This window comes from Melozone crissalis, unplaced genomic scaffold, assembly GCF_028551555.1.
Source record: "Melozone crissalis strain CALT ecotype California unplaced genomic scaffold, PUWL_Pcris_2 ptg000027l_1, whole genome shotgun sequence".
In the NCBI taxonomy this organism is placed as follows: Eukaryota; Metazoa; Chordata; class Aves; order Passeriformes; family Passerellidae; genus Melozone; species Melozone crissalis.
Window position 1 is genome coordinate 52,544,692 of NW_026535805.1, and position 143,876 is coordinate 52,688,567.

The window sequence follows — 143,876 nt, forward strand, 5'->3', positions numbered from 1 at the left end:
TGCTTGGAGACATGGTTTAGTGCTGGGCTTGGCAGTGCTGGGCTAAAGGTTGGACTTGGGGACCTTAAGGGTTTTTTCCAACCTAAATGATTCTGTGATTCTAATTTTAGAGAGCAAGCTCGGTGTTTTTAGATAACAGGTAAAGCTGCAGCCCCTTTTGCCAGCCTGGATGCTACTGTGTCGGTAAAAATCCGTTTATATGATTTAAACCACTCAGGCATTTGCCACCCTTGACAAATCTTCCTGATATCTCCATAGCAATCTGCTCTAGCTGGAAAGGTTGCACTTTTCTCTGACTGTTCCAAGCCTGTGCTGTTCCATAAGAGTGCTTTTGGCTTGCATCCCCAACCTAAATGTGTTCTCTATGAAACTCAATTTTTGATTTTGCATGGTCACAGGAGACAAATGCCAGTAAATTGAGTTGCCAGATAGGAAAAAAAGCCAAGCAGGTTGGACCTCTGGAGGCTTCCAGCATTAGGCATGGGAAGAGATGCTACAAGGCTCTGTTCCGAGCTGGATTATCTGCAGTGTGGTGGATGGCAGCTGCACCAACCTGCTCGGTGCCTGAGGGCGCCCTGTGGCCAGCTGAGGTGCTCCCAGCGCTCTCGGGGATGCGATGCTGCTGTGGGAATGCAGCTGAGGTGCTCCCAGCGCTCTCGGGGATGCGATGCTGCTGTGGGAATGCAGCTGAGGTGCTCCCAGCGCTCTCGGGGATGCGATGCCGCGGTGGGAATGCAGCTGAGGTGCTCCCAGCGCTCTCGGGGATGCGATGCCGCGGTGGGAATGCAGCTGAGGTGCTCCCAGCGCTCTCGGGGATGCGATGCCGCTGTGGGAATGCAGCTGCGGTGCCCGGGATGCTGCGGGCAGCAGGGCAGGGCTGCCGGAGCTGCTGAGTTGAGGTTCCCACCCAGCGAGTGCCAGCAGCGCGCAGCCAAAGCTGGGATGAGTAACGATGGGTGACTCCCTGCTCATCCTGGGCTGGACCTCCGGAGTCAGCACGGTGGGATGGGCGCCAGTTAAAAAGAATAAAGTCAGGTTGGGAAAAATGACAGAGAAAACAGTGGCTAGACAAAGCCCGTGGGGTTTTGCAGGTTTTGGGACGCCTCAGTATTTCCCCAGGCAGGAAGCAGGACCTGCAGCAGGGCCCGCAGCCGGGCTGCCTCCTGCCCCTCCTGACCTCATTCTGAGCCCCTCTGAGCCCCTCCTGAGCCCATCCTGAGCCCATCCTGAGCCCATCCTGAGCCCCTCCTGAGCCCCTCCTGTGCCCATGCTGAGCCCATCCCGAGCCCCTCCTGAGCCCATCCCGAGCCCATCCCGAGCCCCTCCTGAGCCCATCCCGAGCCCCAACCCCCCCACAGCTCTGGTTATCCCGGCAGCGCCAGGCGTGCAGAGCCATCTACTGACGGAGGGGTGCAGCACAAGGAGGGATTTTTTTTCCTCTCCTGCAGGTTTCTTTCAACTTTGTCCATGCAGTTGAAGGGTTTTTTGCAATACAGCCCATGGGCAGTACAGACGGTGTGGTCTGGCTCCTGCACACAACTCAGCACAGGAATTACTCTGCCAGCCTGATATCCGCTCTTCTCTATAAGAAATGTTCCAACATTGCCCCATCTTTAGCTATGGATCTGTCGTGCAAGACAAAGAAGGAAGAAATGAAATATTCTTTGAAGTATCCTTGGAAGCCAGGAGACAGGTCCTTCCCTCCTCAAGCAGGAGCTCTGCCTGGAATCACAGCACTGTGAAATAATGGATAATGTGGACACAGGCCTGGAAGTTGCTCGAGGACACGGCAGCATCTGGAGCAAGAGGGACAGGCTGAGCAGAGCTGTGCTGAGGCCACAGGGCTGCAGTCCCTGAGTTACCAATGAGGCAGGGGCACATCTGCTCTAACAAAGTTTCTTTCCATGCCTTTTCTCGGGGCAGTTTTTTATCTGCTGAAAATGTACACAAGCCCCAGCACTTTCATTTTGCATCAGCTCATACGGATCGCTGCCTTCTCTCCAACAGCAGCACAAACAAACCTCTTCTGCCTGACCTGGGTCTGCAAAACAGATTGTGTGTTTATTCCACCACAATAACCATTTCTTTATTTGTGTGCAAACAGCAGGCTTCAGAAGGAGCATGATTCTCCTTTGCAAAGTGCTCTGTGCCTTTGGGGTAGAAACTCACCTTTCCTTTAAAGCTATAAAGAGATGCTGTGATGCTTGGGTTTGCAGGGTGGATGCTTCACAGAAAGCAGAGCTTACAGCAGACTAGAAAGAGCTGCTTTTGTAGCAACTTGTGGACATTAGGATGGAGTTTGAGAGGATCATAGAATGGTTTGGGTTGGAAGGAATCTTTAAAAATCACTTCATTCCAACCTCTCTGCCATTAAATTTTTCCTTAGATCAGGTTGCTCAAGCTGACCTTAGGGTGACTGTTGCTCTCATAACTGCTGTAGTTGGTGCTCATCTTGTCCCAGGTGAGCACCTGTGGGTGGCTTATCTCCCCTCTGCTCCCACCCTGGTTCCAGGTGTTGGTTCCAGCTGTTTGTGATACAAAGCCACTGCCTCTATCTCCATCTGAGAGCTTCTTTCCCAGCAGGAGCTGGGCATGCATTTGCAATTTGGAGGACCCCTGGCTATTCAGTTTGTGATACTTTGGCAGAGGTGAAATGAAATCAGAAATGAAGATTAAAAAAAAAGAGTAACCAGGCTCAAAAAGTCATAATAGCCATTCCCCTAGGAAAAACAGTGGGGGAAGAAGAGAGCTTTTAAAAGGAAGGTGGAAGGAGAAAGCTTTTAAAAGGACAGTGAGAGAGCTGAGTCTTTGTGCTATTTTTTGCTTGCCCAGAGTGGTACAGGGTAGAAGACTGCTGCTGGCTAATTAGAATATGCAGAAAAGGTGAAACTGGATCATGCTACTCCTGACACAAAGACTCTCCTCATGGCACAGAGCACATGTCTGGCCTCTTTTCCCTGAGCCCAGCTTTCATGCTGGCATACCTACCCTTCTGTGGACTGATATGCATTGAACAAATATTTCAGTTCTGTGTCTGCACAGAATATTGATAGGAATGGGCAGGTTCTATGTATTGCATAAATAATAAACATGTTCATTCTCTCCAAAAAAAACCCAACCATATGTGAAATAGCATGTTACATACTGCAAAACAGAGCCTTAACTTTGCCCATTATATTGAAATGCACCTTCATTGTGTGTGTCATCAGTGCATTTTAAGACCAAAGTGTGAAAAATGCCCTTTATGTATTTGTTAATTACTTATAATATTTTATTTGTTTGATTTTAAGGATTTTTTTATGACCCCATTGCAAGCCTGGCTGAAATGTGGTATTTCTGGAGTATTTTCATTAAGGCAGCTATTGCTGAAGTGCTTTATTTGCCTCTCTGATGTGACACATCTGTCCTTTGCACCACATTCCCTCTAAAGTTTTATTGTCTTTTTGTCTTATTGTTACATTAAAGAACATTTGCAAGTCAGAGACATTCTTCAGTGCCATCTAACAAGAGTGTGGCAGTGCTGTTCTCACTGCTGCCAGTGTGAGACACCCAATGGGACACGGTGCTGCAGGGGGGCAGGTGCCCTTCTTTGTTGGATGATGAGAACAGCCCTTCATTCCCTTCTGGGAAGGTCTGTGTGACTTCAGAGAAGATGGAGCTGGTAACAAATCAGGATCAGGAAAGTATTGGAGCAAATCAGACAGCAGATCATAGAATTGTTTAGGTTGGAAAGGACTCTTGCGATCTAATCCAGCCACTGACCTAACACACCAAGCCCACTGCTGAATCATGTCCCCAAGTGCCATGTTCTACACATCCTTTAAATACCTCCAGGAATGGTGGCTCCACTACTTCCCTGCTCTGAGCTGGGCCAGTCATCTTCATCTACATTGCACCACCTTGGTCTGAATTGTCAATACAGACTTGTTTTCTGTTTTCACTTGACATCTTTCCCAGAACCACTGCATGCCAAATACATCAGGTGACAAACACTTGGCAGGGCCACCTGCTTCCCTCCAGCCCTGCTGAGACCTCCCTGCATTCCCAGGAAAACATCTCTGAAATGTTCCCAGGGAGCATCGGAGGCTGGGTCACCACAGGCTGCAGTGGCATTTGCAGCCTCCTGTCTCTGCTTTGTCCATGACAGAATGCAGTGGAGAGCACCAAGATCACATGAAAGTGGAATTGCTCAGTGTGGGAAGTACAGGACATCTCTTCAAACAACCTCCCACACATTTGTTTGCAGCCAGCCCTGCTCAGCTTTCCTCTTAGATCCATCTGGACAGGGAACTCTCAGTTTTCGTGGTGAATTTCACTTTTTGCCTTGATTAGGCTGCAGCACTTCAAGACAACAATCAACAATATCAATTCCTTTTGGCCTGATCCACTGCCCCACACAAATCAGCTGGTAATTTGTGGCTGGTGATGGCCTCCATAGAGCTGTGTGTGAGGGCCTTAGCCAAATTGGACAGCTCTGCATGTGCTGATGCAGTATGAAAACTCAGGTTTGCAGGGCCAGCTTGAGGCAGGTGGGTTTTGATAACACACAGGTACATCCTAAGTGTAAAATCATCACATTGCTTAGGTTGGAAAAGATCTTTAAGACCACTTTGCCCAACCTTTAATCCAGGGGTTGAGGGATGAACCTGCTGCCTGTGGCTTCAGCAGGAGCACCATGGGGTGGTGAAGATGGTCTCTCCTCATCTCTGGGGGTATCTTGCATGGGCAGGGTGTTTGTGAGAGACCACAATGCTCACCCAACCAAAAGGGCTGTGGGACTGGCAGTGTGCAGAGCCCAAGCAGAAATCAGCTGTGAGGATGCTCTCCTGCTGGGTTCATGGTATTGACAGGCTGAGGGAGGATGAAAAAGATGAAGGCTTTTTGTGGCTACCTCTCCATGCTCAGGAGTTACAGTGAATCTTGGTGTAATATATACCACTCCTTTGATCTTTGTAATATTTTTTTTCAGGCAATTTCTCCATCTAAAATTCTTTTTGAATGAGTGCCATGACCAAGACACCAAGGAAAAATATGGAGGTTTTTGCCTAATGCTCCCTTCCTCAGGGGACTTCTTGTGAGACCCTAAATTTTATGTGGTTTTGGATGGGTTTTTTGAAGTAATGTGACATTGTCTAAGACAATGAACAAACTGAATTTTGTGGATCAGCCCTCCCTGGATGTGCAAAAATGGCCAAGTGCCCTCTTAAGTGGGTTGTGATTACATGGAAAGAACTTTTGGCATAAGGCTAACTCTGTGCCTCTAGTTTTGCTTGGAGAGCTTTCCCAATATTTACACCTAGGAAAGGATGCACAGAGAGAAACACATCCCTCTAGAGAGCAATGCTGGAAGGCAAATTATTCATGCATTTACTTAACACGAGATCTTTCCTACATTACAGTAACTTTAATATTCTGTCCTGGGGTGACTTTACAAAAAAAAAAAATTACCAAAGAAATTTCCTACAAGAAATTTCCCATTAAGAACATCAGGTTCTGTAAAAACTCCATGGTTAATTAAGGGTTGTGCATGCCAGCATTAATTATACTTTGTTAGATTATAGTTAAAGGGTTTAATTAAAAAAATTATGTAATTAGTGCAATTTAATCTTTGGCGTGACTTCATTAAATCATTATGAATAGGAAAAGTATTTTAAAATTAAAAAAGAATAGTATTTTAATGCTCTTTTGAGGTTCATTGGCTTCCAATTTTACTTGACTTTGTTATACCAGAACATATATGTTAGAAAGAAGATTTAAAAATTCCAAAAAAGAAGGGGCTGTATGGTGGGAATGGATCAAGCTTTGCCTGTGATTAACAGAACTCTAGGCTTGGAAAATGCTAAAATTTTTATGTTCTGGGTCAAGTTTTATTCTGGAAAACACTGGGTTTATTTCTGCCTGGTGATGAAAAACTGGCAGTTAAAGGGTTAGCATGGACACCTCTAAGATGTTTCATGACAGAGCTGCCAAGCAGGTGGGAAATGACCCTGGGTTAGCAGTGAATCCTGCAAACAGAGATGAGCAATCACTTTTCTTGGCTCAGCCCACACAGAGGTGCTACAGATCCAGGAACAGAGCAATTCACCCCCAAGAAGAGACACACCATATGCAGAGACCCAGCACCACCAGTTATTAGCTGTTTTTAACAGGTTTTTTGTTTGTTTGCTTTTGTTTTGTTGTTGTTGTTATTTTTGTTTGGCTGTGGTTTTTTTGTGAAACATTAGAATACTTTCACTTTATCTTTTCCCATATTTATTTAGTAATGATGCATTCAAAAAGGAAAGGAAGTATCAGCTGGTGTTCTTTAGCTCAAACAATATATTTCTTGTAAAACTTCACAAGCAATTCATATCTGATTAAAGTTGGGCAAAACACTTTTTTCCCCTAACTTCAGAACTGCCTTTCTATTATGCTTCTCATGAAGGAAACTGTTTGTTGTGAACAATAAAAGGAAAGTCCCACTTTCCTGTGAATGGCTGTAACATCAAACCTCAGGCTTTCATATAATGGGCTCCTATTCTCTCCCTGGACTGATGGGCGGCCTAAGTGAAACATTCCCAAAAAGAGATGTGGAAAAAAATCCCCTAGAAACAATAAAAAAATTTTCCAAAAAACCAAACACTTGGACTTTGTCTTGTGCCAAATCTCTCTGCTTTGCTATTTACCTGATTGTCTGCCAACAAATGCACAGATTATCCCAGAGCAAGACAGCATCCTTTTCCCTGCACCACAGCTTTCACAGGGAAAGTGGAGACCAAGCAGATGGGGAAAAAAAGAAGTGGAATTTCTTTGTAAAAAGCAAGAGGACAAAGATGTGCAATATAGATGTGAAAGAGATGGATGACTCATTGACTAAAAAGGAAGATGCAGCCATTTTTACCATCCTGTAAAGATTAATTAAATCATTTTTTGAATGGAGGCAGAGATGGGGACTCCCTCTGTGCCTCTTCAACTCACGGCACCATTTTGTCTCTCCCTGCCAGGCAGGAAGAAAGGATTTTACCTGCATTGCTGAGCTGTGAGAGATCAGTTAATGATTGAAGAGGATTTTAAAGATGGGAAGTGTGCAGCAATACAACTGGTAAATACCAGGTGGCTCAAGCTTTGCCCTCAGCTCACGAAGGCAATCAAGCATCTGGACTTTCACATTTTCATTCATTTTGGAACAGGTTCAGTTTGTGCTTTGAATCATGCTTAGAGAAATGTTGCAAAAAACTACTGTCAAAACTCTCAATTATGTTTAAATAAAAACATATTAAACAGTCGAAATAAGAAATATCAGAGAAAAACAGTACTATGGAAGCACTTCAGAACTGTCAAAATACTGTTTCCTGGCTAGTGTGGGAAACATTCAGAAAATACTCAGAAAATATTTGAATTTGGGTTTATCCAACCTTTGCTAGAGCAGCTGTTTATTCATACAGTTAGATTTCAGGTATTCAAAAAGAATAAAATGTGGTCAAATTGTTCCTCTCTTGTATGCCTAGTTATAAAAATTAAAAAATACCATTGCAAAAAATTTCTGTGGTATTTTGGTTAAAATGTATTTGCTTTCTGTTATCTGTCAGAGAAAAGCTAAGCTGCTGCCCTGTGTGAAAAAAGTCCTGAATCAAATGGGTTTGGGCATGATGAATTCATGCCTATGACTACTATAACCATAGGGACAAATATGAAGAGCAGAATAAGATACAACGAGGAAATGGAATGAAAAATAACATGAGGACATTCTCCAAAGATATGAAAGATAAGTTAGTCCAATATGTGAAAGGAAATGAGAAATAATAATGGGTGACAGGTTTAAGGCCTTTTTTCCTTCTGTAGTCACTTAAAAAAAAGGAAGTTTATTTAAAATGGTTAAGTAGCTGTCGCAAGCAGGATGAGATGTTAGTGATCCTCCCTGAGAACAGCGTAGTGAGGACAGATGAGGTTCCAGGGCACTGGAGAAGAACAATCAGGGTGACTGTTTTCAGAAAAGAAGGAAGGGAGATGTATTAGAATTGTCCCTAATCAATCTGATTGCATTTCCTGAAAAAAGAACAGAACAGAGTTTGTAAGACGCAGGAAACGTCTCATTAAGAAAAGTCAAGGCAGGTTTGTAGACAATCAGTTGGTTCCACCTGTAAGATGCTGAAATATCCTTGCCAGTCTAGATAGCATTGACAAGGCTGCAGATGGAACACATGTCCTTGGTTTGGGAAAAACACTGCAGCAAAGATATAGCCAACTAATCCATTCCTAGAGACTTCCAGACATTTCTAGAAAAGAGAGCAGCTGGAAAAGATTTTAACAACCCTTAAACACAAAATCACTCCTGAAAAGAGGAATTGTTGTTCTTGTACACTGTGAAGGGAGATAGAATAATCAAATTACAGAAATTACACTTGCACTGATGTTTTGAAGTCCCAAGTGACTGAGCTGTTCCAGCTTGCACTTGCTGCAGAAAATTCTGTCCTCTCTTGCACTGCAAACCAGTCCTGCTCCACAGTAAGTGATTTGTTTACACTAAATGCTCTCCTTTGTGGGAAGTTGGTCTGGCAAAAATCATTGTTATATCTCAAACAGTGAGTCACTGAGCTTCCTCTGTAGCAGGACAAATGAAACACTTTTCACCATTAACCAAATAATCCCTGTGGATCATGAATTCTGATTGTTGGAAATCCTTGCAGACAATCATTATAAAATTTCCTTCCTCTGTACAGAGGCTCCTTCTCAATAATAGAGTGCAAGGGAACCAGGATAACCATACGGTGCTGCTTCTGGTTGAAGAATATCTTCCTATAATTTTTTCCTTTGAACCTATGCACAAGAGGGTGGAAGATGCCAGGAACAGGGGCAGTAGTCTGGAAATCTGAAGATCTTTGCTTCCTTTCCACAGCAGGTTCCTGAGACAGACCTGCAAGGCAAAAATGGTACAACAGACAGTTCAGGAGAAGAATCCACAAAGCCCAAATTCTCTGTGGGCTGAATGGGGAAGTTTCCAGACCAATGGATGGTGACCACCAGCAAGATGCTCCCAAGGGTAGGAGCTTCCCTCATTGGTCTCTCATTGCTTTTTGTCAAATTTTGGCTTTACATATCCACATAAAAAATCCAGCAGGCAATTCCCTAAGGGGCTCCAGCCCCAAATAAACACCTCCCAAGTCAGAAGAAGGGCTGCATGCCATGGATGTTTGGTCCATAGGCCTTCCCTTAACAGAGGTGGAGTCTTTGCTGAGACAATCCTGTTAATTAGAGTACAGTACAGTGGGAATTGAAAGAATTTCAGGAAAAACTGCAACTGTAATATGAAGTCTTCCTCCTGGGCAAGAGATCTGGGCAGCAGGGTTCCTACAAAAGATAAGCATTGCTCCTGGCTGTGTATGGGGGATCACAACATTGGTGTGCATGTTAAACAACTGGAGTGAACCAGGCCTGTGAGGGTTGCCCAGCTTCTAAATTCTAAGAAGCCCTTGGCTAAAAATTAAGTCCAGAGAGGTTTAATCCAGAGCAGTGTTTACTGTAAAACATGTGAGTAACCTGGGATTCACATGTACTGTGTTCCCACTGAAAATGCTAGAAGCTCCAAAGCAGGCTGTGTGCTTCAAATGCCCTCAGTGCTAGTGAGACTCTTGATTTTTTAAGCATCAGAATTTTAACTGAGCTTGCTGTGGTATGGAGCCCCTGACAGGTAATTTTAGGTTGTGCTCCTGTGAACAGAATGGTGCCATTCTGATGCAGCATGTGTGCAGTGTAGATATGGGGCATTTTATTGCCGTGGCCTGCTGCCATATCACCTTATTATTATCCCTTGAGAAGGAAACAATGTAGATTTATGTTTTTCTTGAGCTCTTTATTTTGGTTGTTTTTTCCTGCCTGGTTATTTTTAGTGCAAAATTGTTCCAAATTATGTCCAGGGCAGGAGAAGTTGAACTAAAACCATGATTGAAAGTGCTGCTGTCTGTGAGGGATGTTTCTGTGAGCAACAAAAGCCAGAGATATGTTCTATTGCACAACTCTAAAGAAATCTGTAACAAGTGAAGTGCTGCCTCTGTTATCTCCAGACAGTCCCCATTCCAGCCCATCCTGGTGTGAAGAAGCTGGCTGTCAATTTTAGCAGCTGCAGGATCACATTCTCTGATGTGAAACAGCCACTTTCAAGAAAAAACACATCTGTGTAAGGACATGAGCTAGCTGGCACAGTCCCTCCCCTTCCATTGCTTTTGAAGAATACACAATATTCAAACCCTGAAATCACTTGCAGGTTTACATCCTCTGCTCAAGACATTTAACCTCTCCCTGGGCTATTTGCTTTCAGAGACAGACCCATGGCATTTCCCAGAAATTAATGAACAAATTCACAACCTCTTTTGCTGGCTTGGGAAACAGCAGCATGGATGAATGCTCCATGGATAAGTTTTTAATGTTGAGTTGTCAGAGGTACAGGTACCTGACAGCTTTTGAAGATTAATTATGGAGCACAGCTTTCTCTGTTCCTGTCTGCCTGCTCCAAAGAGACAACTGTGTTTCCTTCCCTTTAATGAATGTGTGCTGTAATAACAGCTTGCAAATATTTTACCTCTGGAAGCAATTACTGAGTTTGTTTTAAAAGCTGAGCTAACACTGAAGACATGTTTACTCTCCAAGTAGACACCCTGTATTTGAGCCATTACATTTGTTGCTATTTTTAAACCAGTGTTGTGAATGCAAGTTGCTTCATCTGCTACAGCAAACACCCTAATTTGTTAATAAATTAGCAAACGGGGAATCGAGGGAGAGGTTTCAAAAGCAAAACAATGTGTTGGGAAATCACCTCAATTCCAAAATAAATTAGGAGTGTGTGATGCTGCCAGACGTTGTGGAAGCCATAATGAGCTGTGTAATGCTCAAAGCCCCTCTACTCCCCTCCCTCTGAATATTTCTCCATTGCATGGTGCCTGCAGCTCCTGCTAAAGACATTTTACACTTCCTGGGCTCTTTGCTTGGGTCCATCACTTTCTGTCTCCTGTGGGAAAACAGTGGCAGCAGCCAGGGAAAAGGCTGGGACAATGCTGGCACAATGCTGGCCTCCACTGGCACTTTCTAAATCCTTTCTGTAGCACTGTAAACCCTTATCTCAAACAATCTGTAGAGATTAGGGCCAATCTCCATTAGTCTGCTCTTGGGAGTAGCTTCAGATGGGTTTCTCCTCAATTAATAATTGCCACCAGCTCTTATGTCAGGGATTACTGAATTAGTGGACGCCACCTTTGGAAGTGACCCCTGGCAGGCATCTGTGTCGCAGACAGAGTCAAATTCAAGGGAAGTTGCTCTTTTCTGAATATGATGGATCTTAGGAAGATGCAAACTGGACAAGTGAAGTTATTTCCATTTTTTTCTGTGTTATTTTTCCTTCCTTTCCTGTGGGGAAGCTTGCTGTCAAAATCCTTCTCCAGCAATTAGGAAATGTAGGCAGAGTATCACACATCTTGTGTTCATGGCTCTCTGCATAAGAACTAATAACACACCTTTGAGAAGAAGGAGGCAGCAGTATATCCACAATGGGTGACACTGGATTTTGGGAAGTAGTATCCCATTTCCCCTCAAAAACACTGTGCTACAGCATCAGCACAGTGTGGGAGGCATCAGAGCCACCTCCCCTCTGCCAGCACCATGGCACATTCAAGGTCAGGTTGAATGGGGCTTTCAGCAACCTGATGTAGTTCAGGATGTCCCTGCTCATTGCAGGGGCCATGGACTTCAAAGCTCGCTCATAACCTAAACCCCTCTAAGATTTTACGGTGCTGTTTCAACTCAGTACAGCCCTCTGCCCCCGTCCTTCCTTTGCTCCTTCCCCTTGTACCTCCATTGATCCTTTTTGCTCCATTGCTTGTCTCCTTTTGGCATTTTGGCGAAGAAAGGAAAAAGGACAATAGGTGGAAAATAGGGGGCAGTTCTTCCTGTCCCTGGGAGCAGAGAGTCAGGGCAACATAGCCCTGGATCTGTTTCCTTTCTACATGGGGGAATTTAGGATTGCATCACACAGTAAAAGTACAAAACTGCCTCATTGTGCTAAAAAGCCGTGTAAGAATCTGAAGTAACTTTTGCATCAAAGTTGATGAGAGGTCTTCCCACCAAATTCACAAGCAGCAGGACCAAGTCTGTACAATTAAAATGGGAGCTCCAACATCAAAGGCAGGCAAAGAAAGGGCACAGCATGAGCTCATGGAATTGTTTACTATGCAACTGTGCTCTGCACATTTTTAAATCTTTTGCTTGGTTTAAAAATGGTTGGCTTTTCCTTTGAACTTCAGGCAGCGTGCATGTTTAGGCCCACTAAAATACATGATGTTTTCTAACAAACTACAATGCAGATTACATCAATTCTTTAATCTCATGTTTTCCTCTTGAAGACTGCAATCAACCATTTTATGCTCAGTTGGATATAAAATGAACCCAGGCACTTTAGCTTTATTTCAGAATGTTCTGTATTCTAAACTGTCTAATTTTGTTGGGAATATGCCACGGTTTTCTCATCCATAAAGGTGAACATATCCTAGATCTAAACAGAAGGTGCACAGCCACTTCACTGTGAAAATACTGAGTGAATCACACAAGATTTTGATGGATATTAAAGAGAGGCCACAATCACAGGCACTTTTTTCCAGGGAAAATGAACAACATGGAGTATGCTGGTGAATCTGCATAAATAACTTCAGAAGAAAAAGCAGCTCAAGAAAATATTTTAAAGATCTGAAAATCCCAACAAGACCACCACTGACAATGTGAACCACTTGCAGTTACTGCTCCAGCTACTGTCTGCCAGTGACTGTCTCCTACAGGCAAGTGGTTTCCTTGAGCACATGGATAGTGTATGGTACCAGCCAGAGAGCTCTTCTATTCTGTAAGAAAAGGTCTGAAAAGTATTGGGAAGCTGGTGATATCACAAGGTCCTTGTGATACTGGGAGACAGACCTTTATGTAATTTACAGGAAGTGCTTTTAGCAACTTTATGACTACAATTTCTATAAATATCTGTTGTAGAAAAAAGACAAGGACAAAGGAAGCTTTCTCAGAAAAACAATAAACTGTCATAGGCTGATTGCACTTTGCAAAAACTATACTCAGAAGCTTTGGTTTATATTTTGAAGAAGTAACCCGCAGCCTTCCGCTCCTACTGGGCTAAACTCTGTTTTTCTAAAATCTGCCTGTTGCTGGATTCCTCTTCTTCCATTAAGTCCTTTTGATTCTCCTCCTGGGCTGGACTAGTACTGTTTTCTTGTACTTCTTGGAATAAAGTTTGATCCTGGGCAGAATTGTGGCCTGTGTCATTTCCCACATGGGGGGACTTTTGGGAGCAGGTTTTTTTGGGGACAGGTATTCTACAGGGCTTAATGCAGCTGCAGCTTTTTTCCAACACTCAAGTAAACCATAAAAGTTCTCTCAGCTTTTCTATAATATTTCTGCAGGGCCCTGGATGGCAGCCATAACAGCTGGCTTTGATTATCTGTGAAGGACTGTTGTGAAAATTGGTTTGAGCCCCAGCCCAGACACCTGAGAAAATTTCCTTTCCCATCACACTAATGAATCACTGTGTTAAATATGACACCAACTTGTTAAAGATGGAGAAGATAAAAAAATAGCGTGTAATGATCAGGAGCACTTCTCCCAAAGTTAAGCAATAAACAAAATAAAATGTTTTGAAGTCTCCTTCTGTAATTTCAAGGTTTGTGTCTCCAGTACTAACACCCCACAGGGCAGACTCTGAGCCCTGTCTCTCCTCCCAGGATAAATAAAGCTGATGACGCAATTCTCAACAACCTTTCAGCCAACTCAAGCTCCTTTTCTCTTCTGGCTCCTCTAGTAAGCAGCCCCTTTTTGACCATTATTCCTCTTCTTCAATAATTTCTATCCCAAGACCCAATTTCCCCCTAAGACCTTCCTTATTGTTATTCCTTCTCTCCCTTGTTTAATATGAACTGTCATGCCCTAAAGCTGCAAGCTGTGAAAGATCAGACCACTCACTCCAGGCCTGTTTTGGCTTGGTGAATTGGCTCAGGTTTTTCTTGTGTTATAGTAATTGTGTAATTTCCTCCCCTTTCTCATGTCTTTTTACTTATTTATTTTTTTTAACAGAAATTCTCCAAATATGAAGAACGTAAATGAAAATCCAACATCTTCCAGATGGCTTCCTCAAACACAAAAATTAATCCATTTCCCTAGGTGAAAGGCTTTGGTCTCCAAGGCTCAGCTCAGATCTATCTGGTACAAAGCTCTTGTGTGAGGTAAGTTTCCTCTCCAACACTTGCACTGATTTCCTGGAGAAGGCTTTTGTTTCCCTGGTCTGTATTTGCTGTGTGGGCTACAACTCTTTATCAGTCTTTTCCTCCCTATGATCTCCTGTCTTTTCAGCTTCTCTGGTTTGCATCTGTGCCTGGAGCTCCTTTGCCTTCCCAGATCATGGATTTTCTGTTCTCCTGCTCTGGTACTGCCCCACTGCTGCTGGGATCAAGCTGTGCTCCCACATGCAGACTATCTGAAATTGGGGCTAGAGGTTACTTTATGAAAACCAGGTGATTTATAAAATTAGATAGTCAAAATTACAGGCAGTTATAACACATTTGTGACTTACAACTTCTTTGCGGACTGACTTGAGAGGGTTTTTAAGGCAGCAGGTGAATAGCTGGTACTTCAAAGACAAGTATCATCCTGAAGCTCATTACAAAAATTATCAGCTTTTCCTGCAAATGGCAAGATACGTAGAACAGACATCTGGATTAGATACCAGCTCTTTTGTAAATGGTTTTACAGAAAGAAATAAAAATGGATACACAACTTAAACAAAGATGAATAGTGGAGATGGAGGTGAGGACAAGGAGAAAAATTGAGAAAAAGGGAGATTAAGCTGTTGAAAAAACCCCAAATCCACATGAAAGGCAACACAGCAGAGCAATAGGAGACTGAGGAGTGCATAGGGCAATGCTGTTGCACTGAAAAAAACAAGTAAGTAGAAGGAACAAAAATCTCATTTTCTAAGAAAAGAAGTCACCGTGTAAAAATGACAATAATGGCTCTTGTTTTTTTTCTCCCTCCCTCTTTGCAAATGCAGTCTAGGAGAATGTGATTGCTACATCACATGCATCACATTTTCTCATGGAAGTTACAATGCTGTTCCCAGATACTGCCATGTCACTCATCCCACTACGACTTTCTTCAAGGACCTTGTAGAGCAGAACTCCAAGAGTGTAGTAAAATTAAGCATATTTTGTCTCTTGTCTTTTGTGGGGTGAAATTCAGCCCTGTGCATATTTTATGTGTCTTGTAATGACACCCACTCTTTCATTGCAGAAGAGGCACTCTATTGTCCTTCTGTGACACTTCCTTGGGATTGCAGCTGGGAAATGTGTCACTGGGACTTCCCTTTGTTCCCTTGCTCTGAGCTAGACACTTGTGGCAGGTGCTGGATTGGCACCTCACAGAAACAGACACTCTAGGTCACAGCTTGCACAAGTGGAGACAGTTTAAGTGTCTGGCTTGTGTATGGCACTATCACTGCTGCTTGAGCACAGGGGTTAATCAGCAGCTGTCAAACAGCACTGTTCCATCACTCCTGGGCTGGGGGGGTATCTCAATATTGTGGCACAACAACCAAAGCTGAGAGAAGATTTCAGCCTTTTTTTTCTTTTTTTTTTTTTTTTTTTACCCTTTAGAGCAGGAGAGAGTTGTAGTCATTACTGCAGGTCTGTGCCTCTACCTGCCTCTTTTTATGGATGTCCTTCTAGCAATCAGAAGACTGTCCTTCCCAGGAAGAAGGAACAGAGGAAAAGTGGGACTGTGATAACCCATTAATAAACCCAGTCTGATGAGGAGCAGCTGAGGGAGCTTGGGGTGTTCAGCCTGGAAAGAGGGAGGCTCAGGGGGGATCTTCTCACTCTACATCTCCTGACAGGAAGTTGTACCAAGTGGAGGGTGCTTTATCCTCTCAAGCAGAAAGTGACAGGACTAAAGGAAATGGCCTCACGTTGCACTCGGGAGGTTTAGACTGGATATTACAAAAAAACCCATTCTTCCCAAAAAGGTTGTCAAACATTGGAACAGGCTGCCCAGGGGAGGCGTTGTGTCACCATCCCTGGGGATATTTCAAAGATGAGTAAATGTGGCCCTTGCAGACATGGTTTATTGGTTGTGTGAACTTGGCAGTGCTGGGTGAAAGGTTGGACTTGATCTCAGAGGTCTTTCCAACCTAAACAATGCCATCCTTCCATGCTATGACTTCAGACTGCAGACTGGCCAGCTCACTGAGATCTTTACCATGACTGCTGTCACCAGGACTCAGATTTGGCACTGCTAAGCTTGCTCTGGCACCTGTGTGCTGTGTTGGAGTTGCTCCTGCATGTTTGGACATCAAAGGCAAAACAGGAATAGTGAAAGCCACACTGTACTTGTATCAGCCTGTGAAGGCACACAGATGCCTGGGACCTTTGTTTTCCATGGACTGGTAAGAACGTGACCTTTGTGCCCAGGACTTCTAGAAGATGAACAAAGAGCTGTATACATACAGCACACACACACATACAAACATACATTCGGTATGGGTGTATATTAATACATGGACTTAGGGAACAATGGAACCAAGGCCTTTTTCCTGCTACCAAAGCAAGCCATTGAATAATAATCCATTAGACAGAAGGAACAAGCTTCATCCTGAGAACCATTACTGTCACTTCTCTCCAAACTCCTCTATGAATGTTGTTGCAGAATATCATGGCAGTGCTCTGCCATAGTATCTCCTTTCTAATTTCCAGTCTAAGCACATCCACCACTATTTTGTATCTATTGATTCTGAGCAGTCTTGCTTGTAAGCTTTAGTCATGAGCTAAATGTAACTCTGCATTGCTGATTTTGTTTGCGAGCAAAACAGAAGTTTAGCAGAACCTAAAGGCAAAACTAACACAGAGATGCTGCAAAAGGAATTTGTATTGGATAGAGCATTTGCTTTATCCAACTTTAGTCAAGTCTAAGGTGGTGGTGTGTTTTCCCTCCACAACCACCAGAAAGATGCTGGCACCTCTCCAGGGTTTTTATCATTCAGGCACTTATTTGAGGATCTGAAGAACTGTTTACCATCAGTGCCTGCTTCTTCCTTTCCACAGATTGTCAAGTGAATCTGCATCAGCAGAGTAGCTGAAGCATGCACCTAAAAGCAGATGAAATGAGCCTCTCCTCACTGTTTATCTTAAAATTCAAAAGAATATTCCAGTCAATAACACTTGGATTTTTCGCTCTTGAGAAGAAAAGGGATCACAGTGAAGTCACCCGGGATGTCAGAGAACTGTTTTAAAAGAACTGAAGTCCCTAAATCTGGTCTTTATCGACAAGTCGTGAGACAAACATAAACACTGAAAGAAAAACATGGAATGTTTAAACAATTTCTCTTTCCCCAGAAGCAAGCGGCTTTTAGAATATTCATCGCACTAACTGCCTGTATTACAAATTGGAACAAGAATAAGTTTTGGAATTCTAATTTCGCATGAGAGAGCTCTGATTCTATGGTGAAAAAATTGCTGAAACGGGAAATTTCCTTCCTTCAATAATGCATTGCTCTCTGCCCTCACATCAGACCAATTCTATCTTCTAGCAGCTCAATCTGAAAAAACATGATCTTTTAGCAGACCACTGTGTTTAAACAAAACTATTGTTCTCCCTCTTGTTTGTGACAAAAGGTAATGAATGGAGACTGGGAGTTCCTGAATACAGCAGGAGCTCTGGAATAAATAACTATTAACATGAATATCTGAAAAAGAAGGAATTTGATGTGAAGGGCCGAAGCATAAGGACAAATTAGACAGAAGTTATGCTGATTTTCCAGTATGGGCTGGAAATAACACCGATGGAGAAGTGAAAAAGAATAGGAAACATTGTGTCTGCAAACCCTTCTCTCAGTGGGTGTTTTTGGGAGAGTGTCAGCTAAAGAATTCAACTTTTGGTAGGATAAGTATGTGTTACCCATGCCCAAATTTGTGGGTAATCAACTCACAAATCAGCTGATGACTTAGTTCAGTGTTGCTTCCTTAGAAAAAACACTCAGGTTTGCAAATACCTTTGATGATACACTTTTGGCAACTCGGGGGCATGCTGGAGCATGTTCCCCTTCTCTGTCACACATTCCCCTCTACACTTCCCCATGGGCAAATGCAAGTCCAAAAGTGCAACGAACTATTCTGTATTAATTTCTTTGTGGTGTTTTTCTCTGCAAACAAAAAACTTGCAGTTCTTTGCACATTTATCAGGAGAAGCTGCAACAATCTCAATTCACCATCCCACTTAGAATGGGAATTCAGAAACATTTCACTTATCAGACCGTAAATCCAATCTTCTGTTTGTCTCTAACTTCACTGGCTCTGAAAGCAAAACAGGAGCTGCTTTTCCTCCTTCAGGCTGAGATTTTGGTATCAGTTGAAGCGGGGTTACAGAGTCAAAATTTACACTTGTAGCCAATGAGTGAAACAGAAAACTCATATTCTGCTGCTTTTGTGGGAGGGAATACACTGTGGTAAAATGAATAATCCTCAATACATTAACTTCTTAGGAGGGAAAATATAAGGCAATCAGGTGCTCCTGAAGTGCTCAGTCTGTTGTTTGGCTCAGTTTGCTGCCTCTCTAGAAAACCTGATGTGTATTCTTGGCATCAGGCATCAGTGCCCCAAGGGAGAGGATATACAAGCCTGCAGGAATGTAGATAAACATCTAAGTTCTTACTCTGCATAACAGCAACAAAAAATAATCAGTGAAAGCCTTCAAAGTGCTGCCAAGGGGCCCTTCTTCATAGTCACAAGTACCATACTAAGAGGAGAGCTTACACTTCTCATTGAAAATATTTCATATTTAATCGATCCAATAATAATTCTGCCTTTTTTTTGACAACAGAAAATCTATAGGGCTTTATTTTTCTGGGGCCAAGCAGGGGGAATGGCCAAGCATGTGTGTTCTTTCTAGCACTGGGCAATGTTTTCTTTGTAGTAATGCCTAATGGTTTTGTCAGTTGTTATTTACATAATAACTTTCAGAACCAAAAATGCAGGAAACATTAATTTGTAAAATTTAGTAGCTTGCTGGGAATAATTATACATTTCACAGGAGCATCTACTGAAGCATCTACTCTACAAGCACACAGAGTTCAGCTGGTACAACTGAAGGTGAGAGTGTGTAATTGTCAGGGGAAATCGTATTTTATTACAGAATTTTCTAACAGTGGGTATTTGGTCAACTCAAGCAATTCCCCAGACATACAGAATGACTGCCCTTTGGGAATGCTATTTATAAACTCAAAAGTGCCTGAACAGCACTCACAAAAAGGCTGCCAGTTTCAAGAAAATTAATGACAATCTGACATTGTTGGAGGATGAAGAGAGAAGAGGCTTTGTGCTGAGCTTAAGGCATGAAGTGTGTTTGTACTGCTTTGTCTTGGCCTCTCTGTGGGAGCCTGCGGTAGTGATGGCAGCACCCTGCTCATGGCATTGTCAGCTTAGGCAAATCAATGCAGGAAAATGTAAACCTACAGGTAACCTCACATCCCATTCTCCCAACAGCTCTCGGTGTCTTTGTGTCCCGGAGCCTTCAGGGGGTGTCTTTGCTGTACTTCCATTAAATAACAATCCACAACAAAACCACAAAACCCACTCCACAAGACAATCACACCCAAAATAGTTCCCTGAGTGCAAGTAGTTTGTGCAGAGTTTCTGCACCTGATCCAGCCTTTTGGTGATAGACTGGTTTTATTTGGAATTTTAAAAATTCCAATCAGACACAGTTCAACTACAAGTCCACACTGCTCTAAAGACTAAAAATTCCCTGCTTTAAATTTTCCTGCTGGATGTCAAAATTGAACTTACTGTGCATAACCATCAGATGAGCACCAGAACCAGCACAGGAGAGAGAAGTTAAGTGTCAAAGAGTGACACATTCCAGTCGCTGTGTCAGTGCCTCAGCTGCTGTTGGCAACCACAGCACAACTTCCAGCACATAGGGCCTGTACAGGTATCAGTGACTGCCTTTGAATAAAAAAGCACTTTCAGTTGACACCATCATCCTGCCTGTGGCGCAGAAATGTAGGCACATATGTAACGTGTGTGCATTTACTGTGATACAAGTATTTATGAATCAAATGTTTTAATAAAACTCACTGACTTCTGAGCAAACTTTTTATCTTCTGATCACTTCAAGTTGGGCTACATTGCTCTTACTGACGGAGTGAGGGGAAAATTACATTTCTAATGCTGTCTGTTTTGTGTGAAGTCATCTATGCAGAAAAAAGGCTTTGTATCCTGCTCGCAGAGCATGTGTGAGAACTGTTACAACAACAACAAGCAGCTTCCCGTCACTTTTATTTTGGAAAGACAAAATGGCTGAAGGCCACAGCTGTTGATTTATTCAGATGCCGAAGGAAACCATTAGCCCATTGGACCCTGAAGATGAGATTCCTTTGTGCTGAATGTTAATATAAGGAAATCCCAAGCAGGGGCTGCCAAAGGGACATAATACAAATGCAAAACGCCAAATGTACCTAGAAAGGAAGGAGGTAGATGGTTGTTTATTAGAGAAGAGAAAAAAAAATCCAGTGAAAAGCAGTTTGCTTTTTTCTGCTTCTTCTTAAGTACAGTGTGATATACAAACTATGAGATGAAAACTCTCCGGTGTTCAAATCAAACAGAATATCTGTGAAACACACAGCTACACATATGGTTGCATGTTAATGACTGCATGTCCATGTGAACTGGTTTTTATCAGCATAATGCAGATGGAGCTGCTCCACACACTCCCTGCTGTTTGCAGCTTTGTTTTAATTAGTTGTAATAGCCCAGTATAAATGAATTGCATCCTCAGAAGAGAGGTCAAAGAAAAAACATAATAGCTGTCATCAGGCTAGGCAACTCCTCTGTCAGATTGCTGCTGTAATGGCCTCATGGCAGAAACACGATTAATCATTGCCTGTATTTAGCCTGAATTTCACAAACGGCTCCCTCTCCCCCAGCTCTTTTCTTTCATGATTCAACAGTTACAAGTACTTTATTCCATACCCGTGCAGGAGTGACATTTCTAATACTTCATTCAGAGCTTCAAAAATATTTAATACAGGACAAGCTGTCATCTACAGCAATGTTTAAATCAGCATAGGGTCCTATTTGAAGGATGTATATTTATATGCTACAATGACACCACAGAATTGAATCTTGTCCTGGCTCCCTGTCTTGTTCTCAGCCCAGCAAAATGGAGCTTCTGACATGTGGCAAAGAAATGACATGAGGAAAAGGAACAGTACTCATTAGTCAAGGCTGAACTGATTATAGGAAAAAGAATGTGATTGACTGAGGAGGTTGATAATAGTGGAGGAAATATACCAAGAGTGGTTGAAACAAAGGACAGAGGAATTTGTTTCCGCTGGCTGATGTTCCTCCACTTTTCCAACTAAGATTTTAACCAATAAAAAACAAACCATGTTTGTGGTGTTGTCACAACAGTTTCCAGTTAAAGACAAATGAAGCCAGGATAAACTTCCAGCATCCCTCATTTTGGCTGGTTGCTAGCCAAATAAGCGAGAACCCAAAATATGGTTGGTTTACAAAGTCATTTGCAGTTATTTGCAGATGACTTCTTATAGAGTTCTTATAGATCAGCATTGACCCACATTCCATGCTTTGAAAGATATGGCACTGGGACTTGATTCTTTCAACAGCCAGAAAAACAGCCCCACAAATTCCTTACTATCACTGGCTGTATTCTGGTGATCCTTGCTGTGTCCAATTTCCACCGTCCTTTAGCAATCATCTGCAAGGCAGACTCTGACCAGCGCTCTTGGCCAGCTGGAGGGAGCTGTGCTGTACCCAAAGGGTCCAGCCTGTGACCCTGTGTAGCTGCTAAGATGTCCCTAATGGAGTGTCTGCAGAGGGTAGAAAGAACAGGAAAAACAAAGTTTGCTTTGGTTCTTTGACTAATGAGAGAATTGAGAATCATTAAAGTTGGTAAAGACCCCCAAGATCATTGAGTCCAACCTTTGACTGCAAACCACCACATCAAGCAATCCAAAGCACTGAGTTCCACATCCAGTCTCCCTTGAGGAGTTCCAGGGATGGTGATTCCACAACCTCCCTGGTGGCCCCTTCCAGTGCCTGACCACCTTTTCACTGATGAAATTCTTCCTGATGTCAGTCTGAACATCCCCTGGCACAGCTTGAGGCCATTTCCTTTTGTTCTGTCCACCCCTACCTGGCTGTCCCCTCCTGTCAGGAGCTGTGCAGAGCCAGAAGGTCCCCCCTGAGCCTCCTTTTCTCCAGGCTGAGCCCCTTTCCCAGCTCCCTCAGCGGCTCCTCATCAGACCTGTGCTCCAGAGCCTTCCCCAGCTCCTTTCCCTTCCCTAGACCATGCAACTACCTCCATAACAGGTTAAAAAAAAAAAAGGTTCAATATTAGTATGCAACCTTCTTTTTCCCCTTGCTTGAAAATCTGCATTTTGATGCAATTTTTATTTACAAAACCCCCCTTCTCTGTGGTTTTATATTTTCTCCCTTGTTTTTTTAAATAAGAGTCCTGCCTCCTTCTGTGGAATAAACAGATTCACTCTTCACTGATTATGCAGTGAAGGGAAAAGTACTGTGTGCATTGAATGAATATTTTTCCAGGTTGTATGTTTTTAAATGAAATATATCTGCTGCTTCTTCAAACCAGCAGAGGGAGTTTGCTCATCCAAATTAAAATTTTTAAACTTCTCAACACAACCCTTTTTTTCCAGTGCTGTTGTTACCTGGTAAGATCTGCTGCTGAAAAGAGAAGGTGAAATTTTACCATCCAGATTGTTTAAATCCTTAGTCCTTGAGGCTGCTTGCTTCCAGTCAATTTCTATGGATGTCATTGTGCAAGAAGTTGCTGCAATGAAAAATTCATTGGAGAACAAAAAACATGAAAAATCAACTCAGCTGGAATGTTTGGGAACCAACTACTTGGTTAAAGGGGAATATACAATTATTGCAGTGCATGTGCCACTCAGAAGTGCATGAAACCACTGTGTGGTAACAGCTGACACACTTTTTTTGGGGGGGAGAAAAAAAGTCAGTTCCTTTATTTTTTGCACTCTAGAGAGAAGCTTTGAAAGTTCCTGATTTAGGTTTCTTTATTTGGAAATACTGGAGTAGTTTTAAGATGACCACAGTGGCAAAAAGGTCAAATGAAATGTTCACTGTAGAAGTAGTAGGGAAAGACTAGTTTTTTGCTTGTTTGTTTGTTTGTTTTTTGTTTGGTTTTTTTTTTGTGAGAGAAAATAAATCAGTTCTTGTGGTGACAAATTGTATCATTCTTGTGTTATAAACCTGCATAGCAGGAACTATACAATGATCTCTCTTGCAAAATAAAATTATAGCAGTTACTGATGTTAACAGTGGATATTATCTTGATCTGCAAGTATGTCACAACTATTCCTCTCTCAAAAACAAGGTAGAAATTCAGATATTCCGTTAAGCTTAATCATATATTCCATTAAGCTTAATCACAAAACACTTAAAATGCTAATCTGTCATTTAAAAAAGTTTTCTTGAACAAATTTGTGAGACGATTGTGTTGTTTTTGGGAACCTAATTGGATTTGAAAATACTCTGAAACAAATATGCACTTTTATAATTCCATACAGTCAGAATATCAATTCTCTATGCCTGGAACTGAAAGGAAAATCAGAATAAAAAGCAAGAGCCAGTGTTCCCTGTATATCTGCGCAAATATGAGTAAAACTATTTTCAAAGGACTGCATAAATACCAATTATTGACTAATATTCAAGGGAAAATGGCTCATTACAATTTTCAGCTTTTACTGAAGTGGAAAATGAGGAAGGAACTCATTGTAGGTGATTTAGAAGGCAATTTTCAGTAGATAAGCATTTAACACATGCCACCAGACATAGAGAAAAGAAAGAAGTTGTCACGTGATTTAACAGTTGAGTGAGAATAGTCAATAGGCTGGCACAGATGTATTTTCTTTACATGTGTTACAATTGCGCACCCATATGAGATTGCTTAATACAGGTCCCCATGTTGCTCTGAGTCACACATGAGCAGACTCCTGCACTTTTGCAAAGCTCAGTGCTGTGAAGTCTTGTCAGACTCGGCAAAGCGTGGGACAGACACAGCTGCCAGTGCCCCACACCTCACAGGGCACAGCCCAGCACCAGACAGAAAACTGCTCAGGCTGCAGGGCATGGATTCAGCAGCATGGCCCGCAGAGACAGAGACTGGAGTTCAGCAGCCCCCACAGGGGCTCCCCCAGGAGCCATCCCATTTCTGCCTCACTGGTGCTGGAAAGAGGATGGAGGCTGAGGCACAGGACCAGCAGATGCTGGTGCTTTACCATCGGAGCAGATGGCTCAGAATAAAACTCAGGCTGCTAAGAAGCTTTGAGCTAGACCTGGCCAGAGTTAGCAAGGCATCTTGAAATAAAACAGAATTTCACAAAGCCAGTATTTTACCTGTCCACAGTGTAAGAACCAAGAACCAGGGCTTTGCTCTCCCGTCTGTTCTAGGGTGAAGGGAGGGGCAAAGGCAGCTCTGTGTCAGCATAAGTGCATAAGAACGGGAATGAGATTTGGCCTGCTTCCAGAAAGAAGGGTGGATGGAGTTCCCTCAATGCTTTTTAAACATGTATATTGCTTCCAGAAAGAAGGGTGGGTGGAGTTCCCTCAATGCTCTCTAAACATGTACACTATTGACATTTTATTTCTCACCTCTTGTTCACGCACACTTGGCTTTGTGGCAGAGTTTAATAAAGTAAAACCTGCTACATCAGATAAAAATTATAATTCCTCTTATCCTTTATCCTTCTTTTTTAGCACATAGCTCTATAAAAGAAGTGGAAAAAAGTGATACATTAGACAGATGAGGATAATTTATTCTCATGGAAGCTATTTTCTGAATTTTTATTGGAAGAGACTTCACTCTAAGGCTGATGTTTCCTTTCAGTCCTGAAAGGAAAAAGGAAAAGAAGGAAAGAAGAGGACCTCCTCTTCTTATTAAGTACTTTAAATCTGGGGGTGCAGGAGGGTTGTAGCTTTATAAAAAATAAATTCTCCTTTTAAAGGTAGCATCATGGGGCCATTTATCAGCAAAACACTGCACCTGCTTCAAGGAAATTCTATAACTTGTATATTCTCTGTTCTGCAGTTGAAAAAAATGGGAGCACCTGCCTCAAAGTGTGGTAAAGCAGATAAAATACCATAATAAAATGTGATATAGAGTGGTTTATACTATCAGACTTCATGTTGTGTCTTTAGTGCTCATGATCTGACTCATTTTCCCTTTCTGTGCCATGAGAAAGATGCTAAGCAAAAGCTGACTCCTGGAAATACTTGACATTCTTTTCAGGCTAATTTTGTCCTGAGCTTGGCTGAAACAGCTCATTTGGAACCACTCATAAAAGGATGTCTGCAGCCAAAAAGAGGGAATATTTTCACTTCAGAGAGCCCTGCTGTGTTACATCCCCTGATTTTCATCAAAACCAGACCATGTTTACTTGTCCTTTTGGCCTCAGGGTCAGGGTTTTTTCTTTAAATTTCTTCAGTTCTAAGTAGTTTTTTCACTCATTCCTGAGTTTCCCACAAAAACCTAAACAGTGGCAGCCTGATATAGCTTGGAGCACTTTCCTACATGTATCTGAAGAAAAAAAAACAACCACCCAACAAAAAAGACCCCTACCATAAACTCTTCAAAAGCAGTGCACAAGCCCACAGACACGTGTGTGATGTTAATGACATTGGCCAAGGGGATGGTTAGGTTGATGTCTCAGATCATCCAGTCCAACCTGTGACCAGACAACACCAGGTCAGCTAGACCCTGGCACTAAGTGCCACATCCACTGCTTGCTGAACATCCCTCCAGGGATGAGACTCTGTCTCTGAGCTGCCCATTCCAGTGGGCAATCAATCTTTCTGTGAATTAACCTTTCTCCAACCTGAGCCCCCTCAGCCTTTCCTCCTAAGATTTGTGCTCCAGATCCAGAGGAAGAAGAGGACTTTGTGCTGGGAAGCAGGGCAGGGATGTGGGGTGTCCCCAGCCCCAGAGGAAGAGGAGGACTTCGTGCTGGGAAGCAGGGCAGGGATGTGGGGTGGCCCCAGCAGAAAAGGGAGTGGTGAGGGGGATGGTGCTGTTCATGAGTCCTTGAGGCCAAAAAGGTGAAAGGAATCCTGTGTGCTTTAGGAAGAACATTGCCAGCACATCAGAGAGATTATCCTGCACCTCTGCTCAGCCCTGCTGAGGCATATCTGGAATGCTGTGTCCTGGTCTGGGCTCTGTGAGAGACATGGAGCTCCTGACGGGAGTCCAGTGGATACTATGGAGATGATGAAGGGAGTGGAACATCTTTCTTACAAGGAAAGGCTGAGGGGGTTGAGGCTGTTCAGCCTTGAGAGGGGCCTCATCCTGGTCTGTCCCTTCTGCAGGAAGGGTTCAGAGCAGGGCCCAGGTTCTGCTCCAATGGCTCAGCAATAGCACCAGAGGAATGGGCAGGAACTGATCCCAGCAAGTCCCACCAGAAAATGAGGAAGGACTTCTTTACGGTGCAGTGACTGAGCACTGCACAGATTGCCCAGAGAGAGTGTGGAGTCTCCCTCACTGGAGATATTCCAGAACTGTTTGGACACAATCCCGTGCCATGTGCTCTGGGTAATTCTGATTGAGCAGGGAGGTAGAATCACTGCGGTCCCTTCTGACCTGTCCTGTTCTGTGACTGCGTGAAGGGGAGTGATGAAGGAGCTGTGAGGGGGTCATGAGGGGTGATTTGATGAGGGCGGTGATGAGAGGAGCACTGAGAGGCGGATGAGACATCTGACGCGCGGTCTAACGAGGGGGACGATGAGGGTGTGCCGGGGGCGGGGCCTGCCCTGAGGGGCGGGCCCGGGGGCGGAGCGAGTTCCCCCGTGGGCGGAGCCGCGGCGGTGACGTCACCCCCGCCTGGCAACGGCGTGGGGGCGGTGGCGGCGCGCGGCTCTCGCGGGACTTGGCGCCCCCCGCCGTGGGCGGGGCGGAGCCGCCGGTGCCCGAGCTCGGCTGCGGCGGCAGCGGGAGCGGCGGGACGGGACGGGCGAGCGGCGCCTCTGCCCCGGGCCGCCCGCGGCTCGGAGCCGCCCCTTCCACGTTCGTAGCGCCACGGATGGAGCCGCAGTGCCCGGCTTGAGCGTGTCGGCGGGACCCGGAGCTGCTCCGCCGAGCCTGGGCGGGCGGTCGCAGCATGGGTGAGCGCGGCGGGGCAGGCGGCGGGACCGGCCCCCTCTTCCCGCTTCTTCGGGGGCGCCTTCCCCGCCCTTTGTGTGAGGGGAGGGCGCGGGGCCCGAGGCAGCCCCCGAGATGCCCAGGGCGGGAGCGGTGTCGGTACCGGTGGAGGAGCTGCCGGGCCGGTGAGAGCGGCAGGTGCTCGGTGAGCGCTCCCTCCCGGGAGAGGCCGGGGCCGCCCCGTCCCGCCCGGCCGGCCCCGGGGGCTGCGGAGGGGCCCGGGCTGGGAGGAGGCGCGGGGGGTTCCGTGCGTTTCCGTGGGGAGAGCGAGGTAGGTGTGCAGCAATGCCTGGTGCTGCTTGGAGGGAGCGGCTTGGTGAAGCATAAAAGTTTTTATGGCTAAATCCAGCCCTTTCGCCTTTTTTTTTTTTTTTTTTCCCCACTCAGCGTCAATTTGAGCTGCGCCTTCGCCCATTTCTCCACCAAGGCGGAAGCACTCACTGTATTTTAAAGAGAGTGAGTGTGGAACCCCTGGGAATGTTCCTGTGTTCAGGATGTGCCAGTTCAGGTTCACACTGGGAACAGTCATTTGTGATGGGTCTGGCTTTTAGTGTAAGCGTCGGCATGGGGAAGTATCAACGTGTGAACTTAAACACCGCTCTTGAGAGCCCTCTTTGCTTATTGCGACTTCCCCTTCATAGAGATTTCGGACCTCACCGGGGTCCAGAAGTGTGTGCGGATCAGTTTGTGTGTGTGTCTCTCACACCTCCACCCTGCTGTGCTGTGCTGTGCAGCGCCGCTGTACTCATGCAGGGGGTGTGCAGGGCGCGGGTGGCAGCGCTGGGCTTCAGTGTCCGCTGTGCTTGTGCTGCTCTGTGCAAACGTGCTCCATCAGAGCGGGAGTAAATCTTTTTCAGTGGAAGGGTACCTGGCTTTTGGATAGCCTTTCTGCCTCCCCGTTGTGCGTGGGAATGAAGAAGTGCACGGTGTGCAGATCAAACGTGCAGTTAGTGAAGCGAGAAGCGCTCCTCCTGGCTGGTGTTCTGCTGATTATCAAGATCTGCTTTCAGTGTGTTCATCTCAGTGGAAGTTGTCTTATGAGGTCAAAGCACACTTAAGATGAAATCTGAAAATAGAAAATGAAATTAGTGTTTTAAATTCTGGTAGAAGCCAAACATCTCACTTTTAGATGCTTTTTGTGGTTATTCAGAATAGGTAAGACTTGCTCTTAATTTCTTTTCGGGCTGCATTGTTTTGTTTGCAAGTGAGAAATGTCTGCCCAGGTCGTTATAGCGGCCTGTGATGGTAGTTCCTAAAGCATAAAGGCTTAGTGTGCTAATTAAACTTACTGAACTCAGGCTGTAATACTGAAATGAGAAATACCTCAGGATTGACCTATGGTAGGTTTGTGTTATTAAAATCCTTAGTATACTCAATTAGTACAGTTAGGAATACTGTATAGGGACTGAGTCCAGTTCATGATTGTATGTGATTATTCTATGACATGGTTTTATGTATTTTGTCCTTAAGTTTCCTTTTCTAAAGGAAATCCTCTTCTCATGAGCATAATGAGCATGTTATTACTCTTCTAGATATGACTGAACTGAGTGGGTGCACACACTGAGTATTGCTGTTGTGTGGGTTATTTATTACCATAACAATTTGTGTGTATGTGCAGTTACAGAACAGTTCCTGCCACGATGGTGACCAGACTCTAGAAAGGAGTGTAGAATAACCTCAGAGTCTTTTAAACAGATTTTCTCTGAAGGTATTGTCCTTTTTCAGATTTTCAAGTATTTCTTTATTGTGGTCCAAAGGGGTGAGGAATGTACAATAAAACAAAAAAGTAAGAGTGGAAAAAGAAGTAACTGTAGTGTGCTCTGCACTCACTGTAATTAGTAGTTGCCTCCCAATTTATCTTGGGAAGTCATTAGTTGATTATTTTATTACTGGTCTCATGGTAGAGTTGGCTTTTGATAAGAGATTGCCTTTTATGTCAGCTTGTGGAAGGGATTTTACATGTAAGAGGTGGCTTAGAGGGGAGTGTTGAGGTATCTTTGATGAACTCAAGGATTTTTGAGATTTATGGAGAAGTAAGAACAGCCAGTATGACTCTGGAGGAACCAAAAGGAGAAGGGCAGAAGTACAGAATGCCTTGGAAACAAGTTCTTTCATGTTCTTCTGGTAGCTGGAAATTAATGTTTCAAGAGCACGTGCCATTCAGGCGTCTGAAGGATGGGGAGGGGGATGTGATCAGAGGTGACACACACAAGACCATATAAAGTTATTGGTAATGTCCAGTGACACCCTTGAGTTCTGTCATTATAATTCTCTACCTTCTGCACTAGAGTAATCATGTGTGTATGACTCTAGAAACAGCTTGGTAAACAGATTAAAGGGAAAAAATGTATTCAGATGTTCTAGGTAGAAAAGACTTTATTTATTGAATTGTCTTTTGCTGTTTTGGGTTGATATTAACTTGGGTTGATATTAACTTGGAGTTAGCTTCCAGCTAACTGTCATATGGCTTTATAACTAAGAAGAAAACATTCCAGCAGCAGCTGATAAATTGCCACAGTGGAAAACTGCAATCCAGTGAACATCTGTCAGTATCTTCTTAGCTATATGCACCCTCCCATCTTTTTTATTTCCAAAAATTTGTGCAGACTTTGATTTGTGGTTCCCATGGTTAGTATATCTGAATTTGCTACATGTTCTCTTCAGAAAAAATTATAATTTTGGGATACTTTAAGAAACCAGACATACTTCTTCATTGCCAACAGAATAAGTATAAATATATTTGGTCTGCAGAGTAAGTTCAGTGAACATTAAACTTGTGTGATGCCTTTTGCTAGCTTCATGTTGGCAACAAAAAACAATCTAGGAGGTTTTTGTAAGCAGACTTAATACTTTTGACATGTTGCTGTGAAAACAGTGGCAGTTTCAGTATTCCTCAGTAGTATCAAAGAACCTGTTAGAACATTACTTTAGGATTTGCTCTTCAATTCAAAAAGAAACAAAAACCCCCTCACAGAACAATCCCCCAACCAAAAATCTACTCCATATACCCCCAAACAAATGGGGTAGGATAGATGAAGAGTCTTGCTGCTGCTGCTATTTTTACCAGGAAATATGTAAGGTGGGATGTGCAGCTGAGTGCATTTTGTAGAGTAAAATGATTATCAGAAGTTCAAGATGTTAAACCCTTCTTCGCTCAGATACTTGATCCTGGTGTTGACCAGCTGTACCTGTGGTGCTCAGCTGTGTACAATAAAGAAAATGGTTTCGTACTACCATTTTCTTTATTGTACACAAAACCATAAGGGAGGGTGATGTAAAACTGACTCTGGAAGATACATGCCTAAGGTACTGGGAAACCAAATTACAGTAACTGGGACGAGTTGATGGATCCTGGCTTTGGGTGAAGACTGACCAGAAATTGCTTCCAAAGGTGCTAGAGAATCTGTCAGCTCAGCTCTTGCCTTTTTTGTTTTTTGGGTTTTTTTCCCCCAAGAATGTAAGAACTGCTGTGCTGAGAGTCCTGACTGTGGAGACAGGTAGGGAAGGAAAAGGATGTGGAAGGCAGGTTTGTAGTGGAAAGTTTTATTTTGTGTCTTTTTTTTTTTTTCTTTGAATAAAAACCCCTAGTCTGGCAGTAAGTGATTTATGAACTTTCTCAGAGGTGTTTATGGTTTCACGAGATCTTTTTTTATACATAGTTCAAGACCGTGGTTGTCCATCCCTGAGGGGCTCAAAAAAGCCTTGTGGTTTTTGCCAACCACTCTCTGTGACAGTGGGAATCCCTGTTTAGCATATATAGGAATGAGTGGGGGAAATATGTCCTTTCAGCGTGAGGTCTTTTTGCCCTGAAACTGCTCCTTGTTCTGCCAGACTTTGTGTTTTTGAGAAATGGTAGGTGATTGTTTGGTGGCTTCATACTGACAAGTCTCTCTACGTGTACTTTTATCATGTGCCAGTCATTCCAGGTGCTGGTCACCTTTACTGGATAGTTATTTTAGTATTGATCATTTTTTCATCTTGTTGAAAAGAGTTTTTCATGTTATTCAGGAGTTAACTTTGTGCAGGGATGGAACTATATCTACTGTCTTGATTTCTTTTGTTTTTCTTATAGTTCTTGAGAGCTTTAGTTTCAGCTAGGTAGGACCTTGCCCTCGAATTACCCTCACCTTCACGGGCTTTCTCCATTGTCTGCCTGTGTTTGGATTTTTTTTTTTCCCTTAGTGGGTTTTTGTTGCATAAACACAGGAAATGTGTGGTCGGGCACGCTGTGCTGCCTGGGGCTAAGTGAGGTGGCTGCTCTGTCCTGCTCCGGCTGCCACAGCTCTGCTCTCCCCATTCATTTTGCCTCCTCGAGATGCTGTCACATGTGACTGCTGGTCTGCTAGTCCCTTAACCTGGCTTGATAAAAATGATTTGTTAGGAAAGAGCAGCAATGAAAAAGCTTCAAGTGTCTCAAATCATCTTGACAGAAGTGGTGAGTCAATCAGGTGAAATTTGTTGCTCGTGGGTCTGGGGTGTAGCGATTTCTATCAGCTGCGATTGTTGTCTGGGCACTTAAAATGTGTTCTGGGCCTTGGCAGGGGTTTAACCTTTTTCTTCTGCTCCTTTTAAAGTGGGTATTTGTTTGTCTTTTTTTTAACTGCATCCTGTAATTTGTAAGGTAGCTAAATTCCATTCTACTTTTTCTTTCCATAATGATGTTTTTTTGTTTGTGCTCTGAATGTTGTGAATGTGCTAATGATCTAAAATGTTCCCAGCATTCAGTGGAGGTGATGCCTGAGCCTTTGCTGTCCCTTACTTTGGATGTGGGGTGGTGAGAAACAGATTTCCCCAGTGCTGTGGTGGTGGGAGCACAACTCTGCTTGAGCATTACCCATGGCTGTCCTGGTGTACTGGTGACAGCCGGACTGAAGCACTAAAACTGCCTTTCCAGTTGCCTCTTTTCTGATGTGAACACTTGTTATAAGTGTCCTTTCACCCTAAATTATTCCCTGTTTCCCGCCATAAACTTCAGACTTCATTTCACCAGCATGGCTATTTACTTTCTCTGACTAATGCCAGCAAGAGTTTTTGGGTGGGATTGTGTTTTACTTCACTACTTCCATGCAGAATTGACATTCTTCAGATACAATCAGTATGAAATATTTCTTTTTCAGAAATCTTGAACAAAGAAAAGGATGCACTGTAGATATTTTTTAACAAAAATTCAAGTCTTGCCACTGCCAGAGTCCTAAATCAGGCTGAAGGAAAAACTGCAGGATGTGTCTGTGTGCCAAATTAGTTAATCTTTCCACTTTGGGGTGATGTACTCTGTAGAGAGTATAATATGAGGTAATTTAGAATATTAAGTTCACTTTTCTTAAAGGAATATTTATTGCCTATAATATGCTCATGACCCTGAGATTGGCTCAGCTCATCAGAGCCTGGTGCTAAAAACAGCAAGGTTATGAGTTTAGTCCCTGTGTGGGCCATTTATTTAAGAGTTGGACTCAATGATCCTTGTGGGTCCCTTCCAACTCAGAACTTTCTGTGAAATCTGTATTAGGCCAGGACTGCTTTCAGCAGAATAAATTAGAATATAATATTTTGAATAATTTAAAAAATGAAGCATTTTCTTGTAATTTCAGCAGTTTATGCAGTGCTGAGCTGTGGTGTTGCAGATGAGGGCTGCAGGTGCTTTCCACTTAGTGCTGAAGAACTTTGTGATTGCAGATTGAGTTTAAATTTGACATTTGTTGAAGAAATTCAAAGTGAATGTTATTGCTTTCTAGTTTTAACTAGATGAAGTGTTGCTTTAAATTATTTAAATGGCTTAAGACTGCACTGTTTCTTAACAGTAAATAAATCCCTGTAAACATGGTACATTTTGTCATTAGAGGCAAATGGTTTTGGAATTAAGCAGTGCTGGGCAATCTCATTATTTTTGCTTCTGCAGCAGCTGTGAAGAGGTTTTTGTGGATGGCAGTTATTAATGATTTTTACTTTAATTTTAAATAAAGCAGTTTTGCTAGAGTTCCTGGAAACTTGCCTGACTTACTATTTAAAGAAGACTTTTAAGTCATCAGTTTCTGCCTCCTTGATAAAGTTACTAAGTGATTGGCCTTTGTCAAATGTTTTTGACTGTGGATATAGTTTGATCTTTTTAAGCTGGCACTGAAGTTAAGTCTGAGCCTTTGCTTACCTCTGACTAATAAGCATTGTTCTCTTCCCTTGCTTGTGTGAACCAAATAATCTGAAACTTCCCTGTCTTCCTGAATCAGCTTTCAGCAAGGCTGGCTGTCCAAAAACTGAGACTGAGCTCATGGCTGCAGGAGGAGGATGAGGATGCTACTGGCACCAGCTGCAGCACACTTACAGCACTTGTCAGTTTGGACACAACAGAAGTTTTTTATCTTCCAGTTTTGGCTCTTCAGTTCAATTGTGGCTTTATTGGTAACATACCAATGTACCTTCATTCCTCTTAGTGTGTTTTTATTTCCCCAAGTTGCGCTGTTTCTTCATTTTTCAGGAAAAATATGAAAGCAAACATTCTTGTCAGAATATTTCAAGTTGTTTCTTCTCAATGCATCTTTGGCACTCAGGGAGAAGGGTCTCCCTCTTTGCTGCTTGAAGAAATAAAACCGCTAGTTTTGTGAAGTGGGGAAGAATCTCATCACTTAACTCTGAACTTGCACCTTGAGCTATGAACAGATTTGTTTGAAGGCTGCTTTGCATATAATCTCCCTTGTCACACCGTGGGTGCAGTTCCAGGCTGTGCTTCAGAGATAACTCCAGGCTGCTGCTGTGGCTGTGCAGTGCCTGTGGCTGGCTCCAGTGGCCGTGAGCCCTGCTGGGAGCTGAGCTGCCTGGTGGGGACAAACTCCTGTGCCAGCTTGGCCATCATGGCAGCAAGCTGGATGGCCTCACTGGCTGCAGTCCTTACCTCCTGGGCAAGAGAGTGGATGGGACTGAATTTCAGGAGTCAGGGAATGTAGAGTGTTTTTCCGTTTCTGTTTTAACCTGCAGTTACTTTGCACTAGATCCATGCTATAATTTCATAAGTTTCTTCGGTGTGTCTATATTATTTGTTCTCCCTAAGTGCTGATGATTTGGTTATTTCACAGCATTCTTTTTCTGAATCTTTAAAGGGTTTTTTTAATCCCTCCCAATCCATTTTAAGCCAGCTAAATGTTCCTTTTAAACTGTACCTCTAATTTGCAATTTTTTTTATTGATTTAATAATACCTTTAAAGAGAAAATAGATTCTAAACAGCTAAAACCTGTTACTGAGGTGCCTTTTGTATTTCTGTAGGTGTTGGTTTTGGTTGTTCTCAATAGAGAAGAGGACTGAGCACAGTATGTAAAAGTATGCTATGCATCTGTTCTTCTCTATCCTGATTTTTTGCACTTGGGCTGGACTTGCAATGTTCCCATCACTTAAATGCTTTTATGTAGTTTGGCTTTTTTAGCACTATCATAAACCAGTAAATGCAAGATTAAGTAGAATAAGCCTGCCTAAAACTTGAGGTAAATCACATTGCTGTTTGCACTCATTTTAACATCTAAATGTTTCTGTCAGGGAAGTTATTAATTGCTAGAAAAAATTGCCAGGGGAATGCTAGATCCATCATTTGTTGGTATGGTCAATCCCTGGATAATGCAGATATCAGGTTCTTTAATCACCCCTTTTGGCAGGTTTAGTGATCACGTGTCCATACAATGATCTAGTCCAAGACGCTGGCTAAGGCTGAATCCAGCTGGAAGAGAACCAGCTGGCTGATTTGGCAGCAAGCTAGACTGACACACCCTGGAGCAGCACAACTGTGGGACCAGCGCAGGGGAAGAGGTGATGAAATGAGAATGAGGAGGGAGAGACCATGCAGGGTCACTGCTTTAGCCTCAGATTGGAGTCACTGTCAAACTCTGGTCTCTGTAAGTGACTAAAGCAGTCGTTCCAGAAAAGCAGAGCCTGTCTGTTTCCCTTTCTGAAGAGGTTCAGTGAAGAATATTGTTTTGTTAAGAGATTTTGGTACAGGACTTGACAAAATTAGCTGGATTTACAAGCTGCATGAGTGTCTGTAGGGTGAGTCGTGGGCTGTTTGTTTGAAACCTCAATGACCCAAGCAACGCTTCTTGCTGTGTTCAGCTGAGTTGGTGCTGTTCAGAAGCCAGGTGGAATGAGATTCTGTGCTGGAAGTGGGGCAGTGGAAGTGCTGAGGTGAGCAAGGCTTTTGAAGCCATGAAGATAAAAGCAAGTATGTTAATCCCATGCTCTCCTGGGTATGGTAGATAAAGTGGCAGCAGATTTTCCTGAGAAGTGCAAACAGCAGAATGTAGCCTTTTAATTAAGGATAAATTATCATGAACTGTGCTGTTTTGCTCTTGCAAATCAAATACAGGGCTTCCTTTGCCTGACCTGCAGGTTACTGAAAATACATCTCATCTTTCAGCACAGGGAAGGAGAGTGTCTGTGAAGGGGAAGATTATACTAAAAACCACTACATTGACACATTCACATTATCAGAAGCCTAAGTATAACGGGGTCTGCTTTTACAGCCTACCAGTATCTGAATAAGGATGTGGGATCAGGAAGTAGGGGAATTGGAAACTATCTCAGTTGAGACCCTTTGCAGCTTGAGGAGAGCTTCAAGGCATTTTTTATATCATTGTGTGCTACAGGGATGTATATATAAAAATTAACTGTGTGGGGTTGTCAAGTAAAAGCACAATTATGAGTGTATAAAATTGCTTCCTCTTGTTTTCATGTGCTCATCACCTTACTAGATGCTTATTTTGTGGCAAGAGTTTGCTGTTCAGTCTTAGCACTTCATCCTTGCTGAGAGAGAACTATAAGGTATATGTATGGATTGTAAAGTAAATAGCTTCTAATGTGTAGGCTGTAGGAGAAAACCTGCTCTGGTAGATAACCAGTAACAGAAAGCCTCAGGCTGGATGAACAGCAGATGAAATAAAGCTGTTTATGAAACAGGAGACATGCTGTCAGTACAATGAGGCACACCCTGCCATCTCCATGCAGCAAGGAGACTGGACTGATTTCCCATCAACACAGAGCTGCTGGATCCTGCTGTTCACTGCTGTATCCTGGTTTTTCAGTTCTGAGCAGACTGAAGTGGTAAATCCTGACCTTGGTCTTAGAAAAAGCTAAGGTTGTATTGTTGACTCTTCTCTCTTGATTTCACTTTTTTTTTTTTTTTGTGTATGTAGCTGGGTTCCCAGGATTATGCCTGTACTTGTGAATGTGTGGGAACAACCAAGAGTATTTCCTTTGTGTTTCTGAAATCCAAACTACTCCTTCAAGTGACTGTGTTGAGAGCAGTGGAGGTGAGAAGTGGAGGTGAGGGTCGGCTTTCTGTGAACTTGCCTCAGGTGCTTTGTCTCCTGATGGCAGCAACTGCTATCCCTTGCTTTTCTGCTATCCCAGACTGCTTTTCATGAACTCCTGTAAGGCCTCTGATTCCTTCTCAAATTCTTCAAATACCAATGGTGGTGGTACTATCAATTACCTCTGTGACACACAGCACATGCTGTAGTTGCTTCCAAGCTGCATATTTGGTGATCAGCCAGCCATCAGGTTAGAAGGGTAAGTGTTGGGGCAGTCCTGAAGTCTTTTCCTTGGAAGGACTGAGATTTGAGTGCTTCAGTGCTGACTCTACAAAAAAATCTAAAAATAAAATATATACAGCTCTTACTTTTAGAGATGCTGCTCTTCTGGCACGTTTCAGCCAAATGGGTGTACAGGGGAAGAACTGTTGGGAGTGAAGCAGGAGGATGGGCACATAGGGATGCTCACATAACACTGATTTCTTCAAATGCTCAAGATTATGACCAGGTACCTAAAAAAACTCCCCGGTGAATGAGGTGGGGGATGATTGGTGTGCTGCAGTAGTAATGAACTACCTTACTGTCTGCCAGGGGGCACGGGCAGGACAGTAGCCAGCAGGTCCAGGGAAGTGGTTGTTCCTGACTCCCTGGCACTCACAGGCAGGCTCTAAAATACTGTGTCCAGTTTTGCTCCTCCTTCCCCTCACATGCGGAGGGAATGCCACTGAACTGGAGAGTTGAGGGTGGCTGGGAGGCTGATGCATGTGGTGTGCAAGGAGTAGGTGCAGCCTGGAGAGAACAACCTACTCTCCTTGGAGGCACAGTGAAAAATTATGAACCAATGCCTGCAAGTTAGGACAGAGGTAATTCCCACTGAATATAATGTGGAAAAATTATGAGAATTCAGTATCAGAAAAGGTGCTTGTGGTAGCTGTTTTATCTCCATCCTTTCAAGGCTTCTAAAATATAGCTGGACAAAGCATTGAACAACCTCATTTGACTTTGGGATTAAACTTGTTCTGACCAGTTTGGAATAAGTAAACTCCAGAGGTCTTTTCAAACCCTATTTTCCTGTGATTGGAAGCATTGCAGAATGAAATAATGATCTTAATAATAATTACTTAAATCCTTCTAAATAGATGTGGAAATAGGTATTTGAAGGACTTGCTCTCTGAACTTTTGGAACATAACTGACCTAATGAAACAATTTTGCCTCCTTTAAAACTGTCTGATTGAGATTGTAGGGTGCCTTTGAGCATTTGCTGTTTTGACTGGCTTTTGTGAAATCCATTGCATAGAGATTTCTTTCTGTGGTTTTCCATCAGATGTTCAGTTTATTGTCTTGACTAAAATGTCCACAATAAAAAGTAAATGAACTTTATGTCACAGTTAGTATGCCCTGACAGCATGGAGTCAGATACAAACACTTGTTCCTGTTGTAATGCTAAGCATATTTTGTGGTTTTTGCAAAATACCAATCTGGGACCATTCAGACTCTTGCATCATGTCTGTTTTTACAGATGAAGGGAACACTTTGTGCATGCTCCAAATAATGTTTTTAAGTTCCTGTAAATTTATTTCAAAGCCAGATTCTTGCCATGTTTGCACAAGTACTAATTGTCATTCAGAATTAGAGATGTGCCAAATTGTAGGCTGTCTGTCAAAGCATTTCTGCATTTCTTCAGAGCGTAAAAGGAGTTTTCATTTAAACCCAAAAGGCTTTCAGAGATTTTCTTGTTTTGATAACTCTTGAATTCATAACCTGGGGCTATGATCATGATGTCCTTTTTGGCTAGGAGACTCCTGAAAAAAAAATCTGCAGGAGAAGCTGAAGCTTTTATAGTAGTTTGAAGTCCTAACAGAAGAAAGGAAACTTTAAATACAATTTTTTATTTTTCAGGGGAATGACTTTGTAAAAAGAGTTCTCAGATAAGCCACAGTTTCACACTTATTTTTGTGAGCTAATTATCTAGTGAAGGCTCTAAGGGAACATGAATAAATACGGTGTTGACCTTAAGGTACTTTCACTGCTTATTTGGTGCTTTGGATTTGAACAAAATATAGATGAGATATGATTCTTTTGTTCTTCAGTGCTTTTTGGCATGGCTTTGTTTTAGCAGAACTTGTAATTTGGTGTTTTGTGACTCACCTTGAATGTTTTGCCAAATAGATGTTACAAAATTAACTTAAGGAAGGAACAGAGGAAGAGGCATAAATCTATATATGGAACAATGTCTGAGTCGTGGCTTCAGAAAATGTGGTGTGGTTTTTTTGAAATCTGTTCCCCTGTGCCCTCAAAGATCCCTGGTTTTCTCTGCAATGTGAATTAGTAGCATTTTTTCACTTCCGCTCATGGAGATATTTCCTGCCTTTCCTGCAGGTGTCACCTCTCGTTTCTGGGCTGGTTTCTTACTCTGACTGAAGGAAATAACTTGCAGCACAAACCATCACTTTCTGCTTCATGTCACTTCCCAGGCAAAATGCTTTGACCTCCTCTATCCTTATAAAGTATTAAATACCTGGAGGTAGTTGAGGTTTTATTCTAATACTTCTCATTTCATGTCTTGTGCTGTAAAGGGAAGAGCCCAGCAATGCTGCTCATAGAAGTGGGGTTTAAATTAAATCCACAATTGTAACATTTATTAAATTTATGACTGAGTTTAAGACAAGTATTTCTGATAATGTAGGAGGAGACATGATGAGGTACCTGTAGAGTTGATAAATCTGGAGTGAGGTATCCCTAAAACAGTTTTCTTCCCATGTGGTTGTCAGTGGTGACTTATCATCTACAGCACAGTTGTAAAATTTTCACGGTATGTGTGAAGACAATTTGCTTTAGGTAAGTGAAAATTGACAAACATTCAGTTTTCAGTTGTGTTTTATCTTATACAGTGTTAAGCACTATAATGCACTCCAGAAGATTACAGGAGCCTGGAGTGGGAAAATGAGGCATATGTGGTTTGTGTCTTTCAGAGCAGGCTGCTGGGCAGGGTTTCTGCTATACTGTTTAGTTTCCTTTCCAAAGTCTCTTGCTAATTGCACATGAGCCAGCACAAGAAACTGATGTTTGAGGTGGTTGCTGTTAGAATGCAATGAGTTTCTCATTAGTTGAAATAATTTGGGAGGAAAAGCCTACATTTTAAACTGTTTTCAACTGTTCATTTTCCTAATTATTCCAGGCATTCTTACTGAGCTGTAAAATTCAACACAAGCTTTTTATTAAAAATGCATGGTGAGTCATATCTTGGAGAATGCACCAGTGTCTTACCCAACCTAAAAATGCCAGGCGGATCCAGGGCGGCTTCCAGATGGACGAGTTCTGTGCTGACAGACCCAAGTCTCCTGGCTTCAGACTGTCTCAAGGGTAGACTGCTATTTTTGTTTTTATTTTCCTTTTTTTAGGCAAGCTATGGATGTAGAGGAATTGTTGCTTTAAGCGGAAAGCTAGAACTGGGTAATGCAGCACAGAGCAAGTTACACAATAAGTAAGGAAAATTAGCAGATACTGCAGGGTGGACAGAAAGAAAAGGAAAAAGAAACTTTGAATAAAGTTGCCTTGTCACAGACTTGTGACACTGGCACAGACTGCTCAGAGAAGCTGCAGATGTTTCATCCCTGGAAGTGTTCAAGGCCAGGCTGGATGGGGCTTGCAGCAACCAGGTCTGGTGGCAGGTGTCCCTGCCCATGGATGTTCTTTAAAGGTCATCCAAGCTATCCTGTGATTCAGACACAAATGTATTTTATGATGTTTTTTGTTATAAAACATACAAATAAATTAACAAATCCCTGCCATTAGCATGTTCTTTTCAGAGACATCCTGTAACTTTGTCAGATTTCTTATAATCCATGAGATCTCTCATATACCTCACTGAAGTTTCTTACTTACACTTTTGATTTTACCTTTACAGCTGACAGGAAATTCTGCAAAAGTTGGCCCAACTGAAATTAGTCTCAGCCACTAAACACTTCTCCCAAAAGTACCTTCTCACTGCAACGCCACTGACATCCAAATCACAAACTCTCAGACACTACAATCCCCAGCCAGCTCCTGCTGCTGTCTCACCACCCTCAGCAGCAGGGGTTCCTTCCTGAGGTCTAATCTGAATTTCCCCTCTGTCAGCTTAAAATGAGTGCCTCTAATCCTGTCAGTGCAGACCTTGGGAAAAAGTATATACTGTAAGGATGTAATAAAGTAGTTATTGCTAGAAAGGAGAAAATGTGATGAGACCAAATAGGAAATAGCAGAAGTGCCTTTGTGCCAGCTTGTTCCTTCCTCTCTTGCAATGGTGGTTTTTTTCCCTTTAAGCTCAAAGGGCTTAACGTGGGAAGCTGACAGTGGCAGGGCTGTTGGTGCTCAAGTGTGGGGAAGCAAAGACTCACATGAGATAGGAGATACTGAGTTTCAAAGTTGCTTTGTTGCCATTTTTTGGTTTGCTTGTTGTTGCTGGTTTTCTCTGTGGTGTGTGTTTATTCTCACTTAATTATTTTTTTTCCTAAAAGCTATCTTTATAGCAGCTTAAAATATCCTCAGTGTGAGCACTAGAGAGTACTTACAAAGTTTTTAACAGGTCTTGTAAACGATCACATATCCAACAGTTCTGGCTGGTCAGCCCATGTGCTGAGGAAGCAGAAAGGGATTTGTTGAGCAGAATTTAGCCTGAGTGCAGCAGTGTCTGACTGCCCTCACTCATCTAATACTGTTTTGAACTGCTGAGCCTTCTGGGATGGGGTGTGTTGAGGAGACTGAAGGCTCATACTCACTTCAACATGAACTTACTTTAAACAGAGCAAATCCTGTTGTATCCAAACTGAGTCCCCACTGGGTGACAGCAGGGTGTTTGTGGTGCTTCCAGAGACTGCGTGGACATAGCTGAGCTGGTTTTATGTAGAATCAGCTTGGGTCCAACACTGTGTGTTTGTATGTATTGGAGGCATCCTGCTTGAAAGGATTGTTTGTTTGCCCAGCAACCTGAACTAATAAATTGTACAGATTTAGGTTCTCTGTCTTTGAAATAATTCATGACTGGAATAATTAGCTTGCAGCTGTTTGGGAATTAATTGTGTGCGCTTAAAAGAAAATGTACATAAAACGGCATGAAAATATTTCTATTTTATTGGCATTGTGTTGTATTATTTTAAACCAATGAAAGAATTCTCATGGCTCTGGGCATTTTGCTTAGAATAAGGCCATAAATCAATATTTGAATAAATGAGGTCAGCATTGTCTTAAACTGCGGAGAACCTCCTCTGCCACATCCCTTCCTTTTGGCAGCAGAGTTTGCTTGGCTGGCACATGGGATCAAAGCTTCAGGAGCAGGAGGAGGTGTGACTGCTTTGGTATAAAGCTGTTTATCTGGACTGGGGCTGGCACAACTGGTGTGGCTCCCTGGGGAAGAGGCACAGGTAGAAATGGCTCTGCCATGTGTCACTGCCACTCCAGGGGCTGTACAGGAGACACCTGACCTCCTTCTGAGCTCCTGTGAAGGTAAAACATGTCATTGGTGCTGCTCAACGCTTGCTGTAGCCCTTGTGATGCAACTGTTTGTAAGTCCTCCACGTGAAACGTGAGTGTGATGGCTCTGCATGGCTCAGCCCAGTGAAATGTCTGCTCTTCTGTGTGGTGTGGCTCAAAACTGGTGACTGTACGGTTAAATATGTGTGGACTGCATGCTGTCCATTACCTAATTGCACTTGTTCAGTTTCATAATAGCATGGAACTGCATCCTTACCATCAGAGTTGACAAGAATCCAGTGGCCTTATATCAATGATGTGTTGTGTTGGGATGTGATTTCATGGCAGATACTGGCTTTGAGCAAAGCAGCAAGTCGTGGAGGGGCAAGTTGAGTGGATCTGTAGGGGGAAATTGCTCATGTGAGGGACCATATTCAGATTTCAAGTTTTGGACATTTTTATATCATTGTAGTTTTAGTCTTGTCCCATGGACACAATGCCTGTTAAAGATTAATGTGCATCAAGTGTGTTCCTGGGTTTAGTTTCAGTGAAAATTCCAGATTACTTTGTGAGACTGTTCCACACTGAACTGAACCACCACAAATGAGGGTGGTTTGGAGCTTCACTGAGCAGGGTGCTCTTGATCTGGGATGTAACAGGGATGTAGAGGTTGATCTAAAGTGGGTTTGGAGCAGTCCTATAGACATCTCTCGATAAACTTGTAGTGAAAGTTGTTGCTACAAGTTTTCTCTTGAACCATTTTCTTTATCTGATTCCCCAGTATTATAAATAACTACTAATTTAAGCAGAGAGCAGGGGGAAGGGACGCCTGAATGCACACAGAAGAAAGCAGGGGATCACAACATCCTTGGGTTAAGCTGCCTTGGAAATACAGCTCCATGGGTTTCCCCACTCTGTTGGTGATGTAGCTTTATTGGGCATCATGAGAAGGGAAGTAGGAAATACTGAATGTTTCTATCTGTTCAAGGTTCAGTCCTTCAGGTGTTTCTCAGTTGGATGGTTATTGGGGTGTGGAGGGAAGGCAAGGACTTTTGCACAAGACCAGTGCTCAGAGTGGTTTCCCTGATAGTGGGACATGTGAGGCACTCCTCTCCGATTGAGGGAGAGCAAGCCTACATCTGTACCCCAAAGGAATACTTGGATCTTTGGGGAACTGGTCATTCTGGTCATTTGTAATCAGGAGTGTGAAGCAGAGCCTGGAGGGAGCTTGGCTGCAGAGCAGTGGGAGCTCTTGGCCAGGAGGGATTTGTCTTTGGTTCCCAAACCCTGGTGCTCACCTTGTGCATCTGTCTTTACAGGGGAGCTTTGTAGACAAAACAAAGACAGTTTGAGGTCAGGAGCTAGAATTTTAAGGGTAGTGGGAAGTCTGTCAGGCCTTACTATTTAAGCATCTGGGTTGTCATCAGTGACTCAGGTCAGGATGACAGGAAATTATATGGTATTGAAGTGGAAAGAAAACATTCTTATAACCACGTCTTATGTTTAACACTTACAGAAGTGTTTTCATTGTTCAGTGTTTAAACACCTGAGCTGCTTTTTCAGTGTTAAGATCTGTCTTAAGTGGCTGAACATATACTATTACATTAGTATTAAACCAGCTGGAATTCCTATAGCTTATAAATGGTAGAAGCATTTTTGTGGGAAAGCAGTTGGAAAGATCATTCTCCTGAAGTTCAACATCTGATTTTGAAAGAGTTGTGAAGAAGAGTATGGTAGTGAAAAGGGTAAGATTGTGTCCTCTGTGGTTCTTTTGTCTTTAGTCCAAACTTGGTCTGTGACAAGATGAAATAAAATATCTTTGTAACTCTATTCATACGTAATAACAAAATTGTTAGGCTTTGTTTTATAGGAGACTAAACTTGGCTGGTTTTATGTGATAAATGTACAAGTGGAAATAACAGTACTAATGAAGTCTGTTTTATTCATCTAGCAACTGTCTGTTGTGATAAATTGGAAAAGCAAAATCTCAGTTTCTAACATAACTGCAGTTCTGCTGGCAAGGTACTTCTGGAGGTCACACGACTTTCCAGGGTTGTTGTTCCAATAAATTACTTTGAACTGGCCTGAAACCTGCCTGAAGAGACCTTTATGGAGCGCTGCAGCAATTCTTGCTGCTTCACAATTGGACTCTGTCCCTCCAGGCCTGCAGCAAATTTCAGCAAGGCTTCCCATTATATACAAGGATTTCAGTTATCTGATTAATCCCTTTCCCATCTTTTTAAAAAATGGATAAGCTATTAAAGTGTGTTTTTAATGGACTTTATTTTAAATCTGGTTTGTCTTTTTTGTCTACTACAGAAAAGTCACTGGGTTCTGACAACATTGTAATACCCTAAACAAAGTACCAAGAATGTAAAATTGTGCTCTTTGCTGGATGAGTGCCTATTCCTATTGAAGACACAGACATGCTAGAATTTTGATATATTTTCCACTCTTCCTTGATTTGTGTTTTGATTTCTATTTTAGGGCTACCAGAGGGACTTGGTTACCTCTTATAGGCAACTTCAGAAAGTGTCTGAGTAGCTGAAGGCATCCTTTGTTTAAAATCAGAGAAGATGGATATAATGTGGCCATGCTTTTTGGGAGACTTGGCCTCTGCCTTGGCACTGGGATGTGGTTGGCAGATTGTTGTAGTGTGTTCTGTTAGTTTGTTTAATTGCTCCCCCATTTTCTGTAATGGTTCTGCCCTCCCAGGTTTTCCTGCCTTAGCTTTGTCAGTTATTATGTTCCCATGGCAACTCCCGCCATGGTATTGTGTGTCATTTGGTTACCTTGGTTACTCCCGCCACAGTTATGTCAATCCTCGCTGTTATATGATTTCCCCTCCCCTGTTTCCTTATATGTGAATTTGTTCTCCTCCCTGGGCCCTGTCAATCATTCCCCACTCCTCCTAGTTTGCCAGAATCTTCTGTGCTTAGGGAGACTTGATTGGCTGTGGCTCCGGGGCCCCTCTACATTGTTTCTGCTGGGTTTTTCCTCATGTCAGTTATCCTAAGTTCACTCCCCTACCTTCCCCTATTGGTCCTTTGTAAACCCCTCCCTGAGATCCCTCCTCCCCTTTATAACCCTGTTGCACCTTTTGTTCTGGGCACACACTGGTAGACAGGTTAGATTCAACACCTGGGTGTCTGTCACTTCCTGGTGCTACAATAAATCTGACAAGTCCCCAGTGAGTGTCCGGACTCTTTACTCTCGTCGACCAGCAGCAATTCCATCCGCTGTGAGCACAGCCGGAAGCCTTCTGCATGCCGAGGAGTGCTCACACATTTGCAGTTGGGTGTTTGGCCGCCCTCCTCCTCCTGGCAGCCGGACGCCTGACTTTAAGGCCACACCATGCTGCAGCAGAAGAGCTGCTTGTGTAAGGTTTGGCCAAGTGGGGAGTCCAGCTGTGCCAGCAGTGGCTGAATGCATGGTGCAGGCGGTGTTGCTGACTTGGCTGACAGTGGGAGCTGTTTTGTCAGAGGTGCTAGGTAGGACACTTTGTGCTGTGGGGAATAACATAGTCTGTAGCTGCTGCTGCCTGGCTTTGATGGGTTTGGTGTGTTTTATCACAGAATCAGCCAGGCTGGAAAAGATCTCTGAGATCATGGAATCCAACCTATGACCAAACACCATCCAGACCACTAAGTGCCACATTCAGTCTTCCCTTAAACAACCTCCCTGGGCTGGCCATTCCAATATATGATCGCTCTTTTCACCCTTTTATGAAGAATTTCTTCCTAATGCCCAACCAATTGTTTCACTCCTGTTTCGTTAGTGAGGTTGTCATCTTATTAAAAAGCAAGAGCTGAGTAGACCCCTCCCACAGAGCCATCTTCCTCCAAATATATCCAGTCAGTAATTTTTTTTGTAGCTCTGTTGATTTTAATCAGTCAGTTGCCCCTGAAAATAGGTCAGAACCTTCAAAAAACACCATCTGGAAGGTTTCCTGAGTATGTTGGAAAGCTGTCATCAGATGACAGTGTGTTTATATATGTTTAAGTGGCATTTGTTTGTTTTCATTTTGTCCCACTGCCTCTTGTGTTTTCATTGGGCACTGCTTGGTCTTTTGCACACCCTGACCGATGACATATCCTTGAGCCTTTTCCCAGCTCTTTCAGCCTTTCTTGTGTGCAGATACTGTGAAAACTCATGAGGAAATTGTCTTCCCCTCTCAGGTGAACTTTAGTGTTTCTGGATGTGCTAGAAAAGCACAATCAACCTCACAGTGTTCCTGCTTAAGCCTAAGACTGTTTTTCATTTGAAACTTGATCGTTATGGACTTTAAGCTCCAGATAATTGATTTGAGTGAGGTTTGAAAAGGAGAAAGCAGTGTAAAAAGCAGAAGGGAGATAAGATTAGGGGAGTTTGATAGCTTGTGTGCTGAGGGGTTCTGCACCTTCTACCAGTTGAGAATTTTTAAAAACAGTTTTGACCAGCTTTTATTGCTGGAGTCCACCTTACTGCTGACTGATTGCAGTGTATCTGTTCTTGAGTAAAATTTTTAAAAGTGAGAACCTGAAGCATTCAGAACTACTACATGCATTAGGAAGTATAATCAGTAAACTAATGTAATTTCTAGTTAGTGTTATTATAAGGAGTGATTGTGTGAGGAGTTGTGATTCCTTAAAAACATTTTCTGTCATTGCTGGACTCTGTTTTTACTTGGGTAAATATAATACTCTAGTATTTTTCAGAGATTTATTGAATCTGGACTGTTTCGGCGGTACAGAGGTTTCTTGCCCATCACCAGGTGATTCAACTAGTGCTACTTGCTAATATTGAAAAACAAAACTTGTAAGTGTTCTTGAGGGCCACATGGTAGCAAGACATGGGATGTGTAGCTCCTTGCTGATCCTCTGCCATCATATGAAAAAAAATCTATGGGATGAAAGTATTTTAATACTCCCCATGGTCCCTTCCACTTCCACAGACAGGTAACAGAATTCATACCTGTTTTGTCTATGTATCCATGAGTGCAAGGGTGGCTTTGGGTATCACTCACAAATACAGGAGGAAATTCAGCACCTCAATTTCAAGTGTAAGAAGCTGATGATTGTTTACTACTATTTGTCTTTGGAACATAAAGACATGTGGATGATGACTGGGAGGTTTTTCAGGTTCTCTGTTTCTTGGTGGCATGACTAAGTAAGTGTTTTGTAGTCTGGAAGGGTGACCAAATGAATGTTCTGTGCATTTCAAACACAAATACAGGAACACTCTCCCAAGGGAATAAATAAGCTTTCAGTAGAATTGGTTCATGTTGACACAGTGTGGGTGTGATTATCTACTGCTGCTGTGGAAAAAGGACCAGGTGTTTGGCAGTTCAAGTCACTGCTGCGAGCATTTGCCATGACTTACACTGTTGTGATCCATTTTCCATGTTTAGCTTTGTAAAACTGTTCTATGGGATATGCTATGTGCTAATGTGCGTCAAAACAGTATATCATGAGAGAAATATGCAACATGGATATTTCTTACATTTTCCTATGTTTATAGGTTTCCAGAATGGCTGGGTTGCTTTGGTTGGAAGGTGATGTTTTCATTTGCAGACTCTTAGGTGATGAATGACTGTTGTCTTTATGATTTGTGACTGCCAGAATTTCGTGTATGTTTGGCAATATTTTGTCAGCCACTCAAGAGACAATTGTGTGCAGAAGCAAGACAGGACTGCTCTGCTTGCTGCAGGCAGTAATGGGGGAATATGATGCTTTGAAACAAGCTTAAAGAGTACATTTGGCAAAGGTAAATATCTACAGTACAGAAAGATGTGCTAGAAGTTCCAAGTGCATATCATAGGCAGACAACTCTGGTGATAACTTCTGTGCATAAGAAAGAAAATGATTGTTTTTTGTTAAAGGAAGAAAGTTTAAAAATTGAGTCTTCAAAAATCTTCACATTAACTCTGGCAAAATTAAGTCTTCATGTTGATGTCTGCTGGTTCCTTTGTTAAAGGGTGCATTCAGAAAATAGTTTGCCTGACATATCATTCAAGCATCTCTTGCATTCATGGCACCATCATGTAGTTCTGTTTTTCACTAAGGGTTTTCTGGCTGTCTGTAGGCAGCAGAGGGATAAAGGCTTAATTGCAATCACTGCAGCTGCACTTGTAATTAAAACTGCCCACTGATCAGAATTACACATTGGTTTAATGCAACCTTAAGTTCAATAACAAGGAAATAATGCTTCTTCCTATTTGATTCCTTCATTTTTAATTAATTTTTGGGTATTATCATGCACTGATAAAATAGATTAACCTGGGAAAAAAACTTGCACAACCTTTCAGAATTTCTGTCTTTTAACCTTGTGCTCTTGTGCATTGTGATCTGCATAGGAGAGGGAGGTTTCATTGAGGACAGTGTTTTAACATTTGGCAGTGCCTGGATATTTGACTGAATTTGAGTGAGAGGGAAGATTATTTGATTGCTGCAGGTTTGTGGAAATTTCAGGCATGAACAGAATTTCTTGATGAACAAATGAGTCTTTATTGCCAAACAAGCCTCAAGCTGCCAGTGAGCAACTCTCCTGGATCTTGTGCAACAGATGGACAAGTGTGTGAATACACTGCTGTCCTCCTCTGAGTAAACTTAACTGTATCAAAAGTAAAGCTCACTTGCTTATTCTACTTCAGACAAACCAAATTACTCTGAAGGAGGGTCTTTTTTTACATATTTGCAATTTAAGTTGTACGATATTGTCAATCACACACCTTCTGGCTGTATTGAATTTCTTGGATCAAACCTGCAAAAATTCTGTGTGTGGAGCAATTAGTTTTTTGCAGATATAGTAGCAGGCTCAAGTATGAGGATTAACAAAGCATTGCAAGTATGTACCATACACACAGTGTCTGATCCTTGGCCCCAAATGGGCACTGAGTCAGAAGCACTTGCCCTGTGGGCAGTGATTCATAATTGGTAAATCTTCAGCTGGAACTTGGTGGGGAAAAAAATCATTGCCAGCAATTCCTTCCACGAGACATGAACAAAAACTTACCCACCACCACAAAAATATGACCTGGTGTCCTCTTCCTAAATTTAATTTATTCTAACAGGTGACTATCCAGTTGTGTCTCCCTCTCAAAAATACGTGGGAATGTCACAGTTCACAAATGAGCATTGCTGTGAGAGAGATGGTTGTTGTTAGCATTCATTGTTAGGTTTGCCTTTTGAACATGCATGGCTTTCAAGTTGCATTTCCCAGTCTGGGTTGTATTCATGGTGTGTGTTTTTGTTTTTCTTTTTAGTGGACTATATTGTGGAATATGACTATGATGCAGTGCACGATGATGAGTTAACAATCCGAGTTGGGGAGATCATCAGGAATGTGAAAAAACTGGAAGAAGAAGGATGGCTGGAAGGGGAGTTAAATGGCAGAAGGGGCATGTTCCCTGACAATTTTGTAAAGGTGAGTTTTGTGCATTTCCTTGATTTTACTGTGGTGGTGTGGCTGGGTCACTGTTACTGAAATAGTTGGAATACATAGAGGCTGTATTTGTAACAGGATGTTTTTTTTTTAATGGGAAGACATTCAAGGTGCTAACATTTTTTAATATGCTTTTGTAGATTTTTTTAAAATTAACTTCTGCTGTCTGTTCTTACTTTAGCATTTATTTTGGCCTGTATCCTTGAATTATGTGTTCTGTGTCACTCTGACTTCAACCAAATTGTCTGTAGCCATGGTTATCTGCTTTAGTGGGATGAACTGATTAAAAAAACAAGAATATAAAAAAAACCCTAAACCTACCCCTGCATAAGACATCCAGCCATGAGAGAGTTGGCAAAGTGGGGTCATAGCTCATCTATAATGAAAAACTGCATCCTCAGTTTTGTGAGGATCCACATCCTCAGGCTTTGCTGATGTGGATTCTTCAGCCTGGATCAAGCTGCTTTATTTGAAGGGGCAATTCTGTTTTACCCTGGACTCTGCTGCTGGCACTGAATTTTTTTGTGACTCTGCAAACTCCTTGGTGTAACACTTCTATACAGTCCAAGTGAATGTAGGTATTCCTGCCCCTTTTGAAGTGAAGTTAATTCCTTTCAAACCAGAATTGTCCATTGTATCTTACTGTGGCACTTTCATGTTGCAAAAACCTAAGGGGATATTGGTCCAGTGCTATAAACACTTGTTTACACTTACTTTAAATTTGACAATTTTTCTGAAAAATTGAAAAAGTGAAATTATTATTTTCTGATTTACTGTGAGGGGTTTTAAGATTTTTCTTTTAAAACTGATGGGAACAATCCAGTTGTTCTCAGAGAGAGTCTCCTACCAAGGGAAAGTTTGTACAAATGCTTTTCACTTGTCTAACATTTTCAAGTTGTTGGTAGTTTAGTTCAAAGTCATTTTCGGGTTTTGAGTCCTGTATAAATAGTAATTTGACCTCAAGTGGTGTTTGATGATCACTGTGCTGATGTTCTTAATAAGCTCTCAAGTGCTGTGTAGGGAGAAAGCATCAGCCTTGGCTCTTTTCTGCTCTGTGTGTCAGCAATTTGTCCTGGGTCGGATGTGACATGTTTCTGTGTTAATTACCATGCTTGTTGGGTCTTTTCTTGCCCTTCTGCAGCTGTGGCTTTTATAAATTTTGTTTAAAATTATTTCCATCCTGACATCTCAGCTGCAGGTGTTTTTAACTTTTCAGCTGTTTATATGTGCATGGCATGGTCGGATGTCCTGAATTACAGAGGACAGTCAGTTTTCTAGAAGGTGTAGGGGTTTGGAGAAGCAGAAGGGAAGTTGTGTAGAAGAAAATGATCACTTTTGTTTCATGACAACAGGGGTAACTTGCCTTCTTGGTGCTGGAGCTGAGTGCAGTTATGAGGCTGATCTTGGGAACTTTTCTTCAAGATAGTATATTTAGGCTGGAAGGCTGTTGTGCAGTGGTGAGATCATGGGAAAGCATTAATTGTTAGGGGCATGAAAGTTGTGTGTTTTCTTCATGGTTAATTATAGTTTCTTTGTAAAAGTTAATTTACAGATAAGTGATAGTTTGAGAGACTATTTCTGGGAAAGCTGTTGCAGAAAAGTGTTTTGGTGGTGTGTTGTTGTTTGGTTGTTGTGCCTCCTCCCAAACCATTCTCATTTGCTGCTGTGGTGGGTTGTTGGATCATGCTGCAGGATCTATGGGACATTTCTGTCACCAGACTGCTGCAAGTACCGAGCCTCAGCAACTAAACTCAAATGCCCCTTCTTGGCCTGGTGTGCTGCTAACACCTGCAAGGTGTGGGTGGCCTGCTGGAGGGGGTGGAAATGAGCTCAGGCAGGGCTGGACTTTGGCCCTGTGAATGAGGAAAGTCCCTGGAGAGATGGATTTATTGGTTTGCTGCTGAGAGCAGCCACCACCATTGGGAGTGGTAAGAACAGTGAGGATGCTGACAAGAAATGAGTATTGCTGACTTCTCATGACCCACTTGAAAGAGAAGGAGAACAAAAGTCTGAAAGAGGTCAGAAATGTGACCAGAGAGCACAAATTGCTGTGGGCAGTACTAAGGGTTGCACCAAGTTTTACAGGTTTGGTTGCAAAATTCTGGGGCTCTACTTAAATATTTATCACTTCCTGAAAGGATCATCTTACTCTCCTGTTATGAGTGTAATTTCATGCATTAAATGAAGATCTGGCCTGAATGCATTATGTGGTTAAATTTGTGGCTTATTGGTGTAATATATATATACACAGTGGTTTGTTAAGAATTGAACTGTGGCCAGGAATATAGCCTCTCCATGGATGGTAAATTTTAATTTGTGCTGATCTGGAAAAGATTAAAATTTGAAGCTGAAAGTGCATGTATTATCCCCTAGATTTGCCTTCATGTGTAAAATTTAAAAACATAATAAATATGACAGATTAAACTGGGTAAAGACAAACATGTTTTCTTTTTAAAATGTTAGATGCTATTACAGAAGATAAATTATTTTTTAAAAAAGCAATAAAAGCCTTTGATTTTCATCAACTGGAAGAGAATTGGGAGAAGGTTCTAATTCAAGCTAGTTGTTTTTGGCTAATTTTGTTAGTTTGTCTCTTCTTCATCCTGTGTGAGGGCAGGAAAAGAGCTTGTTGCCTTGGTGCCAGCTGCAAACTGTCCTTGGCTGCTGGGCAGTGCAAGGCTGCTTCTTGCCTGTTAGAAGGACAAGCAAAATGTGGACAGGAGGATTATTGCTGCATGCTGCCTGAATATGTTGAATGCCCCAGATTCAGACTGTATCCTCACTGCTAAAGCAGATCAGTCCCCTTCTGTTCCCTCCTTCTGGGCTCTGCCCATACATAGGATTTACTGTCATTTTATGCCACTTCTCATGCTTTGACAAATGCATCTTTTCTGTCTGAAGTATGACTAAGTGCTGTCAGCTTCATTTTGTGTTGTTAAAGCAGGAAATAGATTTTTGATTATGTCTTCCTTTTATTTCTCAAGTCTTCTAAATATGCAAAATAATTTTAAATTGTGATGGTAGGCTTGTTTCATGCAGTGGCAGCAGTTGGGTCTTTGCTGTCAGAAGTGCAGCAGAGGAAGCTGAGACTGTGGTTTTAGTTGGGTTAATTTGTTGTACACTGTGGGTGTGCTAAGCACTATGTGACTTTGAAGCACTCCTGTGGAGAAGGGAATTAATGGAAGCTTCTTGTGGATGCTGATGTAATGCTGATGCTTGGTACCTTATAACATCATCTGGTAACTTTCTGGTTGGGTTTTAATGGCTTCTACTGAAGCCTTTTCCATATTGATGGGGAGATCCTGGAGAACGACCAGAGCTTGGTGATGTCTGGTTCCTGGTGCCAGCTGGGACCAGGATGTTTTCTGTGAGCCCATCACTTGCTGGGTTAATGAGCAGTCTGAGATGGTCTGTCCCAAAAGGTGCAGTTCTTGGTGCTGACTTGCATCATTGTGCTTTAAAAGAAAGAGAACTGGTAGTCTCAGTTAAAGGGAACCCCATAAAGCTTCTGAAACATCCTCAGATGCTTCTGTGCAGTGCCACTGAGTGGGGTGGGGAGTGGGAGGTGTTGTAAAAGTTGGCTGTGAACTCTGTGTGTGGGATGTCCAAAGCAGTCCTAAAACCAGGAGATGGTGGTAAATGTACAGTTGAATACAAGCAGGTTAAAAAAACAGTGCAAGCAAAAAATTACACTGTGAAGCTCATTTCCTTGAATTCACTTTTCAGTGCTGCAGCTTCTTAAAGATGTTCTGCCTGTATTGCAGAGCTGGGTTTTGGAGTGCACACGTTTCCAGTGTTATTAACAAAACCTTGTCTGAAATTCCTGTTAAACTGTGTGCATGTCCTCTTTGAGTGGGGTTGAAATAGAGTTCTTGTTTCTGACATTGTTATTGCCATTTATCTTCTTCTTCCTGTATGGGCAATTTAAAATAAACAATTTCATAAATTCCTGAAAGGATTTAGCAATGGAACCTAGCAGACTTTTATTGTTTTCTTTGAGAGCAGCTCTTCCTTTCTAAAATCCATCACGGTGAAAAATGTGCACACATTTGTTTGTTTCCAGTGTAATTTAGAGAAGTGTAACAATGCTGTTAGATGGAATGCATGAGTTTTTTTTGAGATATTAATGTGTGTGGAATGTGGAAGACTTTTTGATTTTGGGTTGGGTTTTACCTCTGTTTGCTTCTAGACTTTATATAGACTTTACTTTCAGTTCTCTCAAAGTAATGATTAAGAGTCCAGGCCTCTTCTCCTTCAGGAAATTCCCCACACCTCCCTCTTTTCTCTGGCCCAATGAGTCTTAACTCTTTTTTTGCATTTACTTTGACAAGATGGACTAAGATTCATTTTTGTTGATTTATTTGTTTTGAGTGATTCTGTTCACTCTCCAGACACCTGTTGTGTTGATAACTGAAAGTGTTGATTTTGTATTCATCCTTCTGCTTATTTTCTTAAGGTTTTTGTCTCTACGTGGCTGAGAAGTTTTTTTTAAGAACTGAAGTTCCTTGTTTTATTTCATTTATTGCTATCTTAGTTTTGTAAATAGTTGTATTGTGAGTAATAGGCTTTACATGGTAGTAAAACCAGTTTGATCATAAGCTCAGGGCAGTAACTCGGATGAGGGAGGAGCAGAGCACAGATTAATCAGTAGCTCTCATCGGTTAAGGCAGAGGAGTTTGCCAGCAGGCTCTGGGGACGTTTGGGTGAGCGGGCTGGGCACTGCTCTGGGCCATGCAGCCCCTCAGCCTTGGTGCTGCTGCTGCAGGAACAGCCTCCTGCCTGCACAGGTGTGAGCAGCTGCTGCTGCTCTAGCACCGAGCCTGGAGCCTCTCCAGGTTAGCACGTGAACTTTGCTCACTGTGACATTTTTCTTCCTCCCCCTAAATAAAAAAATCTGCAACACTGGGCGTGTTCGAGCAAATATGTCCTTGGAAGTGGTAAGCTTGTTTAATTTTCCTTATGTTTTTAACATCAAATGTTGTAAACAGACTTTGTGTTTCGGGATAGTGAATGGAGACAGCATGAATTTAAAAATTATGCTTGCAATATGATTTTGAGAGTTTATTTAGTATATGGTGTAAATTCATGGTCTTAGAATTGTTTGTATAATAAAATTACTTGGGGTTGGTTTAGCTTATGTCCCCTTCTGTAGTATAGGGAGATGCTTGGAGATTGCAGACAGCTACTGTGCTTGCAGAAAGAGTTCCTTTCTAAAAGGATGATTTGTTTTTAGTTGATTGTTTATATTCAACTTCCTGCTGTGTGTGTTTGTGGAAACAAAACACAGCCCAAGCCTCTTTTCTTCCCCTTTGATCACTCTTAGATGAACACTTTAGAGTAGCACAGCTGACCTACCTTCTTAAGCCTGTGTTTGCTGCCTCTGTCCTGTATTATCACTGTTGGCATGCTGGTAAACACAAGTGTGCTCTGAGCCAGTGAGAGAAGTTTTGGCTGAAAGCTCCTTCAAGCATCGCATCTTCCTTAATTCCTTTTTAAAAACTGACCTCACCCAGAACTTTAAACAGGACTCATGGAGTTGGGAGGGATCACAGACAAGACAGACCCTTCTAGATTAGTTCTAATCTGGGCATGATTAAAAAGTGTAGTGACATCAGTTTTAAAAAAGCAGATGAATAAATAACCCTTTAAAGCAATGGGTATAGGTTAAGCCATATTTAGTTTGAAATAAATAGGATGTATTTAAGGACTAGAATAAAATACCTATTTCCAAAATGTTAGTGTCTACTCCTTAAAGTATTCTGTCCACAATCTTTGCATCCAAGTAAGGCTTGGAGAAAGCAAGATATACAGCAATTTATCAGTCCTGTTGGTCAAATTCCATTTCAGTTTATACAGCCTTTTTCTTTGCCTTATTATTGTTTTGAAGAAACTGTCACCACTAGCAGTGGGTTGTGCAGGGATGTGACAGTGCTCAGAGCAGCACTGCTTCCCAGGCAGAGTAGGCAGCCCTGCTGTTAAGGAGATGTTTGCTTCAGAGCTGGCAGTTCTTGTTTCTCAGAAACAAAGATTACATGCAAGACTGAAAGCCATATTAAGTAATTTCAGTTTCAGTGCTGAGTATATGAGAGAAACCCTGGGCTCTTTGTCTTCAGGCAAGGAGTGAAGCTGAGCACTCAGGCTGGTGCTTTAACACCTGTTGCCAGTACTATGATGTCAACCCACTGTTCCTGCTGATTTTTCTTCAGGCTTTTGGGAGAAATAGGGCCACTGGAGGAGAGTGTCATTTCGGGGGGTACCTGTGGGTTTGCCTGAGCAAATCCTGCACCTGCTAATCCCATCCATTGGTACATGCCTGGGATTTATGAGAATGGTGATAATGATTCCTGTGCTTGTGGGGTGAGAGACAAGTCTCTGCTATCCAGCTGTTTTGGCCGGAATAAACAAGGAAACAGTTTTTTTCCAATTGGAAAGTTGATAATTGGCTTGGGTGAGCCTTGCTTAGGAGGTGGAAACTGTTGTTTCTAAAAACAACAGTAAAGAAAATTAAATCAGCTGAAAACATTGACAGATATAACGAGTGGCACAGATATGTCAGCATTTTCACTGTCTTTCAGAGCTCACCATAATTTATTCCTACTCCTGTGATTTTCCAGTTGAATCACTGGATTGACTGCCTGGGTTCAGACCAGTTGGGTCCCAAGCCTGTGAAGTCCCTTTGTGATGTGACTGTCTCTGTCATGAAGAGGGGAAGTCTGGAGGTGTGTTTGATTTAGCACTGTGGAGCTGCTGTTGCTGACCCAGCTCTGCCCACACAGCCATTTGTGGGCACCCGTGTGTCAGGTTGTCTTTTCAGCTGTCACCACATCCACACAGGAATTTCCTTTGTTGGTGTTGGTTGGGGATGTGTGAATTATTTCATATTCCAAGGCAGTATAAGTGTCTTGTTTAGTAAGAAAGAGCATGCAAGTGAGTTGACTATTTGAAATATTTGTCTTGATGGACTGTTAGATCTGAAATGTCACAGATGCTTTCCTCAAAAGTGAGCTATTTAACTGCAGGAAATTTGTTGAAATGATGTGCCCCTTTCCTTGTCCAAGATGACCTGTGCTTTAAGATGTTGAAAAAATCACCTGAGAAAAAGATTTCACTTTTCATTCACAAACTATTGTTGTATTGTAAGAATAAAAATCTGTGGTGTTGTGAAGTCTTCAGTGGCTGAATGTGAGCACAGAATAGGGAAAACAATGGTGATTCTTGTAATATTTAGTATATTTTCAAATGTGAATATATATATATGTTGATACTGTGATGTCAAGAGCATGAGAGAAATGGAAAAAGTTCCTAAGTTTTGGCTCAGTGGCAGCATGATATGGAACTTTAGGGAACTTAAAGTGCTGTTCTGAAGGACATCAGGATAAAGCGTGATTTATGTCCTGTGTGAATACTGCTTAATATACTAATCATTCCCTCTGATTTGAGTTATCCAAGTTTGTTGCTTGTACCTGTGCCTCTTGCTTTCCTAAATGCCATATCAGCTTGTGATGTTGCTCTGTGGTAGTGGCACACTCCTGGATACTCCCGAGCTGCTCTGGTTGAGCATGATGGTTTGTGTGGAAGGAGCAGCAGGTTTATACATGTCCTTATTCATGTAATCACGTGAAGCAGTCAGCTCCTTGTCCATCCTTATTTAGTTGTTACACTTGATTCATGTGTAATTTTATAGCTTTCTCTCCACACAGGAGCAAGGCAACCATTCCCTGCCTAGAGGCTGCAAACAGGGTGTGCTTCATCAGGAGGTGTTTGCAACCATCACTGAGTAAACTGTGCAAAGTATTGCTCAGGCAGCAGAGACTGAGTGGGCTTGTGCAGGAACATGACTTTTAAATTTAGACTTCCCTGTGTACAGAAGTCTAAAATACAGCTATAAATATGCACTCTGGAATTAGCGTATGTAATAAGAACAAAGAGGTCAGTTATCCAGGTACTGTTTGCTGTAATGTTTGTTACATCCCAGGAGGCTCTGGCTGCACATTCCAGCCATGTAATTGTAGTCCTTTGCCATATGTCTCATAAATCAATGTGTGTGTACACCCAACACAGTTAATGTTAAATCAATCGGTTCTTTTGCTTTTTATGAGCTGGAATGAAGTAATCTAAGTGTGAACTTGAAGCTTAAACCTGCACAAGGGTAGCTTATCTCTGTCCTGTCATCTCTTAATATTTGCACCAATTGTGATTTTTTTTGTTTGGCTGCTCATCATTTTGGAGGGGGAGGTTAGGTGTTCTCTACTGTAGTGCTTTCAGTATTGAGTTTCAAATGTATGTGTTCCTTGAACACTGGCTTTATTCAATATTATGAACTGATCTGAAAGTTTATTATGGTAAATATTTTCTAGGTTTAACAAGCTTTTTTGATGCTTTTCACTTTGTAAAAATATATTTTGGTGTATGTATGTGAATTCATTAGCTCTGGACTTGTAATAAGCTTTTGAATTCTTGGAAACTGATGGTGATTAGCATGTTACATAGATGCTTTCAAAACAGGACCAGAAAGCAAGATGCATTTTCAGTTAAAACTGTTAGTTAATGTATGAATCTCTGGTAATGCCTAATCTTTAAACCTTTTCTAATCTCCACTGAGACTCCAGATTTATACTTTTAGCTCTTGTTTGACAATCTCTTAAGTATTTCATTTTGTGCCCTGGGCAAGACTTGTGGAGGGATGTGGATGTGTCAGTGTTTTAACTTGTGGCCATGAGTGAAATGCTGAAGGTTTTATAGGGAATGCAAAGAGATGGTGCCTTGGAAAAAGGATGCAGGGAAGAAGAAAGCTGGGTGCAACAGAGTGGAGGCAGAAAGACAGGATGATGGTGAGAAGGAACTAGGGATGTTCTGAGTTGAACATCAGAGTGAACCTGTAGTGGTTACTGGATCCCACATTTCTCTGGACCAGCAGGAGAGGCAATTAACTGGGAGAAGGGAAAGAAATGTCTTCCAGCCTTCCTGTGTGGGGAAGCAGACAAAACACGTGTGCTGTGGGAGCTGGAGCTCTGTCTTGCCTTCTACCACGTGTGATTCTTGCTTTCATTGATCTGAAGCACTATTTTGTGGCTGGTGGTTGACAGGACATTAACTGTTATTCTATAAAACAATTACAAGAAATATAATTAAATTTTCATATATATGTATTAGCAAATACAATAGAGAAGAAATGCAATCAGCATTTTAAAACAGTTTTATCTGGCTATGAACATGACAACACCATAAAATATTCTTAAGGTATTCTTTTCAGAAGTATTTTAAAATGAACTCTTTTCTAAATTAAATGATTGGGAAACACTGATGTAAAGATCTGTGCTTCCTCTAGTTACTCCTGTTAATTTAGGATTCCTTGCTCTGCTGTTGGTAGACCTGGTGAGCTGACTGCTGAGCTTTCCTGCATCTGGGCTTTCAGGTTTTGTTTGAGGTCTCTTTTGCATTTTGCCAACATTAACAAGACTTCATGTCAGATTCTGTTTTGACACTTGCTTGGTGCAGAGTTTGTACATATACAATTCTCCATGAAAAAATTGAATTATTTGTATATATAAAAACTATATGCATGTATTTTTATAATCTGTATCAAAATCTGAAACTTTGACCCTCCTTCTACATTACCTCTATAGAGTGTTTCTTATGTAGAAAGTTCAGCTTTTTCTCTGCTCTTGACCTTCAAGTATCACAATTATTCGATGACTCAGGTTTTAGTCTGTAAATCTGCAGCAATTCAGTTAATTTTTTTATGCTTCCTGGAGATCCCACTTACTCCACATGTTGCATATTGTGAGAAAGAAGTGATGGCTTGCCTGATGATTGTTTTCCTCCCACACAAGGAGACAGTATGTTTAAAAGATCTATATTTAGCACAGATTATAACACATGTAAAAATATTGGTAATTTGTTAAGCTGTGTTGTGTTATGTGGGTGTGGTTTAATAGAAAGCAACAAGTCAGACTGTGAAGAGATAGGCAGGGAGTGATGCTGCCTCTGTTAGTTCAGTGTGATGGAGGGTCAGCACTTAAACCCAGTGATTCACTGTTAAACATTCCCTACCTATTTCAACCTTAAATTAAGCCCTCCAAAATCAACCCATGACACCTGTTGCACTCTCCAGGAGGTAAGTTGTCTTGCAAAAAAAAAGACTATCCATCTTGTCTGTTGTTCAGATGGTAGCTGCTTTCATCTTTAGGTGATTTGTGACTATTTTCAAGAATAATATTTAATTCTCTGGAGGGTCAGGGGCAGCCTCTCACCTCTCCCAGACAAGCTCTTCTCCTGGGAGCTGGAACCTGCTCTGATCTCCTGAATGCTCCAGGGAAGGAACTCAGCAGCTTCTCAGCTATTTTGGTCCATGGATTTTCTTATGTTTCCCTTTAGCTCAGGTAAAGTAATGAGACAGGTTAGGAATAGCTGCACATTACTCATCTTTTCTTTTGTTGCCTTTATTTAATATTTTGCCTCTGGGCACCAACATTGAGGATGAGAAATCATGTTTTCTACTCAAGGTAGAGACACAGGCAAAATGAAAGGGTGTGGGATATCTAAGGTTTAAGTGACTGGAGCTCCTAAGGCTGCCCCGTGCCTGCCTGTCTGCTGCCGTTACTAAAACTGGAAATGTGGTGCCTAAATAATTAGTTATGTGAAGATTTTTGTGCTTCAGGAACTGAGGTTTCATTGCTCTTGAATAGGTTACAGATAACAATCTCTCGTCTGTAGGCAGCTGTACAGATTTTGATATATATTTATGTACAGTCACATTTCTATGTGGTTTTTTCAGGAATGGGACTTTTCAGGCTGTGAACTTGTATAAACAGAACTATTGCCTGCTTCCAATTCCTCCCTCTCCCCTAAAATGACAGGTTCAATTCTGAGTTACTTATTTTCTACTCAGTAAAATGGGAGTCGTGGGCTTAATTTGTCAGTCCATGGGTTCTTCATTGCTGTTCTGATGGAGAAGAAAAGAGATAATTGTATGTGTAGGCTCAGACATTTGCCTTTGTGTATTCTTTATCTCAGCCTCTTTAGAGATTGAGACCATTATCTGCTGCTTGAGATCTTGCTTTAAAATGTACTCAGCCACGAGTAGTAATGCACATCATTTTTGCACAAAGTGATGTTACAGTGGAATTAATATAAGAAGTCTAAAGATGATTGTTCCTTGTGTAATGGCATATATAGGAGGAGATGGCAGCTGACGCCTTAATATTTGTGCTTGAAGAATCTAGCTAAGGATTTAGATTTGCTGGATAATGAACTTCTCTGTGCCCTATAATTCAGGAATAGAATTTGTATTTTTAACTCTTGGCCTTTCAGACGCTCTGACCTGCTTTCTGCATCTCCACTGCCTGCCTGATTTGAGAGCTCTTGGCTTCTGGCGAGGGGAGTGGGGAGGATGCAGCTGTCCCCGCTGGAGCCGTGGTGGGCGGGCAGTGCTGGAGGCGAGGCTGCTCCTGCTCGCCTCGGAAGTAGGTCAGGAGTGCCCGCTTGTTTTAACAGCATCGTGAGCCTGTGCCTGCATTTGCATGTGTTGCATTTCTGTCTGCATATAAAGAATAGTTCTTGCATCACATATTGCTGCACGTAGAGGATTTTGAGATTTTTATTTGTTAACATGCACATTTCCTTGAGGGATTATAAAACCGTGACAGATACAATTAAAGCAAAAACCACTTTTGTTTTGTTTGGCTAGTTAAATTTATATACTTGTTTTTTGCCTATCAGGCTGCAGTGAATCTGTAAGTGTTGTGAAATACATATTTAGTAGAGATTATGAAAACTTCAAACCTTTATTACTACTGCTGTAGTTCACAACAGAGCAAGTGGGTGGTTGCTTCCCAGTGGAGTGTTTCACGCCAAGAGACAGTCTGTATTGACCTTGTACTGCCAAGTCATAAATGCATAAAATCTGCGCTGCTCATGGAAATACTGACAAGCCTTGAACTGCAATTGGACTGGCAGAATAAAAATATTCAAATTTCCAGCTGCAGTTAATGTCATATTTCCATTTTGGTTTTGCTGGCATTGGCCTCACCTCGGAACAAGATGAAGTGTCCTGGAGCTTTTTGTTGGTATTGTCATAACACAGACTCTCTCTGATAATTTGTGTAAACAAGGCTGACTGCCTTGTGAAACCCATGGACAGGAGTCTTGGGCATGTTCAGGTTGGGCATTGTGGTACCTCAGAGGTGGGACCTGTAGGCAGTGTCATTTTCCAACACTGAAGTTCAAGCAAGCTGTTTGGAAGAGATGTAAGAATTTCAAACTCCCATTAATGTTTTTAAGAGGGCATGAATTAATGTTTACATCAATAACTGTCAGTTTTGAGAGATCTTTGTGTAGAAATTACTTCCTTTGTGAAAGGAGTCATGAGGATGATACCCAGGATGAAGATGCTGGCAGGGGTGATGGGTGTGTATGTCAGAGGATCCTGATGTGTGCTTTTGAAAATGAATCTCAGAGCACTTCCCTGCTGGTAGAAGACTGATGTGAACTACAGGGTTGTGGTGTAGTGGACCTCATGCAGGTGTGGAGACCAGGTATTCCTGAATTTGTTTCAGTTTGGTTTAATTTTAATATGGTTTATTATGCCCCAAGGAAGGATAATTAATGTCGCAGTTCTTCTCTAACAACGAGAACAAAAAAATATTCTTGCTTTACAAGAGTGTCACGAAGGGTAGAGGGTTAAATATGAAAAAACCAGTTCCTGGCCCATTTAGTCATTGCTTGCTGACACCTTCTGTAGTTCTTTGTCAAAACTAGATTTATGCCTGGCTGCTGTGGCAGAACTCTCTTGTGTGGTTGTTTTTTCTCTCCTTGCTGCAAACAGCTCCATGTGATGCTCCAGTGCTGTTTTCTGATACACAAAGTAAAACGTCACAGCTGACTCTGATTCAAACCTGGCTGGTACCAGTCCCATACTCACGTCTGCTCCTTGTAAATCTGACAGATTTGCAGTCTCTGCTCCTGTTTTTATCACAGTCACCTTGAACTTCTCCTTACATCCTCTTTGCTTTGTGTGTCTTGGATTAGGCTGATTTCTCTTAATTGTGTATTGAAGTGTTCCCAGCTTTCCTATCCTGGCTGTGGTAGGAAGGTACAGAGAGTACCTTGTGCTGCCGGGCTCTCCCACTGTCTGGTTGTTCTTTTTGATGTCTGCTGAGGAAATTCTTCATCAGTAAATCATCAGCCTTTGAATCAGGCAACAAGATTTTCTGTGTGTAATGACTATACACAGAATTATTTTAGATCCTTTTTTTAATGTAATTACACTGTACTTCCTGTTAAAATTTGCCATTGTCTTGTGTTAGACCCACAGTATTTTCTACCTGTCACTACTTCAGGTGGACACTCAAGCATGGCAAGAAAGTTGCTCAAGCATTCCTCTTTTTGGTTTTGGGTCTTTGGTCTTTTGTAGTGGGCACTGCTTTTGTCTGAAATAATTTCCTTTTATTTATAACCTATCCATTATTTTCCTGCCCTTGATGCTGGACTTAAAAGCATATTGTCTGTGTAATTCAAATTACTGATTAAGGTGGTGCTTATCTCACAATATTTTCTAGCATTTGGAACCGGTGTGTCTGTTGATTTTTGTTCTTTTTTCATCTAATAAATTAATTTTAGAAAAAAAGTCATGTTTTGACCAAAGTTCCTGTGTGGAGCTTGCCCACTTCCTTTTTGCATCTCTGTGCTTTTTACAAAGCAACTGAAGCAGCTGCTTCTGAAGTCTTTTGCAAAGTGCTGACCTCGGGAAGGAGCCTGGAGCTGACTCCTCACTCGAAGGTGTTAAAATTGAGAAACCTGGGGAAGTACTAGTTCCTGGTGCAGCTTGGAGATTTCAGAGCCTGTATAAATTGCATAGCAAAAAGAAAAAAAAATTATAGATCCAGGGACAGGCAGAAGCACTCTAGGCAGATTTTCAAGTACCAGTATGTTTTTAAGATGAGCAGAATGGCCTTGTCAGCAAGGCAGCTAGAAAGGCATTTTGGAGGTGACAAACTTTTCAGCTGTAGCCAAATTTAATTGCTTGTGGTTTTATCAGACTTCTAAGTAATGGGCCAAAAACCAGCTGTAAAGACAGAGTAAACTGTTTTCTAAAAAGCCTTTTTTATGTAATGTAGATGAGTGGGAGGAAAAATCCTGCTGTCTGTAGTCTTACTCTGTTCTTTTGAGAAATTGAAAGATGCTTTGGTCTCTTTAACTTGGGGTTCATAGTATGTTTGAAAGCATCAGTGGGTGTTCAGACCTGCTGAGTTTTCCAGCTGGACAGCTACAAGTAAGAAAGCTGGGCTGTGATAGTCCAAAAAGCACCAGACAGACAGGTCCTGGGGAATATGTTTCTCATATTTTTGGCATTTCATCAATGTATGGGCTTTGTTGTCTTGAAGCTCATGTTCAAGAGTTCACATGACAAGAGTAAGTGTATATCTATGCCTTGCCAATTCTGTTTTCAAGTATTAAATAATTTATTGCAGCTACAGCTGCAATAACTCCTGGAGTTGTTAACCAGTGGCTACTGATGGTGGATACAAGAATTGTTGTGAAGTGGATCACAAAAAGCTGCAAGTACTTTGTGGGTGTTTGCATCCCCAGGGGTGCTGTGGAGCAGACAGGACCATGGGTTAGGATAGGGATTCAACAGCTCCAGCTGCAGGCACAGGAGGGAGGGGAGGTGATCCATCTCCCTGATGGAACCCTTATGGGTGCTCTGGGAACATGGGAGGATCTGAGCTGCAGGAGCTCTTAAGAGCATCTGGGATTTTGGCTGCTGAAAGCTGTGTTCTGCAATAGATGGGCCATTGATCCGACTTAATGGGTTTGTTCTTGTGCAAAGTGATGATTTCCTTCTTTCAGAGTATCTGTTCTCCAGTGGAATCCCATTAAATGAGCTGATGCAGTAGAGTGACTGTTGCTGCTTGGCCTTTTTGTCACGAACTGGTGCTTTCATGTTTATAGGCTTTTCAGTCTTGTTTGGCACAATCAATTTCAGTGCTACCATTCTAATTTAGAAAGATTAGGAGAGTGGGAAACATTAACCAGACAAATGGTATCTCTTTTATTTTCCTCTTAGATCTTCCCCCTCACTTGCTCCCACTGTTTCTTGGAGCTCACTTTCTTTTCTGCTCACACCTTTCAGCAGTGCAATTGCATCTCTGGTCTGTAAACACCTTGGAGCTTTCTGGGGTAGAGATGATCACCTAATACAGCTTTATGTATGACAATATTGAATGGTCTCTCATTCAAGTAATATTTATATTCTTAAAAATGTTTTCAAATATGAGCTGTTTCATAAAAGTTGTAATATGGGACTTCTGGATTCAAAGCTCCTTTTCTGAGATTTAGAGTAGATGGTTGAAATACTGCCCCTTTTTCTGAATTTTGTCAGCACATTACCTGTTTACTAACACAATTGTATGAAAAGTATAATGTGTCGTTATATCCCAAAGGGTAAGTACCTGAAATGTGTCAGTCTAAGGTGCACCTGTTTAAAACCACTGACCTCTTGGGTGATTTAAGTGGCCTCTGAGTCTTTCAATCTCTTGTTTCAGGAAGTTAAGAAGGATGTAGAGCCCAAGGATGATGCTGTGCCACTCAGGAGGGAGAAATCTGGCAATGTAGCCAGCCTTGTGCAGCGAATGAGCAGCTATGGGCTTCCAGCAGGAGGATTTCAGCCTCATCCCCCGTCCAAAGGCTTCAAGAAGAGTACGTGGTCTCTCCAATTCCTTCAGTTGTGCATGCTGCTGACGTGCATTTTAAAAATAAACATGAATTATTTAATGTGTGACTTAGTTTTAAGGTTACGTGGAAAACTAGTAACATAGGAAGAAAAACTCATTCAAAGACAGATTATGCTCCTGTATGTATGGGCAGAAAGCTCAAATATAGCTTTTAACACCAGTAATAGGGATGAATTTTCCTGTGAACAGGATTTAGACTCCTTCCAGATGTCAGAGGGCTTTGTAACTTCATGTGAGCTCTGTTTGTGTTATCAGGTACGTGAATGGAGAGCTGCAGGCCTGTTCATGATAATAAAAAATTTTCCTGTGGTCATTTTAAAAGAAAAGTTGAAATATGAAAATAGCAAGTTTTGCAACAAATTCAAGGCTTTGACAAGAAAGGGCTGTATAGTTCAGATTCTTCCTGATAGGCTTGCTTCTGGTGTGAAATAAGGTGCAGTTTGTGGTATTAAAAAAAAATAGTAGTTTTCCTTTTGTTCTAATAAACAGGATGGCAGGACTCTAGCACTGGTGCTTCTGTATTTGTGATTTCTTTGTTATAATGCCAGTTTTTATATCAAGGTGACTAAAGGCTAGAGAAGAAAGCTTACCATTCCCTGCATCCAGCAAATGGGCTTGTGATTTGTATTTGGTCATACCAATCTCTTGTAAGATATTCCTTTAAATTACTGTGGCTTCCTCTGTCTGAAAAGGTTTTGAAGGCATTTATTATTTAAGCTTGCTTTTAAAAAAAGTTGAGAACTTAATGGTTCTGGCATGTTGATGCTTTGGGGTTTTGCTTATATTCCACTAGTTGTTGTTTAAAACCCTGATACAGGACCACCACCACCTTTACAATTTTTTTGAGACTTTGTTCCAGGAAACTAAGGATTTAAAATCACTTTTTAGTGAGACTGATCTGTGTTTGCATGTTGGCAAAAGTGTGTAGGTGCCTGTTGGGTGTTTGCACAGCAGACTTTGGAAAAACCCAACCTGAAAGATTAATGCTGGTCCTAGATAAATACAGCCAGGCTCTGAAAGGGAAACAATGTGATCTTATGGGTACTTCCACCTGGAGATACTGTAGGATTCTGTGAACCTGATCTCATACCAATTCAGCTGTCAGCTATTGTTCTGGTCACCCTAACCCTGGAATGTTTCCATATTTTCCATGTCACATCCTCATGCTGGTGGCTCTGGCCAGGGTAGAAGGTACAGCTTGGTCTCTTTGCAGGGCTCTGGCTGCTCTCATCCTTCTGGAGAAAATGGTGTTCAAGCACTTCCCTTTAGGCACACAGCTGTGCACCTGCTGCAGTGACAGTCTCTGCATTTCCATTTCACTTGCTGTTCCCTTTTTCCTGGAAGACTGTTTGAACAGCTCCTGCAGATCCTGTTTGCTATGTGCCTGGGCAATCACTTGCTTTCTAGAGCTAAGTTGGCTTTGTGTTTCTGGTTTTTCACTTGCTGAAATGAGGTTTACAATGTTAAAAACAGAGTTAAGTTTCTTTCATGCAGCTCTCCCTGAATTCAGGTATTTTTGTGTCAGGTGGGTGGTAAGCTGCAGGCAGAATTCCTATCAGTTAGATGTCTGCGTGTGTTTAGCAGAAAGAAAATACAGAAGTTGTGCTAAGTAACAGCAACAAAGAGCTAAATTTGGTTTACCCTATACAAAACAAACAAAACCTGAAGCCAGACAAGTTGTTTTGGGAAGGGACAGAATTGCCTGCAGGCTGCCAGCCCAGCAGTCCTGCAGCAGCACGTTAAGCTGGAGTTCTGTTCTCTGAGAGGACAGGTTCCCTCCCTAGGTTATTCTAGGGATTTTCAAAAGTGGGAGGCAGTACTTCCTAAATTGTGTCACTGGAAACAGACCTCAGAGGAGAGGGAGGTTTCTGGATGTGAAATGCATCCATGGGCTCCCTCCCACTCCCATTTAGATATAATTACACTATGAAAAGGAACACTGAGATCAGATTTATGCCAAATGGCAGTGACTTTTAAATTTGCCTTTTTTTGGTATCAGTTAATCTCCTACCAAACAGAAGCCTTGAAAGCACTGCAGGAGGCAGTAAAGACTATTGAACCATTTATTGCAATTACTCTGAACTGAGCAATCCCTCTGGGCTCGTGCAGGAGTTCCAGTGGAGGTAAAAGCAGGGTATATTATGTGGGCAATTATGTGTTACTAGAAATAACCCATGAAGCTTCATATTTCTGGTTTATTTGTTTCTTGCTTAGATCATATACCAGCATGTAGAAAATTCTTGATTTGGTGAGCCTCTCTCAGAAATTTTAGATGCTTGATGCCTGGCCTGTTTTGTACAGAGAATGCTGGGTGTGGTTTTCTAAATGCCTTGCTCTGGACTTTAAACAGTGCTATAAAAAGACAAGGATCAATCTTGGAGGCAGTGTCTGTGTTTTGAAATGTTTTTACACAGCTAATCTTAATTGCTGAAGCTTGAGTGTGGAAGGAGTACAAAGTATAAGAGAGAGAGCATGGAAATCACACAGCTCCTGTAAGCTAAGTCTTTACCACTTCAAACTTTTGATTGATATTTTCATTTAAACTGTGGCAGATTGTTTTTGAGGAGGATAGCGAGCATGCATGGGTCATAGCTCAAGATGATAATTGTCTTCAGAAGCATGCTGGCTGCTCTGTTGTGGAAAAGGTCTGAAGGCATGGCCTCTTGTTTGAAGGAGAAGTGCATAAACTGTCTGCGTTCAGCAGGAGCAGCGCTCCAGGATATTTGCAGAGTAATTAGGCAGTGTGGGTTCACACCACTGTGGCTGCAGGTCTTGAGTTCTCAGAAGCCACTTCAATGCTCTCCCCTCTCAGGATGTCATTTTGCCTTTTTAACGTCTGCAGTGCTTTAATAGTATGGGGCAAACAGCTAAAAACTGCACTTGATTTTAATCTTGCCTTTGTCAAAGACTGCTAATGGACAGTTTCAATTATTGGGTGCCATACTGGCACTGAGCAAAGGTAGGGTTTTTTTTAATTCACAGATAAAAATGAGTTCATATTTTGAAATATGAGCCCAGCAAATGTTGGCATGACTGCACAGCTGTGGTTAGCAAGGTCCTTGTTAGAGGCCAGAAGGTCTGTGAGCTCTCCAGTGTGGTGCATAACAAAAGTTGTTCCTGCTTTCAGGATTACTTAAGGACTGGAAGCTCAAACTTGTACCTTTTCTTCAAAGTAGATACTAACTGGCAGTGATTGCCATTCCTGCAAATTTTGGTTGGGAAATAGCTTGAGAAATCACTGTAGTGGGGATTTACCTGACTTGCCTGTGTCAACATGCTTTTTATAGCAGGTTGGTAATTGGTATAGTGTTCGTTTATCAGAACCATGGCTCCCTAGCCTAAGGTGACCCAAGCAAACCACAAAATCAGGATCAAAAGCTACATAGCTTTTTGGAATGGTTTCTGGGTCTTCAGGAGCAGGGTGTAGGAGGGATGGTTCTCCTTTATGAGTGTTCTTACTTCTGGTGTTTCTCTTGGATCAGGGTCCAAGAAGCGGCAGTGCAAAGTGCTCTTCGACTACGTCCCGCAGAATGAGGATGAGCTGGAGCTCAAGCTGGGGGATGTGATTGACATCGTTGATGAGGTAAGCTGTTCTACAGAGCTGGCCATTCATGTGCTGAGAGTCAAACCACTTTTTTGGCTGATTATTTGTATTACATGCTTGTTGGGAAGATAGCATGGGAAGTAGTGATTTTGCTGCTAAAATTAATAATTCTGGAGTTTTTCTCTCATGATCTAATACTAAAACTATGTATGCTAGATGTTTAGAAGAAATATTTTATCATCACAGTAATAAACTGTGATCTATTACACAGATTCATTGTTTGAAAGGGTTTAGCAGTTCTTTGGCCCTGTCTGTGTGATCCCTGGCTTTAGGATGCTTTGTGGTAAAACTGTTGGACCAGTTTCTTTAGGCAGACATACTCCAAATTGGTACAGGTGAAAAATGTTATTTGACTTGATTTGCCAGTTTCAAGTTCTCTTGCAGACCCATTGAATTGGAGTGGTGGTTTCTTATCTTTTTTTATCCATGTGCTTCCTTGGTGGCTGTTCCATTCAATAGCAGTGGTGGGAAGTTTGTATGTGTCAGAGGAGTGTCTCTTCCAAATGTGAAATCTTTCAGGGAAGCTGTGGAAAAGATCAGAGTGATTGTGGAAGGAACATTTTTAGAACTCAGAGGAAAACTTCTGCACAGCAGGCTCTGACCTTCCTTGGTGCCATCTCTTCCTCCCTGAAGCTCTGAGGAGGGAGAGTGAAGTTTTCTTTCTAGCCATGTGCTATTGGTGATGCTTTTTAAGTAGCTTTATGAGACTGTTTTTTATGTGCATGACCCTCTTTGGAAGAGAGTGCTAACCTGACAGTTGCCAGGAAGGACTCTTCCATTTTCCTAGCAAGGAAAAAGCTATGTCCTTTGATGCATTTGTACTAATACTTCCAGAATTTAATATTTGAGAGTAAACAGAGCAAGTGACTTGCTAAACCTGCTCACCGAACTCGCAGTTTCATAAATGCCTTTGTGTGCGGGTGTTTTTGAGGAATGTTCCTGGGTAACCTCAGCACTTTAATTTGTGGATGGTGCCTGCACTGGCAGTTGTGACTGGATGGTCCAGTGTAAGCATTCATGAGAGAGCACATGTAGTGAACTATTGTGGAAACAACACTTTTGCTTGCATGTGTTGGCATCTGGAATTATTTTCAGAGGGGAGTGTGCTGTCATGTATCAGAGATGGCCAAGTAGCCATCTGGTTTCTTAAGGAAGTGTGGATTATATTTTATTATTTAGATTTTTTTCTGTTAGTTGCCATGCTTATTCCTTTTTTAATAATTTGAAAATACGTTTTTGTAGTACCCAGTCTTTGCTACTTCTTCAACAAATTTTTAGGGAAATGCTACCTGATAGAAAAATAGTATGGTCACAGAACTGTTTGCACACTGTTTTCATGGTGATGTAGAAAAGACCTGACAGGTGTAGACTGTGTCTGTCTGCTTCATGAAACTGTACTGATGGGACCAGAAATGTAAAGAATGGTAGAAAATACTGTCCATGGGTTGTGCAATATGCTGGGATAACTTGTCTTAGGTAATTTGTCCTCAGTACTGTGAGATAGTTTGCTTCTTTGTGTTTATATGTAAAAGGTGCTGTTTCTGTGCATGCAGATGACTTGTAACTTTTACTTCAAGGAAAAATTGTTTGGTCACCTTTTTCTGTGGGGAAAATAAGGTAAAATCAGCTCTGTGAGGGGGATCGGCTCTATCAGTTCCTTGAGAATAATTCAGTGTTTAGCCCTTGAATGCTTTTTGTAAATTGAGTTGATGTAAATGACACCACTGATCATGAAATCAAAGGTGAAGGCAAATGGGTTCAGTAATTAAATGGTTGATATTGAAGAGAGCAGAAGAAAATGCCCAATTTTCTTTTTGGGAAGAAAATTGTGCAATGTGCTGGCTGAATCCACAGGGCTTTTTGTTTCTAGAAAGTCACGTGGGTTTTACACATGAAGAACATGCACAGAGTGCATATGGTGACTGTCATTGCTCTAAAACCTTGGTTTCTCCTTTATATCTTCCCCTCTCTCCTTTCAGGAGCAGCACTAAATAGCAGATTTATTTTTGTAGTATTATAGTTTTAGTATTTGCATGCTGTTTTTTCAAGTGAAATAAAATGTGATATAACATCATTAGGGAAGTTTTTAGAAAAAAAAACACAACAGATTGGTAAAGCTGCTTATTTCAGCCTTCTTCCCCATTTTTTCTTTGGAAGACTGTGTTTTTTGTACAAATAAGTTGATGGGATTCACACTGAAAAAAAAGTTCTGGTATGTGTACCAGAGCTGTACCGCTCTCTTGTGGAAATTGGATCATATGATAATGTTTTGGAATGGAGGAGAGGGGTTATGAAATTGTCATCTGTGTTGCTGCTGCTAACAGATGTGCAGGTGTTCTCCACCAAAGCATGGAGAGCTTCTTTAGCCTGTGTCATAATGTTGATGAAAGAAACCTTTTCTGGCAATGCAGTTTGTGTCTAGTCAGGGGTTTATATAAAGTCAATATGGTGAGGAGGCTGAGTGAGTGTGACCAGGAAATTTTGGGTTTGTTCCTGAGTGCCTCTGAGTTGGTGGCATCACTTTGCTTTGCTCTAAAGTGCTTTGCTGACCACATCTCTTGGCAGAGGAATAAATGGATGCTCAGGTCACTTTCTGTACTGTAACCATTAAAAGTTCCTTTCTCATGGCTCCTGAGTGAGTGGTGTGGGTGAGGCAAGGCATTTCTGTTTTAATTTTCTGTTATGTGTTCCATCAAACCTGAGGTGCCAGAGCCTGGGCAGCACTTGCCAGAAACCTGTGCTTAAAATTTGTTTCAGAGGCCCAGTCTCTGAATTTGAACCATCCACAGCAAAGCTGTATTTTCACACCAGGATGCCTTTAAAAACAACAGCGCTCTTTTCATTGCCTGTGTCTGCAGCTGCCAGGTTCTCCTTGGGCTCTGCTTGCCTGGAGGTGGACTGGCATTTAAAAACTGTGCCTGTGTGTCAGGCATAGTGACCTAAAAAGCCAGGCTATAAAAAGATAATGCAAACAGCTGCTGCTTGGTTTGCTTTTTCCTCTTGCTTTCCTTTCTTAAAAACAACTTTCCAGCCTCAAAACAGGGCAACCTAAATAAAAGATTCTGAAAAATTATGTTAATTACAGTTTTTAACTAGTGCTCGTTAGGTAAATAAACTGAATTTATTTAAGACATTTTGAAAACTGTTCATAAATTCAAAGGACACAATTCTTAGTCCTTTGGCATCATTTTACCCCATCACCTCTTGTTGCTCTGCTTTTGCTTGTTCTGCTTTAGACCATGCGGGGTATTCCTGATAAGCTTTCCAATATGTTGCTGGCCTTAGGACTGTGGTGTACCACCACAAAATCCTTGTGCACTTGGCGAGGTTGGTCAGCTCTGATGGGGCAGGTCCCTGCCCCTGTGGTGCATCTAGGGCCAGGCTGTGCTGTTCAGTCTCCTGCTAGATGGAGTGGATCCATTAATTTTCCATTTCTCTGATGTCCTTAAGGACTTTTCTCTGTTCTACTTCACATTATCTGTAGAAATTTAATCTTTCAAACTCATCTTTTGATCAAAATTGTGTGAAGCTGCCCTGTGGATGAGGCCAGTCAGAGCGGGACTTGTAGAAACTGGACAAGACAGAGGAAAAGACAGATGGACAGCAAAAACACATAAAAATTTCCATGGACACACAGACTCAAAGTTTCATCTGTATTTCATGAACAGATTAATACTTATTTGTTGTGTTAAATGTGCAGTGCCTCTTATTCTGTTTTGAGAACGTTGATGAACATTTTGCTACTTTTTTGGGATTAACTGAAATGGGCCTAATCTGCTGTTAGGATCGTTGCTGTAGTGGTACAAGTAACATTAAGTTGTTTTCTTCCTCTTCTTTTTGTCTAATACTTCTGCATGTTTGGTAGGTTTCTTTCTAAAGAAATAATGATAATTTGAACTTTCCCCAAAGTTGGTTGTAGAGTTTGTATGAAATTGATAGGAATGTCTTTTTTACTCCATTGGTAATGTGCAAAATATTTCTGTACAGGTAGAAGAAGGATGGTGGAGTGGAATACTGAATGGCAAGGCAGGGATGTTTCCTTCAAACTTTGTGAAAGAATTGGAATCAACGGATGATGGAGAAGCACAGGATGCTCTGGATGACACAGGTAGTGTTCTCTTTGTTGCAAACTCTTAGCAAAGTAATTTTTGATTTCTGGTATAATTTGGGGTATTATGGTTAAAGTCCAACAAAGCTGTAAAGAATTCAATCTTCCTAAGAATGATGTTCCCATTTCTTTCCAGAAAGTGTTTATGCTGAATATGAGGATACATGTCTGCTTCCATTTTCACTCATAATAAAATTGCAGTTAAAGTCTTAATCTTGCAAATGTATGGTATACACTTTATCACTAGAAATTTTATCATATTCAAAGTTGATATTTTTTAGACTTGGATATAAAATTATTATTTTGTTTAATAGCTTCTTTCAGTCTTATTCTCACAGACATGAGCTCTCTAAAACAGAAAGTTCAAGTGTTTAACCAAGTCATTTGGGAATCAAAACAGTGTGGAGAGCCTCAACTTAAATAAGTCCAAGGAAGGAGATCCCTGTTGAGTTTGTGAGGTCCCCAGGATGAAGTGAGAGATGAGGAATCTGACTCCATATTCTCAGAAGGCTGATTTATTATTTTATGGTATTGTATTATATTATATTAAAGAATGCTATACTAAAACTGTATTAAAGAAAGGATACAGACAGAAGGCTTAACAAGAATGATAATGAAAAACTCATGACTGACTCCTCAGAGTCCAGCACAGCTGATGGTGATTGCTCATTAAGTAAAAACAAGTCACAGGAAACCAATCAAACATGCACCTGTTGGTAAACAATGTCCAGACCACATTCCATACACAGGAGCAGCAATCAGATAATTACTGTTTTCGTTCTTTTCTGAGGCTTCTCAGCTTCCCAGGAGAAGAAATCCTGGTGAAGGTATTTTTCAGAAAATATGACCGTGACAGATCCCAGTTCTTAGGCCTTAGATTATGTTTTAATCTAACAATAAGATGTTTTTAATACAGGATTTACATTTGGCTGTCCTTTTCTAGCCATGACTGTGTAGCTGGGGCAGAAGCAGATGCTCTGTGGCTGAGCAGTAGCCTGGGTGGTGCCAGGCAGGTCTGTGTTTTACAGGCAATTACTCTGTTCCCTTGAAAATGCACTTTAGGAACATTTCAATCTGTGAAGATCAATTTGAAGGGGACTTGTCATATGGTATTGCTGAAACAGCAATGTTTTTTGGGAACATCATAGCAGAAGTTAATTGATTTTTAAAAGACAGTGGTCTAACATTTGAGAAAAACAGGTTTTTTTTTTTTACCTTGTGGTGATGTGCACCCTCATTTACATGGTGTCCAGTACTGATTGCTTCAAACAAGGTCTTGTTCAGACATAGGGAAGAGCCTGGCTTGGAATTTTTTTTTGGAAATTGTGGAAATCACAGTAGCACAAAATAAGAGCTTGATTTGAGCAGTCCCAAATAGCTCAGTGGCTGTTTCCTTGGAGGTCAAGTTCCCTGAGTTTAGTGGGGTCTGGTGCAGTGAATTTACAAATGGGTATATATTGATCTTAATTCCTGTTTTCTGAGATCAGTGACACTGCACAGTAATTTGAAGTAATTGTGTTTCCTGTCAGTACCTAACAAGTTGGTGTGTTCAGCCCCTCCTCCCCCAGGGGTTGTGTTTAGTGCTCAGTACTTTCACAGTCAGGGTCTGGAGTACCTTTTGGTTCCCTCCTCACTCTTGGGAAACAGTGAAACTTCCTTTCACTCACTTGTGGTCATTCAAAGGTGCAGCCTGGACTTTGCCCACCAAAGGGATGTTTAGCTGTCCTATGAGATATGAGGGGGATATAACTAAATAAAGAGCAGCTGGGTAGACAAAGGTGAGCAACTGAAGTCAAGAGAACTTAGCTTCACGATACCATCAAAATATCTTAAATTAATGATAGGAGGAAGAGGCTTTAATCTTTATTGCAGTTCACAGGCCTGCATGGGCTGAAAAGAACTTCACCCAACGGCTAAAAGACGTGGAGGCCATTTTGACTCTGGTTGATGAAAGCTGTCTGCTTTCACATGACTCTCCTGGAATTCTGCATGCAAAAGTTGCTTGACTATGTATACTAATTTGTGGACTTTAACAGATCTAACCATAGTTTAAAAACTTCTTCAAAAAAGTTGCAAAGCTCTTAGCAACAAAATTAAGTTATTCTCTGAAATACGCTTCTGGGGGGTGGATAAATGCTGTCCCTTAAAACTGAAAGATTAAAAGAATTGTAAATAGTTGAATTATCCAGCAGTGATTGATTTCCAACAACTGTATCTGGTTTCAATGCTTGGAGCATTTTGAGCAGTAGGAAAATGTCTCTGGTTCCTTGAGAGGCATCACTACCACTGAAATACACTCTGTTTTCCTGTGACAGTTGAAACATGTTTGGATTCATTATGAACCTTTATTGATTATTGCTTTCTGTGGTTGTAGCTGTTCAAATGAGAAGCTTTTAAATGTTGGACTAAAATGCCATTTTCAGAGAGTGCATAAGCAGTGTTTCATACAACTAATGGAAAACACTGATGTTAACAGGCTGTGGATCCTGAGTGATAATTGAAATAACAAGAATATTAGTGAGCTATTGACTTAGTTGCCAGAGTAATCAGGACAAAACTGGTGTGATTTAAGTTGGTCTTACATTAAATATAAAATGAGAACAAATATGAGGTGTTACAGCTACAGTGGTGTTCCTTGAAAAGCTCTTTATCAGGAGGAGTGCACAAAGCTGTGCTGCTTCCACTTTTTTCCCAGAAGAGCAAATAAATAATTTCAGCTTTTAAAATAGCTTTCCCTTTCTTATTTTATTTTCAGAGCCTGTTTTCAATAGTCCTACCTCACCTGTGACCTCTCCAGGAAATGGGAGTGAACCTGCTTTGGGACCAGCACAGCCAAAGAAAATCCGAGGTGTTGGGTTTGGAGATATCTTTAAGGAAGGCTCAGTGAAACTTAAAACAAGATTATCCAGTAATGAATCAGAAGATAAAAAGCAAGATAAGGTTTGTAGTGGTACATATTGTTTTTTTGAGATTTCCTGTTAAAATAATTTAGGAGATGTGGAATCTGACCATTACCCTCTCATCGGGCTCTTGCCTATAAAACAAAACAAATCTCCTTGAATATGCTTCACAGTAAGTTGTATTTAACATTGATTCCAAAAGGTCTAGTCAAATGTCTTGATATTTAAATCATTAGAGACTAAAAACCAAGCTGATACATAAATTCTCTTTTCAGAGCCATGACAGTGGCATCTCAAACCATCTGCAGTGTGAGGTCCCTCTGGTTCACCTTGTAACAGACTTTATGTATAGTCTGGGAGAAGATTAAGTCTACCAATATAAGTTAAACTTGTTTTTTAAAACAAGGAATATTTTGGCATTTCTTTGTGTTTTGGCTTATTTGGGTTTTTTTCTCAAGTTTTGGTGGATGTTGAGACTGCTGTTCTAGGTGTCAGCTGCCATTACCTTCAGTGAGTGCTGCCAAGCTTCATAAATTACTGGTTGTGTAAGCCTGTAAGCCTTACACAGAAATGCAGTTCTAGGATTTTGCATTTTCTTTTCCCCATTTTTTAAAATGGTTGAGTGGGAAAAGGAGCCCTTTTATTCTTTGTTTGAATTTTATTTTGATCTGAACTCAAGAGTGTTCTTACTCCTTGGAAGCACAGCAACAATGCGCAGTCCTTTCACTTGAGTTTACTATTCCAAGAGCTTATATATGGATTTTCAGCTTTTGGTAATTAAAGGCAGCTGAGATAGTCCAGTTTTGACTCAGGTGATAAAGAAAGCTTTTAAAGCCTTTGTCTATTTCAATTTGTTTGTGGGTTATGGTCATTAATGCTATTCTGGTGAGTGATTTGTTTTCCTTTGTCATGGTAATAATTGTATTGATGTAGGGCAAAAAGTGAGACGAGTCCCTTGGAGGAGGGGAGGATCAGAGACTTCCTTGAATGTGTTTTTCTTCAGTAGCAATGCTCAGAGCAATGGCATGCCGTGTGTATTGTTTGTTTCTGGTTTGGTCAGAGCATCAGATGATTTGGAAAAGTTGCAAGTGTGTTGCCTTCTGTTGAAAGCTTGGGGAATGTTGCTTCCTAAAGAAGGTGTTGTTTAGAAAAGCTCTGTGGCAGACCTTACTGCAGCCTTTCAATATATAGATGGAGAGAGACTTTTTACTGAGGTCTGTAATGAGAGGACAAGGGGCAATGCTTTGAACTAAAAGAGGGGAGACTTAGGAAGAAAAGAGAGGAGATGAGGAGGATGCTCTTCATGGTGAGGGAGGTGGGGTGCTGGAACAGATTGTCCACCCAAGTTATGGTTACCACATCTTTGGGATTGTTCAAGGCCAGACTGGATGGGGCTTTGAGCAGCCTGGTTCTGTGGGAGGTGTCCGTGCTCATAGCGGGGAGTTGGACTTGGATGGTTACTGAAGGTCCCTTCCAGCTCAAACTTCTCCATGATTCTGTGAAGTCACATGGATTCTCCTCATTCCTCCCCTTTGTCCCTTGATATGGCAGGCTGTGATCACTATGGTGATGTTCATGTGAATGCTGGTAGAGTAGGTTTTCAGGACCTATCTTCCAGTTTGCTTTCTTGTCATGAGATTGATTATTCAAAAGGGTGCCTCCCTACTGTCTGCCTTGTCACTTGGGAACATAAAGAGCCTTTCCAAACTTGTGCAATTAATATGAAGTCTGCTCAGACCTTTTGGATTGTTCTATTTGACTGTATATATGCAGTGACGTATGCTGTGCAGTTTTGGTTGGCCTGTCTGGAAAGGTCTGGTCATTTCTCATCAAGAGAGGAAATGAAGTGAGAAAACAGTTTTGCATAGCTTAATGTCAGAGAAATAAACAATTTAGTTCAGCACTCAGTATTCCACTTACACTTATTGCCAAAGTCATCCCAAGGTGGACAGACTTACAGAACAGCATGGAGAGCCCAAGGGACATAATTCTCATGAAGCTCTTGTAAAAATAGATGGCTTCCTTGGATTTGTGCTTAACTTGCTTTGGTGTTAGCTGATGAAATGCATGGAGAGCACTGTCAGTCTTTTAAGACAGTAAGAAAAAAAAAAAAAAAGAAAGCTGTGTAGAGTAGAGGTCTCTTTTCCCTTGGAAAATTCAAGCTGTTCAGCACAGGAAGGCTGAGCACTGATGGATCTGAAGGGCCCAAGAGTGTATATGCTGCTGCAGGAGATCCTTCCAGCTCTCCCAACATCCCACATGGGCTCAGGCTATTTATACCCTGTCTGCCTAAACTTCCTCTCTTATTCCTAATTGCATCTTACATTGGAAGGGGGAAATGCAGAGAACTATTTCCATGTTGGAGGTGTTTAATCTCAGAGGAGGGTTATTTTAGTGCTTCCTTCATATACCATTCTGGAGAGAGTTAAATTGCATAGGAACTGCAGGAGCATCCCAAATGACCTTGGCTTCTTCTATGGTATGTCAGAGGCACCAAACATCAGCCTACAGGCATTGTCTGGGTCTAAGGAGAGTAAAACCAGGTTCTCTGACAGTAGATCTGCAAAGTAGAACTGTAGATGAAAATGAGCAGAGTAACTAAAGGCAGTGGGATTTTTCATATCACTAATGCTGTTAGGGCTGCTCAGGTGAGTACTGACTGTAAGATCATATTCTGTGTTTGTAGCTCTGGGTGTGAAGAGGTGGATGCAGCTGAAGCTGTCAGAATCTGCCTGGCAGCTCAGTAAGTTTCTGAGGGGAAAAATTAAATATTCTGTAATATATTTTAGTTAGATGTCAAACTCTGAAACTTGTGGCAATGCCTCTGTTTTTTTCATTTAGGGGAAATCTGTAGTGACACTTGAACTGTTCTGTACAAATTGCTGAGAGGGAAGGGAGGCTGGGATGGGGTTTTCATGTTCTTTCATTTGTCTGAGTAGTTAAAAACTGCTTGTCTGAAGTGCTGTATGGCTGCTGAGTATCCTTGCCTTATTCCAGTGCAGGGTAAGCATGGCCAGAGAGTTGCTGAGAGCTGAGCTGTTAAATAACTGCTTCTGTTATGTGCTGGATATTCAGGCAATATTCAGGCTAATGGGAGAGTAACATCTGGAACTGCTGAAATACAATTGCTAAAGTATATTTGGCCATATCCTGAGACCAGCTTCCAGTTTGAAAGCTGTTCTCTGTCTTTGACCAGTAGACAAACTCTAATTGCAGTGTCTGTAATGAAGTAAATACAGTAAGCTAAGTACTTAGTGGGAAAACTCATTAAATCTCTTGGAGATGGTAATTTTCATCATCTCAGCTAATGAAAAATTCAGTATCTTCCATAGCCTAATAACAAACAAAACTCGAAAGAATTTTTGTTAACAAAGTTCTTTTTCCTTAATACAGCCATTACCTAACCATCCTCCTGGAACAAAGTTAATTCATTTTCCCAGTACAATAAAAACTGAAAACACACCTGAAGTAATAAAACCAGAAACTGAAAGTAAACCAAAAGGTAAGGCTGATGGATATTAAATCTGATATGTGGTAGTCCTTTCTTATGAACTATTTGGTTAGCAATTTATTTTTTTGGTGTTAAAATCTAAAATGTCTGCGTGTACTGAAGTTTTGTGTAATGTTCTATACGCTTGAGGAGTTATGCAAGTGCAAAAAAGTCTAAACTAATTTTTGCTTACATTTCTTTAGAAAAAAAATCAAAAACATTTGTAGGGTTATCTCCCAGAACAAAATAAGGCTGGGATAGGAGCTTCTATTGCAACAGTCATTTTGCATTAATTTTCTGTTGATGTGTTGTTTACTTTCTACCTTGTTTGATTCTGATGGGATGCTGGAGACCTATTTCCATGGAACAGTCTCCCAGCACAATTTCTGTCCCCAGCTTACACAAGTTCCTTTGTAGGCTCGGTATTTTCTGTGGAGGTGGCAGCATGCATCTGAAAGTTGGTGCTTAGGTTGTGTTGAGGTCTCTTCCCTTCATAATCCAGTTTCATTGTGATTCTGTTTATGCTGTTTTTTTATTTTTCTTTTTTATCTCTTAAGAATTTATGACTTCATTTAGCTGCCAAATTGCACAGTTTTATCAAGAGAGATATTTTTAAGTCAACCCAAAACATCTTGTGGGAGTGCCAATCCGTATAAAAAATTAACTTTGATTATGTGATGTGTAGACTGCTCATTTCCCCGGTTCCAGAGCAGACATTTTGTCAACTTCTGTATTGTAATTTTAAGTATATTTTTGTTTTATGTGGAAGTACCTTATTTTGGTGTGTTGTTTTCTATGGAATGCATAATTTGCAGAAATAAGAAGTCTACAACATCTTGCTTTTAAACCATTCCAGCGCTATTGCTCTAAGAACCAGCAAGACAATGTGCAGCCCTGAGCATTGTGAAATTTGACTTGTCTAAAAATATGCATAAAAATTAACTCTGCCTAGAAAAAAATCCCAACATTCAATGCTGGACACTCAAAGCATTCAGTATTTAGCTCCTTTAATAGATTCAGGTGCATCTCATGCCAAAAGCATGGAAGTTGATCTAATCCTGTAGCCCTGCTGAGTCTCTTTCCCAGAGAAGCAAATATATCAAAGAGGAACTTAAATATGACAGTAATAGAAGCTGTAGGAGAACATCAGTAGGTAATACCTATAGACACCAGATAAGAACATCTTAAACCTTAGGCTTGTTTTTCTCCCTTAGTGTTTTATTTAAATATAGACCATAGTGTAGTTGATGTGTCTCACCCTCAGTTTTGAGAGACCAGGTTTTAAAATAAACTGTATTCATCTCTTAGCAGATAAACACAGATCTCTGAAATGTTTAGGCTAGGTTGGCTTATTTTGCTGTGAGGCTCTTCTGGTTTTGGAAGTTTGTTTTGGCCTCTGGTGCAAGGATATAAAAATATTTTCTTTAAAAAGTAAAATAATCACAATTTGATCCCTCTTTCCCCCAGTTATGTTAGGATACAAAATCTATATATATTATCTCTTTAGGCTTGGCATACTTTGGCATTTTAACATAGTGGTTATTACTCCTTTTTCTTTGTGAATACAGTTTGTGCATTTTTAAACTAAAGATATGTATCTTGATTAAACAAAACACAACAACAGCAAAAAGGTTTGACTGCAACTGATTTATTCTCTTGGCACCCAGCAAAAGCTATCATTAAGAATTGCAGGTGATTCTGTGGTTCTGTGACTTGATGGTGTGCTGCTCTAACTGGAGGATGAAGCAGCTGCTCATTGTGCTGTCAGTGCCAAACACCTGATAGGTTATGGCAGCAGCTAAAGAGTCCTTTTTGTTTGCTTCCTCTTTCTTAGTGTGTCAGATACAGAAATACAACCTTTTTAGCTGCTAAATTGTTTAAAATGTGCTGGGGTTAAAAAGTCTATGTTTATGTATTTTGGTCTTTCTCATGGTTGTTTTTGTGCCAGTGTGGGAAAGGAAAACAAATCCTCTTGCGTTTTCAATTGTTACCACAATTTAAAATGGATTAGTTTTGAACTGTTCCAAATGGAAAGAAAAGAATTATTCTTTCTGCTTTTGCAGAAGAGCCTGTGGCCGAGAGTTGATGGCTCAGATGAGCTCTGGTTTCAGGTGCTTAGCCAAGGAATGCCTTTGCGTTAGTTACTTGGTTTCACTGCACAATTTCTGAAGTCTGCTGCCTGAAATTTCTGTGGCTGTACATGTTAATAAGGGATGTCACTTAATAAAGGATGTTGAAGATAGCTGCCTGTATTTAATTAGGACCACAAACTTGAAATTTAGATCAATTTTGAGAAAATACATAAAAATTCTAATAAGCTTGAAATAATTTTTGTGTAAAGTAGTTCAGAATTGAATGTATAAATGCTATTGGGGGGGTAGATGTGCTGTTACAATTTTAACTGCTACACTTTTAATGCCTCTTTTCTCCCTCTGACATCAGAGTGCTTGAATTAAGTTGTGAAAAAAAGGCTTTGGGGCTTATACTTCTACCTTCTCAAAGATCTATTTCCTTTGCTTAATAAGTATATAATCTTATTTTTCCTTTCATTGAATATTCATAAATCATTCTCAGGTGGCTGGTCTAGAAGGAAAGTGTGATTATAGTGTGAATTTCTCAGCTTTCAGACAGCATAAGTGAGCTGTTATAAGGAATGTTACTACCCATGGTATCCAGATTAATTGTGCTCCTCTGTTCCAGCCAAGGAATATTGCAGGACAATATTTTCCTATGATGGCTCAAATGATGAACTTAGCTTTAAAGAAGGCGAGATCATTCAAATAATCAGTAAGGTAAGAATGCTGGGTGTGCTCTGGCCATGTATATGGCTTTGGTGAATTTTGTACAGGGAGGTTGTGTATGAACTGAGAAGCAGGAGGGTCTGTTGGAGCAGATATTCCTGTAGACTGATTTCTCTCATGTGAGAGTCAACTCTTTGCTTCTGCACTTGATGAAGATACAGATGACTTCAAAGATTGTTCCAGAGTGGGAGTTATCTTGGGATCCTCAGAGGCCAGTGGGATCAGTGTACACTCAGTACCAAATGCCTTTTCAGTGAGGAAATGGGAAAAGCTTTCAAACAGCCCCTTTACCTTCAGAAACAGTTCTTGTTCCCTGAGGATTCAGAATAACCAGACAGAAATTAGTGATACTTTCTGTCTGTAAGAGAAACGTGATTATTTAGTTGAATGTTCCCATTTGTGTTGAATTCTGAAAGACCATTCTGATGCAGAGATGATTTCAAACAGAAAATAAAGCTATCCATAATTAATTTCCCTGCACTATTCTGCAGACTTTTGTTAGTCTGCTTGCCTATATTAAGAAATAATGACTTTGCTAAAAAAGTGGAAAGTTTAATCTTCAATTTTCACTCAATTGCAGAAGAAGACTTAACACATTTTTCTTTATTAAAACTTTAATTCTGTGGAATTAAGTGATTGCTATTATGAGCATCATTGATCATAACTACAGTGGAAATGAGTAGTTGTGGAAGCCCTTTTGTGAACAGAGCAACCCTTGCCCCGTCTCCACTCAGTCTTTTGCCTCTCTGTCTTTTTAAACCAATTTATTCCAAGCACACACTGGTTCATAGTGGAGCTAAAAAGAGTTGTCCAGGCTGAGTGGCATCCCTGCCCATGGCAGAGGGTTTGAACTGTGTGATCCTTCAGATTCCTTCAGCCCAGACCATTGTAGATTTCTGTGATTTTTTTTTTTGGATCTGAGGCACAGGGGAAAGCTGTTATTTATGCTGGTGAAGTATAACATCATACTTTCTGTTATGGACAGAGGCCTTCATCCAGTGACATCATGTAATGGAGTTCTCTGCCACTGAATTAATTATCCAATACTGTATTTTCTCATAGTGTGGTTATTTTTTCTCTCAGGGGTTATATTCTTCTGCTTCTTCACCCTTTTCAGACCAGTGGAGCTGATCCATCACATCAGAATCACTTTTTTTTAGTAGAATTGTGCGTCATGCCAATATCATTTGGAGTATTTACTGAATAACTTGCTGGTCAAGGAAGCTGAGAAGATCAAATGTTGTGTGTTAGGTCTTAACTGGGTTTATGTACTTTCCTTCCCTTTGCAGATCTTATCCTTACACCCTTATCTTATATGATGTAATATAATTTCATCCTACATTTTAGAAAACAAACAAAACCTGACCAAATCTGATCCAATCTGTAGCTGTTTCCCCTTGTTAAGTTGGCCAATTTCAGACAAACAATTACTTTGTTTGGAATAAAAGGGAAGAAGCTGTTGTGTAACTGTATCTGTTCCGGGGAAGAGGTAAATACTGGTTGAAATGACCTGTTGTTTGTTTTAGGACACTGGAGAGCCAGGCTGGTGGAGAGGAGAGCTCAATGGCAAAGAAGGAGTCTTCCCAGATAACTTTGCTATTCAAATACAAGAGTCTGATAAAGACTTCCCTGTAAGTTCTTACACCTATTGTTTAGTATCACAAAAAACTATTAATGAAAATGTAGAGAATAAAAAAAGTCACCACACATTATGCTGCTTAAAATATTACAATTGTGGCAGTTTTAACTTTATCTTGACCTAGCTGTATAAAAGAAGAAAGATGAAAAGATTAATCTTTGTATTTAACTTGTCCATAAATACTAAAGTGAGGCATGTTTTTTGAGATTAATTAATGAAGATGATCAGGTCCTTTAGAAAAGGATGTAGTTATGAAAGCATGGTGTTGCATGTTACTGATTACTAAATTAAACCCTTACTGTTTAGGAAGGAGATAAGCTGTTGGTTTTTTCCATCTCAAGTCCTTAAGTAACTGTAATTACAAAATGCTGAGTGACCCTTCTGGGTCTGATTGGGATTTTTCCATGTCAAAACAAGCAGTACGCTGCAGTATATGAAGGATATTTTGTGGGTAGGATTTAGAAATGTTTTTCACCATCTTGTGTACTAACTTGTAGAAATTCATGTTTTCATGTGGTTCTCAATGATCTTATAATTTTGGTCCTCATTTTACAATGGGTTTTTTTTTTGTTGAGATTAGTGTGGTGTTTTGGTTCTGTCACATTTGTGTAGCAAAAATGGTTGTTTTAATTCCCAGATGTGCATCAGCCCCAGGTGGAATGGATTCAGCTCCAGATCAGGAGTTACTAATTTATCATTTATCCTGAGTTGCCTCACATACACAGAAACCTACCTACCCACAGTCAGAATTTTCTTTACAGATGGATTCTCAGCTGTGCAAGGGTGGCATAAATGCCATAAAATACAAGAAAAGAGGGTAGGTAGGGTGGCTATTTCACAATATAGAGTTGTTTCCTACAGAGAGGGAGGGGGGAACCATTCTTTTACCCTAAACAGCATTTCCCTGCTTTGATCCTTTGTTCTGCTTTGTGTGCAGTGTCTCAGCACAGGGATTCACCTTGCACTGAGCAGCTTTCAGGTTCAAGGCATTGGATGGCTGGTGATCATAATCAGCTATTTGATACTGACTTCATGAAAAAACAGAGCAGAACTGTATAATGGCAAGTTGATGCTGGACTCTGTTTAATTGTTTTTGGTACAGGCAGCAATGCTGCACAGCTGGATAATGTAGTTACTTTTTTGGGAAGAAAGAAAATAGAATCTTGTTACTTAGGTACACTTGCTTTTGTGTCCTCTGAAACCAGAGAAAGAAATTGAATATGGGTTCTCCTGCTTGCTTAGTTACATTTCACATGTTAGAATAAAATCTTGTTGCATTAAAAAGAGCTTATTCAATAGCTGTAGGGGCACAGAAGTGAAATCCATCCATAGCAAATGTTTGAAAAATTCCCACTGCAGGTGTTTTTGGAGGGGGTGTGTTACAGAGAGCCTGTATGGTTTCAGCAGTACCTGTGTGAAGAACAAGTGGTTTTGTAGGCTTTTGTATCATTTTATCAGGGAATCTTGTCCTTAGCACGACCAGAAAGGCCCCTCTTCTAAAGTAGCTTAATGAATCACATTCCAAGGATGAGTGGTTGGATCTCTCCTGGGAGGTGCCAGTCTCCTTTCGGCAGGACAGATATTCAGCTTCCAAGTGTATCAGAAAGTGATGGGTAACTGTTTCAAAATAGTAATTTCAATGTACAAACTGTTGCATTGTGATATTTTGTACATTTTTAATGGCTGGCATAGTTTGTCCATCTCTCCCACTTAAATATAATGATAAGGGAGCTCAAAACAATGTTTTTGATGTAACTGCAGTCTTTGAGACAAATGCTGCCAGCATCTATTAGTTTTTTCTTACAGTTACACTAATTTAAAAGTCAGTTAATAGAAGCCATTCCTCTGATACTCAATTCAGAAACCTGTTTTTAGTGAAAGTGAACATTTTTGGTTCAAAAAATTACCTGATTACTCTTTTAAACTGGTATTGTACTAAGATTGAGGTTTAGATATTGAAAGCAAAATGAGTGTGATCAGAGCAATTCTTTGGACTACAAAAGGTGAAATTACTGGATTTAGGGTTTTTTCTCCTCTGTTTATGCACATTGCTGGAGCACTGATTTAATTTCAACAGACCTGAATTTTGTTCCTGAATTTTTATAACTGGTTGTCTGGGAGATATCAGAGGAATTGTTCCAGGTCTTTGTGTTTTCTGTCTGAATTGATTGCCTCCTTTGTGAAATACTTTGAAATCAGCTGGTAAACAAGCTCCACGTTACAGTATGCAAAACAAAACACAAATGAGGCTGTCTTGGATACAGAGAATATCTGCTTGCTTGCTTGTTTGACTTTGGTTTTTTCCCCTTCATTTTGCAGAAGCCAAAGAAACCTCCACCTCCAGTTAAAAGTCCTGGTATGTAGTACATGTCTGGTGTTCTGAGAAAATACTAAATTGCAGAAGCAGTGTATGACTTCAAAAGAAAATTTAGAAGTAGTTTTTTATTTCTTAGTAATGCAGCCATAGTCACACCTCAAGCTTACTTTTCATATTTTATATATTTTGGTGTTGCTGTATATTTTAAAAATTATGATGGAGCCTACTTTGGAAACATTTTAACAATGGCTCACCATTTTCTGGGCTCAAGTGAGTGTTTATAAACGGCATTACAGTCCTTGTAAAAGAGAAGACACAACTTGGCATTAGTCTTATTTTTAGTTAGTGACCAAGATAATTAAAGCTCTTTGAAAAATGTCTGTGGTTTGCATTTGCATTCAGCTTCAAGACCTGAATTGCCAGCTGGAGAGAAGAAATTCCTTTCTTTGAGGGCAGAAGAAAAAGGTAAGGACAGTTTTCTTCATAGTGACTTGGCTGCTCTGGCAATGGGTGTCTGTTCAGGAACCATCATACAGGCTCCCTTGATACCATCTGCTGAAATTGTCATGTCTGTGATGTTACAAAAATGTCTTTGGAGTGGTTAGAGGAATTGCTAAACTCTATTAAAATGTTTATTTCTTATTATTACATGACATTCTGAAGATTGGTTATTGTATTGCACAGTAACATAGTTACTATTAAATATCTGAAGGTGTAGTTCTGTGACAGTGACTGCAGTTTTGAGCAGCAGGAGTAACTTACTAGAAAGGCAAAGGTCAACTGCTGCAAAAATCAGTCTGGTCAAAAGTATTTTGAAAGAGCTACACAGAACAGATACAAGATTCCTTAGATAGATGCTACAGTCTCAGACATTGGGGATTTTTTATCCTGTTTATTCTTGCTATATTCCGTATTTTCAAGTTCCACTGAATTTGGAGACATTTACTACTTTATTCTTAAAATTTAAAGGATGCCTTTTTCCAGAGGCAAAGCTACTGTTGTCACCCAAACAGATTCTAAAAGGCTTCTTTCCATATTTGAAAAAACTTGCCAAGTGAAAATGTTTGATTGTGTTTAAAAGTGAGAAGCTTAAACAAATGTGTTGGTTGGGCCTTGCAGAAGAAATCCTGCAGCTTAACCAAATTACAAAACCACTCTGTCCTGTGAATGGAGAACTGTGGCTGACCACCATTTCTACCAGTGTGGCTCCTGATGGGTTTCTTGGCTTCCTTGGGCAGTTTTTATAACCCCCATTTTAACAAGGCATCCTCTCAGGTATTGAATATGAAAAACACTTGTTAAGTCACTTCTGTTTGTTCTGTATATGACCAAGCAGTAATTTTTATCTGTTGGAGCAGTGTCTTCAGATGTGAGTTAAGATCAACTGTATGATTCCAGAAATGCTGATCTCTTGGCTCCTTTTAAATACTTCTAAACTGAAACCAGTTTAATTTTAAACTAGTTCTGTTTGGACTAAAGTGTTAATCTTTGCATAGTTGAGCTCAACTGTTCATGGAGGAATATAGGCAAAAATATTGAGTGACACTGTCCAAAAAACATAGGAATGTGAAATCTTTTACAAAATTACAAGGTAAAGAACTCTTCTTTACTGAGCTACAGGAAATGAAGGAGGAAAAATTTGTTAAGGATTCAATTGCAGATCAGGTCATAAGAATTAGTTTTCTAGATAGCACTAGTGTTTTACTGGAAGGTATACCCATTTATCAGTGCAATTGGACTTGTGGAAAAATAGCACTGTTACTACTAGTAATTGAATCCATTAAGTATGAAATTGTTCTGTAACTAGTTCTCAGGAAAAAAATATTAATTGAGCAGCTTTAATCAGAAGCTATCAAACCATGTCATTTTTTATGCCTACTGGGAGACTAATCTGTCTTTAATTGCAATCAAATATTGATCAAAAATTAGAGTTTCTGTGAGTGCTTCTGTATTTATAGTGAAGGGCACTTAGTGGTGTCTGTCATGTAGAAATTTTTTTCCAGTGTAAATGTCTTCAGATTCCTGTTTTCTATTTCCATTACTAACCTATTCATTTTTAGCCAACATTCTTTTTCATTGAGAAGCAAAATCCAAAAAAGACATGTCATTTTGTCCAGCAGAAATGCCCAGTTTCTGTGTTCATGGTGAGCCTTGGCCTTTGGTATTAACTTACTCCACTTAGCTATAGACATTTTTTATATTCAGTTTCTGAGTTGGGAGTATTAGAAAGGAGAACTGACAGATGAGAGTTCAGGAATAGGGTTTGATGACAGCATTTTTTTCTGCCGTGTTTATGAACTCTCTTAAAAGCAAATTCTCAACTTGTGCTGAGCACAGCTTCAATAAAGCCATTGATCTGCAGTTAGTGCTGGCTGGTGTTGGCTGTTAAAACTGGCAGTGTTATGTTGGGTGGGGAGGCAGGAGTGGCTGCTGCTGCTGATGTGCTGCTTTTCACAGGGCAGGCAGCCCCACCGTGTGGCAAATCCTTCCACTGCTTCAGCATCCTGTGCTCTTAGCTCCATGCTGAGACACTGCAGGGAGATGGCAGCCAGTTTGTTTTGGCTCGTTTCTCCTCCTGGTGTTCGTGTCCCAAAGCAGGAAGCAGTTCTGCCCCTGAGCAATGCTTTTGGCAGAAGTGTCTCTAGGATCTGTTTGCTTCCCAATACTCCTGTGAAAGTACGTTGGCTTCTTCCTGTTTTGGGGTTGGAGGGTGCTCAGTGGCTGCAGGACTTGTCCAAAGGGAATCAGTCCTAGACCTGGCAGTTCAGGCACTTTGCTGGCATGGAGCTGAAGCAAATACCCAGCCCTGCTCCCAGGTCCATAGCATATATAAACAATTTACACCAGATCAATACATGGTTAAAAGCAAATTGCAGAAGGGGAGAATCAAAGCTGAAGGTCACTCTCTCCATCCCAGTTTACTGATTTACTGCCCTATAAGGGCAGTAACTGTAAAGAACTGTAACCCTTTGCTGTAACCTAACAATTATTTTTTAGAATATTCAGTACTTAGTGTATATTGAACTGTGGCATGGTTTTACAGGGAAAAGTAGAAAGTTTGGTCTGGCTAATCCAGCAGGGTAGAGTTAGGACACACGGGTTCAAACCTATTCAACTATTGCTTGTAAGGCAGCTTGAATTTTATAGTGTCCTGTATGTTGTATGCCAGCTCCTTTGGACAGGATTCAGTTAGATCATGTAGTCATTAAACAAATAAATAGTTTGTTTTTGTTTTTTTTTTTTTTTTTTTTAATTATTCATACCTAATTTCCATCTCTGTGTAGGAAGGCAGACTTGAGATAAAATAAATTCAGCTATTCAGATAAAAATTCATTTCTCTCCTCCCCCTGTCCATAGATAAATTATGCTGTTTGTATGTGTAAGAAGTCTAGTTACAACAAAATAAAAACCCCTGCCTCTTTAAAAGAAAATCAAATGAATTTGTAGAAAAGACAAAGCAGTACATAGATTTTTCGTTCTTACCTGTCATTTGCAGTGCAATAATGTGAATCCATAATTTATCACTACTGTTTCATGTCAGTAGGAAGATTTATCTTACTCGTAGATAAATTTTTGAGCTCAGGTAAGTAATTTGTGTGTTTTGATAAGGTATCATTTAAGACACTTGCATATGTATTTTTCATTTTGATCTTCAGAGAAGGCATTTCTGACAGCATGTGCTTTCTAACTGATTAGCAGTGTAAGAATTCTAGACAATGTGGAGTTTTTAAAATGTGACTTCCTTTGTCAGATGAAAAAGGAGCTTTGGATCAGAAGCCTTTGAAGCCACAAGCTCCTCAAGTACCACCCAAGAAGCCGATTCCTCCAAGCAAGACCAACAGCCTACTGAGAGCAGGGCTCCTGCACCCAAAACGTCCAGACAAACCTGGTTTGCCATCATCTGCATCCAAGTCAGTATCAATGAAACTGCAGGCACCAAATATATTCAGTTTGATTTGTTGTTTGATCTTCCCTCATGGATGAGTTGGGAAGAAATGTGTGCTTTAAGTGTGAAAAGGATGCAAGAATAAGTTTTGCCTTATACCTACCATTGTCTTAGTTCTCCAAGTCTTGATGAAGGTGAACTTAGGCTTTTCAAATCCTTTGAGACATTGAATCCATCTCAGAGTCAGCATTAGAGCATAACTGGCCATGGTGCAGATGAAATTGCTCATCTGATTGCTGCTGTAGCTACAGTAACAGGGTGGAATAAAAGAATGTGGGCATGGCCCTTGAGAATTATTACTGTGTTGAAAACAACCCTGAAAATTTGAGCTGCCTCAGTGTTCAAGGCTTGAGCACTTTGTATAGGGTAAGATAGATGGAAAGGAAGAACTGAGCATAGGTACCTCTGCTAAAGGTACTCACTGTGGTACTCATGTCTGCTCCTGGGAAAGGGAGCACTTACTACAGAACCACATTCAGATTCTCTACTCTTGAGCCTTCTCCCTTGAGTTACTGGATAAATAGATACAAATACTTCTAGATCCACTTAATTTTTTTTTCTCATGAGTTTGAAACTTCCACTAAAACTAATTTTGCATCCATGCAGTCTCCCACACATAGAATTTTCCTTTTTGTCTCCACTGCAGCAGTTGCTAGGCCCTTACCCAGAAGTGTAAATCAACAGCTGACTGGTAACTGTGCCTTTGGGATGTTGGCTTGAAAGAACCATGAGAAAGTGAGGTTGTGCTACACTTGGCCTTGTGCAAATAAAGCTGCTACATCAAAGAGCTTGCACCTTAAATAACTTTTCAGTATGGAATTATGTTATATTCACTTGGTATTTTGGAGGCTTTCCCAAGTAAAGATTATTTTTTTAAAACCACAAGTCATACTGTTTTCCAGCTTAGAAAATAATTGTTGTTCTAAAGGGATGCCCATGTGCAGTTAAATAGAGGTCTGTAGTAAGCTGTGGGCCTTGATAATTGAAACCTTTAAATCTTAGAGATATTTAAATGTCTTAAAGTGTTTAGCATTGTTTTAGGAAGATCAGGCTGCTATCTCTTTTTCTACTGCAATAAAACTTTTACAGGCTTTGGGAAGGCTTTGGGAGGTGAATTAATGAAAGGGGCACAGTTTATATATGATATGTACAGGCCAACCAGATAATCAGGCCTGGTCAGCATGGGTTTGTCATGGCAAGATCTGTAAAGGAAAATGTTTCCTATTATTTTTTATTTATTTTGGTGGAGGTTGCACTACTTTGGATTTTTTTCATTGTTGTTCTTGGGATTTTTGTTGTCTGTGAAAGATGTGAGCAGATATGGAAGGAATGCATAGTAGAACAAAAGCTGCAAGGTGACTTTTTCCATAGCCAGCAAGAAATACCTTGTTCTTGTCAGCCCTTTTTCCTGTACAGGAAATTTTCTTTCATGTCAAGGGGTCAGTTTCTGAATTATTTCAAGAGGTATTAGGGAAAATATTATTTAGCTCACCTGTTGTTTGAAGTGTAATATTTTGAACTGAAATGCCAAAGTGTGTCCTAAAAGTTCTGGATTATTTTCACATGGATTTTGTGCACATCTAGCAACTCTGCAAGAGATGGAGCAGAAAAATTGGTTTTCATAGGAGTAGAATTGATCTCAAGAAGCCTTGATTTTAAAACAAGGATTTAGAAAGTGATAAAATCTACCATAATTTTTCAGTTTGCTTCTAATTCTTGATATTTTTCCCTTTTAAACTATTTCATCTCTTGACTAGGCAGGTTTTGTTTTGTTTTTTTCCTTACCACAGAACTAATGGAGAAGTTGTTACTCTTCGACCGAAATCTGAAGTTGAGCCAGTAGCAAAACCAAAGTTAGACTCTGAACCATTGCCACTCAGACCAAAATCAGTAGAGGTAGATTCACTTGTGGTAAAGAGCTCTAAAGAATCAGGTAAGAAAAGAAATACTCTTTTGTGCCTTTCTGTTTGGATTGCTGTGTTTTACAGGGCTGGAATAAGCTTTTTGAGTGATTTACTCAAAGTGCCACTGAGTTCATTTATGCCTGTGTATTTTTTTAGAAGTGCTGGAGGCAGCTGAAGGTAAGAGTCAGGAGGGGATGAGCAGATGTCAGCAGGGTATTTGCAGGTAGCTGCTGAGCTCTGGGTTGGAACAGTGGGTAGGAAGGGAGACAGAGATAATGGTTTGTCCTTCTAATTTGAAAGCTTGCTTTTTTTGCTGCCACTTTCATCTTGAGTTTTTATGAAGTTGTTTTCTTAATGGCTGGTTCAGTTTGTTCTGGTTTTGCAAGTCAGATAACTGCTTTTCTAGCTAACTTCAGAATTCTTGGTAATGCCATTACCTTTGGCTTCCTGTGATTTAGTTCAGAGCTATTCTAGATTTTGACTTTATCATACCTTAAATTGGGACCTTAAAAAAGCATGGAGCATTGTACATTTGAATACATGCTTATGGCTTTGCGTAAAGCACCTTGAGTAAAACCCTTGATAGTGGTTAAAGAACCCACATTTAATGATCAGAACCTCTGAACTACTGTATTGATACCATTAGCCCTAGACTGACAGTGCAACTGATACCAGACCTCTGTGTGTCACTTAGGCAGACATCAGCTGCTGTGGGCATATTTTTCTAAACTCTTAAAATATTTATATTTTAATGATTTAACCACTTCAGAAAAAGCTGTAGTGAATTATACTTGCAGTGTCCATCTTGCTATCTCAAATGCAACTTTTTGTCTCAGAAAAGATTTCAGTAATAACAAATTTTTAAATAGTATAAATATATTTATTTTTAAGGCAAATTACAATATTCTAGTTGTAGAATAGTTGGTCCAAAGTATAATAAATTCATCTGGAAGATAAAAATAATGTGTTGAAAGAACTGAAGCAGTTAAGGAATGGAAAAGAATACTCCCGACTTTTTTTTCATTGAGCATGTTAAAATATGCTTTTTAAGTGTAAATGCTTTATATGAGGAAAGGTTAATTCATGTATGTCTCTAATACAGAAGTTATGCTACTCAGGTTAGATTGTAGAAAAAATTCTTTAATATGGGGATGGTAAGGTCTGGCACAGGTTGCCCAGAGAAGTTGTGGTTGCCCCAGCGCTGGAAGAATCCAAGGTCAGGTTGGATGGGGCTAGGAGCAGCCTGGAATAGTGGAAGGTGAAGATCTTGAAGTTCCCTTCCAACCCAAGCCTTTCTATGATTATCAGCTTTCTAATTAGTGTAATAAATTCTATGATTATCTCTAGGGTTGTGTTTGATGTATTACTGTATAGTATAGTATCATTTAAACTCAGGAAAAACTCCCCATGAAAACAGCTGGAATATAGTTTTTTTTTCCTTTACATTCAGTTACCTTGAAATCTTTAATAACCAGAATGGCAACGTAATAACTGTGTTGTCAGGTGTTCATGTATATACTGCAACTCAGAATATTCTGTGATAGAAAAAGAATAATTTTACACAGATTGATTAAAAAAAAAGAATTTTTTTTTTCTAACATAAGTTTTTACAGGCTTCTGGAGAAATTAAAGATTTTAATACCTAGGCAGGGCCCAGGGGTACACAATGTTCAGTTCAGTTGTGTTTGGTGCACAGCAAGCAGAGGAGGCTGAGGCAGCACTGATCAAGGAGCTGCAGTTGAAGGAAAGTTTCAGAAATCCTCTGTTTTGTCCAACTGACATTCCTTAAAACAGTCTGCATAAGTCAGTCCTACTGCTCTTGTGAAAAGGGACTGATCCAAACTCCTGCCAGTAAAATGTAATGAATCTCATGCTCTAATTCTCTACATACAGTGCTGCTAAAGGCATAATACCCTGTGCAGCCCAGTCTATATTAAAAAAAAAAATGTTGGGTCCTTATATAACTTCTAAGACTGTTTAACCTTACAATAACTAGAATAGGTATTAATAAAAGATGAGGGAAAATGGATGATTGGGGCTGGCAACTGCTTTACCAAAGTTATTTCTTCCTCTCCTCTTCAGATTATGATCATGGGGTAGGTAAATTGATGAATTTTTAGGATTTTTTTTTTTTTTTGAAATATGGGTCCTGTTTGTTGCAACATAGTTTGACCATGAAGTGAAGTTTAGTTTAGAGCCATTTTCAGTTCAGCGTAAGAAGCTGTAAATATTCTGTTATGAAAGAACCAACCCACCCCATGCCAAAATTTTCACCAGCCGTTAGATGAGGACAAATAATCAGAACCGTTTAGAAACATTGATCACATTGAAATAACTCCTCTTGAAGTTTTAATTGAAAAATTGCATAAATGTTTCTCTGTTTGATTAGAATCAAGTACTGTAAAAGACTAAAGCTGTAATGCTGGCATGCTGAACATGTAAAGCAATTCTGTTTCTTCTACAAATGTTTCTTTTTCCTGCTTTGTGAAATAATTTTTTTGTTCAGAATCTTTTTCTAGACATTCCTCTCCTTGACTTTTCTTTCCAGATTTTGTTTCCTATCCTGTTTGCCATGTTTCCCTTCTTACGTGTCAGGAAATTACCCTACCCTTCTCCATTTTGGTAAGATAACAATCTCTAAGGAAATCCGAATGCTTTATTCCATACACATCCTCTTCCTAACATCGTGAACGTGGGTTTCAGTTGCAATTATTGGTACTAAAATTTTGGGGTTTCTATTAAAAATGCACTTTTTTTTTGTTTGAATGCCTGTTTTCCTTAGCTGTTAAAGAAGTTACTTTAAGTAGGCTTTTTCTTTAGGAACTGGTGGGGACTAAAAGTAAAATAATATAGTTGAGCTGCTGATAAACCAAACTTTGTGTTTGTTTGTAGTGAAATATGATCAGTACCTTTAGTACATCTGGTGTATGTAGGTTGAATGGCTTTATCATTCTGTACACACAAAGAACACAGTTGTGAAGCTTCTGGGCACTTAAATATTTTATAGCTTATAGCTGTGCCCTGAATTTCTGGGGGGAAATCTCAGCAAGATGAGTAATATGAGAAAGGATGGCATCTTTTTACTCCACAGATTAATGTGAGTTCTTATTTTCTAAAATATTGGATGCATTTCACTTGTATCATGGGTATTTAAACCCCAGCCATGTGAGATGGTGGAACCATGATTTCTTCAGCCACCTTTCAGCTTTGCTTCTTTTTGTGAAGGCTTTTTAAGACAAGCTGCTATGAATACACTTGAAACATTCACAAATCTTAACAAAGCCTCTCATTATTTGTGCCTATTAAAGCTCCTAACAGCTCTGTGGTAGATCTGTGGTAAGCTTGTAGAAGAAACATTTCTAATAGTCCATGCTATGTAACTTTAGGCTTAGTTCATCTTCTTAGAAAGGTGCTCTTGCTCAGTCAGAAACTCCTTTTTTTGACCCAGATTATCACCAGATGTGTGGTATTGCTCTTTTGGCACTATGATGGGATTTCCTTTAACAATTGCTGACAGGCTGGCTGTAAGAGTCCTATTTGATAAATCATTTTATTGATTGACATGGGTGTAGACTGTGAACTTTCAATGGATTTCATCAGTAAACCCCCTAAGCCCACAGTAAAACCAATCAGCCTACCACCACCACCACCAAAAAGCCCAAGCCCCAATCTCCACCAACCTGTGTTTTAATTTCTTCCCTATACCAAAGCAATAAATTGGAAAAGTAAAAACAAAAATTCAAGTAGAGGCAGAATTCCCTCTGACTGGAATCTCCTGGCAAAATCTTAGCGTTGAACAATTCTCTCAGGTGTAACAAATTCCTTTAGAAGATGTTAGAAATGTGGAAAAAGTCCTTGGCTTTTGTATCATCCCACTATCTATATTTAAATAGTACACAGTTCAGGACTCTAGCAGTCTTCAAGCCTTGTCAAATAATGTGATTTTTTTTTCAAACTTACGTTTAATATGCCTGATGTTTACTGTTCATGGGACAGGACTGGCATTACAATCATAATAGCAACTAAATTTATAATTCTTGCTTAAATTTCTTGCAAAATGATTTGTCATTTCTGTAGAATGACAAAAGAAGGATCATTTAAAGTCAGAAATTAGTGAGATGAGGGGAAAAAGACATAAAAGTTTTTCTTGTTACCTTTTTAATGATAACTACCTAACATAAATCCTAATTTGCCCTTTGGCAGCCTGGTCTAGGGGAAGGTGTCCCTGCCCATGGCAGGGGCTCGAACCAGGGGGATCTTTAAGGTCCCTTCCAGCCCAAACCCCTTTGTGATTCTGACAGCTTTGTACTCTGGGATTACTGAGAATTGATTAAAGACCATGCAATGACTCCGTGGTCACTGTTGCTTGCAGTGTATTAAAGGAAATATTTTATTGGCACAGACTGGAACAGAAGTCCCTTTTCATTTATTTCTCCCTCATCCTCTTTTCCGTCAGCTGCTTGCCATTCATCACTCTTCTGTTTCTTCTTTCTTTTTTTTTCTCCCCTGCTTGTTTCACTGCAGGTGTGATTGCATGCTTACACAAGACTTTCTTGACATTCTCTTGAATAGAAGTAAAAAGCAGCAAAACTGATTGATAACCATGCTATAAAGGAATGGGTGATGAAGTAGGTCTGGTCAGGGCTGTCCAAAGGAGCTGAATGTTCTAAGGCCTTCAAGGATATTAATGCAGAGAACACATTAAAATCAATTAAAACATTCAGTGGAAAACTTAGTACCTACTTAGTACCTAAAGGTAGAAAATAACTTTGACAACGTGCGAGTAAAATTTGGGTTAATCAGATGATTTTAAGACATCCAGACACTGAAGGAGTATGAATGGTCTGTCTCAGTGTACCCAAGGCTTTTTTCTTATTTGACCTTTAATGGGAATGCAGGAAAAGACATATCATAGGTTCTATTTGCTAAATCATAATGTCAAGTAAGAATCAGAGGTCATGAAAAAAATCAAACCCAAAGTCTTGAATGTTGTTTATGGTGCCTGTAGTAAATACTGTGTGGTATTTAAGTTACCCTATAGACTTTAGTCTGTAAACTAAGTCATGTATTTGGGTTGTAAATGATACATAATAACTGTAATCTTATGTCAATGCTTAAATAAAAACCACCACTCAATCTCAAAAAACATCTGTTGCCACGTAAGTATATTTATTTTTGTGGAGAAAAGGCCAAGTCCTGTTGTTACTTAAGTGAAATACCTATGTTACTAAGACTAGTCGTGGTCAGTTCTTCTATTATCAACTTTTTTCCTGAAGTTGCCTGTTCCCAGAGGATGTAAAGCATTTCTGCTGATCTGACAGAGTTTTCCTAGAGGTGTGAGCATAAAAAGCCTAATGAGCAAAGAGATCTGTGTGGTTGAATAAAGTACAAGAGAGGTGTTTTGAAGTGTTTTATTAAAGTCTTTATGAAGTTGTGTATTATCTTTAGCTACTGAACATGAAAAAAACTACCCTGCACAGACGTAGGTGCAGTTAATGTCTTGTTAACTTTCCCCAATGTGTGGAGTACACCAGTATGTAATTTACCATTTTGCTTTTATTTTTGTCTTAGTCACTAAACTTGCATTTTCATGCTTTTCATGTGATAAGAAGTCAAGTTCAGTGACAAGAAAATATACTCTCAAGTAGTTGAATATGGCAGTTCTTAGAAAAAGTAATAAGCATATTTTCTGCAGATGCTGCCATGTTGCTAGAGCATTTCTTCTGTTCACACAGATTAACTTGAATTTAAGTCCTAGTTGAATTAACTCTTATCTTTTTTCAAGGGAGAAAATAGAGTTTTCCAGATATGTCAAAGTCATGCAGTTGTTTCAGATACCTCATGTGTTGTATATGCTGAAAATCCTCAAAACAACAAGAATTCTGATAATTTTTTTTGGTGTTTTAAGTAAACAAAAAAGTGATAAAAAGAACACAGCAAAACTTTCTGGTCTTGATGGTGGTCTCTGTTTTCCTCTTTTTGTAGATCTGTTAAGCTTTGATGATGTCATAGCTACCTCAGATAATCTGTCACACCCGACTGCGAACCGGCCCAAGATGCCTGGTAGGAGGCTGCCTTCCCGTTTCAATAGCAGTAGTCCTGTGAGTATTTTGGGGGTGTTCTCCTAGTAGGGAACTAAAAACTGGCTTCCCAGGAAACAGGACTACATTGGGGAACAGTCTTTTGAGCCATTTACCTGAAGGGCAAAATGCTGCAGGGGTTCAGTTCCTGTAGGTTTTGTGTGCAGGGAGATCCATTCCCAGAAGGGAAGTGAATGTAAGAGAAACAACTGGAACTGTGTTGCAGCTGAAGGAGTGTTATTGTTCCATGGGGTTTTGCTGCAGGAAATGCTCAGCTCTTCTGGCCTCACTGATGGTGCAATAGGTGTACATACGCACAGCTCTGAAACTATCTGTAGTGACTTTGACAATTGGCCACTATAAATTTGTAATTTAATGCTGCTGTAACGTGAGGGTTGTGATCTTAGTGGTGATGTGAGGTTGGCAGATAATGAGAAGCAGGTGGTGCAGAGTCCTTGAAATCAGTTTTTCTCACTGGATATGTTGCATAGTTATGCCAGTTACCATCTATAGTTACTGCCCATTTGTGTTTTGTGGAAGCACCTACAGGCTCCCAGAAGTGTCACAGACTTAAGGATTGCAAATATGCTTGAAAATCCTGCCCAAGATTCCTGTGTTTAAGTTCAGCTCATTGTGGGGAAGGAAAGTTCTGACTGTCAGGGATAGAAAAGTTTGATAGTGTAGCAATTTAACTTTTGTTACTTGGTTTTCCCCTTTACTATTTCATTTTTAGAAACACATGAAAGTCTATTTTTTTTAATTTACTTTTAATCTTTGTTGTTTTTAATTCTGAAAACTTTTTCATTCCTTATGAATGGTTTACCAGGCAAGTTACAATGTGGGTCCAGAAAAAATTTTGAAGGTGCAGAAAGAAGAAGAAAGTGCCAAACCAAAGCCAGTTGAAACAAAGAAGGTATGATGCTACCAAGGAGCCCGAGGAGTACCAGGCAGCTTGGTGTTCTGTTCATCCTGTTTGCATTTCCAGTACAGGTTCATGAAACCATCTGAATGCCAGTGCTTGTAGTTGAGTGCAAGTGAGCTCAGTCATTTAGTATAAAGTTCATAGTAAGAAATTTAGTATTGAAGTTCATTTATACTTACAAAGTGCATGAGTTCTGGTGAGAGCTGCTGTATCAGGTGGTATTTCCCAAATAAGTTCCATATCTGCTCTGCCTTCAGTCTCCTGACAGACAGAATAACTGAGCAGATCAGCAGAGTGCACAAAAGTTGGTGTGTAATGATCCAGTGGAATCCATTAAATCACTTTTTTTTAAAGTGAAGAGGACTGAAGTGTAAGTACTTTCTTTAGTGACTACAGGACTCTCAGGTAAATCCTTAATTAAGAGCTGTATTGAGTAACTATCTCATATACTCCAGTAATCCATTCAAACTGGACTTTTTTTTTTACCTTTTAGGTAGAAAATTAAGGGAATTTATGCACATTTACCTCCCATCCTGGTACAACCTGTAGGCATTCAGTTTATAAAGATTTCACTTCTTACCTTTCTGCCAATTTATTTTTTAGCCATCTGCATTCAGCCCACTGATTCCACCTTCATCTCAGAGACCAAGCTCTGTCATACTCGACTTTTTACCTGGAGACCTCCAACTGAAAGGAGAAACACATGAGGAAAAAACTTCTGTGGAAGAGCTCAGGACTCAGATTAATGAATTAATGGGTTTAGTAGATGCCCTGAAGAAAGAGCATGGGTAAATATTTCCTTTGTCAGTCTGCAAGGGGTTATATAGACATCTTATAAATGTCTTCAATGCCAGACTTTAAAATGAGAGCTATTTTATGCTAATAACATATTAATACATAAATTCAGGTCTTTTCTATTTAAATTAATCTTACTAAATGTCCTGAATACATGCAAATTTGATGTCTGAGTATTTTTGGAATTTGTACATATTTTTTCCTTCCTACTTGGCACTCCTGCATCCATTACATCTTTTTGAAAGTATTTATTGAACAGTTTGTGCTTTCTTTGTAAGGAAAAGTAGTTAATTTTCTGTAGTAATGACATAAATACATGGTGCAGGCCTTGTGTAACACTGTGCACAAGTACTTGCAGTATTGACATGACTTATATTTTAATTTATTCTCTGTGTAGAAGTAGCCATGTTATTTTAGGTTATTTTAGCTTGAATTAAACTTTAAATATTAAATAACAGCACAAACATTTAAGTAGCCTCTTAAAATTGGGATTAAGAATTTGGGATAGGTGAATAGCAGTAGGTAAGAAGTGTTGAGTGATGGCGGAAATTTGTGGTCCAACAGATGTGAGTAGGAATTCACTGGTGGGCATGTGCCTTGTTTTGTGAATCCCATTTGTAAAATGCAAACAAGGCCTCTGCATCCTGTCCTCAGTAATGTGAAGTTTCTTTTTCCCCCTTCTCAATTCTGTTTCTATCTCAACTACTTTTAGGAGAGAACTGGAAAAACTAAAGAAGGATTTGGAAGAAGAGAAGCTGTTGCGAAGCAATCTGGAGGTAATGTTACCACTCTGGGAGGGCATGGGGAGTTCAGGGCTGTGTAGACTTTGTTCTGGGATTTGATGCCACAGGAAAGTCTTGACAAACCTGCTCAGTCTCTTTTTGTTTTGCTGTTTTATTTTGTGATTGAATGAATGCCTCATGAGGCATTTGGATGTATAGAGAAGATCCAAGTTCAGCTTTCTTTTTCTGGAATATTATTTGTAACAATCAGTGTAGGGGTTGGGGTGGCCGTTCCGTTTAGTGCTGTTGGGTTCTGCTCTTTTCTAGAAATATGTCCAACTGGACAACTTCCAGGAGACACAGTTAATACTTTGCATTTATAAGATTGAAAGACCTATTTAATTTAAGAAATCAAAAGAAAAACAAAAGTCAACTTCTCTGAATTTTGATTAATTGTTTAAATATTAAGTATGGATGATTTGCCAAAAGAACAGAATGCATCTGAAAAAATTCCTGATGAATGAATGCCAATCCTCAATTTACTGATGAAGAGCACTACCTACAGTGCAATATGATGCCATTAGGTAGTTAATAGGATGAGCTCATTCTAGGAAATTAGTTCAGTGTGGTACTGAAAAGGGGCATTTTACTTGTGAAATGGTACATCTTGCTGGCTACAAAGCTACTTGAAACACATGAGAGAAACTTCTGGTGAGTCTCTCTCTAATGCGACTCTAAAGCAATCAGTGAAGGTGCCTTAAATACGCAGTAGAGATGAAGAGGATGTAACTCCAGGTGTCCTCTAAGTCCATGTCAAGAAATACAAATTAATCCTGGCAGTGTTCTGCATGAAAGGCTGTTCTAGGAAGCTGCTCTCAGGTGATGGTGCAGCATTACATGGGGACCTGTCAGGTGATTGCATAACCCAGCTTTGACTTATTTTTTCAGAGAGAGTTTATCCAGATAAACTGATTAATCAATAAGATTTTTTTTTAATTTTAAAAATATTATACCTGTACTGTAGTCAAATTTTAAATTATTTTAAATTCCTGTTCTTTTAGCAATATAGTGGTACAAAATCAGCTTTAAATACTGTACTGTTAAATGCTTCTATGGTGTAATACCTAAGTGTCTTTGAAATGTAAAGCTTATAATTTTGGTGGGAGCTCTGAAGATTTTATAGCTACTTTAATAATGACTTCGTTTTCAAAATGTTTGTTTTTTCAGCTTGAAATAGAAAAATTGAAGAAAGCAGTGATGTCTACATGAGACAGCTATGGACTCAATGTTTTTAACTCGCCAGGAATTCAAAGCTGAACACAAGGAGAACTGACTCTTATTTCATTATAATGGATGCTCTGGTGTTCTACAGTCTTAAAGAAAAAATATAATAAAAAAAAAGGAATATAGTCTTATATTCAGAGAGATAAGAAAACAAAAAAGAATAATGGTGTAATTTTTTTGCCAATATAAAAGAGGCCTTATTTCTTACTGTGCTGGAATTGCAGACCTTATTTTTTTGGTTTGCTTGAAAATACTACTGAATCTGTATAGAGAGGAGAGGGAATTCTTAATAGATTTTTATTGAATACCTGTAGCTTAATTTTTAAAGAGATCTATACTATAAATAGGGTGATCTGTCTTTGCAACTAATCTGTAAAATAGTCTGTTGGAAGGGATGGAATGACTGTGTTGTAATTGTAGTCACTGCTTTTGCCCTACATGCAAAAGGGAATATATAATATTTGTATAATTTTGGCAGTCTTACCCAGGGTTATGCTGTTGTGCCTGTCTGCAGTGAGAATACTCAACCTTTGAACAGCATAGTATGAATAATGAGATAGGAATTTGTTAGTGCAATGAAGCAAGTGAAACTCCTATGCATTGTAGAAAGATTGAATGATCTAATTCCAGTAGCTCAGCAGAACGGTTTGTCACTTGCACTATTGGATTAAAAAGGGATTTAGGACTTAATTGTGAAATCATGACAAAATTAACTGTTAAACCACAAAATGCAAGGAATACAGAAACAGCGAGAGTCCAGCTTCAACTCAACCTGTTGTGCCTAAAATATTACAGTGTAGAGCATGAAAGAGTAAACCTTAAGTCACAGCATCTATACTTCTGTGTTTCTGAAGTCATCAGTCTTTCTAGTGGTTCAAGTATGCATCTTGATTTGTTTTTACAGTAGTCAGGTTTTGTTTATAATATATCTCCAAATAAATCCCTTTGGAACTTTGATACTCTCAAAAGCTCTCAATATTTATATATTTATGCCATAAACTTTCTCAGTATATTGCGTACCTCTAAACTTAGTAACATCTTTGTATTTTAATAAGTGATTGGAACAATTGCTTTGATATCATTGTGCTGGTGTCCAAGATGGTGTCTTTACTTCATGGAATAGAGGTTGAGATTTTGTGGATTACCATTATCTTTAACCCCTGGGCTCAAAACTTGCACCAGAATAATACACAAATATGCAAAGTGATTGGAGACAATGGTATTTATTGCCGTGTTTGTCTGATTAAAGAATTAAAAATATACAGCTTTAGAAAGCCAGTCAAATTCATTAGTTCTGTTAATCAGCTCATCTCCTTTAGGTCTGCTATAATTTAAAAGACAAAAACATGCCTCATAGTTTGGCAGCTTCAGCAATAAAAGAAAGTAATTCAGCTTCTCTTCATGGGAGTAGTCATAAATATAGTAATTATTCAGTATGTCACTGTTCAAGTGACATGGAAGTGTTACTTCTTGAGAGTAATCCCACACTATGGGATTCTTCCACAGTCGTAAAATCCAAATATCAAAAGGTTAATTGGGGAATGTTTGTCCATTACTGATTCAAATAGTTAATGAAATCTCATTGAAACCTGATCAATACACTATGCAGGTATGGAGTAATATTTGCTAGTCAAATTGGTAGTAAGCTGATTCACTCTCAATGCTTTTAACCTTGAATTGCTCAAGTGCATCACAAATGAGTTGTGAGGAATCATGTGCTGTCATCAGACACTAAACTCTTGCCTGGAATTCATGCCTGTAGAGCAGGTGATGGAAAACAAGAATTGAGCCTAATGGAGGACCCAGTTTTGTTATACAAGCTCTTCACTGTGATTGGAGCATGAAACAAATTGGAAGGGGTTGCTCTGCAGAAATTGTGCCTGTGTGTGAGCTTGCAGAGGATGAACAGAACAAGACAATCAGCTAAAGCCACAAATGAGAGGTGTTTGTTATATAATGGCCTTTGTTTGCTATAGCAATAAATGACCCAAGTGCAATGACTTGATTTAATAAACCTTCCTTTAAAAGTCGCTGCTATGAGTATTTGTAGCCATAAGGAAGTTGCCCTGATGTGTGTCTGTCTTGTCTTCAGCTAGTGTTACATACTGGAGTGGAGGGGGAGAGGGTAATGGTTTTGAGACATTCCACAGTACAAGTTCCTAAGAGCAGTGCGCTTCACTGACTTGTCTACTGGTGCTGTAAAATGATGCATGCTATCCAACTCAGCAAATAAAATGAGTATAAAAACCTCATCAGGCATCTGCTCAATTCTGTTCAGGATTGTTTTGTATGCCCTTAAATTCTTTCCATGGAGGAGTGTAGGGGGTGGAAGCAAAGTATTTATAACAGATCCCTTTCAAGTTTTCAGATTTCCATTACCTCACTGGGATGCTCTGGCTTCTGATTATCAGGGTGGCTTAGGATCCTCACAGTTGGAAAGCTCTGTTTTCCTTTGCAAATGTAACTGGGCATTTTTAACTTTTCAGGATCTATTGATTCTCCCCATTTTTCCCTCTTGGCCAGTATTGAGCTGACCTTACTGTGCATCTTCAGAGGCTTTATTTAAGATCCCTATTACCAGTCAGTAACATGGATAAATGCATGTTTGAATCCCTACTTAAGTATATAGTGAAGAATTGAAAACTGAGGGTATGGCATGTTTAATAGGGATATGGAAGAGGGAAAAGACGCATAAAGAATGAAACAGCAGAAGGGCATTTTTAAACTGCCAGGTTTTCATTTAATCTTAAGATTTTCTAAAAACCTTTTGGTAGTACAGAAGGTATAGTTTTAAAAAGCAAAATTACAGGTGTACTTACTTGATTTTCTTCCACAAAGATGATTTTTTTTCATTAGTATTCATGGAAGTGAATTTCTGATGGAAACCTGTGATTATTGCAAGGTTTGAATTGTATAGCAAAGTATCTGTTGAACTTTTAAATACATACCCTGTATTCATTAAGATAGCACAAGTCTGTTGTTACCTCTTTCCAAAGGAAATGGTAAACCCAGGTTCACACAGCTGCCTTTTGGCTGCTCTAAAAGTTACCTGAGATGTTTCTGATCTCTGAGAAAGCAGCTGATGAGCACAGCTGGTTGCAGATCTTGGGTAATTGGATTTTGCAAGAGCTGAGAAGACAAACCCCTCCCTGCATGTGCCTGAGGAATGCAAACAACCCCAACCAGCTTGTAAAGCATCAGACTGATGCTGCTGGGGTCAGGGTTTGGAGTGCCTCTTTGCTGGGAGTCATGGTTTCAGTCTCTTTCCAGGCCCCCTGGGAGCCCAGGTTGACCCAGCTTCCTTCTGGGAGAAGTGTGTGGGTGTCTGAGGGCTGCAGGATGCTGAGCTTTGTGTCCTTCAGAGAAGCCTTGATGTTGAGGAGGTGTTGAGAATCAAGGGCCATTCAGTTTTGCCATCACAGTAAAGGTGCAGGGAGTGTGTAGAAGCACAGTTCCAAGACATGGGCAAGAAGCCTTCTGAAACCTCTCCATACCTTGACATGATTTGGTTTTTAGCCTTTCTTACTTTAAAGTATTTTTCTAATTGATCTCTGTATTGTATCAAGTACAAGTAATTTCGCCTTCCCAGGTGGGTTCTGTTGGCTGTGCTTCATTGTGCCTGGCTAAATTCCTACTGGATCCTGATGTGAGGCTGGCTGTATCAAAGCAGAACAGTAAATAATACCTGTCTTTAGGTTAAAACTGGAGACATGCCTGTGACTGAGGGTGGCTGGAGTTGTGACAGCAGACAAAATGACAGGAAACCCCATAAGCTCCTGATGAACACATTGCAGGAATGTAGGAAAAAAAATCAGTGACCAGAGATCTTCCAAATCAGTTCTGTTTGAAGGAGTGTTAGGAACTGCTCTTCTGTAGTGATAAACTACTTGCTGTACATTTCTGACTATTGGAAATCTGGCTCTTGGAGGTGAGGTGATATTTCAAGAGCCAGCAGTGACCATGGCACAAGGTTCAGCTGATAACTGTCACCCTTTATGATGGGATAGCCCTGAAAAAAAGGTTATTATTTGCCCATTGAGGTTTTTAGCTGCACCAGGTGCTGTCAGTACTGTGCTCTTGCATTTATGAATGATAATACATTAACTTGACCAGATTTTGATCATTAGTGTTTTGAAGTCTTTAAGAGATTGTTGTTCAGGGAAGTTGTAGATGTCCCATCCCTGGAGCTGTTCATGAACAGGTTGGAGGGGGCTGGAACTGGGAGAGTGGAGGGTGTTCCTGTCCATGGCAGGGGGTTGGAACTGGATGGTCTTTAAGGTCCCTTCCAACCCAAACCATTCCTTGAATCTATGAAATACAGGAGAGCAGAGCTGCCTCCTGCACCCAGAGGAAAGGCACCAACCCCACAGGTGTGACTCATCCCTGTGGACTCCTGGCAGAGGTGGCAATCTGGCAGATTTGTAAGGTGTTTTGTCATTTTGCAGTGCAATACCTTCATCTGCAGGTTCCTCAGCCTTAATCCAGTCAGGCAAGAAAAGAAGCAGCTGCTGCCCAACATTATTTCTTCATGGGAAAACTCCAAATGAGTCGGAGCACCCAGGCAGGGCTGGGTGAGACTGGGGCAGGATGGCAGCAGATGAGTGGTTAGAGAGTCACGTCTGAGACCTTGGGGATCCCTGGCTGGGTTAACTTGGCTCACAGTATTCCCCAGACTTCTGAAAACAGTGAGTATTTCCACAGAAAATAAGAGCTGCTCATTAGAGCTGCTGGAGAATTACCAGTGGTCTGTGAAATTGGCTCATTCATAATCTAAAATGCATTTAATTGCTAAGGCTGTCTTTGCACTTCTTTCCTTAGTTTTATGTTGTCTTTATATCTGTGAAAATAACTAGATATTTTAATTAACCTCTGGTGTTTTTTTTTTTTCTTGTAGTTTTGTAAGTGGTCTCTAATCAGTGTTATCATTTTTAAGAAAATTTGGTTTTCTTATGGCTACATATAAAGATTACTATCCTCTTAGAACTTGCTTCACTTAAAGCTACACTTTCCAAATATGTTTCCTTTGAAAATACAACTGACAGTGTTCTGAAGAATTAAGAGCTTTACTTTTTATTCTTGGATGACCATGTGAACACTAAAGCCTCCTGCTGCAGCATTAACTTGCTTGATAGCAATGGCAGGTTATCATGTTATGGTGGTTTATTGAGTTTTAAGCAAGCCATGTGGCCATTCAAGCCCTAAAACCAATAGATTAGGTTCTGTAATAACAGGTTTAATAATTCTGATAAATGTTGAAGTTACGAGTTTGTAGTGTTTGGAAAAATATATTTCTCTAGCAAATTATTGCAAAGTCAGTATAAATCTTAATTTTATAAAAAGTGTGCTTGTAATTTTTTTGTGCAGGACACCTTTCCCTGTAAATTTAGCTGTAGTTTGTTTTCTGGAGCAGTGGACAGGGGAGAGAGGTGACTCCAGATGATGAAGGACCTTTTGGATGGAGACTTTGGGTCCAGCACTGGGCAGGGTGTAACTCCCACAGTTGTCATTGTTTGGACAGATCCCTCTGTTTGTGTCCATGTGGGGCCAGACTGCTGTGCAGTGCATCCTGCCAGTAATTAAAATCTGCATCAATATGTTTGGGGTAGAGGAAAGGAAGATAGTTCTATAGACTTTTACAAGATACTTCAATTTTACACCAACAGGGGTCAGAGTAAGGGATTTGAACATAAGGCTGTGGGCATTAACCAACATAGGGATTACTTTTTAAATCCATGATTGGTTTTGGGGGTTTTTTTGCTGTTTTAAGAGACTCTTTGCTCTCTTGTAGCCACTGCCCATCCAGTCTCTCCTTGCTCTTTCCCTTCTGTGGAGGGCTTTGGAATGAACTGGAGAAGGAGGATTTCTGGTGACAATCTCCTGAGCTGGGTGTGGAAGTGTCCCCTTACTAGAAAGTCCTTTTCACATGGGAGGGTATTGATACCTCAGCTGCTCATGTACCTGTGTCCTGGTACATGGTTGGAGCAGAAACCTCTGGAACAGAGGAGTATCATGCTTACAGCTTCTTACAAAGGCAGGGATTATTGGCAGTAGATAGTTTATGATAAGAGACAAATCATCGTCTCTGTTTGTGCTTTCATGTGGCCCAGTGCCACTATTCCCATGTTTTTCCCTAAAGTAACAGTGAGTTGCTGCTGTCTTGCTTGTTTTGCCCTGAGTTTCTCCAGCTGCACAGTGGTTGCCTTGGCAGGCTGCTGCAGTGCTGGGACTGGGTGGTTTCCAGGATGAGTCAAACAATGCAGCCGAGCGAGCTCCGTGTTCCACTGCTGGCAGGGGCCGGTGTCTCGGTGAGCCCGGCATTCTTGGAGATGTCCCAGATTTCTGCCTCACTCAGAGGTAACAGCCCTAGGTGGGGTTCCACCCGTGATTAAATACAAAATGAATGTGAATTAATTAGTGGTGAGGCACGATGGGCTCAAGGATTCCGAGCCGTGAAATGGAATTGGCAATAAGCATTTAATGACTGCAGAAATCAGAAAGGAATTCAGTGCAGCCTTTCACCCCAAACCTGTAGGTGTTTCCCAGCCACCTCCCCTTCTTTGGCAATATTGATCCCAATATTCTGCTTTGTTTTGCCTGATCCATTTTATTTCCTCAGAAGAGCTGGTGGCTGCTAGTTTTTAACCCAGAAAATGCTTTTCATATTAACAGCTGAATTCAGAGGCTGGCATGAGATTCTCCTTAAGTGCTACCTAAGAAATTCAGTGCATTAGTTGAACTCTCTTATGGTAATTTCATAATTAGGTCATAAACCCTAAAAATCTGAAATCATAACATGGTGGACAAACATCAGAGATGAAAGGGGCAGCCAGTTGTGTGCCTGGGCCTTTGATGCTGTCAGGTGGGAGAGCCTGGAGCCTCTGGATGGGAAAACACATCTCTGCTCTCCCAGTGCAGGACCCCTTCTGCTTCTGATCAGCATCATCTGTGCTGATCAGTATGTGTCATGGGGAAAATTGAGGGGCTCCTCTCAAGGCATGGTAATTTGATGAGGTTTTTCATGTTGCCTTCTCTTGAGATCAAGCTGTCATCCTGTTTTGTCCCAGTTCTTGCTTTAGTGGTTTAGCTTACTAACTTCTATGTATTTTATTTTTGATTATTTTTTAAATTAAATTTTTCTACTTTTCCTTGTGGTGATAGAAGATCAGTGTCTCAGTTCTTCTGAGCCCACAGCAGCTGTTGTTTTTGCCTTGGACATGTCTAGCATCTAATAATGAGATTTGATGTATCATGTTGTTTTTCCTTCATTCCCTTTGCTGGGTTATTTTTCTCTAACAAATATTCTTGTAACAAGTTGCATCCCAGGATGTTTAGCTTTTATTAAGGACTGTTGTAAATTTCATGGAGGGAATAGAGGTCTGAATTCTTCTGCAAAGGAAATAACTCTTCACTCTGGCCCTTGTTTAACACAGTTTGATTTCTGGGCCCTGAGTGCCCATGTTTCCTACTGACATGGCAGGAGCTGCCCAAGGAGAGCAGAGCATTGAACCCAGTGGAGATGAGACTCTCTTAAACCACTTCAGAAGGGACCCACAGGCTGAGAGGCTTTAATAAGCTCTCCAGGTTGCAGTTTACAGCATTGAACAGATTTCTTTCTCCTTTTTTTTTTTTTTTTTTAAGAAAGGGTCCACAAGTCATTCTCAGTAAAGATAATGAATTATGAATGCCTGAAAATGACCTTGCAAGCCCAGTAAGGACAGTCTCTGGCATAGGTTTAGCTGCTTTTTTACTAGTAATAATAAAACTGTGTTCAAAAAGTGGAACCAGAGATGTCTAAACTTCTTTAACATCTTTAATCCAGAAAGAAATCAGCAAATGAGTGGTGATGGATGTGAGGGTGATCTACTGCCTACTCTTTTGGGCTGCGCACTTCTTCCTGGCCATGCCATACACCACTCCCAGGGTAAGTATCATTTGACCAGGCTGTTCAAATCCTCATCAAGTGACCTTGAACACTTCCAGGGATGGGGCAGTCACAGCATATTCCAGTGTCTCACCACCCTCATCATAAACAACTTCCTCATCTGAGATCTGTGCATGAGCTCAGAGTGTCACTTCAGTAGCAGGGTCCAGCTGAAGGTTTCATGTATAGAGGCAGACTTTAAGTAGAGAATTCTCAGTTGGTCTGTATGAGCAAAGGGCCACAGGCTCTGCATTCTGGATCTCAAAAGGACTATTTTCCTCTTGAAACCCTTTCTGGTTTGTACCAAGGAGTCATCTTTTACTTATGTATGTGAACATTCACTCTATGTTCCACTTCTTATTTTTCAGGTTCTCGGTAATGAATCAAAGACTGGTTATGAGCAAGGTACAGTGCCCTGGGTAATGCTTTGTGAGATGTTTGTGAGCCCATCTTTGTGAGATGTTATCAGTTATCAATACTTCACACCCCTGATGCATCACAGACCATGGTATGCTGTCTTTCACCATGTAACAGTGTCTGCCTGGTTTATTTTCCAGATGCCTGTATAAATCTAATTCCCTGCCAAGATAATGGAGCAATTTGTATTCAGCCTTGCTCTCCCTCCTTCCATGGGGAGACAAGCTTTGTCTGTGAGGACAGAAAGTGGCAGATGCTGTCAGACGCTTGTGCAAGCCTGGATGTTCAGTCCCTTTTTCAGGTGAGGATGCTGTTGTGCACCTTGCCCTGTGCTTGTAACTTCTTGCAAAGACACACCCTTCTTCTATGCACTTTCAGTCTTGAGCAAAAGGAGATGGAATCCTAAAACACAGAATACTTTGATAACAGGCTCTGACTTCATGGAGTCAAAGAACTGTTTAGGTTGGAAAAGGCCTCTAAGATCATTGAGTGAAGCCATTAGTCCAGCAGCACCCTTTCACTGCTGAACCACATCCTCAAGGGCCACCTCCACACCTTTTTTGAGATGTCCAGGAATTGTGATTCCACCACTTTCCTGGGCCGTCTGTTCCAATGCCTGACCACCCTTACACACATTTTTCCTAATATCTAAACCTCTCTTGAGGTGACTGGAGACCATGGCCTCTTGTCCTATCACTTGTTACCTGTGAGAAGGGCTGACCCCCCACCTCACTATTACCTCATTTTAGGTAGTTGTAAAGAGTGATATGGTCCCCCTTGAGCCTCCTTTTTTCCAGGCTGAACATTCCTAGATCCCTCAGCCACTCCTCATCAGTCTTTGCTGTAGTTCTTTCACAATCTTAAATCAGATTATATGAAATAAATTTGGGGGATTCTTTTGTGGAAACATAATTCAGAAATGAAGTTGCCTTGTTCACTTGCCTGGTGTTCCTCACGTGGATCTAAACCAAGACAAGAACACAGTAGGTTGAAACTGCGGAAAGAACAACACTAAAGTGTGTAATGATCAGATGATTTATGACAAATTCTCCTCTGCTGCAAAATCCTTAATCAAGTCACTTCAAGAATAAGACACCGCATTTAGTTCTTGACCCTTCCTTCATGTGTGTAGTAAACCCATGACATTCTTCTAAGTTGAGCTTTGGTCCTGGGTTTCAGTCCATCTGGCACCTTCTCTGCACACCCAGCACTGCATCTCTTGCCTAGTTGTAGCTGTGGCTTCATTTTCATTCTTTTCATTAATTTTCTCAAATCTTTTTCCTCCCTCTAGAGGATATCCCAAAGTGAACTCCCATGCCATGGAGGACATCTTCCTGTTTCAGCAGGAGGAAAGCTAGGGCCTGGGAAACTTGGAGATGGGGCAAAACATTTTGGTGCTGGGAATCATAGCTGCCAAGCTGATTTTTCATGCATCATCCCAGATATCCTGTCTTCACCAGCCATCCCAGGAAACATTGCTGATATAGTGGACTTGCTAAAGAAGATTTCCCTGCTGCTATCAGAGAATGTCACTAGAGGAAAAATGCAGGTATTTACTTTTATTTGCTTTGGGAGGTACTTCTGAGCTTTACAGAGCATCCACAAGTATTTTGTCCTTATGGCCACTGTCCAGTGAAGCGGTGGCTGCAGGTCACATGGAGATCACCTGGAAAGAGTTTCCAGAGTGGGATATTTTGTTAGCAAAGAAACTTTTTGACTTATTCATGTGTGATGAAAATAGATTGTGGAGTTAAATGTCTTTAAAAGCAAAGGTTTTCAGGATCTGCTGTTATAGGCATGGGCCAACAGTACAAGGAAGAATTACTTTCTAAAGTATGACACTGTAGGGAAGGCAGCCTTGTACAACAACAGTTGAGATCTTTGCCTGATGAACTCAGAGATCCGAGAGCAGGGGAAGAAATACAGAGAGGGTGGTAAAAATCAGACCTCCATTGTGGGTCAGCATCTGGAATAGAGCTAGGCTGTCCTTTTTGCTTTATATTTACTTCTCTAATCACCTTTTGATTGAGGATATGAAGAGGATGGGACAATTCTAGGAATGAGATGTTTGGGTTTGACTGGGATGGGTCATGGGAACATATTCATTGTCAAAAGGATTATTCCTTTTGTAGAAATCACTCATGAATTAAATGAGCCTTTTTGGAGGCACTGCCAGGAGAATAATATTTAGTTTCTTCTAACACAAAACAATTTCTATTTTGCTTGTTTGTTTCAGAGCTACAGCAGAATAGCAAACCATATTCTGAACAGCTCCATCATTTCCAACTGGGCTTTTGTGAAGGACAGAAATGCTGGTTCAATACTGCTGGACTCGGTGAATTTATTTGCTGGGAAACTTCTTTTAAGGAATGGGTCAGAAAGTATCCAGGAGCCCTTCATCGCTACCAAAGGCTACAGCATACACAGAAACACTTCAGGAAAGAGCTTTGACTTTTCCATGGAGTTGAACAGCACAGGCAATATTACTGGCCACGTGGTGATTCCAGAGCAAGAGCTGCTGAGGTTGCCCAGGGCTTCCAAAGCCATCAGCGTTGCATTTCCAACGCTCGGAGCCATCCTGGAGACGAACCGGCCGGACCCCCCTGTTGTGAACGGGATGGTGCTGTCGGTGTCGCTGCCAGAGGAGCTCCAGAGCGTTTTGCTCACCTTTGAGAAGCTGAACAAGCTGGAGCAGGTGGGGGCTCAGTGCGTGGGGTGGCACTCGGCCGAGCGGCGCTGGGACCCGCGGCCGTGCCAGGTGCGCGCGCACAACGCCAGCGCCGTGGTTTGCGTCTGCGTCCACCGGCGCCGCACCTACGCAGCCTTCTCCATCCTGATGGCCCCAGCCGTGCCACGGAGCTCCCTGCTGGACTACATCACACGGGTGGGCCTGGGGCTGTCCATTCTCAGCCTGGTCCTCTGCCTTGTCATCGAGGCCATGGTGTGGCAGCATGTCACCAAAACTGAAATCACCTACATGCGCCACTTCTGCTTGGTCAACATCGCCGCCTCGCTTCTCGTCGCTGATGTCCTGTTCATCCTGGCAGCCATTGTGCACAATGCAGCCCTGAACTACCAGCTGTGTGTGGCAGCCACTTTTTTCCTTCACTTTTTCTATCTTGCCCTGTTTTTTTGGATGTTTACCCTGGGCCTCTTAATTCTCTATGGATTATTATTAATTTTTTTTAAGATAACAAGATCTGTGTTCTTAGTTGCAGCGTTCTCTATTGGATATGGATGTCCCTTGGTCATATCTGTCCTCACTGTTGCTATTACTGAACCAAAGAATGGGTATTTAAGGAGTGGAGCTTGCTGGCTCAATTGGTACGAGACAAAAGCCCTTTTGGCTTTTGTTGTACCTGCCCTGAGCATCATTGTGATGAATCTCATTGTGGTGGTCGTGGTTGTGGTGAAGACTGGGAGATCCTCCCTTGGAGAAGGCTGCAAGTCACAAGATTTGAGCAGCATGATCCGAGTCAGCAAAAACGTTGCCCTTCTGACACCTCTGCTGGGCCTCACCTGGGGTTTTGGGTTAGCCACAATCATCGACAGCCGCTCTCTGGCCTTCCACGTTGTGTTTGCGCTGCTGAATGCCTTCCAGGTGAGCTCTGGGACACTGGGAGCACTGTGGGTGCTCAGACCTTGAGCCTGGCATAAAGGTATCAGATCAAAGAGGGGCTGCAGCAGGTGTGTGTGAAAAGCAGGATCTCAGCTCTCCCTTCCACCCGGTGCTTTCCCATGGCACACGTACGAAGCATCCCAGGCTGGTGTTCTAGGTGCTGATGGGTCATGGGACAAACTGGTCTGGTTGGAAGTGGGATGAAGAAATAATCCCATGATTAATTTCTGTTAGATGTGAAATACACCAGTTAATGTCCATAACTGCAAAGATGTCTGATCCTTATCAATTAACAATTACTCAGAAAATTCTCCCTTCTGGTGAAGATGACACTGGCGCAGGTTTCCCAGAGAAGCTGTGGATGCCCCATCCCTGGGAATGTTCAAGACCAGGCTGGATGGGTCTCTGAGTAACCTGGGGTAGTGGAAGGTGTTCCTGCCCATGTCAGAGGGTTGGAGTTGGATGTCCTTTAAGGTCAATTCCAACCCATTCCATTCCACAGCTGATTCCATGGTTTTGATTAACTCATCAGCATAAACACCCAGTGTTACCTGATGCACTGCTGCACACCCAGTCTGCCTTAGCTCTTCTTGGATCAGGCTGCTCTGAGGGGACTGAGAAAGTCCTGGTTTGTTACCCATCAGTCCAGTTCATAGTCAGGACTAACACAGGTTATATCCATTCCTGCTGTTCCCAGAGAGCCCTGGGTGGATAAACCCATTTTGTGCTTTGCTGCTAGCTGAATCACAGGTGATTAGATCTCTCCTTAATGAAAAGACATTTAGAAACACTTAAGAAATATCACGTGGTTATGCTGACTTTGCTAACTGGTTTTGCAATTTCTTAGGGATTCTTCATCCTGTTGTTTGGGACACTTCTGGACAGAAAGGTACTTATTTTGGATTATATGAACATTTTCTACACCTTGAGAAACCGGTCCCTTTAATATTATTTATTTAATCTGCAGACAAGAGAAGCATTAAGGATGAACTGCTTTTCATCAAGGCGGAAGTGGGGTCTAGAAAAGGTAAAGGCTATTTATTTTCCTGTTAATGGCTAATTTACAAACCTGATTTTTATGTTGGAAGAATGGAACCATCCACTACATCTTACACCATGTAACATTTTTCAAATGTAAATTCTTGCTGAAGGACATACAGGTATCTCAAAAGTCTGCTCAGGATATTAAGGTTCTAAAGATCAGAAGTGGCAATTGATAGATTTTTGTGACTTTTTCATTACCTACTGCTGTGATTACAAGTTAAAAGTGGTATTTTTAACCAATCTCTTCACCTGCAGATGTCAAAGCCCTTTTGGTAGACAGTCATAGTAACTTTTTTCCTCATATTAGATTTACTTTAAGGTCACTTAATAATGAAGGAACAGAAATAGGAATCAGAAATCCCAATATAATGACCTGTTTGCTGCCTTCACAAAAATATGGATCTGTATGTCAGCAGGGCTGCTTTAGGATGTGAGAGGATCGTTCTGCTTTCATCTGAGGGATGGAAACCACTCAGAGCCCAGCCAATGTCTTTGGTGCTAATTGATGTGCACTCATGAGAGCTTGAGGTTCTTTCAGAAATCAGAACAATTCATTCAATTCAACCTTAAGGAAACAAACTGTGTTTTACCAGCTTCCTACAAAACTTCGGCCGAACTGAAGTGTTGACATCACTCAGCTGGTGTTTCCTATCTCTACAGGAAAACTTTTGTCTGTTGTCCTGAGATTTCTTTTGGTACTAAGTCTTAGTTGTTTCACACAGTGTCTCAAGAATTACCTGCAGTGTTTTGCTGTCTGCCAAAAGAAACTGTGCCAGTACAGTTTGGACATGGGAAAAATAATTTCTTTGCTTTTTCTCCAGTCTATTACTCAGTCATGATCCTTGTATTGAAAGCTGCAGAGGGTCTTCCAGTGACTCTGTGTTCAAATGTACATGGCTTATGAGGGGAAAATAGAGGGGTTAAGGCAACTGTTCCTCCTCTCTGAAATGGGTCATTTGGGGCAGGAGAGACTGTGCAACTTTGAGATTACAGTTCTTTTATAGATCCAGGAAGATCCAATAAAGATATTTCACATCTTGTCAGGCGTTAGGTCAGGATTGAAAATTTGAAAAATAAAATTCTCTCAAGACACCATCAATATAATAGTCTGGAAACAACAGATGGAAATGTCACTAATCCCATGACTCAGCAACATTTGATAAAAATTTTGAGTGATCTCACCGGGCAAAACTTGATGTAGAAACTATGGCTGTGTGTGCCTGGGAATTTGGGTTGATGTTGTCACTCACCTGGGTGGAATAAACCACGTGTAGGTGTTTATTGTGGCATAACAGAGGGGAAAGGTGTGAGTCATCCACTTTTGTAAACTTGGGTGTAAACATGGAGTTTGACTCACTAGAGCTGGAGAAGTTTGTCACACCTGAGATGATTGTTTAAAAAAAAAAAAAGTCTTGTTTCAGAGAGCTTCAGAATCATGGGATTGTTTAGGTTGGAAAAGACCTCTGAGGTCAAGTTCAACCATGAACCGAGTGCTGCCAAACCCACATTAAATCATGTCCCCAAGGGTCACATCTACGTGACTTTTAAATACCCCCAGGGACTTCATGGTGACTCCACCACTGCCCTGGGCAGCCTGTTCCAATGGTTGACGACTCTTTTGGTGAGGGAATTGTTCCTAATATCCAATCTAAATCCCCCTAGCACAAGTTGAGGCCATTTCCTTTTGTCCTGTTGCTTGTTACATGAGAAAAGAGCCTGACCCTACCTGGCTGTCCCCTCCTGTCAGGAGCTGTGCAGAGCCAGAAGGTTCCCCCTGAGCCTCCTTTTCTCCAGGCTGAGCCCCTTTCCCAGCTCCCTCAGCGGCTCCTCATCAGACCTGTGCTCCAGAGCCTTCCCCAGCTCCGTTCCCTTCCCTGGACACGCTCCAGCCCCTCAATGTCCTTCCTGAACTGAGGGGCCCAAAGTGGGACAGTGCATCTGGGGGTTCAGGGGTCACTGTAAAACACTGGAAGGGTGATGCAGACTCTGCCTTCAGTCAGGTCTCTGAGTTTCCCCAGACCTGCAGCAGCCTTTCCTGTGGGTCACGTTTTCAGGTGACCATCTTTTGTTTCTCACAGGATGCTGAGGCACCTCTTGTTTGAAATGGACCTTCCACCTCCACAGATGATACTTGTAATCTGACCTGATTGTTTTCCCTCCTAGTCCTAGCAGAGGGCTCTTGTCTTCAGTGGATTTGAGCAGCGAGAAGAAAAGGAGCACTTCTTGCAGAGAGATGCTGGTTTGAGGGGAGCTGGAGAGCCTGACCAGCTCAGAGCATGGACAGCCCTGTCTGGGAGCACAACCACAGGAAGCATCATGAAAACCAGAAGAGAAAAGGCCCTGAACCTGCTGTCAGGAGAAGGAAACCATCAGTGTTGCTGCAGCCCTTGGAGGAAACAGGCTGAAACACAAAGCTTGTTTCTCACCTTTATGAAAACTGCTGTGAGGAGAGTTTGTCCTTGTTTGCCATTTCAGTGCTTAAATTCTTTTTTCTTTTCTTTTCTTTTCTTTTCTTTTCTTTTCTTTTCTTTTCTTTCTTTTTTTTTTTTTTTTTTTTTTTGGCAGTGCAATAAGGAGCTGTACAGTATGTGGAGCTGTTCTAAAATTATTTAATTTTTCATGTGATGTACAAATGTTGAGCATTATCTAGCTGATTTTGGTTGTCTTTTGGGCAAAGCTGATTCTATTTGTTGCTACTGTATTCATCATTTTCATTTGTCCTCCCAGAGTGATGGACAACTCGGTTTCTGCATTGCAGAAACATTGTTCTCTCCCTCCCAATATTTGTTGTCTCCATCTCAATACTTGTACTTGTGTGTCAGAGGAATTGTACAAAGCCCTTTTGTGATCTGCCAGGACAGAATTTTCATTCTTTTTCCTGTCCTGCAAGACAATGACAGAGATGAACAAGAGAGAGGACTCTGCTAATAATCAGTTTCCCCCTTTAGATGTGGGAAAGCAAGCAGAGCTGAATCAAATGATGGAGATCTCCTGTGCAATGTCCTAGCAAAGGAGATTATTTCTGCACGTGAGATGGGGTGTCTGGACAGAAAATCTGTCCTTGTTCTGAGAAACCCTTTCCAATGAGGGCCTTGATAGAAGCATTATCAGGATAAATTGATGGTTTCAAATGAAAATAAAGTTGAAATTTTGTCATTGTTTCTAACAAGTGACACTTATCCTTCTCTACCAAAAATGTTGATAAATGCCCTGTAGCACTACCTCAACTCAAAAATCACTTAAACCCATGTGACTTCACATACATTTGAAATATAGAAGATTTAAGCAAAATAACACAGTTCATTGTCATCAACAAGCCTCTATTGAAGAGGGACAAAAATGCCCTGGCATGGAAAACCCACAGCCAGATGTTCTGGTGGGAGAAGCTGAGGAGGGTCTGGAGGGCAGAGCTGAGCCTGGGCCATGGGGCATTTCTTATCCTCAGGACTCTGCTGCCTCCTCTCCTCTCTTCTTTCCTCATAGACAGATCTTGTTACAGGAGTCCATCCCTGCTCCTTTCACACAGCCCATCTGCATGTTGGAGAACTTTATTCAAACAGAGGTAAAATTGGGTCTGTCTGCTGCTGTTACAAATTTTAAAGACCATTACTCCAAGGTCTGCCTCTTGGTGTCATTTTATTAATGAAATGATTGGATTTTTTTTTTTTTTTTTGGAACTTGAAAATTTAAGCAAGCTTAACATAGTCCAGCACCTGCCCTCCTCTCACATGTGTGCATGTTAAACCAGTCTGTTAAACAGTGGAATTTATAGATGGTCTTGGGTAAGACTTCCTTTATTATACAGACCCCTTCCAGAATCCAGGAAATTCAGCAGGAGGCTGCCCCAGCAAAAGCACTATGAAAGGAATCTGTTTCATCTTCTGTTTATCAAAGGGTGTTTGAAGCATGATGCTTATTTTCAGCATGTGGCACATATCAGTATTTCCCCCTGTGTTTTATGGTCATTTAGGTATTTAAAAATAACAGGGGTGGGGGAGATTTACAGAGAACCAGTTCATGGTCCAGGATGAGGAGGAGCACTGAACTTCTATTTTTAATTTTTAAAACTGTGCAGGAGCATTTAATGAATAAATGTATTTGAGGGGTGGAAGCTGTAGCTGTCCTTCATGGGCTGTAAACTGGTGTTTTTCTGAATGCCATGGGCTGACAGCCACGCTTTAATTGCAGCTGAGGAGAGGGAACCACCAGAGCTGGAATTCTGCCAGTTTCACAAATTACCTGTGTAGCAACAGCTTAATAAGATCAGTGTTGTGTGGGACAGTTGGACTCCTTGATGTGCAGTAGCTTGGTTGGAGCTGTTCCACCCTGGCTGCCAAAGTGGTGAGCCCTGAAATCCCCCAGTGTCCTCCCTGCCAGGGTGTCACAATTCACTGCACATCCCATTTCCCTCCATGGCTTACAGCACTGGCTGTGTGGTCACACAAACAGGGTCTGCAGGGCCACATCCTTCCCAAGTTCAGTCTCATTTCAGGGGGAAAGCACAGTTTGGGACATGCAGCACTATTCATCTCCTGCCCCACTGGGAGGATGCTCCTAAAATCCCTGCTGGATGTGCTCCCAGGAAAGGGCCCCTTGGCAGGGGGGGGCCTCCTTCTCTGCCTCCTTCTCTGGCCCATTTCAGTGGTTTTGTTTATGCCAACAGCATGATGGGAATGTATTTTTGGCACAGAAATCTGTGAATGCCATGAGGTCAAAATGCTAAATTCACCAGTATTCCCATTCCCTGCCCCCAGGTCAGATGTCCCATTTGTGTCCTGCAGGCAGGGCAATGCTGATTATGTAGTTTACAGTTTCTAACATATTCTGTATTATGAAGCAGATTATTTTTGTTTTCAATCTCTCAAGGGGGGCACAATCAATATCAAATTGATACTGGCTCCAGCTGAACCTGTATCTTATCTGTATCTGTAACCAGCTTATCTATCTGTACCTGCTGAACTTGATAGAAGTTCCAGCTGAACTTGAGGAAGAACTTTGCTGTGCAGTGGGTGAGCAATGAACAGATTGTTCAGAGAGGCTGTGGAGTCTCCCTCACTGAAGATATTCCAGAACCATCTGGATACAATCCTGTGCAGTGTCCTCTGGGATGATGCTTGAGCAGGAATGTTGGACCAGATGACCCCAATGTGGTCTCATCCAACTTGACCCATTCTGTGATTCTGTAAAATGTCATTGCAGTTGTTTAGAATTTTAACTTCCCTGTTAGATTTTAATGTAAGGAAATCTTTCCATGGTTTTTATCTGAACACTGTGGTTGGAGATGTTTTTCTTCAGTAACTTCCACCTGGACACAGCAGAGAAACCTTTCCAATGGTGTAAAGCTTGTGAAAATGTTTACATGCCATGTGAGTTTCTGATCAGATGTGCCTGGACACTGGATGTTCCTTCAGGCCCCTCAGTTCCCCTTTCATCCAAAACCCAGCCTGGCTCCAGTGACACCCTGGGGCTTTGGGAAAAGGTGCATGTCCCTTCTGATCTGACAAAAATAGTTCATCTGTCACTAATTACTGCAGCCATGTGCTAAGGCCGTTCTTTTTAAAAACGGAAAACAATCTGAGGTCTATTTATTTACTAAACTGCAGCCAGTCAGTGGAATGGCACTTTTATTTGCTCAGCAGTGCTAAACTTTCAAAGCTCTGTGCTCCCTTGCTTACTTAAGCATCAACCTTTAATTATAGCTCTTGAACCCCCATGAAAGACGTATGTGTACCCTTTGGGTACTTTTGTTTCAGGTTGAGACCAGTAATAAATCATCTCTTTGGGCTATTTGAGGATTAAGTGTTGAACAATGGATTGATTAGCAAGATCATTCCAAGCCTTGGGCAGTGCAAGCTGAGTTTTATCACATAATTCCTGTTCATGCTGCAGCACCTCTGGGCAGGGAACAGACAGACTGTTGCAATTACTGGGCTGTTAGAAGATGGAGCTATATTTAGCTAGAATTTGGCTTTAAATATCCTTGTTTAAGAAGGGTAAGTTAATAGAGGAGTGAGTGTTTTGAGAAGCAGTGAGTTTTCCTTACCCTGGTGCTGCTAAACAAGCTTTCAGTAAACACCAGTTCCTGGGCTCTGTGCAGTGGTGTGAAGGCAGATCCCCAGCCTGTGAAATGCTCCCTGGTGCCCTCAACACTTGATCCCTGTCCCAGGCTGTCCTTCCCACTGCAGTATTGATACCAGCAGCCAAATAGGAATTTCTGGGGTTACAGTGGACATCTCCAGGCAGAGCTCTCTGGAAAAGGAAGCTGGGGCATTTCTTTCAGTATACCTGCATCCATGCCAACACTTTTAATACTCCCTGCTGCCCATTAGTATTGTCTTTGGCCCACATCCTTGCTCACAGAGTGTTTATCTTCCAGAAATGCCCGCTGAGTTCTGCAAAAGAGCAGAACTGGGCTTGGGGTACCCCATGCCTGTTTAAATCCTGTCAGATGCCTCACCCTGCTCTGTGCCTTTCTGCTGTTCCCACAATAAATTATCCATTTTTTCCTGGATAATGACAGTTACTCCTGCAATCCTTGTTTCTCTTGTGCTGCAGCTGAAAATCTCCCACATTGCTGAGATGGTTGGGTTGGGAGCCCTGGGACAGCCTGGATTTCTTCTGCATTATAATAAAATGTTATCTTAATCCCTGCTCATTGCAGAGAGCCTGGGGGATCCATCTGTGCAGCTGGAGAGGTGCAGCAGAAATCCCCTGGTTATCTGCTGTGCCTCAAGCGCAGAGCAGGGATGGGGCACTGGAACAGGGGATTTTAACTTCTTTATCAATAAGCTGTAGAGCTCCCGGAGTGTAATGTGTGTCAGGCTCTGTCAAAAGATCTATTGAAGACAAGACTTGAAGGCTGACTTTGAAGTGTGCTGATTAGCACTAAAATTTCCTTTAAAATGAACTGCCAAGCTCTAAGTGGCTTGAAAATGTCTGCTTTGGGGAAAAGGCTCACTGATACTTTTTTAAAGCTTTTATACTCTAAACCAGAAGTAACTGCTGAGATTAACCAGAGGCTTCTCTTCTCTCATGTGATCAAACCACCTTTCAAGTTTCTTTTGATAGATTGACCTGTCTTTTCTCTTTCAGAAGAGGAGTTGTCGTATTGAATTTGTATTGATTTCCATTTTTGGTAGCAGACAGAACAATTAATTTAGTACATAAATGCACCCATTAGGTTACAAGCAGTGTTAAAATAATAGGAATTTGGGTCTTCTTCCTGTAATGAATGTGTGTGAAAAGCTGCAAGGAAAAAGGAGCTCTCCAGGTGATCTGGAGTGCTGCAGTTGTTTGGCAGCAGCAGAAGGCAGCCCCTGTGGAGGATGCTTCACTGTGGGGTGTTTATGAGGAATAAACATGCAAAATGTGATGCTCCTAATGAATATGTTGTTCCTTTTTTCTAAAGGAATGCTTCCTGTATTGCTGGTTCTTAAATTAGAATCACAGAATGGTTTGGATTGGAAAGGACCTTAAAGATCATTTAATTACAACCCCCTGCCATAGGCAGAGACACCTTCCACTATCCCAGGTTGCTCCAAGCCCCATCCAACCTGGCCTGGAACACTTCCAGGGATGGGGCAGCCGCAGCTTCTTTGGACAATCATTTCCTGTGTCTCAGCACCATCAAAATAAATAATTTCTTCCTAATAGCCAATCTAATTTTCCCCTCTTTCAGTTTGTACCCATTACTCCTTGTCCTGCCACTGCAGTTCCTGAAAAAGAGGTCTCCACACAACCTTTTCTTCTTGCAGAATTATTGTTAGTTAACAATTTTGTGTCATTATGGTTGTGTTGCTTCTAGTGAAAGGTGACTGAAAGACACCAATTCTAAGTTTTGAAGAAGCTTTTGTCTCTGAAATATCCTGGAGAGGGTCAGTCTGAATCAGGTTGCACATCTCTGTAGCAGCTTTTGCACGAAGTTTACGATTTTGTTTTCTCTAACAACATGTTTCTCAGTGTGTTAACTTGATTTTTGTACTTATTTTTTTAGTAAGGATTTGTACAGGTAGAAAGGGGTAGATTTGTTCTTTGGCTTTGTCACCAGACTTAAAGGTGTGTATAGGTATGCACATGTATCAAAATACACTGCGCAGCTTTTGTGCAGTAAAAAATACATCTCTTCATGCAGTTTCAATGGAGGCTGAGCCTGGAATAATTTAGTTTTGCTAATGTCTTTATATGGCTTTGGATAGGTAGAGCCATTTAAAATAAATCACTGAACCAATTAAGCAAAATACCTTTGATAGGATTAAAATTTCCCAATTTGTGGCCAGCAGCAAAGATGTGGTATCTGTTAGAGCTTGTATGGCTGGGGCCCCAGAGCAATGCAATTGTTTGTTGCCTGCATTCATCTAAGGAAGATGAGGAAAAACATATTAATTTTTTCTTCTGTGTCTTCAAAGATAGGGGCAGTAACTTCTCAGAGAGGCTGAAGTAAAGGCAAAAAAGTTTTTCCCTAAAGGCAGACTGAAGGATTTTAGAGATGGAAATTTTGTGGAAAATATGGAAATATGAAAACAATATGGAAGAGAAGAAAATAAAATCCTTTTGCTTACAAAGAAGTCATAACTTTTGGTTTAAAAAAACTGAATACTTTGGAGATTTGCTCTTTTATTATCAGCAAAAAAGAAATTTTCTGGGAGGAGCAGAAGGATCCTTTGTCCCCTTCAAAATGGTCCACCAAAAGAATTGGAAGCAATCACATGATGAAGAGTCAGTGAAAACCTTTTTTTTTCCTTTGACAGTGTTGAATGTGAGATGAAAATCTGGTTTTGAGTCCTTGTTCAGTATTTCCTGGCTGTAGTGTGGACCCACCACTGGCTGTTCTTAACCTTTTGTTTGCTGCTTTCTGTCAGGAACTCTGTTGTAGATTTTCAGATGTGCTGTGTCTTTATGTTCTCCTCAGTTCTCAGCTTGTTTACTCAATGTGCTCAGTGCAGAGCTGAAAACCATCCCTGGAACTCATTTTGTTTTGCTCAGTGTGAGCTGAGCACCTTTGGAAATAGGTGGTCTGACTCTCAGTCACATGGAAAACACTGTGAGCTCTTCAGCCTTGTGTAGTCCCATGTGAAGCCAGGGAGGAGCCCAGGACAGGCTGAGCATCCCCAGGCTGGGGAACAGCACCCAGGTAAAACTTTGGGCTCCTTGCGTGACCTGGATAAAAGCATTTTTAAAAAGTCAAAGTCATTTTGCTCAGCACATTCACACTTTCTTTCTCCTGACAAGAGAGACTCTGAAGGTGCAAATCTAATGGAATCTGTCATTTTAATGTCATAGATTTTCACCCTCTCATCAGTGTGAGCACAGGCCTGTGGGGAATTTGCAGTGTGAGCTCTGAGCTCTCCATCCTGTGAAGAACCTCATTTATTAACCAGAGCCAGCTGCACAAAGCAAATCCAAAAGGCAGTGGTTTTTAAAGCACAAAATTACTTATTCAAAGGAATAATACCCACAAACTTGTTCTCTTTCTTGACCTAATCCAAAACCAAAAAACAGATTTTTCACCCCTGAGACTGTGGCAAAATCTTAAATAATTATTTCAGATATTAACAATTTTGAAGATGAATTAGAGATCTGCATAGCCTCAGATCTTAAAGAGGTTCTTACAGAAGTCTGTAAGAAAAATACAGGGAGTGTGTAAAACAATTCTCTATCTCCTGAGCCCAACTCCTCACAGGGGAGATTTTCTTTCAGTGTAGCAGAAAGCATGCATGGGATTGTTAAATACAGCCCATTTTCACTAATTTATAATCACTTCCTGTCTCTCTGTGGGCAGGGAAATAATCCATGCTCACTGCTAAGCACCTCATACACTACCCAAATATATCAGGAGTAATGCCAGCAAGCACCAGCCCTTTTTGATTCCATGATACTGTTGGTAGGAAAAGTGTTGTAAATTCAGCCATGTTTTACTTTCAGAAATTTCAGATATCTGCATTTGGCTTTGTATTTTCTGTAAATATTGACCTAACTATTTAGAGCAAAGGTGATGAGGCAAAGACCTTTAGTCACTCAGGCAAAAATTTCACCCAGCCTCCAACCTGCACCTTGCCATCCTCTCCCTGGGACTCTCAAACAGGTTATTGCCTTTTCCCACCGGGAAATTTTGAGGAAATGGAGCAATTTGGAAATGGAGCCATTTGCAGTTGAATGCTTTCCTCAACTTCTGTCCCTCCCTCAGCTCTGAGACAGACTGTGCAGCATTCCATAAGAAAAGTGAAATTGCCCTGGAAAAAGTCCATGTCTGTCTTTTCCTCCTGGAGGGGTGAGGCAGGAAATGCTCCAGAGCATCACTGCAGGTGTGGGCACTGTGAGGATCTGCTGGGGCCATGGGTGGGGTCAGGGATGGGCAGGGAGGAGGAAGAGAAAGGAACTCTCGGATCATCTGCGCAAGAAACTACATGGCCAGTATGTGTGGATTTGTTAATTTTTGGTATGAGTGTTATCCAGGATGAGTCTTCTTTCTGCATCTATCTGTACCTTTCCGTATCTTTCTGTATACTTTTTAAAATTTCTAAAAATGACACAACAACAAGTGGATAAAACGGGAATTCTATTATCAATTTCATTGCACCAATATTTTATGGAAAAAGTTGGGGTTCTTTCAAATTCATGAACATTTGGTTAAGCAATTTATGGGAACAGTGAGCCAGCATTCTCCCTGTAAAATCTTTCATTTCCAGATTTGCTTGCTACCAGAACTTGGCTTGTGCACAGTTGTACCACAGACTGTAAATACAACACAAATAATAAGTGCCATCTCCAGTTCTGCTTCCTGTGTTATGGGCAAGCATGAGCAGATGTTTTACAAGGCCAGTTCATCCTGTCTCACTCTATTTTCTTCCACAACCCCTGTATTTGTTGCAGGCTCTTTCCACATGGAGTAACTGATACCAGTTTGGTACCTGTCTGACTGGAGGTTTAACTGAAAGTTAGCCAAAGTGTGTCTAATCTAAAAAAATGCCCAAGACACATTAGAATTAATTCACAACCCTCTCCCTTCCTCCATGCCTGTGACACATTTGTCTCTTTTTCTTCATATTAAAATACAGTTCTGCTGATTTGCCTCTGTGACTAAATGTACTCTCAGAAAACCCTCTTTTCTTAATCAGTTCTCTAGATTTTTCTGTGCTATTTGAGATTTTCTAAAATAGTTTGTCATTGGAGCTGCCTGTTGCATTCTAAGATGTAATCACAGCTAGATAAACGTTGAAAGAATTCCTTAAGCAAAATAATGGAAACATATCTTTGTCTTGGCAAGTTAATACACAATTTCATCTTTGCATGTACAATGGCTACAGCAACTGAACATTTTATGCTGTTGGTACTTGCTTTCATTAGAAATGTGAGGTGATGTGACTTTTCCTATTATTATCTTATTTCTCTTTAGGGGAAAATGTCAGTGTGACCTGATTAAATTAATATTCTTGAGGCAATTTCAGGCTGTGAATTTTTCTCAGAAAAAAATCACTCATATGTGCTGATCATCTTGAACTTTAGCATGAATTGGGCACACACTAATTCTGCTGGCAAATTGTTAATTAAGAAAAAACCCTAAATTATGCTTTGCAAAGCTGTTAAAAGCCAATCACAAGTGTATAGACAAAAATCTCTTTCTTTTAGGGTTCCCTATGATGACTTGTGAACAGTGATATTAGAAATAGTTTAGTTATTTCAGGATTCCAAAAATGTCAAGAAGATTGAATGGATGGTATAATAGATACAGAAAATCACTAGTTAACTAATTTTAAAATTGACTTGGGGTGTAAGGAGAAAACATTGCTGTGAAATATCTGGAACCCTTTCATCAAATTCTGTGGGAGCAAGAAAGAAAAACTTACCTATAGATTTCTGCTTAAGAGTAATCATTACAGGTTTACAATCAGAAGTAAGAAACAAGGATTATAATGTCATAAAGTGTTCAGAAAAAAAAATAGTGCCCAATCACATCCTCATGTAGTTGGCAGACTGTAGATCTTAGCCAGAAAACCTTTCCATGTTTAAACAGACCCTGATTTTACTGGGAGTTTAGAGGACCATAAAGCAGTAATGAATCAAAATAAAATTGTAAGACATCTCTCAACTGTGCACACGAAGGCAGGTCGTGGTGGACGTGTTTCCAGGGATGCTGTCGTGGTTTGAAAAGACAGGTGTCTGCTAAGGAAGGCAGGAGCTTCCCTTGAAATGGGAAATGTAAACCCCCTCCCTCTGAATTATTATAATTTTGAAATTAAGGGGTTCTCAGGCAAAGATATGGGAGTAGGAATAACAGTTTTTTATTAGGGAAACAAAAATAATTAAAAAATGCAGTAATACAAACTGACAGAGTCAGAATACAACCTGGCACCCTGTGGGTCAGGGTGGTGGCAGCAGTCCCATTAAGTGGTGGCTGCAGCCCTCCTGCAGTGACAGGTGTGGTTCTGCTGAAACAGTGATCCTGTGGAAGGGTGAGTTTTCCTCTGAGTGTGCAGTGGTGGTGTAGATGGGCCTGGTCTTCCTCTGGGAATCCAGTGGACAAAGGCTGCCTCTGGTGTTCCAAATGTCAGATTATATCCAGGTAGGAATGCTTGGCTCCTCCCCCTGGGTGGAGCATCTCTCCATAGGATGATGTAATTTTTTCAGTCATGCACTGGTGGCCCAAATAACAGAAGAAAACTTCCCCACCTGTAACAGATGGTAATAGAATACACACCCCCAGCCACATCTTGCATTTCCAACCTAAGACAGAAGCCCTGGAGGCTGTGGCTCTCAGGGCTGTGTGGAGCTCCCAGGCAGAGTTAAACACATTATCCTTACAGAAATGGTTTAATGGTTGATCTGTGTCAGGCTGTGACAAGGCAAAGGTAAATCTGTTTTCTTTTCATGGCATAGACGCACAAGAGACCTCATCAAAACAAAGATGAGAATTTAGTGAAGTATATATAAATATTCATTGTTTTATGAATGACTGTCTCCTCTATAATGGTTTGAATTCCCTTAAAGTTCTTGGGAATGAAGGAAAGCACTGAATGCTTCACTCACTGCATTTTTTCCCTAGAGTTAGTTTCCAAAGTAGCTCTGTATTTCACTTTTGTTACAATTACTCAGGAAAAAAAATTGCTGGATAGAAGTAGAAAACTTTTCTGTTCTTATTGTATAAGAAATTGCCAGTGTGCTGTTTCAATTTGATCTGTGCTTCCTGGTTTTGGTGAGATTGAAATGATGAATTAAATCATGGCTCCTTTATTTTTCTTTGCAGAAATTAATTAAGCTCTTTCCTATAGAAAAGCTCAGGGACCTTGGAAATATGCAATACGCGAGCTCCTACCAGCACATATGTGTGCAAATGTGCAGCTTATATATAATTTATGTGGATGCCCTTGGATAATCTAAGCATGTCCAGCAGTGGCTGGTTAGTGTGTAATTCCATGTCATGCTATGCCTGAGTCTTTTTTTGAACATCATTTACCAGTCCTGAAGGGATTTCTCTCAAAGTTCTAAAAATTCCAGCTTTCATTCCAGTAATTATCTTTTATCCTTCCTTTTGAGCCTTCCAGGGGACATTATTTTCAAATGCTGTGTTTGTACTTCTAATGTAGTTATTTATTAAATAATTTTATGCTACTTGGATAGACTTTTTCTCAAGTTCCAGTCTGTGTTATAAGGCCCAGTCTCTGCTTGGGAGCTCCCAGTATCCCAGCAGAGATCCTAACAGTGGTGTGTCACCTTTTAGAGGGAGAGACTGCAAACAGCAAGGGATTTAAAATAAATAAAGAGATCCCTCCTGAATATTTGGAATGGCTGAGGTGAAGGCTCATCCACCATCATGGGTTTGCCTGTTTTCAAATCTTTTATTCCTTTAGGAAGAAAATGTTTTTAGAGGGTAACACTTCAGGTTGCACATTTTTGACTGGGACTTTACTCAGTTGCCATGTGGGACATTAGGCTCTTGTAATGTGAAGGCTCTAAAATTAATCCTCTGAGTGTAGAGGGCTCTTACACAGCATTTTCTGCATGATGCTGAAGGTATGATTTATACTGCAGTAAAAATGTCTTGAAAGAGGAGTTTAGAAAAAAAATTGGGTCTGTTCTCATTGACGTGTCCAAGACTAAGCCAGACTCATCTGCTTACCATGGCCATGAATTCCATCCTCACCCTCTCTGTGCTGGGGTCACTCAGTGCTCCACCTCTCCTTTGGTCTCTGTCTCTCAGTGAATATAATCTGTTAGGACTATTTTAAGTAATTTTACTGCTTCATTTGGTTTTTCTCAGCTTTTAATTCTTACTCCACTAATTTTATCATCTCCCAATTAATCTACTTTGGTCTCAGAATATCAACCATCTTGTTAAAAATATGCTGTCATAGTAAATGATTTAAACACATGCTAAATTTACTTACAATAAACATATACTTAATATCTGAGATATATAATCAGAAAATAAATTCTCTGCTTCTTTGCATGTTGAAATAATGAAAACCCCACCTTGAGCCATAGTTTGATTTATATAAAAGCTTTTTGGACTCAATGATAGTTCACAATTTGAGAACAATAACAGCATTAGCTTTGCAACACTTGGTGTAGACCGAACAAGAATTAGTCTTTAGGAGGTGATTAGTTTGCTTGTGGAGAAAAAGTACAAATAATATAATGCCTGTTTCAGGAATTAGGCAACTTTTTTGCTGTTATCAGGACATATTTTGTATAGAAGCAGAGGTGCTTTTGTTTCCTCTCATATTAACGATCAAAAAGCCCTTAAAACCCAATTTGTGCTTATTCAGAACACTTAGACTGCCTTTTTTTTTGTTTTTACTATTGCAAATGTTCTTCGTTCTGCTTCCCTTACTAAGAAGTGAAGAAGTAGCTCTTTTATTAGAAATCCATTGAGAGAAACATTAAAATTGGAAAAGACCTTTAAGATTATCAAGGCCAACCATTAACGCAGCCCAATGACTAGTCAAAAAAGGAAATTTTATTTGCAGGACTTGCTTTTACTGCCTTTAGCACCTGTGTAATATTGCTATGGGATGACACAAAAATGCCTCTCAGGATAATTGGAGGACATTATTTTAATTGCTATCTTAACAAAGAACTTTAAGAAAGAATTCAGTCTCTTATTGACTTTAATATTTAAAAGGACAAAGTGCTCATAAACCCCACAGACTGGGAAATTAAAATGTCAATATATTCTCAGAAGCTGGGGTACTTCTACATTTTTAGTTCCATATAGTCATATCTAAATGTCACAGAGACAAAAAACCATCCTTAGTCCAAAGGCAAATATTGCTTTTAACTGCTTTAAGCTGCCAGGAATACACCAGGTCTGTACCTGTCCCTGCTGCCCTTCAGGAGAAGACTAAACCAGCACAGGCAGTGTGAGTTGGGAGTAGGAGCATTATCAGGGTCACAGCAGCTCTTTGGCCCTGGTGCCAGCCAGGATTTCCATTCTGTGAAGAACCTTTGGTCTCCAAAATTATGTAGCTACATCCAAGCCCTCTTTTGGCAACATTTCCTGGCCCAGAGTTGGGATTTCTTGGTTGGGTGCTGGTTTGTCTTGGCCAACTGTGTGGCAAAAAATTCACCTTAATTGCAGGTGACAGATTGAGTGCCAGGGAAGGATTTCCCAGCAGGGATGCGGTTAATGAAACCTGAACCACCCTGAAGTCTGAAATAAGTTGAAAAGGGGTGAGGTAGATAATGTGCAAGGAACAAGGGAGGTGCTTAGGAAATAATGTGAGGAACTGCTCTTATGTTTTTTCCTGGGCTCAGTTTATCTTGACATGAAAGACTCTTCCCATCATGGTCTCCACACAACCCTCATGCCACTGATATCAAAAAGCTGGATGGTCTCCTAAGTTTTATACCAGAAATCTTTCAAAAATACAGAGAAAATGAATCACTCAAGTATGGGATATAAATACAAATAAAATATATAAAATATAAAGAAATGAAAATTAAATAAAATATACAAAATATTAACCCTGGGTGTAGTGTCTCACACCTATTACCACCATATTCAAGTGGAGAAATAGGAATATTTCCTTTGTACTATTTTCCAGAACAAATAATTATTTGTAAGGCAATAATTTTCTGCTGTGATTATACATACATATATATATATATACATCCACACATGTATAATTTTTTTTCTGTTTGAAAATGTTTGAAAATGTTTCTTTTCTTCCCCTACCTTTGACTGCTGTTGCTGCATATTCTTCATTTATTCTCCCCTCCCCTCCCCTCCCCTTCCCCTCCCCTCCCCTCCCCTCTCCTCCCCTCCCTCCTCGTTTGCTGTGTGCCTAAAGTGTACCCAGAGTAAAGAATTACTTGAAAATACAATTTACACATGTAGTTGCCATTGGACATCTCAGCTGGTGGCCTCAGCTGAGTCATCCTTGTGTTAAACTGCCTGATGTGGCTGCTGCAGTTCTTGATCTCTGCTCCTTGTTGGAGGTCATGCAGGCAACAGTCAAACCTCCTCATTGTGGTGAATAAACCAGTGACTCCAGGGGAGACTCATGTGACACCCTGGGAATCAGCACCAAATTTTGCTTTTAAATTAACATGTATAATAGAGCATGAATCGACAGAGGTGGATAAAAAAATTCCATCTGTTTCTCTCCCCTCTTTGTCCCAGGAGAAAGGAGCTGAAAAAAGCCTGGAGCCATAGGAAAAGACAGAACATTACTTCAAGGATATGGAGTCCATTAAAAAGTTCAACTTTTCATGGAATCACAGAATCATTTAGGTTGGAAAAGACAGGGTTGGAAGGTTAATATCATCAGGTCCTACCATTAACCCAGAACTGCAACCTACCACTAAACCACGTCCCTCAATGCCACATCTACATCTCTTAAATACCTCCAGGAATGGTGATTCCATGACTTCCCTGGGAAACCTGTTCTGGTGCTTGACAATCCTTTTGGCAAAGAAATATTTCAGATCACATTCATTAAAACAAAACAAAACCAAACCCTGATTAATTTCATGCCTTTTGCCAAGTTCTGCAAACGGTTTGTATTTTTTTGGGATGTGATACCAAGACAGTCTCAATTCTCTCTGCTGCTGACTCAAAAGGGTGTAGTCAGACCAGGCTGCCAGTATGCCCAGGAACTGAATAAACAGGAGCTGAAATGAGAACCACAAAGTTAAAATCATTATTATCTCTAAAGGATTGTGTTGGAGCAGTGGTGATTCCACAAGTAGAGTCTTATTCTCCCAATTAGGACAAATGGTTTGGATGGAATCTTATCACTTATCACCACTTGCTAAACCAACTGGCATAAGTTGGATCAGTTTAACCAAACTTACAAAAATAGCAGGGAGGCTTGCAGCTGAAAGAATGGCAGGTACAAACCCAAGCACATCTCTTCAGATATAGATGGAGAACGGAAGGGATTTGCTATCAAAGAAGGGATTTGCTGCTCCAAAAAGTGAATTTGGTGGTTCCCCTTGCATTGCCTATGGTTCTGCATCTCCTTTATCTATGTTTTTGCTGTTTTTTCAAAGCATTAAAAGACATATAATTAGAGATTTCCACTAGTTTCTGTTTTTGAGGGAATCAACAAGTTCAAAAGTTATTGGGGAAACTGTGGGCAGTGTAATTGTGTAGTCCTCATTCCCCTAAGAAATGGAGAAGCAAGTAAACTGCTTAACTTTAATTCAGTTTTCAGAATTAATATGTATTTTCAGAGATGAAGAAATTAAAAATTAGTTTTAGAAAGTATCTAACATCAGAAATTTTAATTTCAAATTTTTACTCAAACTACATTTTCCCATTTCTCTTTAACCAATTTTCTCTTCTGAATGAATCTATGATAAAAGTGTTTCTGGGTTTTGTTGTTGTTAGGCTTTTTTTGTTTTTTTTTTTTTTTTTTCTTTTTTCCTCATGCTTATAGATAAAAAGCTGACAGATGTTTAAATTTTGATGTTTCACATTTCACCAACTCCCATTAGGTGGAGTGGATTTTAGCTTGCACATAAATTATCTTTATATGGTATAGGATAACCTCTGGAATTCTGCTCACCTGCACTTCACTGGCTGTTTCTTTGCCCTGTGCCATCCCTGTCCCTCCTCTGGGGAGACTGGGGGCCAGTGGCTGAAAGCAGAGCATCCCAAGGTGTCCTCTCTGCTGGAGAAAGGCCTTTTTTGAAGTGAGATGTACCCAGATGGCCTGAGAGAGCTGTCAGCAGGTGGCCTAGTTTGAAGTTGTCTTTGGCAAGTTCTGCACACCCAGAGGACAGAATTAGTGGCTTGATTGATCACACAGATTTTATGCCTTAGTAAGAGAAGTGCAGTGCTCCATGCAGGCGTGCTGAAGGAGAGATTGCCTACGTTTGCAGTGGAGGCTGGTGCAAGGTGTTTTGGAGGGATGTGTGAGGAAAAGTTAAGAGTTAGGACTAATTTTAGACCTAGTTCTCCAGTTCTAGAAAACTTGGCATTTTTAGAGGGCAATTCACTTGACTACTCTCAGCTTTTCATTCTTAGTGAGATGAAATGGCCTCTGTGATTTCATATTTAAGAAGGAAGGAAAAAAGCCTCCCTGTTGGGGTGAGAATGTGTGAGAGGAGCAGCTCTGCAGACACCAAGGTCAGCTCAGAAGGAGAAGCAGGAGCTGCTCCAGGAGCTGGAGCTGAGGCTCCCCTGCAGGCCCTGGTGAGGCCCATGGGGATGCAGCTGTGCCCCTGCAGGCCGTGGGGGTCCCTGGGGAGCAGAGATCCACCTGCAGCCCCTGGTGAGGCCCATGGAGAGGCAGCCATGCCCCTGCAGGCCGTGGGGGTCCCTGGGGAGCAGAGATCCACCTGCAGCCCCTGGTGAGGCCCATGGAGAGGCAGCCATGCCCCTGCAGGCCGTGGGGGTCCCTGGGGAGCAGAGATCCACCTGCAGCCCCTGGTGAGGCCCATGGAGAGGCAGCCATGCCCCTGCAGGCCGTGGGGGTCCCTGGGGAGCAGAGATCCACCTGCAGCCCCTGGTGAGGCCCATGGAGAGGCAGCCATGCCCCTGCAGGCCGTGGGGGTCTCTGGGGAGCAGAGATCCACCTGCAGCCAGGGAGGAGCCCACAACAGAGCAGGGGATGCCCAAAGGAGGCTGTGGCCCTGCAGGGAGCCTGTGCTGGAGCAGGGTCCTGGCAGGACATGGAACTCCATGGAGAGAGAGGAGCCCAGGCTGGACTGGAATTTCTGGCAGGATTTGTGAACCTGCAGGAGACCCTACTGGAGCAGCCCATTCCTGAGGGACTGCAACCCGTGGGAGGCATCCACACTGGAGCAGAACTCCAGCCTGTGGGAAGGACTCACACTGGAGCAGTTCATCCTGGGATCTCGATCTGCCTCCTGGGAGATGAAGCCCACACTGGAGCAGGGGAAGAGCATAAGGAGTCCTCCCTCTGAGGAGGAAGGAGCAGCAGTAACAGCATGTGATGAACTGACCACAGCCCCCTTCCCTGTGCCCCTGCTGAGGGCAGGAGGGCCAGAAAATCCAGGGTGAAGCTGAGCCCTGGAAAAAGGGAGGGGTGGGGGAAAAGTGTTTTGAGATTTTATTTTGGTTATTACCCTACACATTTGCTGAGCAAGCTGTCTCCCTTCCAGAGGCTGGGCACTGTGGAGAAGGTCTCAAGGGTGAGGGCAGTAGAGCTCCTCCAGTGTCATGCCAGCAGGGAAGACCTGGGCATGACCACCACTGCTCCACTGGCAAATCCTGTCCCAGCAGGGATATTCAAAATATCATTCAGAATGGAGTGAGTAGACCCAGCAGAGTCCAAGGCTCAGTTAACAGATTCTGGCAGACAGATGAGCCCCCAGGGAAGGATGGCACCCACCTCACCCAGCTCTTCTGTGCCTCAGGCTTTGCACTGTCATGGTGTTAATTGACCGTGTCACATGCTGCAGTGTATGACAGGGGGCTTTGCACAGCCTGGCCCTCTAATGAGCCCTGGCATCCATTTCTCAATGAGACACTAACAGGAATAGGAACAGTTTCATTGGACATGTCCAGATGGATGAAGCCATGCACTCAAATCCTTCCTTCCAGTTCTTGTAGCTGAGGATGAAATCGTGTAAGCAGAGCAGGGAGTTAATTTTTATCTCAGCTGACCAGTGTGACATTAGGCATCAAGCCACAATTATTATTGTTTTAATAACCATGTGAGTAAATGCAATGAGTATTTCAGACACCCTGCCCTTGGCACACGACCATGTTTGCCTGCCCTGGTTCTCTTTGTGCTGCACCAGGATTTCCCCACAGTGCTGAGCAGTGAGCATGGAACTTGGCTGTGCTTCATAGGGGTGTTGAAAAGACACCTTGCAGGGCTGTGGTGTATCAGTAATGGAAATGCTGCCATTCCAATTTATTCTTGATTTCCTGTTGCATTCAATCAATATGTTTTTTTAAAAAGCTGCTTTAAAAATAGATAGAATAATTGAATGAATGAACTGGTAGGCTGAGGGATATTTTTCTCTGTACTTTTCCCCCCCCGTATATATTTTTCTTCCAAAAAATCAATAAGGTATTCAGGTTTCTGTCCTTGCTAGCATGTTCAATATTGGTTTTTGTTTCTCTGTTTCTCATAGTACATGCCACTTATGTTCATTCAAGCTTGGGGAGACCAGCAGTTTCTTATTTTTCTTCAATCAGTGAAACATTTTCCAAACTGTGGGGTTTTTTTCTCTGAAATTCCTGAAAAAATTGTTCAACAACTTGAATCCTTGAGTCTCACCTCTTCACTAAGCCTGAACCAGCTCATAACACAGTTCACAATGTTCAACTACATCCTCAGTATGGCCTGGCACAACCAAAACCTAAAATTCCTCAGTTTTGTGGTTTGCCTGGGGATATTTTTGTACTATTTTTGTTAGTGAACTTCTTTTCCAGTCATCTATGAACCTTTATTGTGCCAAGATTTTCACTCACATGTGGTTTTTTGCTGGGATTTTGCCATATGTAGTAAGACTGAACCTTACCAAATATGAGCAAGTCCAAGGTTTAAAGTTACTGGACAAGAACTGTGATTAAAAAATAACCCTCTCACCACTTTTCTTATTTTGCTGTTAAGATTTTAGTGCCCTGACTACTTTGCTGCTTGAGCAAGGAAACCAAGTCAGGACCAGTCAGTAAGACCAGTTAAGATGGGAGTTAAGATGAGAACATCATTGATCTGTTACTAACAGTGACAATGTCACCACCTGCAATAAACTGGGGAATAAACTCAATTTCCTCCTCAATTTCCTCCTCATCTTTCATGGGTTGCTTGCCAAGATTTCTGCAAACTCTTTCCTAGAGATAAGTGACATGCCCCAGAAGGATTTTGTTATATATTTAATATTTACTGGTTTTGGACTCTGTAGCAACAGTCAAAGTCCTCTTTAAAGCAATTACTGTTTGGAGAAGAACCATGTTCCTGCTCTCTCCTGGTGCCAAGGGCTCTGGATTGTGTTCTAAATTACACTCACCTTTTCCTTCTTTTCCACCTGTGCCTTTTCCAAGTCCAGCCCATCCTCGGTTATGCTGCTCTCTTTAGCCCTCACTAAATACTGATGTTTTTTGCTCTGCTCCATGCTGATGTGAAGGACTGGAGGTGAAAAGGACACCAGGTGTCCCCTGCCCTCAGGACTTACCCTACAAAGTAGGCAGCTACCTTGGGCTCTTGCCCAGGCTTGTGGACAACAGCAAGGGGTGGTTCTGGGGGCTCAGAGCTCCACCCCAAGAGCTTTCTGGGTGTCTGCAGCTGTTTTGGCACACACTGTTTTGACAGTTTGGAAGACTGAAGTTCTTACCTAGAGTGAATTTTCTCTTTGGAAAATCATGTACTTTTCACCTTTCTCTGCCAGGGTTCCTCACCCCCTGAATAAAACATGGCATTAACAATGAATGTGTTCTGCAGAGCAGCCTCCAACCAGCTGAGGATAAAGCCCTGTGCTCCTTAATCCTGCAGTGAACTGGCCTCAAGTCACTTGCCCCACAGGGTCTCTGATGGTGCACCCTGGATCTTGGGTCAGTTAGAAAGTGCCTTTCTGGAGTTTCATGATTCCTCCCTTTGCATGCAGTCATTTTGGGCTGAAGGAACTGAGTGTGCCAAAGAAGGGTGAACTGACTGGAGCCAGTCTGTACCCAAAAGCTGGGCTACTCACAGTTCTTTCATAAGGAAATAAGTAAACAAGTTACTTTTCTTTTTTATGTAACCATCAGAGAGTGGTATCCAGCCTTACTGTGAGACTCTGCCCCGGCTCAGAGGAATCTCAATATTTCTGGAAATCATTTGCTGCCTCTTATCTTCTGTTACCATTTTAGGAGAGAATCCTCTTTTTGTCTTTTACTGCTAGAACACAATTCTTCCACCTTTGGTAAGCATAGAAAGACACCCATGAAATCATGACAATATTTTTTAAAATTAAACCAAAAGATTGTCATCATCTCTATTTATCTTTAATACTAAAATGTCGAGTGAAGTCACTTATTAAGATCTTTCAGTGGCTTCTGCAGACTCTTAATTCCTAGCCCCTGCCAGAAAGGTGATAGGGGTAAGTGTTGAGTTACAAAGCATCTAAAAATGTTTGCTGCAATATTCTTTCTGTATTCAGGACTGGATTCAGTTTGCTGTATTACCTATGAAAGTGATTCTTGACCACAGCTGATGAAACTCTGAGGTTCAGCTGTTCAGACTCAGAAATCTGCCTCAGTGAAGAAAATCGAGGATCAATCCCTCTATTTCATCTTTGCAAATTTCTTTTGCAGATTTTATTTTGCTGCAGTGTAGATTGAAAGAGTGCAGTATAGATTGAAAGAGCTACACTTAATGTAAAAATTTTCTGAGTTTTTCAGGGGTAGTGATGATGATTTACACGCACATCTTTTTACCATCCAGCCCAGTTTTATAAGTGCCTGGTGGTGCCGGTGAAGAAAAGTGAAATGCAATACTGAACAAAGCTTTTGTTACCTCTGTAAAAGCAAATTTTAGTACTGCAGATCTTTTCCCTCTCTTACCAGAAAAGTAAGAATACTTTGATGAGCAAAAGCACCTTCAAGTCTAAAAGCATCCCCCGTTCTGTGTGGGGGTGATGCCCAAGATTCCAGCAGTGCTGGCAGGAGGGACCCAGCAGCGTGTGACATGTGCTGTGACACTTTCCTGGCTCTGGCTGAGCCCCCTCCTCTGCCTGCTGCACTCCCTCCGAGGAGCCCCTGCCCTTTGGGAAGCTGCCTGGCACGGCAGAGGGGCAGGATGCTCCAGAGAGGGAATTTCACGGGGTGAGATGGATGATGGACAGCAGCACCACCGGGGAGAGGGAGAGAGGGGGAGGAACAGCGCAGAATCCACGGTCAGGGAGCCCAGGATGGGAAGGGGGAGAAGGAGGGAGATTGGCTTGTACTGAGGAACAGAATGATTTTCCCCTCTCCCTCTTGAACTCTAAAACTTGAAACACCAAGAGCACTGTGGATTTATACTTTTACAGATCACTGTAGTCCAGACTGTGAAATAAAAGCAGCTGTGGAGCTCTAGGGGGGATGCTCTATACAGAGTTCATTAATAAGGTAAGTCCTTTTTCTCCTCCTGTTCTGGTAAGGCGCTGAAAATCTGGGTATTTACATGCAGATGCAGAATGGCAAACAGATAAACACCAGGGTGCTTACCTATTTTCACTGTATTCTTAATTTAGGGCCATTTTCATATTATCTATCCCATTCTTAGTTTCTCAGAGAATTCTTTTGATTACTATTCTATTTTTCTTCTCCTTTCTGTAGAATAAAATATTTCATTGTAGGAATGAAGCTGTCAGGGTGCAGCCTTCTGAAATGTACCTAAGAAATTCAGAAAAAGGTTCCTGAAACTTTTGATATTCCATGGTGTCCTTTATTCTTTTCTCTCCTCCATCCCTTCTGAAGGCATGTATGATATAACCAGGGATGATTTCTTGATGTAACAGGACTGGCCAGCCTAATGCAATTCTGATAAATGTTGTCCTTTTTGGACTGGTGTTTCCATTAGTCTTTCTGAAATTCTGCCGAAATCTGGCACTGTCTTTATCACAGAATGAATTTGGAAGAGAACTGATCATTTGTGCCTTTGGGCAATACCAGGAGCCTAAAACATTTGATACTGATTATATTATTGGTATTGTTTTTATGCTGATCATTGGTTAATTTCAAAGCAAGAAATTAAAATTAGTATCCCAAAACATTCCCTTACAACAAGGGAGGAAGTATTTGCAGAAACATTGCTCTCAGAAAGAAGGGAGCTGACTGAAGTTGTTCAAGTGTAGGTCAGCACAGGGTTGTGATGGCATTTTGCACCAAAGAAAATGCAGTTCTTTGTATTTAGCCGAACCCTAAGCTTCATTTAATAATAAAATAGCATTGAAGTAGTCACTTGAGAATCAGGCATCATCAAATCCTTGTATTTACTTGCATTTGGAGGATGTTTCTTTGCTGAGCTGGATGCAGACACTCGCTCTGTGTGCCTGCATGCACCCCAGCCTGCAGTGCTGAACTCCCTCAATAGTAAACAGGCAGCAAAAGGATAATTTTAATATTAGGGTCAGCCTGTAAAAAGAAAAGAGAGATCCAGCAGAGAGAGAAAGTTGCATTCCCAGCCCCTGACTCGTTACATGACTGCACATGATGACTAAGCCACTCTAATTAATTTTATGAGCTGGAAAATAGTTGTGCATTTGGTTACTCCAAGCCTTATGTTTTGCATGAGAAAGGATCAGATGAGATTTCATGTGCTGGTCTGCCAGGAAGCCACTTGTTTGTCCCTGGGACAGAGCCAGGTATTTGTGTGCCTCCAGGACGTTTGTTTAGTGGACAAATGGGCAGTGATTGCAAAGCAGAGCCACAGGATTTCCTCTGCAATAGGAAAATTCTATGGAAAAGTGCTCCAGGAGCCTAAACCAGAATTTCAGGTGCTCTATCTTGTGTTCTAGCACTGCCTTTCTGTTCTTCATCTGGGCTTGTTTTCATGGATTTTCCTTGTTTGTTCTCCAGTGGTGCTAGAATTGGGGTACAGTTTTCTCTTGGTTAAAACTCCACTTGCTGGGTTACTGAGATAATTTTTTGTTCCTCTCTAAATGATGCTTGGCTGTGACTGCTTTCCATTTTCTTCTGCTGTTTATGTAGCTCCCACATTTGAGTGGGACATGCTTTTTTCACAAGTCAGCCTCAGGGAAGCAGGAGTGTGAAATGCTGTGCTGTCGCTACCACAGAAAGATTCAATAAAACCTTTACAGCCTCTCCAGATGCTGTGAAATGTCTGCCTCTGTTTTCTTAAGCTTTCTTTTGGCTCAGGTCTGCAGAGACAGCCAAGTTCCCTCTGCAAGATGAGGAGAGGGGTAGGGCCAGATATTTGTCATGTTACTTTGCTGTAGCAGTGTCACAGCGTTGATCTGGTCACTCCCAGCACTCCCAGGAAAAATATTGTGAGAAAATGTGGCCCTTTCTGCCCCAGACAAGAGCAGAGGTGGTGCCATGAAATTCATGATCAAGGTCAGCTCAAACAGAGATGTAAGGAAATTCTGCTGTGTCAGAGGGATCCCTGGGAATGCGGTGGGAACACAGATCTTCTCCTCCTAATAGGCAGGTTGTCATCACTGAGGAACTTTGCAAAGAGGGATCAGATCTTGTTGCAGGGTTGTTGCCTAAGATGCTTTGCAACTGGGTTGGGTTTATGGCCTAAAGCCCAAGCAGCAGAAAATATCTACTGTTGTTTATCAAACTTTTACCTTTTTACCTTTACATGGTTCTTAATTTTAATATCCCAGATTGAGTTGTTTTCAATGCTTCTATTCACCAGAAAAAGTAATGCTTGGGTTTGAATTCAAGTTCCTGTGAATTTATCTTACTGCTTTCTACTCACCTTCCTGTACTTAGACCTCTTGCAATTCATGTATTTTTTGTGGTACATTATCATGGTGAATTGAAATTTATTTTGAAGTCATTAAAAGCACTTTTGATGCCCCATTGCCAAGTCAATATTCTCCTACCCTTCTCCATGTGTGTTACCTGTTCAAGGCACTTGAATTTCCCTTTGTTGCACAGAGCCCTGTTCATAATCCATTTTGCATTAAAAAGGCTTTTATCAAGGCTGAATTCAGCAGATTATTGGATCTGCAATAATTCTACCCCTAAAATACTGACATGAATCCCTAACATTATTCTTCCTCAAAAGGACCTACTTCTATTAAGGATTTGGGAGGAAAATTACTCTCTCTGACCTAATGAAGTAAGTTGTTTGAGAAGTGTGTGATCTCAAGTTTCTTTCTTTGAAAATTTTGATTAACCTCAGGAAAAATTTACCTTGGGAGGCTGTGAAATTTCCATTATTAGGAACAGACTGGACACTCATCTGTAACAGTAAAACCAGGATTTAACCTGCTGTGAAATCAGATAAAGGTTGAAAGAAGTATTCCATAATTTGCATGCCCCAGCAACTTCAGATTCTCTTCCTGGACAAAAATATATCTATATATGTGGCCATTGTCAGGGATATTTGCAGGCCAGAGCGCATTATTTGTTGTTTTATTGAGCTATGGGAAAACAAACCTACAAATAAATGGAATAATTTGGATGACTTCAGGTTTGTGGATGTTGTTAGGTGTCCTCTGGATATTGAGAACTAACTGTATAAACTTTCAAAACAACAATGCTTTTGGTTTTTCACATCAAACATTAAAAACATATCAGGCTGCTGAGACTAATCTGAAATTTCAGTTTTGATCTCTTTATCGTAAATAAATCAGTTTTCTTCTGAAGATGCTGCCCTGGGGAAAAAAAAAAAAGCCCACAACTTCAGATCTCAGAGCATATCTGAAAAATCTTAGTCTATCAGAGCTAAGAACTTCATTTGTACTTCATTTGTACCTCTCCATCCCTTAGGATGCCTTGTGGTTCATAATAGTTTTCCAAACCAGCAGAACACATTATTCTTGCTTGGATCACTGACTTGGGAGCCATTGCACCAGAACACATCAGTCCATTGGTCCACCTTCCCCTGTAAATGCAAATTCCCTCTGCTCTTCTTTGGGGGAGAAGAGGTTCAGCAATTTGCTGCAAATTCCACATCAAGCAGAAGAAGGGAAGAGACTTGGCAGGACACAGAGGGTTGCTCTGTGCTTGGTCCTCCAGACCTTTCTGCTCCCTCAGAAAATTAGGGAGCTGTAAGAATTTCCTTCAGAAGATGGGAAAACAGGATGGAAATGTGGGTGTGCCAAAGTCTTGCTGTCTGATGAAATAGAAATGGACAAAACCCCAGCCAGGAGAGGCTGTGTCAGTGGCTTAGAGGTGCTGAGGCTGCAGTTACCCTGAAGTTTCCACCTTCTCCAGGTGATGCTGTAGAGGGATATGGCACCTAAAGGCCTCACAGGCTGGAGTTTGTTTGGGGCATGGAAAATCTGGTGCTGGGCATGCTGTGATCCAGCCACTGAGGGGTCTGCAAAACCCTGAAACCAAATGTCAGTGCCAGATAAATAATGGAAATAAACCAGCTGGGGCAGGGTTGGATTGGATATCAGAAAGGAATTCGTTAATGTGAGTGTGCTGAGGCCCTGGCACAGGCTGCCCAAAGAAGCTGTGGCTGCCCCATCCCTGGAAATGTCCCACTCTGGGTTGGATGCATCTCTGAGCAACCTGGGCTAGTGGAAAGTGTCCCTGCCCCATGGCAGGGGCTGCAACAAGCTCCTGTCTATTCTACCCAAACCCCTCTATTCTGTGATTCTGTGATAAATGACAGGGAACACTCAGGTCCTTTTGGTTGCTGTCACTCATATCCTGCAAAACATCATGCTTTTGAAAACTCTGTGTGCAAATTCCCTGGATTTGCCTAAACCTTAGGAAAAACATCAGGTGTTTTGTAGCAACGACCAAGATTTCCCCCTTCCCCCCTCCTTCTGTGTCCTCCCTACAGGAAGAAGATGTCAGGAATGTAATCATTGTTATGTGATGATTTCTGTCCTGAAGAAAGTGGGGATGGGGTGTCCTGCCCTTTGTCTGGGTGAGAACAGCCTGGCCAAGCCATGAAGGACATGTTGAAACACCCCCAGTGAGAGATGAGGAGAGAGCAGGGAACAAAACTGATGTAGGGCTGGCAAAGCTGCATTGATTAGGCCAAGCAAGAAACCTCAAATCACTTTTTTTCCTTTACTCTCAGAAGTTTTGAGGCTTGATATTGAAATTTTATGGTGTCTGAGTCAGGAGTTTGTATCTCTTGAGGTTTGCTGTAGTGGAACTGTTCCATTTTAAAGAATATATTATTTAGAAGTGGAATTGTTTGTGTATTAATTAAAGATGAGTGTCTGCAGCACTGATACTAGCCTGAACCCATTTGTAATAATCAGAGTGAGTTGGTTTCTCTTGTTGTGGTTTTAAATCTGTTTTCACAGGCACCGAGGTCCTTCAGCACAGATTGTGCTGGAAAGAGGGTCAGCAGATGGGCTCGATGGCAGCCTGTGGGGCTGTGCTCTCTGCCCCCGGCTTTGGACAGCAGAAATAGACCAGTGTGGAATCTTTTGGTCTTTTGAGGCAGCAAAACCAAAACAAACCAGTCCTTGATAACTGGATTATTTCCCAGTTCTTGTGTTCCTACCACACTGCATGAAGCACTAATGTCACAAAATACCTTTTGGGAGCCCGGGTTTTCATCTATGGTTATTAACCAGAATCAAGGAATCAGTTATAAACAGGGTTATAATTTTCTTCTTTCTTTTTGTTTTTCTATTTTCTTTTTAGGCTTGAAAAGTGTACACCCTTGGTAAAATGGAGGTCCCCAACAGCAGCTGTTTTGCTCTGCAGATCCACTGCTGTGGGTCTGCCCTGCCTAGGAAAGTGAAAGCAGCTGCAGACACGAAATTATTATTTTTAGAAATTATTGCATGTTTTTCAAAGCCTGGTGATAAGTCTTACTGCATAGTCTTGAAATGGAAAGGAAATAGAAGCTCCTAACCAGGGCTTTATGTAAAACAGCTGAGTGTTGTTTAGGCTGAGATGGGGACCACATCCACAGAGGGCAGTGAGGAACTGGCTGTCAGGGAAGGTGTGGCTGCCCCATCCTTGGAAGCGTTCAAGGCCAGGTTGGACAGAGCTTGGAGTGACCTGGGATAGAGGAAAGTGTCCCTGCTCATGGAAGGGGGTTGGAATGGAATAATCTTTCTGAAGGTCCCTTCCCACCCAAACCATTCTGTGATTCTGTGATCCGAGTGTAGCTTTTCTCTCACCCCTGCCCTTCCAGTGCTCCTGTGGGATGTTGCATGAGGT

General features: G+C 41.3%; 2 protein-coding genes across 4 annotated transcripts; both read left to right on the top strand.

Annotated features, from left to right (window-relative positions):
- The first annotated feature begins 27,057 nt into the window (after nucleotides 1-27,057).
- On the top strand, nucleotides 27,058-103,909 carry CD2AP (CD2 associated protein). 3 transcript variants are annotated; one of them, XM_054279508.1, is made up of 18 exons: nucleotides 27,058-27,218; nucleotides 49,233-49,393; nucleotides 64,957-65,110; nucleotides 68,628-68,728; nucleotides 72,737-72,857; nucleotides 75,613-75,797; nucleotides 79,151-79,259; nucleotides 81,948-82,039; nucleotides 83,575-83,679; nucleotides 86,007-86,043; nucleotides 86,407-86,469; nucleotides 89,756-89,915; nucleotides 91,741-91,883; nucleotides 97,840-97,955; nucleotides 98,761-98,847; nucleotides 99,460-99,644; nucleotides 100,364-100,427; nucleotides 101,601-103,909. In XM_054279508.1, the coding sequence occupies exons 1-18, from the start codon at nucleotides 27,215-27,217 to the stop codon at nucleotides 101,640-101,642; spliced, it is 1,929 nt and encodes a 642-aa protein (XP_054135483.1). In that variant the 5' UTR covers nucleotides 27,058-27,214; the 3' UTR covers nucleotides 101,643-103,909. The 3 variants fall into 3 exon arrangements, with proteins under 3 accessions (XP_054135483.1, XP_054135485.1, XP_054135484.1); XM_054279510.1 differs by lacking the exons at nucleotides 100,364-100,427; nucleotides 101,601-103,909 and having other exon boundaries at nucleotides 97,840-97,917; nucleotides 99,460-99,544; XM_054279509.1 differs by lacking the exons at nucleotides 27,058-27,218; nucleotides 49,233-49,393 and having other exon boundaries at nucleotides 65,026-65,110; nucleotides 66,359-68,728.
- Nucleotides 103,910-109,500: 5,591 nt separating this feature from the next.
- Nucleotides 109,501-114,674, top strand: ADGRF4 (adhesion G protein-coupled receptor F4). The gene is made up of 7 exons (XM_054280252.1): nucleotides 109,501-109,578; nucleotides 109,947-109,983; nucleotides 110,136-110,296; nucleotides 111,287-111,544; nucleotides 112,232-113,596; nucleotides 114,462-114,503; nucleotides 114,582-114,674. The coding sequence occupies exons 1-7, from the start codon at nucleotides 109,501-109,503 to the stop codon at nucleotides 114,672-114,674; spliced, it is 2,034 nt and encodes a 677-aa protein (XP_054136227.1).
- Nucleotides 114,675-143,876: the final 29,202 nt, after the last annotated feature.

Bases quoted from the DNA above. Each gene is read 5' to 3' on its own strand.
- ADGRF4 (XM_054280252.1), top strand. From the start codon at position 109,501: ATGGATGTGAGGGTGATCTACTGCCTACTCTTTTGGGCTGCGCACTTC. The intron at 111,545-112,231 runs GTATTTACTTTT...TGTTTGTTTCAG, and splicing joins TCACTAGAGGAAAAATGCAG to AGCTACAGCAGAATAGCAAA. The intron at 113,597-114,461 runs GTGAGCTCTGGG...GCAATTTCTTAG, and splicing joins CGCTGCTGAATGCCTTCCAG to GGATTCTTCATCCTGTTGTT.
- CD2AP (XM_054279508.1), top strand. The intron at 65,111-68,627 runs GTACGTGGTCTC...CTCTTGGATCAG, and splicing joins GTCCAAAGGCTTCAAGAAGA to GGTCCAAGAAGCGGCAGTGC. The intron at 72,858-75,612 runs GTAGTGTTCTCT...TTTTATTTTCAG, and splicing joins GGATGCTCTGGATGACACAG to AGCCTGTTTTCAATAGTCCT.